The sequence below is a fragment of the Apodemus sylvaticus genome, chromosome 4 (assembly GCF_947179515.1).
Source record: "Apodemus sylvaticus chromosome 4, mApoSyl1.1, whole genome shotgun sequence".
Lineage (NCBI taxonomy): Eukaryota > Metazoa > Chordata > Mammalia > Rodentia > Muridae > Apodemus > Apodemus sylvaticus.
This window is the reverse complement of record NC_067475.1, coordinates 18,474,447-18,609,903: the sequence shown is the minus strand read 5'-3', so window position 1 is coordinate 18,609,903 and position 135,457 is coordinate 18,474,447. Positions and strand designations below refer to the sequence as shown.

At 39.2% G+C, this 135,457-nt stretch overlaps 2 protein-coding genes and 1 pseudogene across 5 annotated transcripts; 2 read left to right on the top strand and 1 right to left on the bottom strand.

Annotated features, from left to right (window-relative positions):
• The first annotated feature begins 47,144 nt into the window (after window positions 1–47,144).
• LOC127682609 (guanylate-binding protein 4-like) lies at window positions 47,145–60,921 on the top strand. 4 transcript variants are annotated; one of them, XM_052179058.1, is made up of 6 exons: window positions 47,145–47,275; window positions 48,632–48,785; window positions 55,836–56,116; window positions 59,163–59,265; window positions 59,567–59,760; window positions 60,581–60,921. In XM_052179058.1, exons 3-6 carry the CDS (start codon window positions 55,850–55,852, stop codon window positions 60,776–60,778), a joined length of 762 nt encoding a protein of 253 aa, XP_052035018.1. In that variant the 5' UTR covers window positions 47,145–47,275; window positions 48,632–48,785; window positions 55,836–55,849; the 3' UTR covers window positions 60,779–60,921. The 4 variants fall into 4 exon arrangements, with proteins under 4 accessions (XP_052035018.1, XP_052035021.1, XP_052035020.1 ...); XM_052179061.1 differs by lacking the exon at window positions 48,632–48,785; XM_052179060.1 differs by lacking the exons at window positions 47,145–47,275; window positions 48,632–48,785 and adding an exon at window positions 50,454–50,622.
• A 27,680-nt stretch (window positions 60,922–88,601) lies between these two features.
• On the bottom strand, window positions 88,602–110,558 carry LOC127682493 (guanylate-binding protein 4-like; annotated as a pseudogene).
• A 5,885-nt stretch (window positions 110,559–116,443) lies between these two features.
• Window positions 116,444–127,461, top strand: LOC127682492 (guanylate-binding protein 4-like). Its single transcript, XM_052178826.1, has 11 exons — window positions 116,444–116,622; window positions 117,282–117,409; window positions 118,491–118,600; window positions 118,809–119,008; window positions 119,675–119,917; window positions 121,720–122,000; window positions 123,409–123,420; window positions 123,577–123,777; window positions 125,342–125,444; window positions 125,718–125,911; window positions 127,261–127,461. Exons 1-11 carry the CDS (start codon window positions 116,445–116,447, stop codon window positions 127,459–127,461), a joined length of 1,851 nt encoding a protein of 616 aa, XP_052034786.1. The 5' UTR covers window position 116,444.
• The last annotated feature ends 7,996 nt before the right edge of the window (window positions 127,462–135,457 follow it).

Genomic DNA, 135,457 nt, shown 5'->3' with positions numbered 1-135,457 from the left:
CATGATGCTAGTACAGGAACGCATGAAGGACATACTTAAAGAAATTCAGGAGAAAATGGATCAAAAATTAGAAGCCCTTACAAGGGAAACACAAAAATCATTGAAAGAAATTCAGGAGAATACAAAAGCCAATAAGGAGGAAACGCAAAAATCACTTAAAGAAATACAGGAGAACCTTGATCAACAGGCAGAAGTCATGAAAGAGGAAACACAAAAATCGCTTAAAGAATTAGAGGAAAACACAAACAAGCGAATGACAGAACTGAGCAAAAATTTCCAGGATCTAAAAACAGAAGTAGAAACAATTAAGAAAGCACAAAGGGAGACATCTTCGGAAATAGAAAACCTTGGGAAGAAATCAGGGACCATAGACGCAAATATCAACAACAGAATACAAGAGATAGAAGAAAGAATCTCAGATGCCGAAGATACCATAGAAACCATGGACTCAAGAGTTAAAGAAAATGCAAAATGCAAAAAGCTTGTAACCCAAAATATCCAGGAAATCCAGGACACAATGAGAAAGCAAAATCTTAGGATCATAGGTATTGATGAGAGTGAAGATTTACAACTTAAAGGGCCAGCAAATATCTTCAACAAAATTATGGAAGAAAACTTCCCTAACTAAAGAGAGAGATGCCCATGAATATCCAAGAAGCCTACAGAACTCCAAACAGACTGGACCAGAACAGAAATACCTCCTGTCACATAATAATCAAAACCCCAAATGTACTAAACAAAGAAAGAATACTTAGGGCAGTAAGAGAAAGAGGGCAAGTAACATATAAAGGAAGACCTATCAGAATTACACCAGATTTCTCACCAGAGACCATGAAAGCTAGAAGATCCTGGGCAGAGCTCATGCAGACTCTAAGAGAACACAAATGCCAGCCAAGACTACTATACCCAGCGAAACTCTCAATTACTATAGATGGAGAAACCAAGATATTCCACGACAAAACCAAATTTATACAATATCTTTCTACAAAACCCAGCCCTACAAAGGTTAATAGGGGGAAAGCACCAGTACAATGAGGGAAACTATACCCTGGCAAGAGCAGGATATTAAGCTTCTTTCATCAAACCCAAAGAAGATAACCACACACATATAAAATTAAAATAAAAAATGTTAGGAAGCAATAACCACTACTCATTGATATCTCTTAACATCAATGGACTCAATATCCCAATAAAAAGACATAGACTAACAGACTGGTTACGTAAACAGGACCCTATATTTTGCTGCTTACAGGAAACACACCTCAATGTCAAAGACAAACACTACCTTAGAGTAAAAGGCTGGAAGACAATTCTACAAGCAAATGGTCCCAGGAAACAAGCCGGAGTTGCCATTCTAATTTCAGATAAAATTGACTTCCAACCTAAAGTCATCAAAAGAGACATGGAAGGTCACTACTTGGTGGTCAAAGGAAAAATCCAACAGGAAGAACTCTCAATCCTGAACATCTATGCCCCAAATACAAGGGTGCCCTCATTCATAAAAGAAACTTTACTAAAGCTCAAAGTACACATTGCACCTAACACAATAATTGTGGGTGACTTCAACACTCCACTTTCACCAATGGACCAATCAGGAAAACAGAAACTAAACAGGGAGACAATGAAACTAAGTGAAGCTTTGGACCAATTGGAGTTAACAGATATATATAGAACTTTTTATCCCAAAGCAAAAGAATATACCTTTTTCTCAGCACCTCATGGTACCTTCTCCAAAATAGATCATATAGTTGGTCACAAGACAGACCTCAACAAATATAAGAAGATTGTAATAATCCCATGCCTCCTATCAGATCACTATGGAGTAAAAGTGGTCTTTAGTAACAGTAAAAACAAAAGAAAGCCCACATACACATGGAAACTGAATAATACTCTACTCAATGATACCTTGGTCAAGGAAGAAACAAAGAAAGAAATCAAAGATTTCTTAGAATTTAATAAAAATGAAGGCACAACATACACAAATCTATGGGACACATTGAAAGCAGTGCTAAGAGGAAAACTCATAGCTTTGAGTGCCTCCAAAAAGAAATTCGAGAGAGCTTACACTAGAAAATTAAAGGAACAACTGAAAACCCTGGAACAAGAAGAAGCTAATTCACCCAGGAGGAGGAGAAGACAGGAAATCATCAAACTCAGGGCTGAAATCAATCAAGTAGAAACCAAGAGAACCATACAAAGAATCAACAAGACCAAAAGCTGGTTCTTTGAAAAAAATCAACAAGATAGATAAACCCTTAGCCAGACTAACCAAAGGGCACAGAGAAAGTATCCAAATTAACAAAATTAGGAATGAAAACGGAGATATCACAACAGAAACCGAGGAAATTCAAAAAATCATCAGATCCTACTACAAAAACCTGTACTCAACACAACTGGAGAATCTGGAGGAAATGGACATTTTCTTAGACAGATACCAATTACCAAAATTAAACCAGGATCAAATAGACCATCTAAACAGACCCATAACCCCTAAAGAAATAGAAGGGGTCATAGATAGGCTTCCAACCAAAAAAAGCACAGGACCAGATGGTTTCAGTGCAGAATTCTATCAGACCTTCAAAGAAGACTTAACACCAATACTCTTCAAACTTTTCCACCAAATAGAAACAGAAGGAACACTACCCAACTCCTTCTTCGAAGCCACTATTACGCTGATACCAAAACCACACAAAGACCCAACTAAGAAAGAGAATTTCAGGCCAATTTGACTTATGAATATCGATGCAAAAATACTAAATAAAATTCTTGCCCACCGAATCCAAGAACACATCAAAACGATCATCCACCATGATCAAGTAGGCTTCATCCCAGGGATGCTGGGATGGTTCAATATACGGAAATCCATAAATGCTATCCACTACATAAACAAACTCAAAGAAAAACACCACATGATCATTTCATTAGATGCTGAAAAAGCATTTGACAAAGTTCAGCATCCTTTCATGCTAAAAGTCTTGGAAAGGACAGGAATTCAAGGCCCATATCTAAACATAGTAAAAGCAATATACAGCAAACTGGGAGACAACATCAAACTAAATGGAGAGAAACTTGAAGCAATCCCACTAAAATCAGGGACTAGACAAGGCTGCCCCCTCTCTCCATATCTTTTCAATATAGTTCTTGAAGTCCTAGCTAGAGCAATTAGACAACAGAAGGAAGTCAAAGGGATACAAATTGGAAAGGAAGAAGTCAAATTATCACTATTTGCAGATGATATGATCGTATACTTATGTGACCCTAAAAACTCTACTAGAGAACTCCTACAGCTGACAAACAACTTCAGCAAAGTGGCTGGCTACAAAATCAATGCAAGCAAATCAGTAGCCTTTATATATTCAAAGGATAAGCAGACTGAGAAAGAAATTAGGGAAATGACCCCCTTCACAATAGCTACAAACAACATAAAGTATCTTGGGGTGACTCTAACCAAACAAGTGAAAGACCTATATGACAAGAACTTCAGATCTCTGAAGAAGGAAATTGAAGAAGATCTCAGAAAATAGACAAACCTTCCATGCTCGTGGATTGGCAGGATTAATATAGTTAAAATGGCCATCTTTCCAAAGGCAATCTACAGATTCAATGCTATTCCCATAAAAATCCCAACCCAGTTCTTCATAGAGCTAGAAAGAGCAATTCTCAAATTCATCTGGAATAACAAAAAACCCAGGACAGCTAAAACTAATCTCAACAGTAAAAGAACTTCAGGGGGATTCAGTATCCCAGACTTTAAACTCTACTACAGACCAATAGTGATAAAAACTGTATGGTATTGGTACAATATCAGGCAAGCGGATCAATGGAATAGGATTGAAGATCCAGAAATGAACCAACACACCTATGGTCACTTGGTCTTCGACAACGGGGCTGAAAGCATCCAGTGGAAAAAAGATAGTCTTTTCAACAAATGGTACTGGTTCAATTGGAGGTCAGCATGCAGAAGAATGGACATCGATCCATTCTTATCTCTTTGTACTAAGCTCAACTCCAAATGGATCAAGGACTTCCACATAAAACCTGACACACTGAAACTAATTGAAAAAAAACTGGGGAAGACCCTGGAGGATATGGGCACAGGGGAAAAGTTCCTGAATAGAACACCAATAGCTTATGCTCTAAGATCAAGAATTGACAAATGGGACCTCATAAAACTACAAAGTTTCTGTAAGGCAAAGGACACCATCGAAAGGACAAAACGTCAACCAACAGACTGGGAAAGAATCTTCACCAACCCTAAATCTGACAGAGGGCTAATATCTAATATATACAAAGAACTCAAGAAAGTAGAACCCAGAGATCCAAATAACCCCATTAAAAAGTTGGGTACGGAGCTAAACAAAGAATTTTCACATGAAGAACTTCGGAGAGCTGAGAAACACCTTAAGAAATGTTCAACATCATTAATCATTAGGGAAATGCAAATCAAAACAACCCTGAGATTTCACCTCACACCAGTCAGAATGGCTAAGGTCAAAAACTCAGGAGACAGCAGGTGTTGGCGAGGATGTGGAGAAAGAGGAACACTCCTCCACTGCTGGTGGGATTGCAAGATGGTGCAACCACTATGGAAATCAGTCTGGCGGTTCCTCAGAAAACTGGGCATGTCACTTCCTGAGGACCCTGTTATACCACTCCTGGGCATATATCCAGAGGATTCTTCAGCATGCAATAAGGACACATGCTCCACTATATTCATAGCAGCCCTATTTGTAGTAGCCAGAAGCTGGAAAGAACCTAGATGTCCTTCAACGGAGGAATGGATACAAAAAAATGTGGTATATTTACACAATGGAGTGCTATTCAGCCATTAGAAACAATGAATTCATGAAATTCTTAGACAAATGGATGGAGATGGAGAACATCATACTAAGTGAGGTAACCCAGTCTGAAAAGATCAATCACGGTATACACTCACTGATAAGTGGATATTAGCCTAGAAACTTTGAATACCCAGGACATAATCCACAAATTAAATGATGTCCAAAAAGAATGGAGGAGTGGGCCCTGGTTCTGGAAAGACTCAGTGCAAGAGTATAGGGGAATTCCAGAACAGGGAAGTGGGAAGGGGTAGATGGAAGAATAGGGGGGATGGAAGAGGGCTTATGGGACTTGCGGAGAGTGGGGACCCAGAAAAGGGGAAATCATTTGCAATGTAAATAAAAAAAAAACTGTGGAGAGCAACCCTCCAATCTAGGAAACCATGGAGTGAATGCACTTCATGCTTTGAAAGTAAATAATGGACAGCCAAACGTGCCACATTCATCAATATTTCTATTAAACCATGTTGAAAATAAGAACATTTCAAGACAAACAAGAGTTCAAGTAGTTCATGGCAAATAAGCTAGAGGAGCTGAAAATTCCTAATGGAGTACTATCCACAGAGGAATAAGAGAAGAGGAGAAGGGGAGGAGGAAGAGATGAAGGAGAAGCAGAAACAACTTCAGGTAAGAGAGTACAGGAAGAAACACAGTTCATAGAAGCAGAAGGTGAGTGAAAGACAAGGGGCAAAGAATTAATCATGTCCAAACCTGAACACCATCTCTGTGGGGAGAATAAAAGCGCTGTCCATTAACTCAAGAAACAGAACAGCAAACAGAATCATGGATAACAGCAAAACCTATGACCTTAAATGTAATGGTCCTTGGCTTTCAAGTTAAGAAACACAGACTGAATGACTGAACAAAACAAACACAAGGACAAAAAAGGAAAAAATACAAACAAAATGCAACAAAACAAAAATCCAATATTCCACCACTGAAAAATTGATCTGGGATTAAGAAATTTGTTTCTCTTCAGGAAACAAGTTCTCTTTAGTCCTTACAATCCATATCAGGCAATTCATAATCATATGCTCTGTCAACTCCAGAGCCGTCATCTAGTTCCTTCAGGCATGCACACACACAAACACACACGTGCACACAAACACACACACACACACACACACACACACAGCCTACAGAATGGGAGAAAGATCATTGCCAACTGTGCCCCAGAGCAAAATATCCAGGAAATAAACACTATAAAAAATAAATACACACACACACACAAAGAAACAAAACTGTGGATACATAAATGGGACAATGAATTGACAACAACAACAACAATAATAATAATTTTGCGATCCTTAGCTTACAGAGAAATGAAAATTAAGCCTATATTAAAATTGTCTCTCTCCCCAGACAAAAGGGTTATTGTAAAGAAAGTAAATGATAGAGTGGCTTGTGTTCCCTTTAGCCCTTATCACTTCTAGTTTGTTCCACATTAATCCAGCAGAGTGCCAGGCCTCCCTTGTCCTGCTTCCTGTATCTTCAGGGAACAGGTCAGAGACTCTGTACTGCTTCTGGATCAGAACCTTTCCCTTTGAACAACTATGAACCCAGGAAGCTAACAAGGTGAGAGTTTGGACTTTCTGCAAGTCTTTTAAGTTCTGTGTATGTGGATTCACCATGCATTTGTGGTGCCCACAAAGGAAAGAAGAAGTTGTCAAATCACTTGGAGATGGAGCTGCAACAGGTATAAACTGCCCAACTTGGGTGCTAGAAACTAATCTTGAGAGTCCTTTTAAGCAATGCGCTATCTATGGAATCCTGGTAGTTTTTATTTTTACTGGACTTGTTTCCCCATAAAACTGGAAGAAATCAATAATGATGGCCCAGAAAAGTTATCCGCAGAAAAATGTATAACTTCCTGTTTTGAGATGTTCCAAGTTGCCAGAGGTGTACAAACCTCATTTTTTAAGAGGTGTATAAACTGGCAACTTTGTGAGCTACATGAAAGTCTCAGAGCAGCAAAGATTATTTAAAGTATAGTCAACGCTGAAGCCCACCACCAGCAACCTCTGTGAACTCCACTGTCTGATACCTATTAATTGAGCACAGCAAAAACAATGGATCTGACACCTTAGATTCCCCCTCCCCCAAACTCTGGATTCTAAAGACTCCTGAGCAAGAGCAGCCTCCTGTGGAGCAGTTACTTACAAGGATTCATTAGTATCCTACAAGCCTTTCCCACATTTGGCCCCTAGCCCTGTCTCACCTGGAGCAGAAATCCTTACCTTTGGGTAGAATTTAGGAAGTGAAGAGGGGCACGTGACTTCTTCCTTCTGAATCAGGATGCCCTGATGGATGCCTTCTGCACCTGGTGTTTTATCTCCCTCTCCAGTTTGCTGGGCGGTCCAGAGCATTAGCAAACATTTTCTGCTGAGTCACTTAAATTAGAGCTATTTCTGCAAACACAGTTATAAGGAAGAAAGTGAAATTAGGAATATTCAGTATACCTAAATCATCAGTGGCTGGTGCAGAATGCAAAGAGAGTGTTTGCTAACAGGTTACAACAAGGGATCTTGGGATTTTTCCAGCTGAGGAGGTCTAAGGAAGCCTTGGTCCTTGGGAGCTATAGCATACAGCCCATGTTCAAGAGGCAGTTTAAGAGGCTCAGGAATGAGACTGCCTTGTCTGATATTATTTTGGGTTCAGTTGCTTTGCACAGTAAATGCACAGTTGCCATAATTACTCATGTTTACCCATCTAAGTCTATAGGATCTCTGAGACATTACCCCAGTTTATGTAAATCTGAATCCTGCGATCCTAACCATGTCCTAAAAGTTGATATTGGAGAACTAATAAATAATAATGAAGATAGCTCCCATGTTCACATTTGTGAAATGCATGGGCTTTTCATACCATTAGGTTCTCAAAAATAATACTCCTGCCAAAAATAAATGTAATGTTTAATTAAAATAACAGAGTCTCTAAGGAAAATATGACTAAAAGATGTCTTGTCCATTAATGAAAGCTATTAAGATGAAGTCAGCACACCCAGCTGTCTGTAGGAGTCCATCACAGGCTCAACACCACCCTAAATCAAAGGAAAGTTCTCAAGTTATTGAAGCAGCTGAGACATTCTCCAACTGATGGATGTTAAAGTATATAGCAGGGTTTTAGAAGAATGGATGGACCTGTATTATATCCTGCTACACAAAATAAGACAGATCTCTCATATTTCCTCTCAAATATTTTAGTTAGAGTTATATGTAGAGAGATACAATATGCATATCATAGAAGTAAGATGAGGAGGGGAAGTAATGGGAAGAACAAAGTATAATGCTGTGGGAGAGGAAGCAGAATGTTCAAAAGATGGACTAATACTACACGTTCATTTGAAACATGGGTTTATTACCACATGCATATATGTGTGCGCACAGACACAGAAATGGGGAGAGAGAGAGAGAGCAGCATCAGAAGAGAATTATTTAAGATAATAAAAAAGGAAGAAATAGGTTGGACAAGGGATAAATGTAGGGCAAAAATCACTGTCATAGTTTTGTTACCTTGACACACATCTACACATACCCCATAAACAGGAGTCTCAGCTGAGGAATCGACTCTATCAGATTGGTTTGTGGGAAATCTTCTTTCTTTATGAATAAACCATTTATCACTTCACTGAAGTTCCCCTGCTCACTCAGTAAATAAGCACATACAGTGTATCCATCAATTGTTTTTTGCCACATTTGTACATGTATTGAGAAATGTCCAGGACTGCTTCATGAGTTCCTCACTATCTTATCTGTCCTAGGAGGAAAGTGATTCAGAGAGAGGGTGAGTGAAGACTTTGTGGTGTCCAAGAGCTACAACAGTAAGCAACTTCATGGGATCCAGAATTGGAAATGCACTTGAATGAAACCACTGCTCCTCTACAATGTGAAAGAAAGGAAGACAGAAAAACATCATTCATGAGGTGGAACAGGGCATGCATTGGAAGTGGGAAGGGATAATGTTACTGAAAATGAAAGCCGACTCAAGATTATTAGGAACAGATCTAAATGCTGGCAAATAGGTTGTTTTCTTTAGATCAGTAAAATATGTTTTCATTAGATAACACAAAATTATCTTGTAGAATTTAAGTGCAAATGAAAAACAAGTTTCTGTTTTTAATTTCAAAAGTCTTCTTTATAGTGTTTTTCTTGAGAGATGAGTATGTCAGAGTCCTTTTTCTGAACTACTAAGTATAAATAAAATTCCCCAAAGGCTGAGAATAGCCCTTCACAGCTTCACGTTAACAATGTTAGAGTCCTAGAGTTATGACATTTGGGCACATTGTGGTCAGCAAGACATTGGCCTTGATGTAGTGCAAGAGTCATATTTCCTGAGAGAAGACCAAGGATCCAGTTGTTGTTTTGTCCAATAGACTGGAGGTCTCAGCAGTCCCAATGGTCTTGACCAGAGTCAGAAATAGCTTGTATGAGCACTTGTACTACAGATGGCATCCTATTTTGCAGCTGGGACTTGTTATGATGAACCCTATATAAGACATATTGCTCATTCTCAGAGGCAGCCATGACCATGCTTTGAGTCCAGCCTGCATGGAGACAAAAGCAGCCATGTTTGCTGGCTTAGGACAGTTGTCCTTTCTAGAATCTCATCTAAGGACTCTATCCCTATGAAAAATAAACTCTATACAGGTAGAGCTTGATATAAGTCCCCTTTCTCTTTTCTTCCTCTTCATGTCCCTGTCCCCCCTCTCCCTCTTCTTCTTTTTCTCCCTCTTCTCCCTCTTCTTCTTCTTCTTCTTCTTCTTCTTCTTCTTCTTCTTCTTCTTCTTCTTCTTCTTCTTCTTCTTTGCTTTTTCTTCTTCTTCCTCTTCTCCTCCTTCTTCCTGTCTCTCTTTCTCTCTCTCTCTCTCCATCTTTTCAGATATGTTGTTTTTATTTTGAATATATTAAGGTATATTAATTATATTAGTACCGATGTTTGCAGTTCACTGTGTGTGACCATACATACCATTTACCATATGCTCTCACCACTCCCAAGGGCACCCACAATACCTACTAATCACTTTTCTAGTTTCAGATCAACAACCTCCAGTGCAGTACTTCCCAAGCATAAACACTGTCCCAAAAAATAGCACAGAGAAGTCTGTCATGCAAGACCCTTCTTTGGTCAATTTCTTTGTTTTTATTTCTTATATTTTAAAAGTTTATTCTGCTTGGATAGATCATATGGACTCTCTTGTCACATGCAGTAGTTCTGCCTGCACACACACACAGTTTTATTATTTATTTAATGATAAAAAATGTTATTTTTTATATTTCTATAGATATTAAATTTTTGTTGATAAAACTTGAAACTTGCCTGAAATAAAACTCAACTTTCTACCTACTATCCAAACCCTTCCTGAAGAATAAACCTCTTACCGATTAATAAGTCTGTATGTGTGGATGGAGCTTGATTCCTTTCAGAGTATATGAAAAATTGTTCTTTGATAAAATATCTTACAAATCAATAATAAAACATAAACGTGTAGAAGAATCGATACTGTAAGGTTAATAATATTTGTAGCTTATTGATGAAGCTGGATGTGACTTTTAGAAGTAGATAAACGTTCCTTATCATAGTGAAAATTTTCTAACTTTTTTTGTTATATAAAAATGCCTGCATAAGAAGTGATTTTTCACTTTGAAAAAGTAAACCACATATTTTATAAGAAACACATTTTAATTATTTATTTGTCTATAAACAAATGTGTATATGTGTGAACACATATGAACAATGGAGCCTGTCAAGTCAGGGAACTACTTATAGGAGTCAGTTCTCTCCTTCCACCATGTGAACCCTCGAGATCAGGCTGAGCTTCAAGAACTTTTGCTGAGCCATTTCTCTGTCCCTCAAGAAGTATTTCCTGCTAGGGCTTCTTACAACCTCTTGCTTATCTGTTACATGCACATTTGAGAATTGATGACTGTATACTAACTGGAGTAACATTAATGTTCAATTGTTTATGACTCTTACACCGAAGAACAGAGAACAGAGTGTAGTGAGAAACATAGGTTTTATTCATACCCTTGTTTTAGACAGAAACCAACTTCATTTGACACCATTGTAGGAGATAGTAAAGGTGGTTTCTCCAGTGAGCAAAGATGGTAAAGTTTTATGCCAGAAGCAGGCTGCAACCAGATGTGTGGGTCCTTGTGGAGAGATCTACTTCCAATTATTTTATGGTGTCTTAATCTGTTGGACCATTACAATAAATCCATAAACCATTGCTTTTGTTTATTCAGCAGACATTGCTTACACAGTCCTGGAATCTTCAGAGGACATGGTCTAGTCAAGGGCAGCCCAGCTGTCTGGCTAAGATCCCACTTTCTATTTATAGATAGTGGTTTTGTGCTGTGCCCTTCTTGGTAGAATGAAAGGGCTCTGGTCTCTTAGATCCTTTGCAAGGGCTGCTTTCTCATGATTCAAACAACTTTCAAGGCTTCTGTTTTTAACCTCATTCCCTTAGTGGGGATTGATTTCAGCATACAAATTTGAGGGGCCTTAAAACATCACACTGTTGCATGGAGTAGATAGCACCTTACAAGTATTTAAAAGATGATCCAAAGAGCATGTGTGGGTTGGTTCAAAGCCTGCAGCACTTATATAGCAGGGGCAGCCTTGTCTGGCTTCAGTGGGAGAGGATGCACCTAATCCAGTAGAGACATGAAGCCCTAGGATGGAGGGGATAGCCTGGGGCCCACGCTCTAAGAGTGGAAGAGGAGGGAGGATGGGGTAAGAACTCTGACAGAGGGGAGACAGGGGGAAATATTTTGGGTGTAAATAAATAAATAAAACTAATAATAATAATAATAATAATATAATTCTATCTAAAGTGTTCAGTAAGCATGTGAATCACAAAATTGTCACAAAAACCAGTGAGCCACCACAAGGAGTATTCTTTTCTATGTTAAAAGCAAGGAGTTGGCTAATTGATCTGAGCACAGAAGGAAATAATAAAGTTAATAGAGAGTGCGGTTGTTTAAAAAGATGTTAAGTTTCATAAAAAAGGGCACATAGTAAGAAACCTAATAGCTGATGATAAATGTGCCACATTCTGTGATCTATACCTGCAGTCCCATGTCACTCATTCTACAGAGAATGCTACCTCTGGCCTGAAGTTAACACCTGGGTAAAGAACCTAACTATATCCAACCCTGAATAGGTGTTTACTTTGTGGATGTCTCTTACCATATGTGGACTGGAAGGTCAGAGCTCTTCCTCTTCTAAGTAGTATATGATTACACAGGCAAATTTAGTCACAAATGCAGAGCTTGGAATACCCAAGATACAATTCACATATCAAATGATGCCCAAGAAGAAGGAAGGAGTGGCCCTTGGTCCTGGAACGGCTCAGTGCAGCAGTGTAGGGGAATACCAGGACAGGGAAGTGGGAAAGGGTAGATTGGGGAACAGGAGACAGGAGGAGGGAAGAGGGCTTATGGGACTTTCAGGAAAGGGGGATTCAGGAAAGGGAAAAATCACTTGAAATGCAAATAAAGAATATATGGAATTTAAAAAAGAGACTGCAGACTCAGATTTTCTGCCTTCTGCTTTCTAGTACTCTTGAACAAGCTTGCAACCTATTTTTTTGTTTACAAGAACCCACCCCCTCATCTCTCCAAGCATGGGCTATACCACTGAGCTATACCCATTTTTCATCAGTTCCCACTCCAAACTTCAACATACAGTAGAACCTGCTTTCACGAATCAGATATCAGGGGTGCTGAAATTCAACACACCAAGTGAGAATGTGTACTTAGAGGATGTGCTACAGATAAACTTGGAGAAAAAAGCCCAGATAATACATACAAGAGTAGTAAATTTATCTTCCTTCAAAATTACCAAGAAGTGATCGAAGGTCATCTGTCATGCCATCAAAACAAATTTCTTCATCAATTTTCAAATGTGTGAGAAGCCCTTTGGCCCATAAACCACACTCAACAGATGACAACTGGGAACTGAGTTTCAAACTGTGGAGAATGATGTTACTGTGCATCAGACTGTTATGGTTTTGTTTTCTCTCACCCTTTCTCTTCCTACACACACAACTCTCATGTCAAGCCAATATTCCCACTGTCCATGGCTTCATATTCCTACTACTGATCAGTGTGTTTGGGAGGCAAGCCTTGGAAGCAGCTCCCACATAAGTCATGTCTTCTGATGTTCTGAGAAAGTATCTGACTAAGGCAATTTAAGGAAGAGGCAGTTTTAGTCTGTAATTGGAGGGGGCCATTAATTATGACAGAGAAGACATGTTGGCAGAAGCCTGATGTTCAGGTTACACTAAGAGCCAGGCAGAAAACAGAAAGCTACAAATTTGCTTCTTAGCTTGCTTACACCTTTTGTTCAGTCCAAGAGCCCAGCTTGTGGAATTGTGTTTCCCATAGTTAAGGTGAGCTTAAATGTGAGCCTATTCTAGATGTTGTGAAGATGACAATCAGAACAAAACCCTTGTAAACTAGACACACCCCCATCTTTTTAGTCTTCCACTCTTGGCCCCTACATACTAATGGCCAGGTTATAGTGTAAATATGCATTCAGTTCACACTCAAAAGTCTTAATCAGTTTAAAAATCCCACTCTTGCCTTATTTTAATCGCTTAACTTTGAGCTTCTGAAACATAAGAAAACAAATCACATAACTCCAAGATAGAGTGGCAGAGAATAGTATTTTCATTCAGAAATGGAAGAATGGGAGTCTATCAAGGAGTGATTGTATCGAAGCAAGGTGATCATCTCATGGGACAAATACTAAACCCTGCAGCTACCAGATAGGCCTCTGGGCTTTGTGATAGAATCCTCTGAGTTCTAAATAACCCAAGTGGACTTGCCCTACCAGCTCAACTGAAGCACATATATGGTTTCTCTTGGCATGGATTCATTTCATGATTGTATATTTCCTCAATTTTTCCTTTCTGGCATCTCCAACAACCTGGGGTCTCAAATACCTAGAAAGCTAGGTGCCTCTTCCAGAGTTTCATGCTGTAGCTTTAGGGGCCCTCTCTACAAAAATTCTGATCCTGCCATTCATTGGCAGACCTCAACAATTCTCTAAAACCATGCAGCAAGAGTCAGAGAACCCTTTAATGTTTCCTGCCTGTAAACCCACTGCCAAATGGCTATGCTGGCCAGACTTGTTGCTAATTTGAGATGTAGTCAGGTTCCATTGGAGCCTAGCAGCAATGACTTCTTTGTGCTTGGATGGATGGATCTACAATATTAATTTCCTAGGGAGTTAATGTTGTTGTTTTGTTTTTTTAAGTAGGAATCCATTTATGTGATACTCTCAGCACAGGCTTTCCTCTCTGAAAAATTTGTGTTTTTATAAGTTGATGCTATGATGGGAGGGGTTGTGTTTTCAGGGCTTTCCTATTATGCTAATGAAGAGACTGAGGAGCAACTTTAGCAAATGCAGCTATGTCAACTTTGCTGCTTTTTGCATGAAATTTTAAAGTTGCTAACACAACTTTCCTTTCTATATTTCAGCATTTCGTTACTAGGACAAAACTGCCCACAATTGAAATTCTACTAGAGTTATATTGCAACTGAAAGATATAAAAGGGGACACAAATTGGAAATGAAGTCAAGCCAAAGTATCACTATTCATAGATGATAAGATAGTGTACATCATTGATCAAAAATGTTCTACCAAAGAACTCCTATAATGGTAAACACCTGCATAGTGGCTGGTTAAAAAAAATCAACTCAAAAAATTAGTAATTCTCCTTACACAAGTGACATATGAACTAAGAAAGAAATTAGAGAAAAACACCATTTGTAATAGCCTTAAATAATATATAAGATAGCTTGGTGTAACTCTAATCATGCAAATAAAAGACATGTATGATAAGAACTTCAAGACTGTGAAGAAAGAAATTGAGGAAGATATCAGAAGTTGGAAACATTATGCTCATGGTTTGGTAGGGTTAATATAGGAAAAATGGCCATCTTACTACAGGCAATCTACAGATTCAATGTAATTCCCCTAAAATTCCAAAGTAATTCTTTATAGACCTTGAAAGACAGATTCTCATCTTCATGTGGAAAAATAAGAAACCTAGATAGCTAAAACAATCTTATACAACAAAAGAACTTCTGGAGGAATCATATCACTGATTTCCAGCTATCCTACAGAGCAATAGTAATTAAAAGCTGAATGGTATTTGAGAACCCAAAACTCCTTCATCTTTGGGCCAGCCTCCATCTAGAAGAAGGAGAAGAAGAAGAAGAAGAAGAAGAAGAAGAAGGAGAAGGAGAAGAAGAAGAAGAAGAAGAAGAAGAAGAAGAAGAAGAAGAAGAAGAAGAAGAAGAAGAAGAAGAAGAAGAAGAAGAAGAAGAAGAAGAAGAAGAAGAAGAAACTTGAGCACTTGGCCTGCAGCTGAACCCAAGCTATACCCAAGTACCAGGAAGGACCCTACACCTTGTCCCTGGCCAGAGCTAGTCCTTAGCTACTTCATAACAACAGTTAATCAAAAAAATTTTTAAAAGATGATTTATTTATTATATTTATATGAGTACACTGTAGTGGTTTTCAGTCACTCCAGAAGAGGGCATCTGATCTCATTACGGATGGTTGTCAGCCACCATGTGGTTGCTGGGATTTGAACTCAGGACCTTTGGAAGAGCATTCAGTGCTCTTAACCACTGAGTCATATCTCCAGCCCAGTTAATCAAAATTTTATTTGACTGTTTCAGATGTAGTTCCAGACTGTTTTTGATTCTATACAGTCTTGCTTCAGAGTACCCACCCTTTGACTCACAATAGTCAATCAATTAGATGCTTGCCAAAATGGGCATCTTCCTCACTTGCTTCCACTTTCTACAAAACCTTGTCCCAAAGAGAGTTCAGGGCTACTTCACCAAACCATCCATCCTATGTGTCAGTGGGGAGTCGGCCCACAATTGAGTCTATAATGTGATTACATTGGAGTAGGATACTTGGTGATCTTTTCAGGTTCACAAATGCTTCCTGGAACAGCAGTATTGGCATAAAAACAGACTTGTTGATCAATGGAAAAGAATAAAAAAAAACCAGAAATAGACCCACCCACCTATGGACAAGTGATATTTGACAAAGAAATCAAAACAGTACATGAAAAAATGAAATCATTATCAACAAATGGCGCTGGTCTAACTGGATGTGTGCAGGAAGAAGAATGCAAATAGATCCATATCTATCAGCATGACCAAAACTCAAGTCCAAGTAGATCATAGACCTCAACATAAAAGCAAGCACACTAAATCTAATAGAAGAGAAATGGGGAAACAATAGAAGAGAAATGGGGACACATATGGTATATACTCACATATACATGAACATTGGTTAAATTGCAGGATAACCATGCTACAATTCATAGACCCAAAGAAACTTGGTCATACAGAGGGCCCCAGGGAGGATGCATGAATCTCACATCAAAGGGGAAAGAAAACAGTCAACAGATGTGGATAGAGAGAGGGAACTGGGTGGGTGAGGAGGAATATGAGGATGTTGATCAGGTGTGTGGGGAGTAGGGCTGAAGAGGGCTGAAAGTGAAGCTGGAAACAAGTCGGAGGCATCTCTGGGACCAGCTGGAGAACTGGGGTAAGGGAGGTAATGAGAGTCTATGGGGGTGATCGTAGCTGACATTTCTACCAGCAGGAGATATAGAGACTGAAGTAGCCACCTCCTATAACTAGGTAGGACTTCCAAATGATGGAGGGGGACATCAACCCACCTGCAGATCTTCTAACCTAAAATTTGTCCTGATGACAAGATATGCAGAGATAAATATGGCACAGAGCCTCAGGGAGCAGTCAACCAATGACTGGCCTAACTTGAGACCTATCACATGGGAGAGAACCAACACCTGAAACTCTTATTATTACTCTACTATGCTGGTGTCAGGAGCCTAGCACAACTGTCTACTATGAGGCTTCCTCTAGAAACAGCTAAAAATAGTGCAGAGATCCACTACTGAACATCAGATGGACCTCGAGCAGTCTTGTGGAAGAGGCAGCTATAGAATTGAGAGAGTTCCAGGTGTCAAGGACAATACAAGATCTACAGAGTCACCTCGCCTGAGCTCATTGGGATTCATAGAGACTGAAACAACAAAAGAGCATGTAGAGCCAGGACTTAGTCCCCCCACTCACATTTGTAGCAGATGTGTGGCTTTGTATTCATGTGGGTCCCCTAACAATTGGAGAGGGGACTATCTTTGACTGTATTGCTTGTCATTGGATTCCCCTTCTCCCCAGATAGGAGGTCCTACCTGGACTGCATGGTTGGACCTTATTGGGAAAGGAGCTATGTAGTAATGCTGGGACTAGATGTCCCAAGTTGGGGTGGTACCCACGGGATGCTTCCCATTTTCAGAGGGAGGGCTTTAGAACGACAGGATTGGGATGATAGTGGGAGGGTGGGCTACAGTTGAAATGTATATTAATTAGCTTTTCTAGAGTCACAGATATTATGGAATGCCTCTATATATTATGGTAATTTATTGCAATGATTTACAGTCTATAGTTCAACAATGGGCAGTTGTGAATGCTAAGTCCAAGAATTTAATAGTTGCTCAGTCCCACGAGGCTGATTGTTTTAGCTGGTCTTCTGTGTAAACTGGAATCCAGAAGAAGCAGGTTCCAACAGATATGCTAGCAAGTAAGTGCAAGCAGACTAAGATGAATGAGTCTTCCTTCTTCTACTATCCTTATATAGGTCTCCAGCAGAAGGTGTAGCCCAGATTAAAGGTGTGTATTACCAGGCCTATGTTTGGAACTTGCTTTGTCCCAGGCTGACCTTCAACTCAGAGATCTGCTTGCCTCAGTCTCCTTGGATTAATGGCACATACTACCTTGCCCGAGCCTGAAATTTTTATGGTCACTATGCCTCAAGATCTCCCTGTCAAGACCCAGGTCAGAACTGTGTACCTTCTAGCCTCAGGAAATGGATCACGGGTGTGCCCTCAATTTCTGGATTATAGTTCATTTTATATATATTCAGGTTGACAATCAAGAATAGCCTCATGATCCATCTCTTGTCAACTTGACACAAATCACATCCCATGTCCAAATAAAACAATAACCAGATCATACATACACCTAACATGATATAACTCTCCCTAGTACAACTGCATTGTAAATTTAGGTCAATGTCCCTCAGGAACTTAAATACCAATTGATATTCTCTTAACTGATGTTACAGAAATTAGAAGAAAACACAAACACCTATACAAATGTGTTCTGAACAAAATAAAACAGAACCATTCATACCATAGACATCCTCATTTTTGCAACTCGTCATGTGGCCTTACATGGTATTTATAACTACCTTCCTCTACTACACATTCTGTATTCCCTCAGCCCTCTACAAGCACCTCAGCAGGTCTTGGCTCTTTGCCTCCAGTGACCCATACCTTCATTCCTGATGGGTCTGTGCCCTTTGTTATCCTGCTTGGATTAAGCTTGTTGTAGTTTCCCATTGACTTTATTCATAGGGCATAGTAGTACTATGAGACACTCTAAAGGATCTCCTGCCTTCCAAATATAATCCTTCTTACCTCCATTGTGGAGAGGCAATACAATTTCCACATGATCACCATCCATTGTAATGCTGTTGTTTCTTTTTAGCCTGTTGGTTTAAGTGCATTACATACCCAAAATCACCAGAAGGGAGTCTGAGCTTTCAATTCAGTGGAATGCTTGTCGTTTTTCTTGATTGTAGTACATGCTAGATGTAGTCAAGTTGACAACCAGGATTAGCCATCAAAGAATGTAATATGAAAAAAAGAAGAAACTGTTGGAAAGTAAAAACAAAAATAAAAACAAAATCACAGCACAAAGCCTTTCTCTCACCCTGCATCTTAATAAAAGCACTCAGCTTCAGCCATTGCAAAGTGTGAAGACTGCAGTATCTTGATACTTTCTCCACAAAGAAAATTCACTTCCCAAGCATACACAGGAAACTGGACATTGATAGCTAGACTTATGACCAGAATAGAGCCAGAGTGGTTGGTAGCCCAGTTCCCAATGGAGTCCTTGTTTTCCTCTGAAACCTCATGAACCATGCTATACAGTGTTTCTCTCAATGTTCTGGTCTCCCAAACCAAATGTGCTTTAAGTGCTTCCACAGTATTCTGCCTTGCCTATCCCAAGGCCCCATGCCCTTCCACATCCCTGCTGTGAACTGGTTCCATGGGTTGTAGAACAAGGTCAAGTTTCTTATTGTCTTCCAAGAATATGGGAGTTACTCGCTATTTCAATTAACCCGTTGTTCACCAGGGTCCTGTCAAAACAAAAATCCTTTGCATATAAGAAGAGCAAAGCACATGCTTCATAATTTTAAGCTGCATGGCATTTATTGTCAATCAAACAATTTTCTCATACTTTGTCCTTTGAAAATCCTCTTGGAGGTACACAGGGAACACCCGAGTGTAAAATCACTTGGGACGTGGCCCGCCAGGGCCCCAAGTGCACCCAGGAGCTGGGCAGTGCCACCACAGCCTTCTGTGTACCTAGTTTGCTAGGGAACATCTGCCCTTCATGGGGTCCCGTGGTTAGAGGTGAGGTGACAATTACAAAATCCTCTCGGAGGTACACAGGGAACACCCAAGACTTCCAGGGCTCCACCTGTGGCCAGGAGCTGGGCAGCGCCACAACTATGCACCTACATTGCCAAGGGACATCTACCCTGCAGGGAGTCCCATGGTTAGAGGGAGTCCCATATTTAGAGGTGAGGCTGCTGCCATCTTTGCTCCTGTAACTAAGGAGACAAGTACAGCCAGGTACGAAGAGATCAACTGAGTGTAAGATTGCTTAGGACATTACCCGCCAGGGCCCCACCTGTACCCAGGAGTTGGGTAGTGCCCCCCACAACTATATATGCACCTAGTCTGCTAGGGGATATCTGCTCTGCAGGGAATCCCTCTATTAGAGAACACCCAAGTGTAAGATCACTTGGGACTCAGTCTGCCAGGGCCCCACCTGCACCCAAGAGCAGGGCAGCCCCACACCAATCTGTGCCAGGGGAAAAGCAGTCACTCAGTTATGCTGAGATAGGCTTGCAGGCACACAGGAGGGAAAAGTACCAGACAGTGACAGCAGGACGAACTAACAGCAGAGATAACCAGATGGCAAAAGGCAAATGGAGGAATGTTACTAACAGAAATCAAGCCAATATGGTATCATATGAAGCCAATTCTCCCACAACAGCAAGTCCTGGATACCCCAACACACCAAAAAAGCAAGATTTGGATTTAAAATCATAGCTCATGATACTGATAGGAAGTTTCAAGAAGGACATAAATAACTACCTTAAAGAAATACAGGAGAACACAAGTAAACAGGAAGACGCCCTAAAAGAAAACACAACAAAACAGGTGAAAGAATTGAACAAAACCACCCAAGAACTAAAAATGGAGGTAGAAACAATAAAGAAATCACAAAGGGAATCAACTATGGACATAGAAATCCTCCGGAAGAAGTCAGGAGTCATGGATCCAAGTATCAATAGTCAAGAGCTTCAAGGCAGTGAGGCATGTTAATACAGCATGAACCTATCTTTGTATGGACTGTAGAATTCCCATGTCCATAAAGTCTGTTTTGTATGGAAGATTAAGTTGTAATTTGTTTCTCAATCATTCACTGGCCATGCACTCAGGGCCTGCTGTTTCTTTTCTGACTCCAGTATATTAACTGAAGTCTTTGATATGCTGGCTAAGGTTTGAAACTACAACTTGATATGCCATTTACAGCTCTACTTTATATTTATCAATTTTATCTATTTATTAATTTAAAAGGTTTTGTGATTCTGAGCATTAAACCAATGGTCTTCCTTGCATGCTGAGTAAGTGAGCTTTCTTTGAGCTGTTTCCCTAGAACTGCTCTGTATCTATTTGCTAATTTATGTACTTGGCATGTAGGATACTTACTTCTTCTGGTTTTGCGGACTGAACCAGGACCTCCATACACTATAAGAACTTGCTGCTCTACTGAACTCAGCTTCCCATACTACTGCCTTTTTATTAGCCTGAGACAATTTTTATCTTGTCTGGCATCAAACTTGGGATCCTCACTATCTCAGCATCCTACATGGCTGTGTAACAAAATATTCATCATTAAAAATTTACATCTCTCTTGAGAAATCATTAATTTATATGACTTAACACTATGCAGGATTCACTCTTTCCTAAGTAGAGAGATGTAAATAAAGTAATGTGGATTTCCATGTATGACACAATCTTCTGCGTCCCCATGCTCCTGAATGGCAAAGGAAAGTACTGACAATTCTAGCCAAGAACCCAGACTTCACTCTGTACTGACCCAGAGAAGACATAAGCTTTGCAAAGTGACTCATGATTTCCAATGACCAAGATCACCTCTCCAAGTCTTTTGCCAGTTGCATGGATGAAGATATGAGAACTAAAGGTCTTCAGTTGCTCCTGAAATTTAGGGTTCACGTGGCTTTCTGATATACTCTCAATTTTGGCTAAGATTTGTGGGTCATTCACTGGCCAAAGATAAAACACTTCCCCTTGGGAAAGAAATGTCTGATGCATTCCCTGGGCAAGTTGAATGTTTTGGTTTTGGGATCCTACACGGAGAAAGAGGAAAAACAATCCCATAGACATATTTGGTCAGGTAAAACAAAAATAAAAAACAACAAAAAAAAAGTCATAGTTTTCTTTTGGGGGTTTTGATTGGTTGGACGATTAGTTGGTTTTGATTTTCGTACAAGGATTGAAGACTAGGCTTGCCTAGTCTAGGACTCACTATATAACCAAAGATGACCTATAATTCCTAATCCTCTGCCTCCACCTGCTGAGTGTGAATCTACAGATGAGTGTTAGCAAACTTAGATTAGAATCCTAGGGTTTGGTGTCACTTCATCAACTGAGTAGCTAATCATATGCATTTTCTTTATTTTATTATATTAATTGTATTAGTATATTTTATGTGCAATTATATATGAAGATATGAATATTTACATTGTTTATATTATACAAATGTATTATATTTATGAATCATAATGTATTTATATATGATAAAAATTATGTATAGTTATAAATATAATTATATTTTATATACTTTTATATATTATTCTTATATAACTTGATGTGATTTTATTAATGTATTGAAATGTATTTGTTTGTATACACTATATTCTGATTATAGTTTCCCTTCCCCCATCCACTCCCAGATCCTCTGCATTTCCCTCCACATACAAATCAACACTCTTCCTTTTCCTCTCATTAGAATAAAAACTGACCTATGATAATAACAATGATGGCGATAATGATGGTGATAAAAGTAAAATAAAAAATAGAATGGGGCAAAACAAGCAAACAGAAAAATTCAGTGAAAAAACGCCTGAAATGAATACAAACACAGTAACAAACACAGAAAATCCATACAAAAAGTATTGGGGACCATAAAATACAAGCAAAAGATCTGTAATGCTAAAAGATTCATAGACAAAGCATTGCAAGACTTTCAATGCTATCAAGAGTTTATTTTGTATTGGCCATGAACTTCTGGACATGGGTATTTTTATTTATTTTTGAAGATTATCATATAAAAGTCTATAGGATAACATTCACACCTTTTAAAATTGATGACCCTTATTTCTTTGCAAATCAGGCTAGCACCAAGAAATATCTATGCAGATATTTGAGACAGAAATTATTACTAGTTTTAAAGCATTCTAAACCTGGATGTAGTTTGATGCATTATTGAGAGAAAAGTGAAATTTAAGTCGATATTATTCTCAGTTTTTTCTAGAAATTGATAGGAGGGAAAGATTGGGAAGAAGACTAATGATAACACCATTATGATACTAAAATGAGTTTTAAAATAGGAAGCTATTTTATAGTATAAATGTCCAAAGAATACTCTTAATGTCACCACTACTTTTAAGACTATGAAGAAGAGACACTTCTCTTCAAACTCACAGATCAGGTCTGTAAGATGGTACAACCACTTTGGAAATCAGTCTGGTGGTTCCTCAGAAAACTGGGCATGACACTTCCGGAGGACCCTGCTATACCTCTCCTGGGCATATACCCAAAGGATTCCCAAGCATGCAATAAAGACACATGCTCCATTATGTTCATAGCAGCCTTATTTATAATAGCCAGAAGCTGAAAAGAACCCAGATGTCCCTCAAAGGAGGAATGGATACAGAAAATGTGGTATATTTACACAATGGAATACTACTCAGCAATTACCTCACTCAGGATGATAATTTTTAGTTCCATTCATTTGCTTAAGAATTTCATGAATTCATTGTTTTTAATAGCTGAGTAATATTCCATTGAGGAAATGTACCACAGTTTCTGTATTCATTCTTCCATTGAAGGACATCTGGGTTCTTTCCAGCTTCTGGCTATTGTAAATAAAGCTGCTATGAACATAGTGGAGCATGTGCCCCTATTACATGTTAGAGAATCTTCTGGGTATATGCCCAGGAAAGGTAGAGTTGGGTCCTCAGGTAGTACAATGTCCAACTTTCTGAGGAACTGCCAAACTGATTTCCAGAGTGGTTGTACCAGGTTGCACTCCCACCAGCAGTGGAGGAGTGTTACTCTCTCCACATCATCGCCAGCACCTACTGTCACCTGAGTTTTTGATCCTAGCCATTCTGACAAGTATGTGGTAGAATTTCAGGGTTGTTTTGATTTGCATTTCCCTGATGACTAAGGATGTTGAACATTTTTTTTTTTTTGGTACTTCTGAGCTATTTGGTATTCCTCAGTTGAGAATTCTTTATTTAATTCTGTACCTCATTTTTAATAGGGTTATTTGGTTGCTGGAGTCTAACTTCTTGAGTTCTTTGTATATATTGAATATTAGCCCTCTGTCTGGTGTAGGGTTGGTAAAGATCTTTTCCCAATTTCTTGGTTGCCATTTTGTCCTATTGACAGTATCCTTTGCCTTACAGAATTTGTAACTTTATGAGGTCCCATTTGTCAATTCCTGATCTTAGAGAATAAGCTATTGTTCTGTTCAGGAAAATTTCCCCTGTGCCCATGTGCTCAAGTCTCTTCCCCACTTTCTTTTCTATAAGTTTCAGTATGTCTGGTTTTATGTGGAAGTTCTTGGCCCACTTGGACTTGAGCTCTGTACAAGGAGATAAGAATGGATCAATTTGCATTCTTCTGCATGCCTACTGCCAATTGAACCAGCACCATTTGTTGAACCTATTTTCCACTGGATCATTTTAGCTTCTTTGTCAAAGATCAAGTTGTGTGCATTCATTTTTGGGGCTTCAATTCTATTCCATTGATCTACCTGCCTGTCAGTATAGCAATAGCATGTAATTCTAATCACTATTGCTCTGTAATACTCTTTGAGGTCCAGGAAAGTGATTACCCCAGAAGTTCTTTTATTGTTGAGAATAGTTTTAGCTATCCTGGGTTTTTTGTTATTCCAGATGAGTTTGAGAATTTCTTTAACTCTATGAAGAATTGAATTAGAATTTTGATGGGGATTGCATTGAATTTGTAGATTGCCTTTGACAAGATGGGCATTTTTAGTATATTAAGACTGCCAATACACAAGTGTGGCAGCTCCTTCCATCTTCTGAGGTCTTCTTCAATTTCTTTCTTCAGAGACTTGAAGTTCTTGTCATACAGATCTTTGACTTGTTTAGTTAGAGCCACACCAAGATACTGTATATTGTTTGGGACAATTGTGAAGAGTTTTGTTTCCCTAATTTCTTTCTCAGCCTGTTTATCCTTTGAGTATAGGAAGGCTACTGATTTGTTTGAGTAAACTTTTTATCAAGCCACTTTGCTGAAGTTTTTTATCAGCTGTAGGAGTTCTGTGGTGGAGTTTTTGGGGTCACGTAAATATACTATCATATAATCTACAAATAGTGATAGTTTGACTTCTTCCTTTCCAAATTATATCCCTTTGACCTCCTTTTGTCTAATTGCTCTAGCTAGAACTTCAAGTACTGTATTGAATAGATATGGAGAGAGAAGGCAGCCTGATCTAGTTCCTGATTTTAGTGGAATTGTTTCAAGCTGTAATTGTACCAATACCATGTAATTCTAATCACTATTGCTCTGTAGTACTGTTTGAGATCAAGGAAAGTGATTCCCCCAGAAGTTCTTTTATTGTTGAGAATAGTTTTAGCTATCCTGGGTTTTTTGGTTATTCCTTTCTAATTTTTTCAAGAAAAAAATTAGACATAGTATATGAAATAGATTATTTCAACAGGCAGCTTTTTATTGAGATTTTGTGTCTAACAAATAGGAATCTAGTTGTTTTCAGCTCAAAATCAGGGGCCAAGGGAGCAGAGACAAGTGCTTCAAAACCTTTCCTCTTTTCTTATTTCATGCTAAGGTACATCATGGGTAAAATGCAAGTTGATGTCAAGCATCCTGGCTTAGTATTGGGCTCAGCTCTTCTTGAGATTAAACCCCTAACCTTATGCATTTCCACCCAACTCCCAGTTCCCACTTGTGCAGATTTCAGTCTACCCTCAAATGCCCATGTTATTCCAGACCTGTCAGAAATACTCATTGGACCCACCCTCCAATGTTAAGATACTCTCTTCCCAGTTCAAACTCAGAAACCTGGAACCAGCTTCAAGACATTCTCCACTTACTGATCTTCTGTGATGCAGTGACCATAGAACTTCAGCTGTACAGTGAAGTCCAGTACTGAGCAGTCCAGATAAAGTCTAGAAAGAAGTCCCCAAAACTCTCTAGAGTCTTATATCTCATCATATCATATCTTGGAGAGGACTTTGCTCTGTTGCCACAGACAAAGTGGCAAAGTTTGTCTGGGTTTCTTGAGTTTAACCAGGACCCAGCTAAGGAACAGGAAGCCAAAATCACAATTTCTTTATTGAAAAAATAAGTATAAACATCTTATTTTGTTTTTCTGTACTGCCTGATCTACCAGTAGCAACTTATCTACACCAAACTCTCATTCCTCAAAGTTCCTCAGTAGAAGATAGAATCTTGGCTCTTTGAAGGGTACTACAGCTTCCTAGTCTCACAGTCTAGCTGAATATTCTAATATGTAGCTAATAAATATCCATAGAAAATACCATTTACACTTAATCCTAATTTCCAATGGCCCCATTCATGTACCTCAGAAGGTGACTCTCAAATCTCTCCTGACCTTGTGAGATGGATCATGGTTCCTCTGCTTCTCTAGGGTACCGTTACCCTTATCAGCTTGTAGTGAAGCCCATAAAGCAATGAATTGACCACATTCTATGGAGGACTGATGCTCAGGCTCTGAGAGAGCTCATGAATGACCCCACGTAGGTGTCAGCCTGGTCTTCATGGCAACTTCAAATTTTGAATTGTTATTCCAGTTTAGGCAGAGGAATCATTTTTGAAACATAGCTTCAATGCAATTAAATGGGGCCTTGGAATGTACCTATTTCTCTCTATCTTATTTGTCCCACTACATTCCAGAGGTGTTTGTTCAAAATTTTCTACCAATAAAGTCTGACCACATGTCTGCTCTCATAGGAGCCCATATTGTGTAAATACTTATATATAAATACCAATAGGTTAAGGCCATTGGGTACATATGTCTATGGGAACTGTATTCAGAGCAGAATCTTTCCTGTCTTCACTACTATCTTGGGGCTAATTCTAAAGGAGTAAATCTGAGCTGCTAAAAAACTATTGGTTCAGTGCAGCCTAATCATTCACTCTGTTGAGCATAATTAAATGCCTTATTTAACAGACTACAATATTTGATATTTTTTCCATTGTTGTTATGTTCATAGAAGTGTTTTAAAAGTATCAAGTTCAAGTCATCTCATATAGTTTTGTTTCTAGACAGTGAAATTACATTTTATATATTGAATTCCAAGAGATTATTAAAATACAAGTGGAAATCAACAGTAACCTCATCTGTCACTCACTTGCTTTTCTACATCCCCAAGACCCTCCGTGTCTCAAAGTATCAGGTTATGACTTGGCTTTGTTGGGTGAGGCACACTCTACATGCAGATATACTTGGTTTGAGACTGTACTGTGGATCCCAGAGGGAAGCCTGAAGGGAAGATGATCTATCTATCTATCTATCTATCTATCTATCTATCTATCTACCTATCTATCTATCTATCAGAGATTATATATACATATACATACACATATACATACACATACATATACATACACACACCAAGCAACTAAGGAACTTCAAATCATTATTTCCTCATGGCAGGACATCCAAAATGTAACATAACTATTGGGGTTATATTCCGATATCATTTTCAATTATATTCATTTTAAAACAGTAGCTTACTTTTATATTACTGGTGTGTGTGTGTGTGTGTGTGTGTGTGTGTGTGTGTGTGTGTGCTTGTGAATGCTGTGACCCTGGAAGTGAGAGGCATTGGATTCCCTAGAACTGGAGCCATGGGTAGTTATGAACTGCCTGGAATAGTTTCGGGGAACCAGAGCAGGGTAGTGTTCCCCAATAGTGCACTGTCTAGTTTTCTCATTTATATTCTATAGTTCTTCTACCTATAGAAGCCCTGCTATGGGCTCCTTGGCTTATTGCATTTTAATTCAAATTCATACCAAGTTAATTTCAGTAATCACCAGGAACTATATAACATTATTTTTTCTCCTGTTTTGACACCATATTCTGCATATTACATAAGAATCTGTAAGAATTATATTTATTTTTATGTGATATGATACGATATCCCAAAGCTTGACATATATTCAAATAATATTATACAGAATGAAGAGGTTATATTTAGGAATATTTTTATAAATATATGCATTTAGATATATGCATGTAACAACAATCAACGAAAAAGAGAGGATATGATTTTGTTCTTTTTTCTTTTCTTTTATTTCTTTTGGAGGTGGGATTGGTTTGGTTTTCTGAGATGCTTCTTGTGTAGCTGTGGCTGTCCTGGAATTACATCTGTAGACAAGGTTGGCCTCAAAGTTATAGACGTCTGTCTGCCTTCACCTCTCAGATGCTGGGATTAATGGAGTATGCCACAGCCACATGGCAAGAACATGAAATTTAAAGAGTTTAATGAAAAGTACATGGGAAGGCTTGAAGGAAGGAAAGGGAAGGGAGAAATGATGAGATTACATTATAATCCCAAACATAAAAGGACATTGTATGGGTTATATTTGTTGGCTGTAAGGAAGAATAAAAGGAGTATAAAAATGTATCAAGAAAGAAAAATTAGGACTATAATTAGAAGGAAAAGATAAAAAAGGCTAAAAATTTAGAGATCAGAACAGGATTTGAGTTGTCAGATATACATACACTTACAAATTTTCTCTGTTCCTTATTACTTTTAAATTTGAATCACACAGGGGACGAGGAAGGGGAGAGTTGAAGGATTAACTGGACAGAAGTAGAGATAGAAGAAGGGGGAGACAGACAGACAGACAGACAAATAAAGAGACAGTGAGACAGAGACAGAGACAGAGAAAGAGACAGAGACAGTAAATTGCCAGAAGCCTGAGCATCCAGATGTAATTTCCTGAAGCAAACAGAATGTTTTCTTTCTCTGCCTCAGTTTCTATAAAACCACAAGAAAATGTTTGCTATGCATTGAGCTAGAACAACTGTATTCTACCAGGAACATCTTCCAAGAACGTAGTAGGTAGTCAAGTGCCAGGGGTTGGGCTAGATGCTGTGTATATGACATGGGCTTCCACACACTCGGTGTGTGTCTACTGAAACTACCTAGGCCTTACAAAAACTTTGTAATTTTATTAGGTCTCATTTGTAAATTCTTGATCTTAGAGCATAAGCTATTGGTGTTCTGTTCAGGAAAATTTCCCCTGTGCCCATGTGCTCAAGGCTCTTACCCAGTTTCTTGTCTATTAGTTTTAGTGTGTCTGGTTTTATGTGGAGGTGCTTGATCCACTTGGACTTGAGCTTAGTACAAGGAGATAAGAATGGATCAATTTGCATTCTTCTGTATGCTGACCCCCAGTTGAACCAGCATCATTTGTTGAAAAGGCTGTCTTTTTTCCACTGGATGGTTGCAGTTCCTTTGTCAAAGATCAAGTGACCATAGGTGTGTGGGTTCATTTCTGGGTTTTCAGTTCTATTCCATTGATCTACCTGCCTATCACTGTACCAAAACCATGCAGTTTTTAACACTATTGCTCTGTAGTAGTGCTTGATGTGTTCTTGGATTTGGTTGGCAAGAATTTTCTTGAATATTTTTGCATCAGTATTCATAAGGGATATTGGTCTAAATTTCTCTTTTGTTGTTGTCTCTTTGTGTGGTTTTGGTATCAGCAAAATTGTAGCTTCATAGACCACAAGTTGGGTTGTGTTCTTTCTGTTTCTATTTTGTGGAATAGTTTGAAGAGTATTGGTGGTAGGTCTTCTTTGAAGGCGTGTGAGAATTCTGCACTAAAGCCATCTGGTTCTGTGCTTTTTTGGTTGGCAAACTGTCAATGACCACTTTTTTCTTTAGGGGTTGTGGAACCGTTTAGATGGTATATCTGATCCTGATTAAACTTTGGTAGTTGGTATCTGTCTAGAAAAGTTTCTGTAAGGCAAAAGACACTGTCAAAAGGACAAAATGGCAACCAACAAATTGAGAAAAGATCTTTACCAACCTACATCCGACAGAGGGTGAATATGCAAGATATACAAATAACTCAAGAATGTAGACTCCAGAGAACCAAATAACCCCATTATAAATGGGGTACAGAGCTAAACAAAGTATTTTCACCTGAGGAGTATTGAATGGCTGAGAAGCACCTAAAGAAATGTTCAACATCCTTAGTCATCAGGGAAATGCAAATCAAAACATCCCTGAGATTTCACCTCACACCAGTCAGAATGACTAAGATCAAAAACTCAGGAGACAGTAGATGCTGGGGAGGATGTGGAGAAAGAAGAACACTCCTCCACTGCTGGTGGGGTTGCAAGCTGGTATAACCACTCTAGAAATCAGTCTGGCAGTTCCTCAGAAAACTGAGCATGATACTACTGGAGGACCCCATTATACCACTCCTGGGGCATAAACCCCGAGGATTCCCCAGCATGTAATAAGGACACATGCTCCACTATGTTCATAGCAGCCCTATTTCTAATAGCCAGAAGCTGGAAACAATGCACACGTCCCTCAACAGAGAAATGGATACAGAACATGTGGTGTATTTACACTATGGAATACTACTCAGCTATTAAAAACAATGAATTCATGAAATTCTTAGGGAAGTGGGTGGAACTGGAGAATGTCATCCTGAGTGAGGTGATCCAATCACAAAAAAACACACATGGTATGCACTCACGGATAAGTGGATATTATCCCAGAAGCTCCGAATATCCAAGAAACAATTCACATATCAAATGATGCCCAAGAAGAAGGAAGGAGAGGCCCCTGGCCTTGGAAAGGCTCAGTGCAGCAGTGTAGGGGAGTACCAGAACAGGGAAGTGGGAAGGGGTTGGTTGGGGAACAGGGTGAGGGAAGAGGGCTTATGGGACTTTTGAGAAGGGGGAATCCAGGAAAGGGGAAATCATTTGAAATGTAAATAAAGAATATATCTAATAAAAAAAGAAACCACCCAGGCACCTGAAGTGTTTCTGTTTTGATGGTTCACCTTAAGAATGATAGATCTAGCCATCTCAGACTGCTACAAAACTTCACTTTCTGAATTCTCTTCTAAAACAGAAACTCTTTGGGTGAAATTATCATTTTTGGACACTCAGTCTTCTGGAAATCTTATGGCTATTTATCAGAAGCTCTAGATAATTTTAGTTGTACGGAGAGAGCAGTGCTTCACTTTCCTTCTACGATTCAGATCTCTGAAGGACTTCAGGGCTAAAGGAAGAACAGACAAAGACAGGCAGTGGTGGAAGTCCTCCCTCTCAGTGGTGGAAGTCCTCCTTTTCCCTGGAGAAGAAAAGCAGGTAAGACTTTTCACCTTGCTAGTGCATGATACTAGACTCAGAAGACAGCCCAATTAGTCTACAGATTAGACCCACAGGGCCCAGGAAACTGTACTCCTAACATAATGGGTGACAGTGACATCTGTTTTGACTTCTGATTCTTTGTGTGGTGATGATTATAGTTAACCATTTCTCCCACTATTTCCTAGCTGGGTATTTCTCCTTCCAGCTGTGAGAGTTTTTGTGGTTATGAGCCTCATGATTTCATAGAAGTAGACAAATCAAACTTTTCTAGTGTATTTTTTTTTATATATAAAACAGAGAAACTCCATGTGGAAACTGAATAATTAAATATTAATTTATTTTTAAAAATGCAAAATACATAATAAATAAGGAGATCGACTTTCTCACCAAAGCAATTCTCTCACCCACTCAGAAGAGACCTGGGTTTTGAGAGTGAGGATGGTGAGGCCCACACAGGGAGGTACAAGGCTCAGCTCCTTCCTTGTCAAAAATGGCATAATCTAATAGAGGTCATGCTGAGATGGAGTACAGTATTACCTAGTTGTGTCTCCAGAGTTTGGGTTTGTATCTGGTAGGTGTTTGACTAGAGCAGAAAGTTGGAAATGTCTTCAGATTGTCTTTTCTTAGAGCTTGAAGTGTTATAAGGGACATGAAATTCATTGTCACAGAGAGAATTTGCTCAGTTCAGACAAACTGCAGGTAAGAAACTTAAAGGACCATAGATATGTTCTTTCAATAACAAGACTAAAAATAGTAAAGCCAGATGCCGGGAAATGGCCCCTTGACTGAGAAAAAGAAACTGAAACTCAGGAGAGGAGGGAGGTGTCAGGTTCAAAAGAAACTGACAAGTGGCCAACCATGGTGGCACAATCCCAATTGTCTGCTGGCCTCCAAGCTCCCTCTAAGTTTAGCTCACCTCTCACCCTGCCCTCTACTTTAACCTTCTCTAGCTTTCCTTCCCCAAGCTTCTCATTCCACTATAGCCCTGCCATTTCAGCTATGTACACTCCTGGCTCCCTCTCTATTGACTCTGTATTCCTTGGTTCTCTTTGCCTTTTCTGTCTTGCTCCTCTCTGAGGTCAGCTTGGTCCCCTCACCTTTGGCTCTCACCCTCATATCTCAATAAAACCTTCCTCTCAACCATTCCTTGAAGGAATTGTGTCCTTACTTCATATGTCTTTTGCCAATCCCAGTAGATGGAAGCAACCATATGGCTGGGACCTTCCTCTCTTTACTAAGATTAAAAAAGAGAACTTGCCATGTAATTCACCACCATCTTAAGAAGATCATATGGTAGAAACCAACTTTTAATCCTACTAAGCTCTCAGCTTAGAGTTGTGTCTCCTTTTAAAATAAGAAAGCAACAGCAGATTGTGTGCTGCTGTTACTATTGTTGTGATGAAACACCATGGCCAAAGCAACTTTGGAAGCAATGTCTTTATTGGGCTTATAGCACTACATTGCAGTCCACTACTGAAGGAAATGTGGATAGGTATTTAAAGAGGGTAGGAACATGGAGACAGGAGCTGATGCAGAGCCTATGGATGGGTACCACTTATGGGATAGCTCAGTGTGGTTTGCTCTGTCCCATTTCTTATAGAGACCAGGACCACTAGCACAGAAATGGCACCACCTACAATGGGCTGAGCCCTTGAACATCATTCACTAATTAAGAAAATGCTTTATAGGCCTACATATAGCCTGTTTTCATAGGGGATGTATTATCCATTTTAAAAATTCTTCTCTCATATATTACATACCAAGTGCAGGTTCTCCTTTTGCTCCTCTCAGTTTCCGTCATCCACCTCCTCTCTCATCCACTTCTCATCTTTTTCTCTTCTGTTTCCCTTCAGGAAAGAGCAGCCCTCCAAAAAATATCAACCAAGCATTGCATAACAAATTACAAAAAGACTAGGCACATACCCTCATATCAAGACTGAACTAGGCAACCAAGTAGAAGGAAAAGTTCCCAAAGTTAACGAAAGAGTCAGAAACTGCCCCCACCCACTACTGTTAGGAGTCCACAAGAACAGCAAGCTACAGAACCATAACATAGGAAGAAGACCCGGATCAGATCCCTATATATTCCCCAACTGTCAGTTCAGTCTCTGTGCTGTTGTGAGCCCTTGTTAATTGATTTCATTGGCTGAGTTCTTGTGCTGTCTTCAGCTTTCTTACCCTAGGACCATCTGACAGACCTTAAGTGAAGCAGGAATTATCATGAAGGACTAGCTTATTCTGTCTTGGCAGAGCTAAGCTGTGGACTATCCTTTGTCTTATGTCCTTTCCTGGTCAGGGTTTTTTGTCTGTAGATGAATTAGGGCAACTTCTGACCAGTGGCTGTCCTGCCACAATAGCATATCACCTGGAGGTAATCATGCTCACTATCCTCTCCAACCTGTGAAGGGGGTACAATCAGGTGTAGACATGTCTCTAAACAAAATATTTTCAATAATTGCATGTGTTAACTGTCATATTCTGTGGACTTCTGATGCTATTGAAGACTATCTATCTATGTAAAGTATATCTGAACTGTTGTCCTTTAATTACTCTCAGGTATTTCTAATTGAAATATCTCAAAACACCCTTTTATAATTAACAGAGAACCATGAGTTTGCTATCTAGCCCTAAATTCCTATTCCTAAAAGAGCTGCATAGGCACAATGCCTGTCTAAGAGTAGCAATACTAATCTCAATTTTGTATCAATACACAGATTTATACTAATGAAAACTTTAATTCTGTATTAGATTAACTTCTGTACTAATGTAGGAAGATATAACTTTAATTTTGTATCAAATATATAGAATTCAACCAATTAAGATTGTGGCTACACAATGTTTAGCTTAATAAATGTAGAAATCTGTCCCATATATTTCCTCCCTGTATAAAATTAAAACTATTTCCAAATTATAATGAAAACCTGGGTTGTGGAGGAAGTCATAATGAAGATAGTAACAGGCTATTCTAATGGGATTTAGATGCACTGAAAAGGTTAAAAGGTTTAAGTTGTAGAGATGGTTTTCATGTTTATTAAAAGAATAAAATGATTTTATGGAGAATATACCAATACAAGTTTGAGAGGGTTGTACTTTTACTTTAAAACAGACAAAGTATGTGAAATAGACTATTTCAACAAGCAGCTTTTTTATGAGATTGTGTGTCTAATGAATAAGAATCTAGTTGTTTTCCACAACACAAGCAAGAGCCAAGATAGCAGAAAGGAGTGCTTGTTCTTCTAAACTTCCACTTTTCTTATTTAATGCTTAGGTACATCATTCGTAAAGTACAAGTTGACTTTAAGAATCCTTACAATGCATTGAGCTCTGATCTTCTTGGGATTAAACTCCTAATCTTAAGCATTTCAACCCAACTCCCAATTCCCACTAGTACAGACTTCAGTCTACCTTCAAATGCCAGATGTTATTCCAGACATGACACAAATACTCACAAATACAGTGCCCCTCCCCCTTATTCTGTACCCAGTTCAAGCTCAGATACTTGGAAACAGCTTCAAGTCATTCTCCAGGTACTGATCTTAGGTGGTGCAGTTATCATCCAACTTCAGCTCCAGAGTAAGGTCTTATACAGTTCAGATAAAGTCTGGAAAGAAGCTCACAAACTCTCTAACATCTTCTATCACATTAGATCTTGGGAAGGACTTTGCTTGGATGAGAACTGAGAGTTTTGTCACATAACCAGGACCAAGCTAAGGAAAAGGAAACCCAAATCTTAATTCCTTTATTGAAATAATAAGCATAAACATTTTATGCTGCTTTTCTGTACTATCTGCTCTACCAGTAGTAACCCAGCCATGCTGAACTCTCATTCCTCCAAGTTCCTCAGTAGAAGATAGAACCTTGGTTTTTTGAAGGATACTGCAGCTTCTCCAGGCATCACTGTTCATGGTACTCATGCTGTTGTAGATAAAAGTGCTGCTCAAAAGCAGGGACAGGACAAAGATCCAGGCATCATTCCTAGGGTCTCCCTAGAAGGCACATGGGTAAGGGTTTTGGGAGCTAACTCTTTCTTTACCTCTCATTTAAAGCTCATCCAGATCATTGTTCACTTGAGCTTTTACATATTATTTCAAGCAATCTATTAGTTCTGTGGAGGAACAACTTGTGAGGACATGAACACACATTTCAACATTAACTATTGCATTAGGATTTTTTGTTGCTGTTCTTCAATTTTTGACAAAATAGAATTTTTGTACTTTGGTTTTTTGACACAGGGTTTCTATGTGTAGCCCTGGCTGTGTTGGAACCCACTCTGTTGACCAGGCTGGCCTCAAACTTAGAAATCCACCTGCCTCTACCTACCAGAAGGAGGTATTAAAGGTGGGTATCACCAGGGCTCTGATGATAATAGATTATTAATGATACTATAATTAAAGTGTTTTCTTTTTTTAATTTTATGATGACATGGACTAACACACTATATATTGTAAAACCTAGCTTGGTATATGAAGTAAACTTAGATGCTCAGTGATAGATACTAGCGATTACTCAGTCAGCATATATTTGACTCCTGTCTATATGCTTGACACAACTGAGGCCACCAATTATATGCAATTAAAGACAACAGGCAGTCAATTTTTTTATTCGATATATTTTTATTTACATTTCAAATGATTTCCCCTTTTCTAGCCCCCCACTCACCGAAAGTCCCATAAGCCCCCTTCTCTCCCCCTGTCCTCCCACCCACCCCTTCCCACTTCCCCGTTCTGGTTTTGCCCTATACTTCTTCACTGAGTCTTTCCAGAACAAGGGGCCACTCCTCCTTTCTTCTTGTACCTCATTTGATGTATGGATTATGTTTGGGGTATTCCAGTTTTCTAGGTTAATATCCACTTATTAGTGAGTGCATACCATGAGTCACCTTTTGAGTCTGGGTTACCTCACTTAGTATGATGTTCTCTAGCTCCATCCATTTGCCTAAGAATTTCATGAATTCATTGTTTCTAATGGCTGAATAGTGCTCCATTGTGTAGATATACCACATTTTTTGCATCCACTCTTCTGTTGAGGGATACCTGGGTTCTTTCCAGCATCTGGCAATTATAAATAGGGCTGCTATGAACATAGTAGAGCATGTATCCTTATTACATGGTGAGGAATCCTCTGGGTATATGCCCAGGAGTGGTATAGCAGGATCTTCTGGAAGTGAGGTGCCCAGTTTTCGGAGGAACCGCCAGACTGATTTCCAGAGTGGTTGTACCAATTTGCAACCCCACCAGCAGTGGAGGAGTGTTCCTCTTTCTCCACATCCTCTCCAACACCTGCTGTCTCCTGAATTTTTAATCTTAGCCATTCTGACTGGTGTAAGGTGAAATCTCAAGGTTGTTTTGATTTGCATTTCCCTAATGACTAATGAAGTTGAGCATTTTTTAAGATGCTTCTCCGCCATCCGAAGTTCTTCAGGTGAGAATTCTTTGTTTAACTCTGTACCCCATTTTTTAATAGGGTTGTTTAGTTTTCTGGAGTCTAACTTCTTGAGTTCTTTATATATATTGGATATTAGCCCTCTATCTGATGTAGGATTGGTGAAGATCTTTTCCCAATTTGTTGGTCAGGCAGTCATTTTTTAACTGTCCTTATGCTCCACTGAAAGTAATGACAATGGCAAATATAGATTCACTCAACTTGTGAGCTTTTCTGTTAGTAGATAAGAGAGTTGCAAGATATTTTATAACAAATTGTATATAGGTATAAACATTAAAAAAAACAACACTGGCTAAGATGTTGTGGGACCCTATTGCTAACTGTTAAGAATTTGGTGCAATAAATATATGATGGACTAATACTGTCATGACAATAGAAGCCATCATTTCAGCATCTTCTAGATAAACTGCACTAAGGAAATTCTTTCAGTCATCATAGAGTATGTGTGTTTGCTACTGCAGAGGGTCAAAGATTGAATGGTGAATTCTGGGGCAAGATGACAAAGCATCTTAAAAATCAGGTTATGTTGTTTATATAATTATACTGTCTAAATTAGAGCATAATACAGAAATTATATTTTCAGAGAAGGGTTGTAATGTTTAGTCCTGAACCCTTAAGTAAAAGGAAAACTAAAATTGATTAGTCGGAAAATTTTCTATGGACTTTTTTGGTGAAAAGAATATTTGTTCCATCTGTTAAAATTTAAAAATAACTAGGAAATTAAATTCTTAAATGCTGTGAAGATAACTTTGGTGCCTGATTCAAAAAAGGAAATAGAATTCCTAATTTCACTTTGGAAATACATAGAGACCAATAGAATTTTATAACTTCCTTATAAGCCAGTTTTAAAGCAAGATAAAATTGAAATAAACCCCCTTTTATATTGTAAAAGTATCTGAAAAATCATCTAAAATTGTCTGCTGTTATTGAAACTCTGCAAGTGTGGTCTTACAACCTAGCTGAATATTCTGTGTGTAGCTAATAAATATCCATAGAAAAAGCCATTTGCACTTAATCGTAACTTCCAGAGGCCCCAGTAATGTACCTCAGAGGTTGAGACTCAGAGTCTACATTTCTTGGGAGATGGATCTTTGTCTCTCTGCTTCTCTAGAGCATCTTTACCATCATCAGCTGTGGTGAAGCCCATAAAGCCCTGACTTGATCACATTCTAGGGAGCACTGATGCCCAGGCTCCTAGAGGACTCATGAATGACCCCTTGCAGGTGTCAGTCTGGCAATGAGACAGGTCTCCATGGCAACTTCAAATTTTGAATCATTATTTCAGTTCAAGGCAGAGGGTTCAGTTTTTGATACATAGCCTCCATGAAATTGAATGAGGCTCATTTCTCTCTACCTTATTTGTACCCACTACATTCCAGAGGTATTTATCCAAACGTTAGTGCCAATAAAGCCTATCCATCTGTCTGCTCTCATGGGAGCTCACTTGTTTTCAGTACTGATGTGTCAATAGCAATCAATTAGGGCTGCTGGGTACATATGTCTATGGAACTGTATTCAGAGCACAATCTTCCCTATCTTCACCACTATCTTGGGGCAAATTCTAAAAGACTAAAACTGAGCTGCTAAAAGACTATTGGTTCAGTGGAAACTAATCATTCACTTTATTGAAAAGAATTTAATGCCTTATCTAAAAGACTACAACATTTGACATTTTTCTGTTGTTGTTGTTAATAGAAGTGTGGTTAAAAGCCTCAAATTCAAGACATCTCCTATATTTTTGTTCCTAGACAGCGAGATTACATCTTATATGATGAATTGCAAGAGATTATGAATATACAAGGAAAAATCAAGAGTAACCTCATCTATCTCTCACTTGCTGACTCAGCTTTTCTACATCACCAAGATCCTCAGTGTCTCGAAGAATAAGGCTGTGACTTGGCTTTGTTGGGTGAGGCACACACCATGCCCAGATGCCCTTGGTTTGAGACCGTACAAGAGGAAAGCCTGAAGGGAAAAGTGTACAAGTATACGTGTGTGTGTGTGTGTGTGTGTGTGTGTGTGTGTGTGAGTGTGTGTGTGTGTGTGTGTGTGTGTGTGTGTGTGTGTGTGTGTGGAAACTAAATCATTATTTCAGCATGGCAGAATATCCAAAATATAAAATGCTGTTGTCACCATGTCATCATTAGCACTTGGTTTCATTTAACATCTATTTTGAGAAACAAGACATCATCCATATGGACAATGCTGAGGAAGGGTCCAAGGTGGAAATGAAGGATCATCTTCTGAGTCAAATGGAGTGAAACATTTGATGACAAGAACAACCAGGCTTTAAAAACTGAGAAGAGTGGAAACAGGAGGATCAATTCAATGTCATCTTTAGTTACACAGTGAGTTCTCTGCTACCCTGGGATACTTGAAACTAGACTGTAAAAAGAAACAAATCTGTAAATAAATGGGTAAATTAAATTTTCAAATAAAATCAAAGATGGGTAACTTGAAACATAAAAGTATGATGGAGTAAACAAGGAACTGAAAGAATAGAGTTTAGAGATCTAAGGGGGTGGCGCATATGAACCTCCTCCATGGCCAAGAGTCAGAGAGCAGGTATTGGTTGTCGAACAGTAAGAGGGTGGGCAAGGAGGGGAATAACATCTGAAATTTAAAATGGATAAATAAATAAATAAATAAATAAATAAATAAATAAAATTGGCAAATGAGGTATGGGTTATTCATGATGCAATGTTGAATACAAAAGGATTTTTGTATTTTAGATAATAGTGTCACCTTATGATGATAGACACATGCCACACATTCCTGAATCATAAGGATCTGGAGCATTGGCCTCTTTTATGTAGGATTATAATTGTGGTTGCTTTGTGATACCATTTTTAATTATATTCACTTTAAAACAGTGGTTTACTTTTATTTTACTGGTGTGTGTGTGTGTGTGTGTGTGTGTGTGTGTGTGTACTGTGTGTACATGTGCTTGTGAATACTGTGATTCTGGAAGTGAGAGGCATTGGATGCCCTAGAGCTGGAGCCATGGGTAGTTGTGAACTGCCTGGAATAATTTTTGAGAACCAGACCAGGGTTGTCTTCACCAGAGGTACACTGTCTAGTCTTCACATTTATATTCTATGGTTCCTCTATGCTTGCTATGGGTCGCTTGGCTTATCACAATTTACTTCAAATCCATACCAAGTAATTTTCAGTAGTAACAAAAGAACTTTAACATTATTCTTTCTCTCATTTTGACAGTATTTTATGCATATTACATACGAATCTCTAAGAATCACAGTTGTAGCGATTTTTATTTGATATGATATTCCAAAGCTTCAGAAACAGTCAAATAATATTATACAGACAGAACAGGTAATATTTAGGAATATTTTTATAAATATATATATACTTAGGTATATGCTTGTAACACCAATCAAGGAGAAAGAGAGAAAATTATTGTTTTGTTGCTTTTTCTTTTCTTTTTCTGGGTCTGGAGGGTTGGTTTGGTTTGGTTTTCTGAGAGAGGTTTTTGTGTAGCTGTGGCTGTCCTGGAAGTACCAGGTTGGCCTCAAACTTACAGACACCTGCCTGCCTTCACCTCCCAGGTGCTGGGACTTATGGCATATGCCACCACCACATGACAAGAATATAAAATTTAAAGAAGGTGAGGAAGAGTTTATGGGAAGGCTTAGAGGGAGAAAAGGGAAATGAGAAATGATGTGATTACATTATAATCTCAAACATAAAAGGACATTGTATGGGTATTTGTTGGCTATGAGGAAGAATAGGGAGAGTAGCAAAAAAAAAATGTGCCAAGAAAAAAACATTAAGGACTGTAACTAGAAAGAAAAGGTCAAAAGAGCTAAAAAGTTAGAGATCAGAACAGGATTGAATTGGAGATACATACACTTACAAATTTTGTCTTTTCCTTTCTCTTATAAATTTGAATCACAAAGGGAATGAGAAAGAGAATAGGGGAAGGATAAATTGGACAGACTCAGAGAGAGAGAGAGAGAGAGAGAGAGAGAGAGAGAGAGAGAGAGAGAAGAGAGAGAGAGAGTTGCCAGAAGACTGAGTATCTAGAAGTAATTTACTGACACAAACAGAATGTTTTTTTTTTAATTCTGTGCCTCAGTTTCTATAAAATCACAAGAAAATGTTATGCATTGAACTAGAACAACTGTATTCTACTAGGAGTGTCTCCAAAAGTGCCAGGGGTTGGGTTTGATGCTGTATGACTGGGCTTTGACACACTTGTTGCATGTCTAATGAAACCACCCAGCCACCTGAAGTATGTCTGTTTTGATGCTTCCCCCCCTTTTTTTTATTCGATATAATTTATTTACATTTCAAATGAGTTCCCCTTTTCTAGCCCCCCACTCCCCGAAAGTCCCTTAAGTCCCCTTCTCTTGCCCTGTTCTCCCACCCACCCCTTCCCACTTCCCTGTTCTGGTTTTGCCGAATACTGTTTCACTGAGTCTCTCCAGAACCAGGGGCCAGTCCTCCTTTCTCCTTGTACCTCATTTGATGTGTGGATTATGTTTTGGGTATTCCAGTTTTCTAGGTTAATAACCACTTATTAGTGAGTGCATACCATGATTCACCTTTTGAGTCTGGGTTACCTCACTTAGTATGATGTTCTCTAGCTCCATCCATTTGCCTAAGAATTTCATGAATTCATTGTTTCTAATGGCTGAATAGTACTCCATTGTGTAGATATACCACATTTTTTGTATCCACTCTTCTGTTGAGGGATACCTGGGTTCTTTCCAGCATCTGGCAATTATAAATAGGGCTGCTATGAACATAGTAGAGCATGTATCCTTATTACATGGTAGGGAATCCTCTGGATATATGCCCAGGAGTGGTATAGCAGGATCTTCTGGAAGTGAGGTGCCCAGTTTTCGGAGGAACCGCCAGACTGATTTCCAGAGTGTTTGTACCAATTTGCAACCCCACCAGCAGCGGAGGAGTGTTCCTTAAGAATAATAGATCAAGCCACCTCAGACTACTACAAAACTTCACTTTCTGAAGTCTCTTCCAAAACTGAAATTGTTTGGGTCAAGGTATCATGTTCAGATGTTCAGTCTTCTGAACATACTTCCATCTGTCCTTTTATGGCTATTCATCAGAAGCTCTAGATATTTTTAGTTCCATGGAGAGGGCAGTGCTTCATGTGTCCTTCTATGGTTCAGATCTCTGAATGATGTCAGAGCTAAAGGAAGAGCAGGCAGAGCCAGGCAGTGGTGGAAGTCCTCCCTCTCAGAAGTGGAATTCCTCCTTCTCTGTGGAGAGGAAGAGCAGGTAAGAGCTTCTCACCTTCTTACTAATGCAGACTCCTGGACTCAAAAGAGAGCCCCATAAACCCACAGGTAAGAACCCCAGGACTAAGGACACTGCACTTCTAAAATAACACTCCCCTAATAGTGACATCCTGTTTTGACATCCTGATTCTTTGTGTGGTGATGATTATAGTTAGACATTTCTATCATGTCAAAATAGGGTATTTGTGCTTCCAGCTGTGAGAGTTTGTAAGCTCCTTTTTCCATAAAAGGACATTGTATGGGTATTTGTTGGCTCTGAGGAAGAATAGGGAGAGTAGCAAAAAAAAAATGTGCCAAGAAAAAAAACATTAAGGACTTTAACTAGAAAGAAAAGGTCAAAAGAGCTAAAAAGTTAGAGATCAGAACAGGATTGAATTGGAGATACATACACTTACAAATTTTGTCTTTTCCTTTCTCTTATAAATTTGAGGGCAGATAAAAAAAATTTTACATTTGAGTTAATGCAAAACTTAGAGCTGCCTGCAGCTATTACGAAGTGGGTTTCTGGAACAGAAGCTGAGGAATAAATAGGGAAGAGGGGCGAAAAGAAGTATGGCTAAGACAATATTCACTGATCAAAGCCCGAAACTTTAATGGCGCCAGACCTTTTAACAGTTTGGGCAAACCCTTCCCCCCAGACTCCAGGCTGAGTTCCGGTGGAAGTTGTCTAGCTTCTCTTGGAGGTCCTCATCTTGCCTGCTCCTGCAGCTGGGTGGGTCACCTGTTTAATTCAGGAATTCCTAGACCTGGAGGAACAATGAACTTAACCTTTACTTCAAGCACTTGGCCCTAGGTGGAGCAGGATCCTGGCTATCTGGGAGAAGTTAACCTTGACCAAAGTCAAACTCTGACCAAGTGCATGACTGCCCCAATATGGCTCTGTACATGTCCTCCCTTTTTTTATTAATTAGAACACGAGGAGGTAGAAAACAAGTGGATAAATATCCTTCATAAGAAGGCGGGCCTTAACCAGGAGGGGAAGCATTGACCGTAATTCCTCTTAAATTGTATAACGTCTTTTTCAGAGGAGGGGTAATAGGCTCCCTTATTATTTTAAGGACAGCCTCTCGACGTTAACCCCTATGCAATTAGGTGTACTTCCTGGGGACTCAGAAGCAGAAATTCACGTCCCCATGCGGTGCTTTGCCTTGCACGTCTCACTGGTACCCATGTTTGTTCTTAAACAAACACACTTAGATCTGAGTTCTATATGGCTCCCTCTTTGGAGATCCACTTGTGTAAGTTTTGAAGCCAGGGGAGTCTGCAAGTGTCTTTAACAGACATGCAATCTCTCCATCCAGGTGAGCCTGGGTGGAGACAGCCAGTCTGCTTAACAAACAAGGTCAAGAGTTAAAGGTGGAATGGGATTAACTTGTCCCTGGAGTATCCAATTCAGTTGCAAATTAACAACTTAAAGGACCCAAAGCTTGGCCTCTGAGGTGGGAGAGGTAGCCTTGTGTATAAAGAGATATGTTGTTACTTCTCAGGAAAAGTGGAGACTATATGTTAAATTAACACAGCTGGCTGAAGATTGTTAGCCATCTTCAAAATTGGAATCTTCAATATTGGAATTATTTCTAGACCAGTCTATGGTTGAGTCAGCTGAACACAGTAAGGAGAAGAGTCAGTTTAACTCTTCTTTAGATTAATTTTTCCTAAGCTAGCTTAACAGTCTACATGTTCTGTCCCACAAAGTCTAAAAGCTTGAAGCTAGGCAATTTATCTAACCTGGGACATTTGACAATTAAGGTAAGTCAAGAACATATACCCAATATAGCTCTTATGTTACCATGGTCTGGGCATTCAGCAAGCACACAGTCAGCATATCTTCTGCAGCATTATGTGGAAAAAACATAGGGGACATGCCTTCCCCAATATTAAATCAGGGTCATGGCATATGTCAATAAGTGAATTCCTTCATTTCACCTAGACATCAATATGCCTAATTACAAGATGTCATATATATTTAGCAAGGAGTTTCTAGGCATCCAAATTTTAAAATTTTCTTAAAAACATGCAAGCATAATTTAAATGATATGCACAGGGACACAATTTCCCCTCTCTTCTCTCTTCCAAGAAGATATCGTTTTATTAATTTAAGTTGGAACACAAAGTATAACCCATAACATAGGCAATAACTATGTAATTATATAAAATAAACATAGCATTTTTAGTTGCTTTTTCTGTTAGAGCAGTTGCAACTAGACAGCCTAAAAATGAATCATTAGTCACATGCACATATTTTTTAATCTTCACAATTAGAAATATGAGTATCATTTATCTGTAATAACTAAGTCCTCTAGGATTAACACCATTACGTGGTAGAGGTAGAAATTGAGGACATCAAGAACAAATCTTTATAATTTGATGTGCACAAAATATAAAATTATTTCAAATACCTAAAAGACAGTCATTTAGAGAACATATCCTTTGTTCTTAGAAATTTGAATCACATTTGCATAAACTGTAAATATTAAGAATTAGCAGTATTAAAAATGGACCAATTTTAAGCAATTATAAACCATGAGCTATATATATATCTACTATTATTAAAAGCTTGGCTTTTAACATCTTAAAAATAGCTGCTATAACACCCAATTCAGGTATCTGTGTTGAAGCAGGGAGAAACTTAAAGGAATAAACATGTGATCTGATAGTACAAATTATCTTTTGGATAACAATTATTAATTTTGCCTAAAAATGCTTGCCATGTAATAGACCAACCATTAATAATAAATTTGATTGCTGCTTGAAGCAAGGAACAAACGTTTCCTACCTTGAAAACAGAGGTTTAAGACCTTCTGTGGCAAGCTTAAAATGAGGTAAATATAAGATAAAGCCAATTAATATATCCTAACAACCTTTGAAAGCCATTTACCTAAAAATTCTAAAAGTCAATAGTTAGGAGCAAGGGCCTGTAACAAACATTCCATGAACATTATACACTGAAAATTTTAGGATCCTAACTTCTAGTATTGAAACAGAAACAAAACATTTTTTTTTATTTATCTGCCCTAGGATCCACCTTTAGTCCTTGGCAAGGACTAGATCTGAGCCTTATATCTAAGACCAGACCCAAACCTGCTAGGACGTTTTGAGGATTAAACAAAAGAAACCTGTAATTCCATGGTCAAAGGAACCTACTTGATATCAAATACATTTCCACTGAGATCTCCTTTTTAATCTTGGAGGGTTAAATTTTGCTCCTACCATTGTAGCCTATAAACTTGTGGAAAAGTGGCAATGGGCCTCTAAAACCCATAGCTGTATCACTCTCAAAATTATTGTAATTACAAAATGTTAAGAATTATGAGCCTGCAAACTGAAAACTGCAGCCAATGACACACTGATTTTTATTGTAACTCAATGTTTTCTTGCAATATTAGAGCACAATTGCAATTTTGGAAGCAAATCTCAATTTTAAACAATCTAATTTCTTTAAAATCAATGGCAAACACATATTTACAGCACAAGGTTTGTCTGCCAGTTCTTATGTTCAAGTGTATGACAGTGTAACTTATTAAAGAGACATTATTTTAAATCTTAATCTTCATTAAGTCCAATCTCCAGGCCAAGATTCACATGAAACACCATGCCAATTTAAGAGCATCTTAAAGCCTGTATTTCCTGGATTGCGTCATGCCACGTGTTGTTTAAAAATGGCGACTACCCTAAACTACCAGCTTTAACCGTCATGCCACGTGTTGTTTAAAAATGGCGACTACCCTAAACTACCAGCTTTAACCTAACTTTTGTTAATAACATTATACCTTTTAAATCATGTCCAGTGACTTAAGCCAATACTCTATAGTCAAGACATGCAAAATATACCTTTAAATCCAATTATAAACAAGAACAAAGCATGAGTTGCGTTAGGCCACGTGTAGCTAGTTAAGGTGGCTCCAATACTGAATCACCAGTTTTAAACTAACCTTTTCTTAATAACACTATACCTTTTAAATAATAACTAATTAATTTATAACACTTTAGTCAAGATATGTGAAACCTTATACCATTAAAACCAATTAGAAACAAGTATAAAGTGACTACATGAATTTCACAAGCCAAACCAAGGTTTTCCCAAATCTTGAGGCTTTTAAAAGCGGCTTTTTCCCCAGCCATGCTTGCCTCTTGGGTGAGTGAGCTGCGCTGCTGCGGCGCGGCTTTAAATCAATCCCCACACAAACTGTGGCTGGCTCAAGAGGTTACCAGCAGATGAAATCCTTACCAATTTTTCTTTTTAACATGAAACAGTCATTCACACAAAAACACAGAGAGGACATAAACATACACATAGACAAACAGTCGGTGCACCGGGACAAACACGGAAAGATACACAGAAAGTTAAGCACGCTTGTTAAGCAATTGCATCCATTTTCCTCTTTAAACAGCTCTTAGAGGCTGTGGACATATGCCTATTTTTAAAACCCCCTTCTTTTTCGCATAAATCAGCTCTTACGAGCTTTGGGCAAATGCCTACCAAATTCCTTCCCCATATTTCCCTATCTTTTCAACCCAAGCGCCCACTGTGCCGGGTCAACACAGTTTGCTTGAAAAACCCGTATCCCTCTGCACTCACAACGATAGAAACAATTTTCCACTAGCGCTAGTTTTGACCTCTATGTTGCTTACCGTGCGGATACCATTCCTTATCAACTTTTCTGTGAAGCTTCGCTGGATAGGGTTACCTCAGGAAATTCTCCCATACCAGGTTGCCCCACATTGGGCGCCAATATGTAGCTGCCAGCAGTCACATGTAAACCAGGTTACCTGTTGAGAGAATTTTGAGGTTACAGGGACAGAGGAGGCGACAAGAGACGGGAGTCAAGGCGGGAAATTCCGGTCAAGACTGGTTTTAATAACTTTAAGACAGGTTATATAGTCGTTTGGGGGATCGACCAACCGCCCAGAAGTCGGTGGCTTCAAAGGCGGTCCTGTGAATTCTCTGGCTCCAGTTCTCAGCGGGTCGTCTGCCTTCAGCCTGGCAACTCAGGTAAACACCGGCTTGGGGGCGGTGTCAATAGTCGAGGTGCGGAGCCTATTATTCACAGAACAAAGGCCGGAGGTAGCCATCAGAAGAGTTGGGCGGCTTGCCAGCCAGCTTAGTTGCGGGGGGAGGAGACACACAAAGGGAATGAGAAAGAGAATAGGGGAAGGATAAATTGGACAGACTCAGAGAGATAGAGAGAGAGAGAGAGAGAGAGAGAGAGAGGGGGGGGGGGAGAGAGAGGGAGAGAGAGAGAGAGAGAGAAAGAGAGAGAGAGAGTTGCCAGAAGACTGAGTATCTAGAAGTAATTTACTGACACAAACAGAATGTTTTTTTTTCATTCTGTGCCTCAGTTTCTATAAAATCACAAGAAAATGTTATGCATTGAACTAGAACAACTGTATTCTACTAGGAGTGTCTCCAAAAGTGCCAGGGGTTGGGTTTGATGCTGTATGACTGGGCTTTGACACACTTGTTGCATGTCTAATGAAATCACCCAGCCACTTGAAGTATGTCTGTTTTGATGCTTCCCCTTAAGAATAATAGATCAAGCCACCTCAGACTGCTACAAAACTTCACTTTCTGAAGTCTCTTCCAAAACTGAAATTGTTTGGGTCAAGGTATCATGTTCAGATGTTCAGTCTTCTGAACATACTTCCATCTGTCCTTTTATGGCTATTCATCAGAAGCTCTAGATATTTTTAGTTCCATGGAGAGGGCAGTGCTTCATGTGTCCTCCTATGGTTCAGATCTCTGAATGACGTCAGAGCTAAAGGAAGAGCAGGCAGAGCCAGGCAGTGGTGGAAGTCCTCCCTCTCAGTAGTGGAAGTCCTCCTTCTCAGTGGAGAGGAAGAGCAGGTAAGAGCTTCTCACCTTCTTACTAATGCAGACTCCTGGACTCAAAAGAGAGCCCCATAAACCCACAGGTAAGAACCCCAGGACTAAGGACACTGCACTTCTAAAATAACACTCCCCTAACAGTGACATCCTGTTTTGACATCCTGATTCTTTGTGTAGTGATGATTATAGTTAGACATTTCTATCATGTCAAAATAGGGTATTTGTGCCTCCAGATGTGAGAGTTTGTAAGCTCCTTTTTCCATAAAAGGACATTGTATGGGTATTTGTTGGCTATGAGGAAGAATAGGGAGAGTAGCAAAAAAAAAATGTGCCAAGAAAAAAACATTAAGGACTTTAACTAGAAAGAAAAGGTCAAAAGAGCTAAAAAGTTAGAGATCAGAACAGGATGGAATTGGAGATACATACACTTACAAATTTTGTATTTTCCTTTCTCTTATAAATTTGAATCACAAAGGGAATGAGAAAGAGAATAGGGGAAGGATAAATTGGACAGACTCAGAGAGAGAGAGAGAGAGAGAGAGAGAGAGAGAGAGAGAGAGAAAGAGAGAAAGAGAGAGAGAGAGAGAGAGAGAGAGAGAGAGAGAGAGAGAGAGAGAGAAAGAGAGAGAGAAAGAGAGAGAGAGTTGCCAGAAGACTGAGTATCTAGAAGTAATTTACTGACACAAACAGAATGTTTTTTTTTTCATTCTGTGCCTCAGTTTCTATAAAATCACAAGAAAATGTTATGCATTGAACTAGAACAACTGTATTCTACTAGGAGTGTCTCCAAAAGTGCCAGGGGTTGGGTTTGATGCTGTATGACTGGGCTTTGACACACTTGTTGCGTGTCTAATGAAACCACCCAGCCACCTGAAGTATGTCTGTTTTGATGCTTCCCCTTAAGAATAATAGATCAAGCCACCTCAGACTGCTACAAAACTTCACTTTCTGAAGTCTCTTCCAAAACTGAAATTGTTTGGGTCAAGGTATCATGTTCAGATGTTCAGTCTTCTGAACATACTTCCATCTGTCCTTTTATGGCTATTCATCAGAAGCTCTAGATATTTTTAGTTCCATGGAGAGGGCAGTGCTTCATGTGTCCTTCTATGGTTCAGATCTCTGAATGATGTCAGAGCTAAAGGAAGAGCTGGCAGAGCCAGGCAGTGGTGGAATGTGGCGATCCACACCATTCGCCATTACAAGATGGCGCCGAGGAGTGCAGTAAACACCTTTATTTTGGCCCATGTTCCAGCAGGAGTCTGCCAGGCAACAGCTGCAACCTATCCCAGCCTGACTAGCTTATCAACAGGGGGAAGTCCCTGCCCTGCCTATATATGCCGCTCCCTCTCCTTCTCCCTCGCCCCTTGCCTCCAGCTCTCCCACAACCAAGAAGTGCTCCAATAAAGTGTGATCAGAGAAGAATCCTCGTGTCGGTGGTCTTCTTCCCCTGCTGGTCAGGGGCTCGCCACAGTGGAAGTCCTCCCTCTCAGTAGTGGAAGTCCTCCTTCTCAGTGGAGAGGAAGAGCAGGTAAGAGCTTCTCACCTTCTTACTAATGCAGACTCCTGGACTCAAAAGAGAGCCCCATAAACCCACAGGTAAGAACCCCAGGACTAAGGACACTGCACTTCTACAATAACACTCCCCTAACAGTGACATCCTGTTTTGACATCCTGATTCTTTGTGTGGGGATGATTATAGTTAGACATTTCTATCATGTCAAAATAGGGTATTTGTGCCTCCAGATGTGAGAGTTTGTAAGCTCCTTTTTCCATAAAAGGACATTGTATGGGTATTTGTTGGCTATGAGGAAGAATAGGGAGAGTAGCAAAAAAAAAATATGTGCCAAGAAAAAAACATTAAGGACTTTAACTAGAAAGAAAAGGTCAAAAGAGCTAAAAAGTTAGAGATCAGAACAGGATTGAATTGGAGATACTTACACTTACAAATTTTGTCTTTTCCTTTCTCTTATAAATTTGAATCACAAAGGGAATGAGAAAGAGAATAGGGGAAGGATAAATTGGACAGACTCAGAGAGAGAGAGAGAGAAAGAGAGAGAGAGAGAGAGAGAGAGAGAGAGAAAGAAAGAGAGAGAGAGAGAAAGAGAGAGAGAAAGAGAGAGAGAGTTGCCAGAAGACTGAGTATCTAGAAGTAATTTACTGACACAAACAGAATGTTTTTTTTTCATTCTGTGCCTCAGTTTCTATAAAATCACAAGAAAATGTTATGCATTGAACTAGAACAACTGTATTCTACTAGGAGTGTCTCCAAAAGTGCCAGGGGTTGGGTTTGATGCTGTATGACTGGGCTTTGACACACTTGTTGCGTGTCTAATGAAACCACCCAGCCACCTGAAGTATGTCTGTTTTGATGCTTCCCCCCTTTTTTTTATTCGATATAATTTATTTACATTTCAAATGATTTCCCCTTTGCTAGCCCCCACTCCCCGAAAGTCCCTTAAGTCCCATTCTCTTGCCCTGTTCTCCCACCCACCCCTTCCCACTTCCCTGTTCTGGTTTTGCCGAATACTGATTCACTGAGTCTCTCCAGAACCAGGGGCCAGTCCTCCTTTCTCCTTGTACCTCATTTGATGTGTGGATTATGTTTTGGGTATTCCAGTTTTCTAGGTTAATAACCACTTATTAGTGAGTGCATACCATGATTCACCTTTTGAGTCTGGGTTACCTCACTTAGTATGATGTTCTCTAGCTCCATCCATTTGCCTAAGAATTTCATGAATTCATTGTTTCTAATGGCTGAATAGTACTCCATTGTGTAGATATACCACATTTTTTGTATCCACTCTTCTGTTGAGGGATACCTGGGTTCTTTCCAGCATCTGGCAATTATAAATAGGGCTGCTATGAACATAGTAGAGCATGTATCCTTATTACATGGTAGGGAATCCTCTGGGTATATGCCCAGGAGTGGTATAGCAGGATCTTCTGGAAGTGAGGTGCCCAGTTTTCGGAGGAACCGCCAGAATGATTTCCAGAGTGGTTGTACCAATTTGCAAGCCCACTAGCAGTGGAGGAGTGTTCCTTAAGAATAATAGATCAAGCCACCTCAGACTGCTACAAAACTTCACTTTCTGAAGTCTCTTCCAAAACTGAAATTGTTTGGGTCAAGGTATCATGTTCAGATGTTCAGTCTTCTGAACATACTTCCATCTGTCCTTTTATGGCTATTCATCAGAAGCTCTAGATATTTTTAGTTCCATGGAGAGGGCAGTGCTTCATGTGTCCTTCTATGGTTCAGATCTCTGAATGATGTCAGAGCTAAAGGAAGAGCAGGCAGAGGCAGGCAGTGGTGGAAGTCCTCCCTCTCAGTAGTGGAATTCCTCCTTCTCAGTGGAGAGGAAGAGCAGGTAAGAGCTTCTCACCTTCTTACTAATGCAGACTCCTGGACTCAAAAGAGAGCCCCATAAACCCACAGGTAAGAACCCCAGGACTAAGGACACTGCACTTCTAAAATAACACTCCCCTAACAGTGACATCCTGTTTTGACATCCTGATTCTTTGTGTGGGGATGATTATAGTTAGACATTTCTATCATGTCAAAATAGGGTATTTGTGCCTCCAGATGTGAGAGTTTGTAAGCTCCTTTTTCCATAAAAGGACATTGTATGGGTATTTGTTGGCTATGAGGAAGAATAGGGAGAGTAGCAAAAAAAACATGCGCCAAGAAAAAAACACTAAGGACTTTAACTAGAAAGAAAAGGTCAAAAGAGCTAAAAAGTTAGAGATCAGAACAGGATTGAATTGGAGATACATACACTTACAAATTTTGTCTTTTCCTTTCTCTTATAAATTTGAATCACAAAGGGAATGAGAAAGAGAATAGGGGAAGGATAAATTGGACAGACTCAGAGAGAGAGAGAGAGAGAGAGAGAGAGAGAGAGAGAGAGAGAGAGAGAAAGAGAGAGAGAGAGAGAGTTGCCAGAAGACTGGGTATCTAGAAGTAATTTACTGACACAAACAGAACGTTTTTTTTTCATTCTGTGCCTCAGTTTCTATAAAATCACAAGAAAATGTTATGCATTGAACTAGAACAACTGTATTCTACTAGGAGTGTCTCCAAAAGTGCCAGGGGTTGGGTTTGATGCTGTATGACTGGGCTTTGACACACTTGTTGCGTGTCTAATGAAACCACCCAGCCACCTGAAGTATGTCTGTTTTGATGCTTCCCCTTAAGAATAATAGATCAAGCCACCTCAGACTGCTACAAAACTTCACTTTCTGAAGTCTCTTCCAAAACTGAAATTGTTTGGGTCAAGGTATCATGTTCAGATGTTCAGTCTTCTGAACATACTTCCATCTGTCCTTTTATGGCTATTCATCAGAAGCTCTAGATATTTTTAGTTCCATGGAGAGGGCAGTGCTTCATGTGTTCTTCTATGGTTCAGATCTCTGAATGATGTCAGAGCTAAAGGAAGAGCAGGCAGAGGCAGGCAGTGGTGGAAGTCCTCCCTCTCAGTAGTGGAATTCCTCCTTCTCAGTGGAGAGGAAGAGCAGGTAAGAGCTTCTCACCTTCTTACTAATGCAGACTCCTGGACTCAAAAGAGAGCCCCATAAACCCACAGGTAAGAACCCCAGGACTAAGGACACTGCACTTCTAAAATAACACTCCCCTAACAGTGACATCCTGTTTTGACATCCTGATTCTTTGTGTGGGGATGATTATAGTTAGACATTTCTATCATGTCAAAATAGGGTATTTGTGCCTCCAGATGTGAGAGTTTGTAAGCTCCTTTTTCCATAGACATTGACAAATCAACCTTCCTGGTGGGATTTTTTCATATACGAAACAGAGAAAACCCATGTGGAAAAAATATTAATTTATTTTTAAAATGCAAAATAAATAATAAATAAGGAGATCGACTTTCCTCTCTTTACTAAGATGAAAAAAGTGTACCTGCCATGTAATCTACCACCATCTTAAGAAGATCATATGGTAGAAATCGACTTTTAGTCCTGCTAAGCTCTCAGCTTAGTTTTGTGTCTCCTTTTTAAACTAAGAAAGCAACATCAGATTGTATGTTGGGGGTACTACTGGTATGATGACACACCATGACCAAAGCAACATAAGGAGCAATGTCTTTATTGGGCTTATAGCACTACATTGCAGTCCATTACTGAAGGAAATCTGGACAGAAATTTAAAAAGGGTAGGAACTTGTAGATAAGAGCTGATGCAGGGTCCCTGGATGGGTACTGCTCACAGGATAGCTCAGTGTGGCTTGCTCAGTCCCCTTTCTTATAGAGCCCAGGACCACCAGCCCAGAAATGGCACCACCCACAATGGGCTGGGCCCTCGAACATCAATTACTAATTAAGAAAATGCTTTATAGGCTTACCTAGAGCCTGCTTTCATAGGGGATATATTATCTTTTTTTTAAAAAAAAATTACTCATATATTGCATACTAAGTGCATGTTCTGTTCCCCTCCTTTCTATGCTCTCAGTTCCCTTCATCCAACTCATCCACTTCTCAACTTCTTCTCTTCTGTTTCCCTTCAGGAAGGAGCAGGCTTCCCAAAAATATCAACCAAGCATGGCATAACAAGTTACAATAAAACTAGGTACAAACTCTCATATCCAGACTGAACTAGGAAACCCAGTAGAAAGAAAAGTTCCCAAATTTGACAAATCAGAGACTGCCCTCACCCCTATTGTTAGGAATACACAAGAACAACAAGCTATAGAAACATAATATAGGAAAAGGATCTGAATCAGATCCCTACAGGTTCCCCAGTTGTCAGTTCAGTCTCTGTGTGCTTCTGTGAGCCCTAGCTAATTGATTCTGCGGGCTGAGTTCTTGTGCTGTCATAAGCCCTCTTGCCTAGGACCATCTAACAGACTTTAGGTGAATTAGGAATTATCATGAAGAACTAGCTTATTCTGTCTTGGTAGAGCTAAGCTGTGGACTATCCTGTGTCTTGTGTCTTTTTCTGGAAAATGATTTTTTTTTTGTCCGTAGATGAATTAGGGCAACATTTGCTCAATGGTTGTCCTGCCACAAAAGTATATCAGCTGGGGGTAATGATGCTCTCCCAACTGTGAAGTGGGTACAGTCAGGTGTAGACAATGCCTCTAGACAAAAGATTTTCAATAATGGCATGCCTTAACTGTCATATTCTGTGCACTTTTGACACTACTGAAAAAATATCTATGCAAAGTACATCTGAACTGTTGCCCTTTAAATACTCTCAGCTATTTCTAATTGAAATATCTCTAAACACCATTTTATAATTAACTCAGAACCACAAGCTTGCTATCTAGCCCTCTATTTCTGAAAGAGTTGCATGGGCACACTGACTGTCTAAGAGTAACAATACTGATATCAATTTTTGTATCAATGTACATATTTGTACTAATGAAAACCTTAATTCTGTATTAGACTAACTTCTGTACTAACATAAGAAGACATAACTTTAACATTGTATCAATTATAAAGATTGATGAGCCACGATAGGAGAAAGCTAGGCTGCTGAGGCAGAAGTGGGTGGACAGGTGGGAGAGCACCTTCACAGAGGCAGGGGAAGGCAAGAGGGGATAGGGGCTTATCAAGGGAAAAATAGACGGGAGATAACATTTGAAATGTGGAAGAAGCTCTCTGAGCTGGAGAGCCTGAATGAGGATGAATTGGATTCTGACTTTGTGAGACAGGCGTCAGACTTCTATTCCTTCATCTTCAGCTCTTCTAAGGCTAAAACTCTGCCAGGAGGCATTGAGGTCAATGGTGCCCGTAAGTTTCCTACCCAGTTCTCAATGATTGCTTCAGACAGGATGCTCTTTGGTTATATAATAGCCATTTAACTCCAGTTTTTACAATTTTGCCAAATTTCAGATGGTCTCAGATAATACTTAATATTATCTGAGTCAAACATCTTTGGCCAGGAAAAGTTTATAATGGTCTAAAAATATGGACTTCATCCTTAACATTACTGTACTTACCTGCAATGAGTATTGGATATTTCATCTATTCAATTTGGCGTCAAAAGACAACTACATTGTATATTCAATTATACATAATTTAATTAAAATAAATTTAAAAGTTCAGGTCATATACTTACTTTGAGTGTTCAGTAGCTATCCATGTAAGTCTGATGCCAGTAATATTGGGAATCATAGACATAACAATCTGTTCTTAATTTTAAGTCCCTACTGGATAACATTAAGCTTCATCAAACTAAGTAACACTCCACATTTAGCTTGGATTGTATTATATGTGGCACATAGAATTGAATCCACCACAGTCTGTGTTCAAAGACTAGATGATATACACATTAATGAAGATAGAATGGAATTTTTAAGGGTATTAAGACTAGTTGGATACATAATTAGTAAGCCCAGCCATATTTTATATAAAGGGGAGATTTTAGCCATTGGTGAGCAGGCAAATCACCTGAGTGTCTTGGTAATATGAAGTTTCTGAGGTAGTGCAGGTGTTTAGAATATGGAAAGCCTTGTTTCAATAACAAGGACTACAAATGCTAATTAACTAGTAAATAATCTATTAAATCCACAAATATGTACACAACAGAGCTAAGGTGCACTTCAGTTGAAGATCTACTTGCCTCCAATTCCATGTAACATATGTAGAAACCTTGCTTTGGTTGCTAATACAAAAATCATTTAGAGGTATTTTGTTCTATTGTGTCAGTGGGATAAACAGCAAGTCATGAGTGCTATGCTATGTGAGTTCAATAGGGTAATATGTAGAGTTCCTTATTGTCCAGAGCTGCTGTATAAAAACTGGACCCCTGTGGTATCAGAGTCTAGAGTGAGTCCTGATAGAGGACCTATGTGGTAAAGGAGGACTCCTAGAAAGTTAGAGGTGCTCTTGCTCAGTTTTATTGGTCAGCACAGAAAGGGTTGTTTTTAGAGGCAACCTGTCACCCAAGGCAGTCTGTCTCACCTTGGGTAAACAATTCCAGGAAGAGCAGACAGCTGGAGAGACATGTAGGCCATGAGTGCCACACTTTCCTCACTCCAAGCTCCTCAACTCACCCCTATCAAGGGTCAAAGGTAGCTTCTTCCCCTGGAAACCTCCTCAATTTCCCACTGCAGAGATGTTGTACCTCACTATGCATCCTATAAAAAATAATACTGTCTGTTAATGGTCAGACTCTGGTCTCGTCCTACCCTCTGTCACTTTTCTCTGGATTTTGAATCTAACAAGCTAATTCTTCATTAACCTGAAATTCTCGACATTCTGATACATGGGGTCCATCATTAAAGGATATTCACCAGTTAAAGCATTTACTGTACAAGATAGGCCACCTCAGTTAGTTTCGGCAGCAAAGTGTTGTTTCAAAGAGCATCTGAAAATAATACTTGAATCATTGGCTCATTTCAAATGTAATGGATTAAAGTACAACAAAAGACAAAAGGAATAAGAAAGATGATTATGATAGTATGGGAAAGAGGGTTCATAGAAACAAGATTTACATGGACAAAGAGGGTGATAAAGAGAAGAAAAAAGAAAAAGTTGTCTTCAGTAAAATGTGCCTTTTAAGAATGCAGACCATAAAACCTTATAAAATAGGAATGAGAATTCTGACTTTCATGTCTCACCAGGACTGGGAATTATCATGCAGACCTACTTGGATGCCATCGGTAGTGGGACTGTTCCTTTTCTGGAGAATGCAGTGACGACCCTGGCCCAGCTTAAGAACCCAGCAGGTGTTCAGAAGGCAGCTGACCACTACAGTGAGAAGATGGCCCAGCGAATGAGGCTCCCCACACACATGCTCCAGGAGCTGCCGGATGTACCTGTAGTCTATGAGAAGATATCCATTGCTGTTTTCACAGAGCACTCCTTCAAATATGAACAGATGGAGTTCCAGAAGTTGCTTCTGGTAATATACCTTAAGACTTATCCTTACTGGTTTCTGCCCTTCTCTCATGTGACTTTGATATTGCATTTTGATCTCATGCTCTGTCCTGCGTGTCATGGAATGAACCAGGTTTCTTAGGCTTAACCCATGGAAGGGGAAGAGGTTAAAGAGTTAAAATATCCCACTTGACTTTCAGCAGAAGCTGCAAACAATGTGTATCTATTGGGTCAGGCTGCTGAGATACAGCACAAGGCATGTTGGTTTCTATTCACCAAGTTAAAGCAATTAGTCAAGTAGGATTAGTTTTCACTTAAAGGATCTAAGACCTCCTTTAAGCTCCTCCTTTATAAAGGCTCTATTTTATCATTCCCTGTTTCAAATCCCTCTGGTATCCCTTGCTATAATCAATCATAGTACACAGATTTAAATGAGCACGTAATTAAATAAGCTCTATGTCTTAAGCGTCAGCCAGACCTTACAAGACAATGAGTGTCTATCATTTTATCGCAGTGGTTCACACCCTGTTCATTATGTCTCCTTCGGGGCATGAACAACTCTTTCATGGGGGCTTCATAACAGGAATCCTGCATATCAGATATTTACATTACTGTTTATAACAATATCAAAATTACTTTTTTGAAGTAGCAACAAAAAAACCCACCTTTATGTTTGGGGATCAGCACAACATGATGAACTGTATTAAAGGATCACAGCATTGGTAAGGTTGAAAATCACTGTATGAGGGGACTTAATAGTACAAAGAAACATTCTCATGATCAAAAACCTTGTCACTCAATCTTTGTATAAACATCTTACAAGTGACAAGAATGTATTAATTCACACTGATGAAAACAGTTCTTTTGTAGTTCAGAAGAATCCACCCTAGAATTTTCATCCTTTAACTTCCCAGTCTTCACTTTCTTTCAAAGAATTCCTGAAGTACACACTACTGTTTGTAACAAACCTACGCAGAACTGACAGGTGTATTTTCAGTGCAGATATTTTGGCCCACACCAAACCTATTCTCCTCAGGAAGTTGCATTCCCTCCTGGTTGAACTTTGCCCTCATTATTGATTTGGGGAAACCCCTTCATCCTAGCAAATGAAGAAACACACAGATGTCATACCCACTCGCTAAGTTGTTAAGCTTGAGGCCAAAGAAATTAGACAGGTTTATAGAAGTCACTCACAGTGACCACAGAGACGTCACAATTTGCAAATCATCTTGTCCCCATCTACTCTGTTACTGTCACATTGCTTTGTCCACTACAACCACAATGATACCTTTCTTTTAACAGCCTACTTGACTTGTCTTTCCCTACTCACCCAGCAGGTCACCATAGGGGAACGGAAGGAAAGTTTCATGTGTCAGAATGAAACAGCATCTATCAGTCACTGCCAAGCTGAGCTGGAAAAGCCCTCAGAGACACTGAGGGAGAGCATGTCACATGGAGCTTTCTTTGTTCTTCAGGGCCACAGTCTCTAATTTGAGGCCAGGAAGAAGGATGGGCAGGACTATGAGTGAGCACCCAGGAAGAGGGTGAAGGTGAAGGTGAGAGCAGGTGCAGTCGTGCAGCTAGGGCACAGCTAGAGCGAGAACTGTGTGTTGCTCTTGGTTTCATAGAGCACACAGGCTCTATGGACAGAAAGCAGAGTGAATACATCATGGCCATTCTAGTTTTTACATAAACAAAATACTGCATAATAATATATAACTTCTAAATATTTGTATCCTCTAGAAGTGAGATATATAACAAAATCCAAGAGAAAGAGAACATTGATTTATTGAATAATCTGATAATTTAATCAGAGTATACATTTTATTATAGGAAAACACTTCTATGGTCAGGAATCTTATGATTTTAGATACATGGACAAATAGAGTATGCTTATTAACTATGAACTTGTTATCAACTATAAAGAGGTAGAGGCAGCAGTCGAAATTACAGTGGTGAGGATGATAATGGTGATGATGCTAACATATTGAGAGCTCATTTCCTAAAGTGAGTTAATGTTATTTTCCTCATTTGAATATCAGCCTAAAACTCAGGCTCAGGATGAATTACTTCTTAACAATATTTTCATTGTGCAGTTGAGGGGTGTGATGAACAGAGAAACTCACACAGACTTGCCAAAGAGCAGGGCAGTTTCATTCAGATTGAAGCTATCATATAGATGAGAGAGGAGTATACAGGCCAGATCCACAGTGACCACATAAGTGAGGCTATTCGAATGTCCCAAGTCCCACCCTGGGTTAAATTGAGTGGATCTAAAAGTAGGCAGAGCCAGTTACTATGTCCATAGTGTGACTCTCTACTCTAAAAGATTTATTAAGTCTTGCATTTAATTGCTCTAATACTCATGTACTTTCACATGCACAACTCATCTGATTTTAATTATATGCATGCTCAATTATGCATTGGCATATGGGTATTCCTGATAAAACTTCAGTTGATGGACCAACTTTGCCTGATAGCACTGTACATGCACTAAAAGCAACTTGAGTCCAGATTGCCCTTTCTATTCTATAGGATGCATACATAAGTGATACAGTTGAACAGAACCTGTCATGATGTGATTGACTTAGGGGTAAAGACACATGTACTATTATTCAGAGAGGAGTGTATGTGTAGTCTATTCAGGAAAACAAGAAGAGGGTCTGAGGTGCTAGGTGCATGTTTGAAGGGGAGAATGTGTGTGCATTACATGCAGGTAAAGGAATCAGGCTGGCAAGGGCATCATTACAAGAAGGTAGGGATGTAAACCCTAAACCAAATAAGGTCCCAGACTACTGTTGTACTGCTGTTCCATATGTATTTGTGCAACTGCAAAGAATGTTGGACAGGAGTGTTACCTGGAATGGCTAATGGGTGATATTTCTGGAGAGCAACAGGAAATTGTTTCAGGGGTGTTTTTATCTCAGCAGAGAGCACAGAGTTCAACCAAAGAATTGAATAGGAACTAAAGCAGGATTCAAATACTACAGTCTGTATAGTAATTTCATAGAAAGATAACTCACTCTTTCATCAGAAGAATGCATCCTTGCTTTCTGTCTTTTCCTACCCAGGCAAGCAAGACCTTCCAGAACTTCCTGACATCACAGATCACTGGGGACGAGTTCATCTGGCAGTCAGATAAAGCCCTCACTGAAAGTCAGAAAGCCATTGCAGGTACAGAGGAGGGCTCAGCTCTCCAAGACTTCCTGTAGATCTTCATGACTGAAGGAGAGGAAGATCCCCCCAGACAAGGGCTTCCTTCCTGCATCCCCTTCTAGATCTGCAAACTATGATTAGGCCTGGTGATGCATGTCTAACTAGTCAGTACATTCCTGTCACATAGGGTGTTATTGCATGGTGGTATTGTTTCAAATCGTTTTCATGTGGAAATCAGCCTGGTCTATGAGATTGGAGGGCAGGAGGAAGACATTAGTTCTGACTGTCCTTTCTTCCTTCTCTAAAACACTTGCGACAGCTGAGAAGGCCAAGAAGGAGGCAGTGGAGAAGGAATTGGAGCTAAGTAGACAGCAACGAAAGGAGACCGAGGAAAAAATGGAGGCTCTAAAGAAAAGCATGTCAGAAGCCATGGCCCAGATGCAGGCGATGATACAGATGGAAAGGGAGAACCATATGAGAGATCAGCAGTGTGTTCAGCAATTCATGATGAAGGTGAGTCTTGAGGGAATGGGCATACATGACCAACCCCGGCACTCCTGGAAGGAACAGTATGGCATTGTCAAGAAAATCATGATCCCAGAGAAAACCCCCAATGACATGTGACCCTAAAAACCTGAAATCCACCTCTACTCTGCTGAAGTCCTTAATATTAAAGACATAACACCTACTGTAGTGTCAGTAATGTGAAGAATGTGGGACTGAAAAAAAAAAACATTCCTATAAAACTTGCATGCTTTGAGTAGCCATCTTTTACTTCACCTGAGAAATACCTCAGCCCATGTCACCAAGAAGTCTTAGCAGAATAGTTAAGGAATATCAGTTTGAAATGATCTGATTGGTCAGGATATGAGTCTGAGGCTCTGAATCTTGCTGTGCATATTTCCAGAGATAGTTGCTGCATTCTACAGAGCTAGAGTACAATACAAATGCAGTCTTTCTTCCATCCCAGACCTTGACACCTCCACTCTCAGGGGCAACAGTTCTTTACCATCATTTGTTAGACAGATGGGGTTTGCTCAGCTCCGTGTAGCTGAGACTGGATGAGAGTTAAACTGTTGGCCCCCTCACAGATGTTGGACTTTAGTCCATAGTGCTTATGGCTGTGATAACCCCAAGGCTCCTTCATCCCAAGGAGAGAATTGTAAACTAATATCAATAGACACTTTCACTCTTGAGGTGAAAGTTTGAGGTTTGGACAAACTTGTCAAATTCTAATTTTATAAAATGGTAGAAACATGCTCAGCTGCTGAAGATGTTAATATGAAATGCCAGTAATAGAAAACCTGACAAATGGACTGTCTCTTTTTGGTAGGTACTAGACAAAGTACTTGACAGAGAAGTTGAGAAACAGTCTGATAAGTGGAAAAATGAAATGAACCGAAGAGAAAGAGAGATTCAAGCCATGAAACAGAATTCTGCTTCCAGGTTCTTTGATGGAGTTCTAGATATTTTCCGTGAAGTATTCAAGGTACTCTACTCAGAGATTAAGAAGCCACAGTGGAAACTGTGATATAAGCCTGTAAGCAGCACTCCTCCATGGCCTCTACATCAATTCATTTCTCTAGATTCCTGCCCTCAATTTCTGCCCTGACTTTCCTCATTAATGGTGTATGGCCTGAGAGTTGCAACATGAAATAAACCGTTTCCTCCTTACTTACTTTCAGTCCTGTTGTTTTTCATAGAATGCCTTGTGTCTTCCATAGTGCTAAGACATATCTTTTGGGGAGATGTTTGAACCTAAGAATTTACAGTCTTAGTTCTTCACACACATTTGAATCACTCCACTGGGTTTTTTGTTTGTTTGTTTGTTTGTTTCTGTTATGGTCAGGTCCTGGTTCCTCCTCCTAACCCCATATTTCCAGACTCAGCCTCAAATATATTTACAGATACATTGGTCATATAGCTAGACTCTTTCCGCCTAAATATAACTTAAAATATCCCATTTATTCTAGTCTATATCCTGTCACATGGCTGGTTACCTGTGCACAGTGATCATGATTCCAACTCATTACATCTTCCAAGGCTAATCACCAGCCTGGTTCTCTCCCACAATTCTTTCTCTCTACAAGGTCCCACCTCTACTTCCTCCCTAAGCCATAGGGCATAGGCTGCTTAATTGACAGGAGATGCATCATTACTATACACAAGAGGTTTCCCGGATTTAAAAAGGCATGCCTTCTCCTTATCTTCCAGTTCATGTTGAGACCTTTGCTAACTAGATGTGTTAGTGGTGTGCTTTCTCACTTGACTCCTGACCTTATAATCTGCATTCACTTCATTCTCAATCTACCCTTACTTTGCTCTTACTAATAAAAACACTTCCTTCTTTCCTGATTGCAGGATCAAGTGTGCTAGAATGAGCACCTTTGCAGCCCCATATTCGTTATTATATCAAATGATCACTGTTCAAATTTCACCCTATTTACTCAATGTATTTAGTATAGTGTTAGTGTAGTGTATCCATGGAATATTTTACTCAACATTCATTAAGTGTAGTGTATGTAAGTTCCTCTTGTGTGTTCCTTATGAAATCAGCAATGGAATTTCATTTTTTTGTTTTTGAAATTAAGTTCTTAATTTAATATCCCAACAGCAGTTTCCCCTCCCTCCTCTCCTCTCAGCACCTCCTCCTTCCTTCTCCCTCCCTGCACTTTCTCTTTAGAAAAGGCAATGCCTCCCATGGATATCAGCTGTCCATGGCACAAGAGTTACAGTAAAACTAGACACACTCCTGTAGAGTCTACACAGGGCAACCCAGTAAGGAGTAAAGATCCTCTGTAACTTCAGACATTTTTACCCTTGCCCCAGTTTGCAAATAATGAATCAGATGCTTATTATGTATTAAAAGCTGCCTAGGTCATAAACTAGGCCGGTTTCCACTAGGTTATAACTCATTTAGCCCATTTATACTCTCCTATGATGGTTACATGGCGTTATCTCTCCTCGGTTCCTATGTCTGACTTCCTCTGAGTCAAAGTCCATGGCAAAGATTCCCATGCCTCGCTCCTTCCCAGAGTTCCTCTATTGAATGTAGTTTTAAAATCTACACTTGCTCCATCTCAGGCTGATCGCTCAGTCCAGCCCTGCAAACTTGCTCCCAGTGATCTCTGTCCCAACATAGCTCTGCCAATGGCCAGCTGGTTCCCTAACTGGGAACTGCATTCCCTCAATCTCTCTGTCAATTGCCAGGTGATGCTTTTACCAGGAATGCAGGGAACTTCAAAAGCTCTCTGCTGGCCAGCTACCCTGAGGCTAGTTCAGTTTAATGCCTGCCCCAGCTGAGTCTCTGTGGATGGAAAACACCTGACAAAATGTTTAATATTTTGAAACATGCCAGATAGCACAACTGCTGGGCAAAGTATCTATTGCTCTGAACTCATTAGCTACAGTATATCAGTGTTCAGCCTCCACCAGATCTAATGGCCCCAGGCCTTGCATGATGTATGTGTTCCTCTGTCTGAAAGGCTGGCCAAAAAGTCCCCAACCATGCTCTTTCTTGTCTCTCCTCTTCCTTCTTGGAACCCAGAATTACTTTTGCTGAGTGATTGGCTTCTGCTGTCTTTATCAACATAAGCAAGAAGCAATTAGGGAACCAGATTTTAGTATCAGATCCTCCCTCTGCAGTTTCTCTCTCTCTCTCTCTCTCTCTCTCTCTCTCTCTCTCTCTCTCTCTCTCTCTCTCTCTCTCTCTCTCTCTCTCTCTCTCTCTCTCCCTGACTCCTGAATGTCTCAACTTCCCAAACCACCTGTCTCAGCTTTTTGGCTACCAGATTTTTATTGACAGATAATGCGTCCACACAGTATACTGTAGATTATCTCTATATGTCCCCATTTTAGTCCAATAAAAGACCCTTTTTAGTGTGTGTGTATATATATAAACTATATACAATAAGAATAATTATGAGAACTATCAGGTAAGAAATACCTTCACAGTATCTAGTCCATATAATCTGGCAAGCTTGGAGAAAGTAGTCTGCTATGTATCTGATCTTGATGAGTATGAAGTTTTGTATCTAATTAACTTTCTATCATAACTTGAATTTATCAACCTATAAATATGTTCTTAGACCTTACAATAACTTCTTAAATACAAAGCAACTTAATTGTGAGTTTAAAGTGATCTCAATTGCATTCCATCAGAGACCTGAGAAATATAAATATTACCTGAGAATATAGGAAGTGCAGAGCAAGCAGCTTACAAAACTACAGAAATGGCAGGGGTTTCCAGCTACCTGGACAGTCAGCCAAGTTTCCTCTGCAACTCTGGAGCATCATCTCCAGCCTTCTGGCCCAGAATATCTGACAGACTTTTCCGTTAAGTAGGAATATTGAAGGGCTCCTACCTTGTCTGGACAAAACTCGGGAGTCAGTTTTCTTGCATCCTCTTTGTCCACAGCTTGAACAGCATACTGTTCACAGTTGGTACAAGGGAAGCATTTTTTCCCGGTGACACACTCATACATTGGAAGCAAACTCCATAAGAAGGTTCTTCGATGTTCATCATCTTTTTTGAAGTAGAATAGAGGAGCTTCCAGATGTGGAGATATCACTATCATAGACATCTCACTATCATGAAAAACCTTTTTATTAACAAATCATCTTTAAATTTCATATTCTGTATGACTCTTAGGCTTTGGGTAACCACCTATCTATCAATCTCTCTATATATCTATCTAAATAGTTAAATATCTATAGTATAACTAAATAAGCAAACAGTGTTTGTTTCTAGCTATCTACTATCTGTTTAACTTTAAAAACATCTACAGAAAGCTAAATTAAGTTTAGTTTTGTAGTTAACTAACCTATTACCCCACATGAACAAAAGTCTGACTAAGTAACTATTAACTTGTATTTTGTAATTATTCAAAACACTTTGTAATACAAGGACTAGGACTTCATATTTCATTTTCAAATGAGTTTTATAGCTTAAATACCTTCAATAAAAGTTGAAACAGAGATACATAGTTTGTTGTAATCCTAAATCTATATCAATATACAAAGTTCATACCAAATGTAAAATACTTCACTTGCTAGGGCTCTTTAGTCTAAAAGTAGAATAAATAATCTACAGTTTTATCTTATCATTTCTATATCAGTCCTTTTTCTTTTTATCCCTTCTGCCCTTTTAAAAGACTAAAGAGAAGAGAAGGAAGGATATAGAAAAGAAAAGGAAAAAAAGGAAAAAGAAAAGGAATCCCTGAATGTAACCTAATGTATGTTGTTTCCTCCATCCCAAGACCGTCAACAACTTGTAACCAACCATGCTGCATGAGAATGTGCATCCAACACTCATCAAATGATCAACAATCATCCACCCAGTTTTTGTGGAATGGGGCATTGTTCTCTTAAAATTCCTTCCTGATGTTTATGTATAATGTCTCTTTTGGGGGTCCTAAGAAAATTGGGATACTGGCCAGTCTTAAGAAAACTGGTTCTAATATTTATTGTCTAGTCTCTGTGTGATGGCAAAGTACAGAGCTTAACTGAAGTAATATTGATACAGTATGTGGTAAGATCAAGCAGGATGCTGCAATTAATATGACTTAGTGTCAGCATTCTTCTTTGCATTCTCAAGGATGAATGTTGACAAGCCTGCTTGCACTTCTCTAATATCTGGTAACATTTCTCTGTGAACATGTAAATGTTCAAAAAATAATATCCATTTCTGCATTAACACAAGAATGGAATGTGCAGTGTACACAGTTCAGCTACAAATGAGTCTCTGCTCTCTTTTTGAGCAAGCAAGGCATTGCTTTCTTTTATAAGTTAATTTGAATTTTATAATCAAACTGTAGTATACATTCATACCATTTAAAATGATGGCATGATAAGTCCTGAGGACTTAGTTTCCAAGAATATTTATTGGCTATGTTTAGTTGAAATTCTGGATGGAGACACTGAGGTCTCAGCCAGTCTCAGAACTGTTCCTGTGTAGAGGGATCAGCATATACTTTACCTGTTTCCTTCTTGTTTTCTTCCTTTGTTTGTGTAGCCATGATTTTCAGGAGGTCTCCCCCTCAGTTAAATCTAATCTTTATTAATTTTGATGGAATACAAAGCTTTTCCCTCTCCTGTTGAAACAAAGATAAAAGTTCCCTCCCAACATAACACATTCCTTTCTTTCCATTCTAAGATTATCACAAACATATAGACTGATCTAATTCATCAGTCCTTTCTAAAATCTGGTATAATTCAGCAGCTCTGTTACCTGCTTTATTGACATTCAAAAAACTTAAAGTCAGTAAAGCATTTAATATTTTATTATTAAATCACATTAAATAACAAGTTTTGAATAAAAATTAATTAATTAAATTCATCAAATTAATTAATTAAAATTAATTAAATTTTAAAATCAAATCATATTTTATCTATATTTGGGAGATTCTGTATTCCCCCATCTGTTCTATGAGCATATCTTTTGAAATCATCTTAGATCTCTCTACAATTGCTTAACGTATAGGATTGTAACATGTATCTATGACATGTATGACATGTATTATGCCATAATATATACATCTATATACACACACATACACATACACATATGCATTCTATTGGATACATATGGTTGAGCATCATTAGCTTTAGTCTGCAAAGGCATCTCTAAAATAGCCACCATATCTAATAAATGTACAGTTTTAGAAGCATTTCTCTTAGTACTCAAGATAGAAGCCTTTTGGAATTCTGATCATGCATAAACTGCATGATGTAATAACATGTACATATTTTAAAATTTCAAACTCAAAAAAATAAAAGACATAAGCTACTGTACAACATTGCTCTAGGCGGCTTCATTAAACCAAGTCTGTATTTTTAACCCAGTAAATGGTATCTCTCTGGGATGTCATTTTAATTCCTCAAGCCTTTTGGGAAATTTTATCATCTGGAATTACCAATTTTTGCGGTCATTGTAGGTTACAGATTGGATTGTTCTGAAGAATCTTTATTCTGTTCTATGACCACCAATTTAATAATCAAGTCCTCAGTCCTTATCTTTTGTAAGTTTGCTTTATTGTGATTTCTTAGAGGACAGAGAGAATAGTTATCATTACTAAACATTTTGTAATTAGCTTCATGACTGCAGGGAACTAAAATAAAATTATATGGGGTCCAAGTAACCTCTGCCATTGTAGTCTCCATTTTTTAACACAGAAAACATTTTCTTTTTAGATCTCTCTTTCCTTCCTTCACAGACTTCATTTGAGACCCGAGATATGTTGAGACCCCTCTCTCTGTCCTTCCTACACTTGATCCCTCCTATCCTATTCCCACCCCAGGCCTACGTTGGCTACTTCCCTCCCCTTATCCACCCATAATGCTATTTTTTTCTTTTTTCTTAATTTGGATTTCACTGCTGTGAGGGGAGTCCATGACCAAGGCTAATTACATATAGGTAACCATTTAATTGGAGCTGGCTTCCAGGTTCAGAGGTTTAATCCATTATCATCAAGGCAGAAGCATAGCAGGGTCCATTCAAGCATGTAGCAGTGGAGCTGAGAGTTCTTCATCTTGATATGAATACAGAAGACTTGTTTCCAGGTAGTTAGGAGAAAGTTGTCAAAGGCCATAATCAAAGTGACACATTTCCCGATGTCCCTTTATACTTGAACCATATATTTTACATTGTTTTCTTTCTCAAATTCCTATGCTTGATCAAAATATTCATCATAAAATTGAGCCACATTGCAGAAACTACTTTTTCTGCAACTAATCTGAATTATTCACCTTAGCCTCAGAAAGACTCCACAGTAAAGGGAAAAAGGAGGCACATTCTTAAAAAAAAAAAAAAAAAAAAAAAGTAAGTACGATCTCCAAGCTCCAGGCAACATACTAAAATTCATCTCCTTTGAAACTTCTAGAACAAGGTCTTTGGAGTTCAAATCTCCATCATCAACAATGTATTTCATATTCCTATTAGGATGGTCCATTAATTTCCCACTTGAAGCATTCCAGTACTTTCCAAATCCAAAGTCCCCATTTTTTTCAAATCCCCATTCTTTCAAATAAAACATGGTCCAACCTATCATAGCAATACCCCAGTGTCTGTCTTAGTTTGGCTTTCCATTGCTGTGAAGAGACACCATGACTGAGACAACTCTTTTTTTTTTTTAATTCGATGTATTCTTTATTTACATTTCAACTGATTTCACCTTTTCTGGGTGCCCACTCCCCGTAAGACCCATAAGCCCTCTTCCCTCCCCCTGCTCCTCCATCTACGCCTTCCCACTTCCCTGTTCTGGTATTCCCCTGTACTGCAGCACTGAGTCTTTTCAGAACCAGGGGCCACTCCTCCGTTCTTTTTGGACATCACTTAATATGTGGATTATGTCTTGGGTATTCCAAGGTTCTAGGTTAATATCCAATTATCAGTGAGTGCATACCATGATTGATCTTTTGAGACTGGGTTACCTCACTTAGTATGATGTTCTCCAGTTCCATCCATTTGTCTAAGAATTTCATGAATTCATTGTTTCTAATGAATGAATAGTACTCCACTGTGTAAATATACCACATTTTTTGTATCCATTCCTCCATTGTAGGACACCTGGGTTCGTTCCAGCTTCTGGCTACAACAAATAGGGATGCTATGAACATAGTGGAGCATGTGTCCTTATTACATGCCGGGTAATCCTCTGGGTATATGCCCAGGAGTGGTATAACAGGGTCATGCCCAGTTTTCTGAGGAATCTCCAGACTGATTTCCAAAGTGGTTGCACCATTTTACAATCCCACCAGCAGTGGAGGAGTGTTCCTCTTTCTCCACATCCTTGCCAGCACCTACTGCTCCTGAGTTTTTAACCTTAGCCATTCTGACTGGTATGAGGTGAAATCTCAGGGTTGTTTTGATTTGCATTTTTCTAATGACTAAGGAAGTTGAGCATTTTTTAAGATGCTTCTCAGCCCTCTGAAGTTGGGTAGTGTTCCACCTGTTTCTATTTGGTGGAATGGTTTGAAGAGTATTGGTTTTAAGTCTCCTTTGAAGGTCTAATAGAATTCTGCACTGAAACCATCTGGTCCTGTGCTTTTTTTGGTCAGAAGGCTATCTATGACCCCTTCTATTTCTTTAGGGGTTACGGGTCTGTTTAGATGATCTATTTGATCCTGGTTTACTTTTGGTATTTGGTATCTGTCTAAGAAATTGTCCATTTCCTCCAGATTCTCCAGTTGTGTTGAGTACAGATTTTCGTAGCAGGATCTAATAATTTTTTTTTTAATTTCCTCAGTTTCTGTTGTTATATCTCCCTTTTCATTTCTAATTTTGTTAATTTGGATGCTGCCTCTGTGTCTGAAGAAATCAGGGACCATAGATGCAAATATCAACAACAGAATACAAAAGATAGTAGAAAGCATCTCAGATGCCGAAGATACCATAGAAACCATGGACTCAACAGTCAAAGAAAATGCAAAATGCAAAAAGCTTGTAACCCAAAACATCCAGGAAATCCAGGACACAATGAGAAAGCAAAATCTAAGGATTATAGGCATTGATGAGAGTGAAGATTTACAACTTAAAGTGCCAGCAAATATCTTCAACAAAATTATGGAAGAAAACTTTCCTAACCTAAAGAGAGAGATGCCCATGAATATACAAGAAGCCTACAGAACTCCAAACAGACTGGACCAGAACAGAACTACCTCCTGTCACATAATAATCAAAACCCCAAATGTACTAAACAAAGAGAGAATACTTAGGACAGTAAGAGAAAAATGGCAAGTAACATATAAAGGAAGACCTATCAGAATTACACCAGACTTCTCACCAGAGACCATGAAAGCTAGAAGATCCTGGGTGGAGCTCATGCAGACTCTAAGAGAACACAAATGCCAGCCAAGACTACTATACCCAGCAAAACTCTCGATCACTATAGATGGAAAAAACAAGATATTCCATAACAAAATCAAATTTACACAATATCTTTCCACAAACCCAGCCCTACAAAGGATAATAGGAGGAAAACACCATTAAAATGAGGGAAACTATACCCTGGAAAAAGCAGGATATTAAGCTTCTTTCATCAAACCCAAAAGAAGATAACCATACAAATATAAAATTAACATCAAAAATGATAGGAAGCAATAACCACTACTCCTTAATATCTCTTAACATCAATGGACTCAATTCCTCAATAAAAAAGACATAGAATAACAGACTGGTTAGGTAAACAGGACCCTACATTTTGCTGCATACAGGAAACAAACTTCAGTGTCAAAGACAAAAACTATCTTAGAGTAAAAGGCTGGAAGACAATTCTACAAGCAAATTATCTCAGGAAACAAGCAGGAGTTGCCATTTTAATATCAGATAAAATCGATTTTCAACCTAATGTCATCAAAAGAGACAAAAAAGGTCACTTCTTGCTGGTCAAAGGAAAAATCCAACATGAAGAACTCTCAATCCTGAACATCTATGCTCCAAATACAAGGGTGTCCTCATTCATAAAAATAAATAAATAAAAAAAAACTTTACTAAAGCTCAAAGCACACATTGCACCTAACCCAATAATTGTGGGTGACTTCAACACTCCACTCTCATCAATGGACCGATAAGGAAAACAGAAACTATAAAGGGAGACAGTGAAACTAATTGAAGCTTTGGACCAATTGGATTTAACACATATATATAGAACTTTTCATCCCAAAGCAAAAGAATATACCTTTTCCCAACCCCTCACGGTACCTTTTCCAAAATCAATCATATAGTTGGTCACAAGACAGAACTCAACAAATATAAGAAGACTGAAATAATCCCATGCCTTCTATTAGATCACTATGGAGTAAAAGTGATATTTAATAACAATAAAAACAACAGAAAGCCCCCATACACATGGAAACTGAACAATACTCAATGATATCTTGGTCAAGGAAGAAATAAAGAAAGAAATCAAAGATTTTTTTAGAATTTAACAAAAATGAAGGCACAACATACACAAATCTATGGGACACAATGAAAGCAGTGTTAAGAGGAAAACTCATAGCTTTGAATGCCTCCAAAAAGAAATTCGAGAGAACATACACTAGAAGATAAAAGGAACAACTGAAAGGCCTGGAACAAAAAGAAGCTAATTCACCCAGGAGGAGGAGAAGACAGGAAATGATCAAACTCAGGCCTTAAATCAATCAAGTAGAAACCAAGAGAACCATACAAAGACTCAACAAAACCAGGAGCTGGTTCTTTGAAAAAAATCAACAAAATAAATAAACCCTTAGCCAGACTAACCAAAGGGCACAGAGAACGTATTCAAATTAACAAAATTAGAAATGAAAAGGGAGATATTACAACAGAAACTGAGGAAATTCAAAAAATCATCAGATCCTACTACAAAAGCCTGTACTCAACACAAATGGAGAATCTGGAGGAGACAACTCTTATAAAGCACATTTAATAAGAGCTGCCTTACTGGTTTAGAAGTTCAGTCCATTATCATCAAGGTGAGAGAATGTCAGCTTTCAGGCAAGTATGTGTAGGAGAAGCTGAGAGTTCTGCATCTTGATCTGACTGTAGCCAGGAAAATAACTGACTATTCTGCACTGGGAAGGGTTTCAATGCCCATACCAAGAGTGATACACATCCTTCAACAATACCACACACCTGCTAACAGTACCATGCCCTATGGGCCAAGCATATTCAAACCACCACACTTTCTCAGTAAGTTTCGTGTGTCTCCTTAAACATTCCTTGCTTTTAACCTTCCTTGGGTCTGTGGTTGTTAGCATGGTTATCCTTTACTTTAAAGCTAATATTCACTTATAAGTACATACCATGTGTGTCTTTCTGAATCTGGGTCACCTCATTCAGTATAATCTTTTCTAGTAACATCCATTTCCCTGTATATTTCATGATACCCTTGCTTTAGATAGCTGATTAATACTCTATTATGAAAATGATACTCTTTATACATTCTTCAGTTGAGGGACATCTAGCTTTTTATTAGTTTCTGGCTATTATGAATAAAGCAGGTATAAAATATGGTTGAGCAAATATCCTTGGGAGATGGTAGAAGAGACTGCACATCTATTCCCAGGAGTAATGCACATGGGTCTTTAGGTAGATTGATTCCGACTTTTCTGAGAAAACACCACATTGATTTCCAAAGTGGCCGTACAAGTTTGTACTCCCAAGAGCAATGGAGGACAGTCCCCCTGCTCCACATCCTTGCCAGCATGAGCTGTCATTTGAGTTTTTTATATTAGCCATTCTGACAGGTGTAAGATGAAATCACATAGTCGTTTTGATTTGCATGTCCATGATGACTAAAGTTGTTGAACATTTAAGTCTTTCTTGGAATTTCATTTTTAAAAACAAGTTTCTGTTTTACTTCATCATGAAAGGAGCAGATTTCTCAGGCGTGAATACACTACACCAGTAGTTCTTTACTTTTAGTCTCTGGAGGCATATGAGGAACAAATAAAAGGCATTCCATTTCCAGTAACTTTTCATTAACCTGAAGGGATTTCAAGCCCTCCGTAGTTAATGACTACTTTTTCTTATGTGTAGGGGCGTGTGTGTGTGTGTGTGTGTGTGTGTGTGTGTGTGTGTGTGTGTGTCTGTCTTTCTGTATTTTTGTCTGTCTGCCTATCAATCTAACCTATCTATCTATCTATCTATCCATCCATCCATCCATCCATCCATCCATCCATCCACCTATCTATCTATCTATCTATCTAATCTATCTATCTATGTAAACCCTTTCCTCACATTGGATTGTATCGATGTTCGTGTATTTTTTATGGTCATTTGACATGTTTCTACTTTGTCCACATTGGCCCAAAAAACCCAAAAATTAGAAACCAAAAAAGTTTCTTTTTGTTGCTTTTTCTTTTGTTTTCTTTTTCTTGGCTGAAAAACCTTTATATGAAGTTTCATTTTAAAATATAATGTTTAGAGTTTGCAGGGAGCACGATCCATGAGACCTGTAACCACCTCTCTTTTCTGATATTTCTCAAGCTGTGTGCAAGTCAGTCAGCTAACACAGGTGCTTATAGATGTAGGCAGGTTATTTGGGGGTGACAGTGTGGATCTTTTTCTAAGGGAATGTATCTTAATCATAAATTATTGACTGTTTGGCTTTCTTACACATTCACAGGGAAAATCCATAAATCTCCTTCCTTCTTCAGCTACCACAACAATCATCTCTTTTTGGATATCACACAGTTTCATATCTATGAAATTAAAAAGGCAAAAACCACCATCATTAAGATCCTACTGAAGAACTCTATCTCCTAATTGTGTAATTTTAAATACCATTCTGCTTAAACAGACAAGACCTAGAACTTATCATACAATGTCTCCTTATAGAGGACTTCTCTAGCCTACTCACTTACCCTCTAACACTTCTATCTTGCCCATACTAATGTATGAAGTTTCTTACCACCTGGTCTATGTACTTTTGAATATTACAACATTCTTTCTTACCTACATGTTGGTGCCCACCCTTTACCCTCTACTTTCTCAGATCTCTCCTCTACTTCTCAATTTACTGTTTTAGACCTGAAGGATGACTATGTTATCATTTTTTTAACACAAAAATTTGTTTACCATCTTTGCTTTCATCTAGAAAGACACTGACACTAAAACATTGTCTCAGCTTATGTGGATATGTCCTTCAGATCCTATATCTATACTTTCTTCCATCCCTACAAACTCACTCTCTATCACAGACAAGACTTGCAGTCCCTCACAGCACCTACCATTAAGGAAGAGATAATCTTATTCCAGGAAGTAGCAGATGATCTAAATCTGGGTTCCCTATCTTGGGTTTTCCAGGTGAGGCGAAATGTTGGTATCAGATAAAGAGAAACCTAAACCAGGCATTCCTCATATTTATTTACCTTCTTAACACTGTGTGACCTTTCAATATAGTTAGTTCCTCATAATGTGGTGATCTTCCAACCATAAGATTGTTGATACTTCATAACAGTAATTTTGCTGCTGTGATAAATCATAATGTAAATATCTGATATAAAGATGGTCTTAGATGACCCACCCCTATGAAAAAAATGGGTTTACCCCTAAAGGGATTGCAGACCACAGATTGAAAACTGCTGCTCTATGGTGAGTTTCTGTTTGTAAGGAAAGTAACTACTTCCTTTCTTTGTCCCCCGAGGCAAACTGTATCTAATTCTGGATTAACCCAAACAGTCTGTAACATATCACATTCTCCACACTGTTCTGACCCCCAATGCTGCCTCTCATAGGTACCTGCCCAGATGAAACTGATGAGATTTTTCCCACCAAGCTATTGTTCTCCACTCTCTGAGGCAGCTCAGAAATTTGCCCAGTAATCTGTTCTTCCTATCCATGGAGTGATCTAGTTGGATAGTTTCATTACACCTTGCTTATATTTGCAAGCATGAGGACCTGTGTTCAGATTACCAGGATCCATGTAAATCAGACTTAGGAGAACATGTCTAATCCCCATGTTCCTTCAGAGAGATGGAAGGCAGAGACAAAAACCATGGATACTCACAGCTACTTAGTACATACTGCAGCAAAACAAGATCCTGATTTACTCAAGATAAAGGCAATGACTGGAACCTACGGTTTTTCCTCTAACCTCTAAAAGTTTTCCATGGTATACATGACTCACCCTGTCATAGCAACACACACATATCACCAGAAACCCCCTCAAACATCCCTATCCCCCCACATATTCACATGTATTCCCTCATACATAAACCTGCCACACATATATACCACTCATACATGCATCCTCCATATTCACACACAAAGGTATGATGGTGTATATGGCCAATACTTGAAACCAAGAAACAGCAGGAAAAGAAGCTGTACATGGTTGCTTGCTTTTCAAAGTTATAGGTATAGATAAACATAATTGTGACAAGCTGGCAACAATGGTGACATAGAGGAAGGCTGCTTCATTTTGCCTCTGAAAATCAGGAAATGGAAGACTTTAAGGAAAACAAGCTCCCAAAGAAGGGACATGGTATGGAGAAATTGGGTTGCTGAAAGGCACATGGGGGCACAGGTGTGCAAATGCACACAAAGGTCCACAATCAATAAAATGATTCCAAGAATGAAAATTACTTGACTCATTCTCCTCTAACAGCCTTAACCACTATATATCTGAAAAAAGTCTTAATGTACTAAGTTGACATGAAAGAAAATATTGTCTCTTGCTATTCATCATCTTTATAAATGCTTTGGTGTGGATTTAAAAATCATTGCAGCCAATATCATAGGGTACTGCAATGAATTAAAATTTCAAGTCCTGCTTGAAGACCCTGAAAGGGTATAAACCAAAAGCATCGACAGCCCTTCTTTGTCCTCAGGGCTGATTCAAGCTGTTTCTAGTCATCCTACAATGACTTTCATCCTAGCATGAAAGTAGCATTCCATGTCTGCATTTTCAATGTTTCTCATTTTTAAAATATTTGTATGAATAATAAATTCATGAACAGTATAAAAATGAAAGAATAGCTATCAGAATGTTACTAGCCCTCCCCTATCCTACCTCAGCTAGCCATGTCCACTCCTGTGGTCATCATACATTTGAGTTTATTTTGTATTTTACTATACATTGATAAAAATATATCCAAATCCTCACTCTCTTAAGTCAGTGCAGCAATTACAAACTGTGTATCATTTCTCATATACAGTAAATATTGAACATTTTCTTGTGAAGAAATAAAAGGTGGGTGGGGGTGAAGGGGGGAACCAGAATCATGAAAAAGCTCAGGGGCACTGGGCAGGCAGATGCAGGAGATTGCTGCATAACCCCATGGGATGGGCATCAGGCCTGTGAGCCTATGGACACCACTCCAGGCAGGTGGGGAAAGATCAGTTCCTGGGCCTCACAGGCCAGGGACAACAGGTTCTGGCTCTCAGGCATTGCAGAAAGCTGCAGGATACTGTAGAAGAGCTAAGAATTGGTGATGGATGTGAGTTTTCCTCTTAGCACTGCTTTCATTGTGTCCCATAAATCTGGGTATGTTTTGCCTTCATTTTCATTAAATTCTAGAAAGTCTTTGATTTCTTTCTTTATTTCTTCCTTGACCAAGGTAACATTGAGTAGAGTATTGTTCAGCTTCCATGTGTATATGGGATTTCTGTTGTTTTTATTGCTATTGAAAACCACTCTTACTCCATAGTGATCTGATAGGAGGCATAGGATTAGTTTGATCTTATATCTGTTGAGGTCTATCTTGCTACCAATTATATGGTCAATTTTGGAGAAGGTACCATGAGGTACTGAGAAAAAGGTATATTCTTTTTCTTTAAAATATTTTATATATATTAAATCTAATTGGTTCAAAGCTACAATTAGTTTCACTGTGTCCCTGTTTAGTTTCTGTTTTCCTGATTGGTCCATTGAGAAGAGTAGACTGTTGAAGTCACCCACAGTTATTGTGTGAGGTGCAATGTGTGCTTTAAGTGTTAGAAAGTTTCCTTTATGAATGAGGGTGCCCTTGCATTTGAAGCATAGATGTTCGGAATAGAGAGTTCGTCTTTGTGGACTTTTCTTTGACCAGTAAGAAGTTCCTTCTGTGTCCCTTTTGATGACTTTATGTTGAAAATCAATTTTATCTAATATTAGAGTGGCTACTCTGGCTTGTTTCCTGAGACCATATGCTTGTAAAATTGTTTTCCAGACTTTTACTCTGAAGTAGTATTTATCGTTGACACTGAGGGGTGTTTCCTGTATGTAGGAAAATGTAGGGTCCTGTTTATGTATCCAGTCTGTTAGTCTAGGTCTTTTTATTGGGGAATTGAGCCCATTGATGTTAAGAGATATTAAGAAATAATGATTATTACTTCCTGTTATTTTTGATGTTATTTTTATGTTTGAGTGGTTATCTTCCTTTGGGTTTGATGAAAGAAGGTTACTATCTTGCTTTTTCCAGGGTGTAGTTTTCCTCCTTGTATTGGGGTTTTACACCTATTATCCTTTGTAGGGCTGGATTTGTGGAAAGATATTGTGTAAATTTAGTTTTACCACAGAATATCTTGGCCTCTCCATTTATTGTGATTGAGAGCTTTGCTGGGTATAGTAGACTTGGCTGGCATTTGTTTTCTCTTTGAGTCTGAATGAGATCTGCCCAGAATCTTCTAGCTGTCATGGTTTCTGATGAGAAGTCTGGTGTAATTCTGATAGGTCTTCCTTTATATGTTACTTGGCCCTTTTCTTTTTGAAGAAGACCTCAGAAAATGCAAAAATCTTCCATGCTCGTGGATTGGTAGGATTAATATAGTAAAAATGGTCATCTTGCCAAAGGCAATATTCAGATTCAATGCAATCCCCATCAAAATCCCAACTCAGTTCTTTATAGAGTTAGAAAGAGCAATTCTCAAATTCATTTGGAATAACAAAAACCCAGGATAGCTAAAAAACATTCTCAACAGTAAAGGAACTTCTAGGTGAATAAGTATCCTGTACCTCAAGCAGTATTACAGAGAAGTAGTGTTAAAGACTGTATGGTGTTGGTACAGTGACAGGCAGGTAGATCAATGGAATAGAATTGAAGTCCCAGAAATGAACCCACACACTTATGGTCACTTGATCTTCGACAAAGGAGCTAAAATTATCTAGTGGAAAAAAGATAGCCTTTTCAACAAATGGTGCTGATTCAACTGGAGGTCATCATACAGAAGAATGCAAATTGATTCATTCTTATCTCCTTGTACTAAGCTCAACTCCAAGGGGATCAAGACCCTCCACGTAAAACCAGACACACTGAAACTAATATAAAAGAAACTGGGGAAGACCCTTGAGGACAAGGGAACAGTGGAAATTTTCCTGAACAGAACAGCAATAGATTATGCTCTAAGGTCAAGAATTGACAAATGGAACCTCATAAAATTACAAAGTTTCTGTAAGGCAACGGACACTGTCAAAAGTACAAAACGGCACCCAACAAATTGAGAAAAGATCTTCACAAACCCTACATCTGACAGAGGGCTAATATCCAATATATACAAAGAACTCAAGAAGGTAGATTCCAGAAATCCAAATATCCCTATTAAAAAATGGGGTACAGAGCTAAACAAAGAATTTTCACCTAAAGAATTTCGAATGGCTGAGAAGCACCTTAAGAAATGTTCAACATCATTGATCATTAGGGAAATGCAAATCAAAACAACCCTGAGCTTTCACCTTTCACCAGTCAGAATGGCTAAGATTAAAAACTCAGGGGACAGCAGGTGTTGGTGAGGGTGTGGAGAAGGAAGAGCATTCCTCCACTGCTGGTGAGATTGCAAGCTGGTACAACCACTCTGGAAATCAGTATGGCAGTTCCTCAGAAAACTGGGCATGAGGCTTCCAGAGGACCCTGTTATACCACTCCTTGGCATATACCCAGAGGATTCCCCAGCATGCAATAAGGATATATGTTCCACTATGTTCATAGCAACCTTATTTATAATAGCCAGAAGCTGGAAAGAAGCCAGATGTCCCTCAATGGAAGAATGGATACATAAAATGTGGTGTATTTGTACAATGGAATACTACTCAGCAATTAAAAACAATGAATTCATGAAATTTTTAGGCAAATGGTTGAAACTGGAAAATATCATCTTAAGTGAGGAAACCCAATCACAAAAGAATATACATGGAATGCAGTTACTCATAAGTGGATATTAATTAGCCCAGAAGCTCTGAATGCTCTAGACACAATTAACATATCAAATGATTCCCAAGAAGAAGGACCTGGAAAGGCTTGATTCAACATTGTAGGGGAGTACCAGGACAGAGAAATGGGAGGCGGTAATTGGGGAATGGGTGGATTGAAGGGGGCTTATGGGACTTATGAAGAGGGGGGAACCAGGAAAGGGGAATGAATTTGGAATGTAAAAAAAGAATATAGAAAAAAAAGAAAGAAAGAAATGGTGATATCCCCAGTGCAGCAGTGGCCACTGGCAGAAGGAGAAAGAGTGGGGGGAAGAGCTCTGACTGCCCCCCCTACACACACACGCTGTGGATAATTCTTGGTCTGGCCTGGAGGTTGCTGGCAGCTGGGCTTGGTGGGGATTTGGCAGGAAGGAGGATAGGCCTCTCTGGTGGGAGAGTAAATGCAGCTCTTTAGGGGAAGGCCTATTGTGTTGCTGCAGCAAGGCAAGTCCAGATGAAAGGAGGCAGTCCATGGTTTTAGAGCTTTATTGTAGAAAAGTAGACAAAGAAGGTAGAGAAGTAGAGGCTGGCCATGGCCATGTGGAGAGAGAGGGAAGGAAAGGGGAAAATAAAGAGCCCAAGTTGGCAAGAAGAGGGGGGGCGGGGACAAGAGCAAGAGAATGGAGAGGGTAAGAGAAAGGGGAGGGGAAGAAGAGCCCCTCTTACAGTGGGTTGGACTACCTGACTGGTGCCAGGTTACTTTGAATTGGGGCATACCTGGATGTTGCCAGGTGAATGTCGGGGTTGGAGTCCAGCCAGAGCAATAGGGGGACACTGCCCTAAGTGACTTATGTAACAGGATAATGTAGATCTCAAATTTCTTGTCAGAAGTCTAAGTGTCTGGAAGCATAGGCAAACAGACCTTCTGTCCTTTGTAGAATTCTCTACTGGGTCACCGAGGATTAAACCTAGCTCAACCAAAATGCAGACTGCCATTCAGGAGTCCAACACTTACTCACATTAGTACAAAGTTTGAGTGTATATAGAATATCCCTTTCCATCATGTTCACCACCAAAAGCTAAGAGAGGAGCATTAAAGTTATCCCATAATTTTAACAAGGCAATAATCCTGTGCTTATCACTACAGGTGTCATTTTATCTGGGTAAATGACTTACATGCTAAATTCCTAGGTATGGATTCTCCAGGTTATAGCTACATGCAAGTTAAGTTTTGATATTTAATTCCAACACATCGGTCTTTACACCAAAAAACGAGGAGTAAGCTTCAGTAAACCTGACCCAACTCATGACGTGCTAATATGTTCTTTTCTTGCTCATAATGCAAATAAAATATCAGCCTCTTAGCTATATTTTGCAGGATTTTATTTAATCAAAATATACATTTTTTTACATTAATGCCTACTAAAAATTTGGTTGGTAGTCTTTTCGGAAAAAGCTTGTGGTAACACACAGGATTGAAATAGGCATTGCAAACATTTACTTCTCTTAACATTGGTAAAAATTTTAATATTATGGCATAATTACATTTCTCCCCTCTGTTTCCTACCTTTAAATCCTACCAATATGGTCTTTCAATTCATGGAATCTTTTTTCATTAATTCTTATAGAACACACGTGTGTGTGTGTGTGTGTGTGTGTGTGTGTGTGTGTGTGTGTGTAGTCCTAAATATAAGATGATCACCCTGTAAAGTATTACTTCTATATATGATTTCAGTGCTGACCATTTGGTACTGGATAATGAAGTGGTGTGTTCTCCCCTGGAGAAATATTATTTCTCTTGAACTCAACAGTTCTTAGTTACCTGTAGTTCTTTTTGTAAGGTAGAGGACTCTTGGCCTTTTTTTCTGACCACTTAGGATTGTTTCTTGTTGTATTGGCTCAGCTCAAGTATAGCTAATAATATTGTTGAGAGTTTATGGGTGGACCATTTCTCTCTGTGCCTCTGTTAAATACTTTTTATGAATGATTTCTATTTATCAAATAAAATTTTAGATGCTTTTCTATTTTTTTTTTTTTTTGGTGCAAGAGCTGTTGGTTTCTGAAATTCTTGGATAATCCTCTGATTTTAAACTGCAGTTGAATAAATCCATGATGACACACTACAAAGGTGTGTATAACATATGAAGTACTGCTGGAAACACCAAAAAAGTGGCACCATCCCACACTATACCCAGCCAAGCTCTTGCATAGAAAATATAACTCTAAGGCTCAGCATAATGATCTTAAATTGCTAGTGGATAGTTTTCCAACACTTTAGTTCATCACTTGTTGTAGAAAATATTAAAAAACAAAAGCCATCCAGTGCTATACCCTTAACTTGTAAAATAAAGCCTAGAGGTGGTGATTGGGCAGTGGAAGGAAAAGCAGAGCTGAAAAGTTTGGGAAAAAAGAGGAGAGAGAGGACAGGAGAAGATAGAAGGAAGGAAGATGGAGGAAGAGGAAGATGATCCAGATTTTGCATAGCTTTAGTTAGCCACAGGTAGCTATGAATATCATAGAAGGGTAGGATAATTGGGGTAACTTGTCTGATATAGGTGGGTAGCTTGTATCATTATCAGTTGACTCTGATATTATTGTGTGGGCATCTTGTAAATTGAGAACTTATTGATATGTAAATCTGACTGATTAGTTATAAGCTTCTAGAGTTTTGATTTTACCAGGTTACCATGATTTGGGACCACAGACCAAAGGGGTGGAAGGCAGAGAAGGTATGGGCGACTCTGAAACAGGCAAACTGGACAAGGAAAGACCACCAACTGGAGTTGTCCTAGAGGCAGTGAAACCATGGGCAGAGAGTAGCTGGGTAAAGCACGGGATGGTGCCATGTTTTAATACTTCCCACAACAATGAAGCCTTCTTACTGTACTTTACTTGATGCCCTATCCTACTAAATATGAGCTGAGAATCTGCATTCCTACATTACACATGACAGGAAGTACTTCAGTGAGCATATTGCCAGCAATCTCAAGGATATTCTGAATTGAACTGTGTTTCATGGATTCAATCTCTTCTTTTCTTAGCTTTAATTCGCCTCTTAAATTGTCATATTTCTCCTTAACTCCTTCAAATAGTAGTTATTTTAGGGCCTAACAAAAATAGACAGTCCATTTTTCAGAATATGCATTACTGATATTTCTTTTTTTCAGATTTTTATTGTTTTATCACATATTTGCTTTATTTACATTACAAATGGTATACACTTTTCTCCTTCTCCAAAAAATCCCTATCCCAACCCCCTACCATTACTTACCAACTCCCCCTCCTTTCCTGACCTGGCATTCCCCTACTCATCAAGCCTTTATAGGAACAATAGCATCTCCTCTCACTGTTGTCTGAAATGGCCATTGTCTGCAACATATGTAACTGGAACCATGGATCCCTCTATGGGTACTCTTAGTTAGAGGTTTAGTCCCTGGTAGATCTGGGGGTAGTGGTTGGTACATATTAATCTTCCTCCTGTGGGGCTGCAAATCACTTCCACTCTTGGGTCTTTTCTCTAGGGGGGACACTATGCTCAATCTATTTGTTGACTGTGAGTCATGGATATTTTGATCCACCTTCCAGGAAGAATCAAAGTATCCATACTTTAGTCATTTTTCATGAGCTTCATGTGGCCTGTGTGTTGTATCTTGGGTATTCTGAGCTTTGGGGCTACCATCCACTTATCAGCGAGTAAATACCATGGGTGTTCTTTTGTGATTAGGTTACCTCACTCAGGATGTTATTTTCTAGCTCAATCCTTGTGCCTAAGAATTTCACAAATTCATTGTTTTTAATAGCTGAGTCATAATCCATTGTATAAATGTACCACATTTTCTGTATCCGTGCCTCTGTTGAGGAACATCTAGGTTCTTTCCAGCTTCTGGCTATTATAAATAAGGCTGCTATGAACATAGTAGAGCATGTGTCCTTATTACATAGTGGAGATTTTTCTAGGCATATGCCCAGGAGTGGTATAGCTGGGTCCTCAGGTAGTACTATGTCCAATTTTCAGAGAAACTGCCAAATTGATTTCCAGAGTGGTTTTACCAGTTTGCAATCCCACCAGCAATGGAGGAATGTTCCTCTTTCTCCACATCCTCTCTAGAGTCTGCTGTCTCCTGAGATTTTGATCTTAGCCATTCTGATTGGTGTGAGGTGGAATCTCACAGTTGTTTTGATTTATATTTCCCTGATGATTAAGTATGTTAAACATTTCTTTAGGTGTTTCTCAACCATCCCATGTTTTTCAGGTGATAATTCACTGTTTAGCGCTATACCCCATTTTTAAATAGGGTTGTATGGTTCCCCGGAATCTAACTTATTAAGTTCTTTGTATATATTGGATACTAACCCTCTATCAGATGTAGGACTGGTAAATATCTTTTCTGAATCTATTTGTCTATTTGTCTCATTGACAGTGTACTTTGCCTTATGGAAATGTTGTAAGTTTCTTAAGTCCCATTTGTCAATTCCTGATCTTAGAGCATAAACTATTGGTATTCTGTTCAGGAATTTTTCCTCTGTGCCCATGTGCACCAGGTTCTTCCCAACTTTCTTTTCTATTAGATTTAGTTTACCTGGTTTTTAATGTGGAAGTTCTTATCCACTTGGACTTGAGCTTTGTATGTGGAGATAAGAATGGATCAACTTATACATGTTGATGGCCAGTTGACCCAACAGCATTTGTTGAAAATGCTGTCTTTTTTCCACTGGATAGTTTTAGCTCCTTTGTCAAAGATCAAGTGATCATAGGTGAACTTGTAGGTTCGTTTCCAGATCTTCAGCTCTATTACATTGATCTATCTGACTGTCATTGTACCAATACCATGAAGTTTTTATCATTATTGCTCTGTATTATAGCTTGGGGACAGGGATAGTGATCTGCCAGAGGTTCTTTGATTGTTGATAATAGATTTGTTATCCTGTTTTTTTTTTTTTGTTGTTGTTGTTGTTATTCCAAATAAATATGGATATTTGTATTTCTAAGTCTATGAAAAATTGAGTTGGGATTTTAATGGGTATTGCATTGAATCTGTAGATTGCTTTAGGAAAGGTGGACATTTTTACAATTTTAACCCTGCCCATCCATAAGCATGGGAGATCTTTCCATCTTCTGAGATCTTTAAGTTCTCGTCATACAGATCTTTCACTTGCTTGGTTAGAGTCACACCAATGTATTTTCTGTTATTTGTGACTACTATAAAAGGTGTCATTTCCCTAATTTCTTTCTCAGTCTCTTTAGCATTTAAGTATAGGAAGGTTACTGATTAGTTTGAATTAATTTTATATGCAGCCACTTTGCTAAAGTTGTTTATCAGGTTTAGGAGTTATATGGGGGAAATTTGGTGTCACTTAAGTATACTATTATATCATATGCAAATAGTGATACTTTGACAACTGCTTTCCAATTTGTATCCCTTTGAGCTCCTTTTGTTGTCTAATTACTCTAGCTAAGACTTTGAGTACTATATTGAACAGGTAGGGAGAGAGTGGACAGCCTTGTCTAGTCCCTGATTTCAGTGGGATTGCTTCAAGTTTCTATCAATTTAGTTTGATGTTGGCTACTGGTTTGTTGTATATTGCTTTTAGTATGTTTAGGTATGGACCTAGAATTTCTGATCTTTCCAATACTTTTATCATGGAGAAGTGTTGGATTTTGTCAGATGCTTTCTCACCATCTAATGAAATAATCATGTTTTTTTCCTTTGATTTTGTTTATATAGTGGATTACATTTATGTATTTCTGTATATTGAACCATCCCTGCATCCCTGGGATGAAGCCTACTTGATCATGGTGGATGATTGTTTTGATGTGTTCTTGGATTTGGTTGGCAAGAATTTTATTGAGTATTTTTCCATTGATATTCATAAGTGAAATTGGTCTAAAGTTCTCTTTCTTTGTTGGGTCTTTGTGTGGTTTAGGTATCAGAGTAATTGTGGCTTTATTAAATGAAGTGGGTAGTGTTCCTTCTGCTTATATTTTGTGGAACAGTTTGAAAAGGATTGTTATTAGGTCTTCTTTGAAGGTTTGATAGAACTCTACATTAAACCTATCTGGTCCTGGGCTTTTTGTTGTTGTTGTTGTTGTTGTTGTTGTTGTTGTTGTTGTTGTTTGGGAGACTATCAGTGACTGCTTCTATTTATTTAGGGGTCATGGAATTGTTTAGATCATTTATCTGATCCTGATTTAACTTTGGCACTTGTAGAGAGGCTTATTGAGATTCCATGCCACCTGGCAGGAACTTAATATAGACCAATGTTAAGTTCCTCTCACAACCTTTGTTCAGGAACTTGTATGTTAGCCATAATCCCATCCACTTAAGATGAAGTGTTCAGGTGAATTCCATTGTTCTTCAAGGACCTGCAGTTTCCTGAGAAACACTAGCCACCTTCAGAACAACTGAACCAGTTCTCCTGAGAAGCTTCCAGCCTTTGGGGAAGAGTTTTCCTCTGCCTATCTATAGGGAATTCTTCATTAAGCATTGAGACTTTGAACAGCAATGTTGTCTTGGTCTTCATCTCTTTTTGCTGCATTGCCATACAACCCCAGCTTCCCTTCCAGGTAACCTGTTTGATGTAACTTAGGGCAGTTACAGGTACCTGGTATCTGACTAGAAAATTGTCCCTTTTTTTGAGATTTTCTACTTTTGTTGAGTATAAGCTTTTGTAGTAGAATCGGATGATTTTCTTAGATTTCCTCAATATCTGTTGTTATGTCTCCCTTTTCCTTTCTGGTTTTGCTGATTTGTATACCGTCTCTATACTCTCTGGTTAGTTTGGCTAAGGGTTTATCTATCTTGTTGGTTTTCTCAAAGAATTAGCTTCTAGTTTGGTTGATTCTTTGTATATCCCTTTTTGTTTCTACTTGGTTGGTTTCAGCCCTAAGTTTGATTATTATTTGACTTCTACTCCTCTTAGGTGTATTTGCTTCTTTTTGTTCTAAAGCCTTTAGATCTGCTGTCAAGATGGTAGTGTATTCTCTTTCCAGTTTCTTTGTGGAGGCCCTCAGAGCTATGAGTTTTCCTCTTAGCATTGCTTTCTTCGTGTCCCATAAGTGTGGGTATGTTGTGCCTTCATTCTCATTAAATTCTAAAAAGGCTTTAATTTCTTTCTTTATTTACTCCTTGACCAAGTTATCATTGAGTAGAATATTGTTCAATTTCCATGCGTATGTGGGCTTTGTGTTGTTTTTGTTGTTATTGAAGATCAGCCTTAGTCGGTAGTGATCTGATAAGGTTCTTGGGATTGTTTTAATCTTCTTATATGTTCTGAGGTCTGTTTTGTGACAGAGTATATGGTCAATATTGGAGAAGGTACGGTGAGGTGCTGAGAAGGTATATTCTTCCATTTTAGGATAAAATGTTCTATAAATATCTCTTCATAACTTCTATTAGTTTTACTGTTTCTGTGTTTAGCTTGTGTCTCACTGATATCTCCATTAATGAGAGTGGGGTGTTGAAGTCTCCCATTATTATTGTATGGGGAAAAATCTGTGCTTTGAACTTTAATAGTTCCTTCTAGTAATATGGGTGCTCTTGAATTTGGAGCATAGATGTTTAGAAATGAGAGTTCATCTTGGGAGATTTTCCCTTTAATGTGTATAAAATGCCCTTCCTTATCATTTTTGATTATGTTAGGTTGAAAGTAGATTTTTTTTCTTTTTTTTTTCTTTTTTTTTCTTTCTTTTTTTTTTTTTTTTCTTTTCTCTATCTGGGATTTTTTTTTATTCGATGTATTCTTTATTTACATTTCAAATGATTTCCCATTTTCTGGGTCCCCACTCCCCGCAAGTCCCATAAGCCCTCTTCCCTCGCCCTGTTCCTCCATCTACCCCTTCCCACTTCCCTGTTCTGGTATTCCCCTATCCTATTGCATTGAGTCTGAAAGTAGATTTTAATCAATATTAGAATGGCTACACTGTAGTAAGCCTCCCTTTGTTCATCTCTATTACAAGATGGCGCTGGCCACATGCAGCTCCCTGGTAGTAAATCACTTGAGTACATGCGCAGTGTGCTGTATTCCTTATCACACTTACATGCTAATGAGGTACTCACTTAGTTGACCTATGAGGAAACGGCTGGCTATCTCCCTGGGCAGATGGAGCTGAGTAGGCTTTATAAGGTGAGGCTGGGAGAGAGCCCAGGGCCGCCAAAAGAAGAAATAAGTTTAATTCAAGGTTTCCCGAATAAACCATTAAAGGAAGAAACTCCCTGGTGTTGCATCCTCTTTGCAGGCGAGGGTAGACATGACACTACACCAGCTTGTTTCTTGGGACCATATTCTTGGAAAATTGTTTTTCAACCTTTTACTCTGAGGTAGTGTCTGTCTTTGTGCCTGAGATGAGTTTCTTATATGCAACAAAATGTTGGGTCCTGTTTATATATACAGTCTGTTAGTCTATATCTTTTAATTGGAGAACTGATTCCATTGATAGTAAGAAATATTAAGGAGAAGTGATAGTTTATTCATATGAATTTTGTTATTAGATTTGGAGTTGTGTTTGTGTGGCTCTCTTCTCTTTGGTTTGTTAAAAGAAGATTATTTTCTTGCTTTTTCTAGTGTGTAGTTTCCCTCCATTTGTTGGTGTTTTCCACTCATTATACTTTGAAGGGCTGGATTTGTGGAAAGATATTATATAAATTTGTTTTTGTCATGGAATACCTTGTTTCTCCATCTATGGTAATTTAGAGATTTGCTGGGTATATTAGCCTGGGTTGGCATTTGTGTTCCCTTAGGTTCTTCGAGATTTCATAGTCTCTGGCTAGAAGCCTGGTGTCATTCTGATAGGTATGACTTGATATGTTACTTGAACGTTTTCCCTTACTGCTTTTAATATTCTTTCTTTGTTTAGAGCATTTGGTCTTTTAATTATTATGTGACAGGAGGAATTTCTTTTCTAGTCCCATCTATTTGGAGTTCGGAAGGCTTTTTGGATGTTCATGGGCATCACTTTCTTTAGGTTAGGTAAGTTTTCTTCTATAATTTTGTTAAAGACATTTACTGATCCTTTAAGCTGGAAATCTTCACTCTCTTCTATACTTATAATTCTTAGGTTTGGTCTTCTCATTTTGTCTTGGATTTCCTGGATGTTTGGGGTTAAGAGCATTTTGCATTTTGCATTTTCTTTGACTATTATGGCAATGCTTTTTTATGGTATCTTCTGCACCTGTGATTCTCTTTTCGATCTCATGCATTCTGTTGTTGATGCTTGCATCTATAACTCCTGACTTCTTTCCTAGGTTTCTATGTCCAGAGTTCTTTGCCTTTGTGATTTCTTTATTGTTTCTCCATGCATTATTAGATACTGGATTATTTTGATCAATTCCTTTACCTGTTTGTTTGTGCTTTCCTGTAATTTTTTAATGGCTTTTAGCTATTTACTTGTGTTCTCCTATATTTCTTTAAGGGAGTAATTTATGTCCTTCTTCAAGTCCTCCATCACCATCATGAGCTGTGATTTTAAATCCAAATCTTGCTTTACCGGTGTGTTAAAGTTTCCAGGACTTGCTGTTGTGGGAAATCTAGGTTCAGATGTTACCATGCTGCCTTGGTTTCTGTTGGCAATGTTCTTACATTCGCCTATTACTATCTGGTTATCTATCTTGTTAGTTGGTCCTGCTGCCTCTGGCTGGAGATTGTCCCTCCTTTGGGCCTACAAGCCTGTCCCAGCACCCCTGGGAGACCACCTTTCCCCTGGCACAGAGTACTGTGGTTCAGTCCAGCTTCTGGGTGCTGATGGAACCGAGAAGGACCCTGTCCCAGCTTCTCTGCCACTCCTGAGATCCCTGTGTTTCTGGATGTACCTGCCTGCACATTTTTGCTGGAGAGAAAATGGCAGTTTCACCTCCAAACCTGGGATTCAAATCACTCCTTCCAGAGCAGTTCTCCCTTGGCAGGACCAGTGCTCAGAGTGCTGTAGAGTAACCCAGCTTCTGGATGCAGAGGGAGCCTGGAAGGACCCTGCCCCCATCTTCTCTGCCACTCCTGAGGGCACTGCACTTCTGGATGTACCCATCTGCACAATTGCTGGAGAGAAAATGGTGGTCATTTCTGGCATTTCATGGTAACAGCTTCAGCAGCTGTGCATATGTTTCCACTGTCTTATGAAAAATAGAATTTGAAGCGTTTGTTCAAACCTCAACTTTCACCTCAAGAGTGAGAGCAGATATGGTGGACATAAATTCACAATTCTCTCCCTGGGATGAAGGGGACTTCGGGCCTGAGAACTATGGAGTAAGGTAAAACATCTAGGAGGGGAGTTGAGGGTTTAACTTGCATCCAGTCTAAGCTTCATTGAGCTGAGTCAACCACATTTGTCTAACAAACGATGGTAATTAACTGTTGCCCCTAATAGTGGAGCTCTCAGTCTCTGAGATGGGAGAAAGACTGCACTATAGCCCTTTAGAATGCAGAAAGTAGCTCTAGAAACATACAGCACAGAATTCAGAGCCTCAGACTCATATCCTGACTAATGTGATCATTTCACACTAATATCCTTGACTACTGTGCTAAGAATTCCTGGAGTGGTGGCCTAGGAATTTTTCAGGTGAAGTAAAATAAGGTTACTATAAAGCATAGTGGCCTCTAGGTAATGTTTCTTTCACTCCAATGTAGATTACTAACACTACAGAAAGTGGTGTGTCTTTATTGTTAATGATTTCACCAGGATTGAGGTGGATCTGAAGTTTTCATGGTCATATGTCATTGGGGGATCATGATTTCTGTGAAAGTGTCAGACTGTTCCTCTAGGGGAGACATGGTTAGTTATGTTTTCATCCAATCAAGACTTCCCTTAACCCTGTAGTCCACAACCCTCTCCTGATCTCTCAGAAAGATCTCCCTTTCCATCTCCATCTTCTTCTGCAGCTGGACCATGTTTTCTGAGAATATTCTCATTTGAGACTCAATCTCTTGCTCTTCCTTCCTCTGTTGCTACCTCTATACCTCCAGTTCCTTCTCAGCTGACTCTTTCTTGTCCAACTCAGCTGTACTACAAGGGTTTAAGAGACGGAAGAAAGGAAAGTCAGAACTGAGACCAACCCCTCATAATCCAAGAGATCAGGCTGACTTCCATATGAAAACTCTCTGAAACTTTACATCACCCATGCAATGATGCCCTATGTGATGGAGATGCACTGACTGGGTAGGCATGCAACACCAGCCCAAATCATAGTTTGAAGATCTAGAAAAGGATGCAGGAGGGAGGTCCTTGTCTAGGAGATCTTCCTATCCCTCAGTCATGGGGATCTACAGGAAGTCTTAGAGAGCTGAATGCATCTCTGTACCTGCCATGAATTTCTTTCCATTACTGAGAGCTTTGTCTGAATGTAAGATGGACTCCTCCACTGTGATCTGTGACTTCATGAAGTTCTGGAAGACCTCACTTGCCTGGGTACAACAAAGAGAGAAAATCTTAAACAATAAGGATGAAGTTTTCTGATGGAAGAGTTATCATTCTATGAAATTACTACATTGTCTGCAGTATTTGAATCCTGCTATTGTTCACAAGTGAGGACTTTAATTCTGTGGTTGGAATAAAGCCTTTCTTTGCTGAGATTAAAAAATAAAACCTTCTGTAAAAGCCTTCTGCAAGTTCTCTAGCCTCATGGTTCCACAGATGCATAAGACCTAGGTAGGCTTAGAAAATAGACTAGGGGTTTTGGACCTTATTTGGTTTAGGGTTTATATCCCTCCCCTTCTTTTAATGATGCCCTTGCCATCCTGATACATTTACCTGCATGTAATATGCACACATTCTCCTATTCAAATATTTCACCTAGCATGTCAGACTCTCTTGTTGTGTTCCTGAATAGACTACACATACACTCCTCTCTGAATGATAATGTAAGTGTCTTACCCCTATGTCAAACATGTTAGGACAGGTCTAATCAACTGTATCACCTGTGTGTGCATCCAATAAAATAGGAAGGCCAATCTGGACTCATGTTGTGTGTAGTGCATGCATGGTGCTGTCTGGAAAAATTTGTCCTTCAATAGAAATTTTTTGAGGAATGCCCACATTTAGCATCTTATGCCAATGCAAATTGAGCATGCATTTGATTTAAATCAGATGAGTTGTGTGTGAGAAGGGGCATGTGCATTAGAGCAATGAATGCATGACTTAATCTATCTGTCAGAGTAGAGAGTCACACAAACTATACCCGTAGTAACTGCCTCTGCCCTCTTTTAGATCCACTCACTATGACCCAGGGTGGGACTTGTGTCATTTGAAAAGCCTCACTTGCATGGTCACAATGGATCTGGCCTGTATACTCCTCTCTCATCCATCTGAATGCTTCACTCTGAATGAAGCTGCCCTGTTGCTTTGGCAAGTCTGTGTAAGCTTCTCTACTCATTGCATCTCTCAACTGCACCATGGAGTTATTGTTAAGAAGTAATTCATTCTGACACTGAGTTTTAGATTGATATACCAATGAGGAAAATAACACTAAATCAATTTAGGAAATGAGCTTTCAATCTGTTAGCATACTCCTCCTCCTCCACATCATCATCATCATCATCACCACCACCATCATCATCATCACCACCATCATCATCATCTCCATTGCTGCCTGTACCTCTTTAAGATTGATAAATAGTTCATATTTAATGAGCACACTCTATTTGTCCTTGTCATCTACAATCATAAGATTCCTGACAAAATTTTTCCTGTAATATTATGTATACTCTGATTAAGACTAACAGATTATTCAATAAATCAATGATTCTTTCACTTGGATTTATATGATAAAAATCACCTCCAGAGGAAACAAATATGTAGAAGTTATTTAATATTATGTAGTATTTTGTGTATCTAAAGACTAGATTGGTCATAATACATTCACTTTGATTTCTGCTCATAAAGCCTGTGTGCTCTGAGAAACCAAGAGCAGCAGTTCCAGCTCTAGCTGTGCCCTCACTGCATAACCTCACTTGCCCTCATATCTCACCTTCACACCTTCCTGGGCACTTGATTATAGTCCTGCTCAAACTTCTTTCTGACCTATAGGTAAAGTGGCTCCCCCAGAAATAGAGAAAGCTCCACATGAGATACTCTCTGTCAGGGACTCTGAGAACTTGTCCAGCTCAGACTGGCAGTGACTGAGAGATGCTGCTTCGTTCTGTCCCATGAACTCTTCCTTCCTTTTCTCTATGCTGACCTGCTGGGTGAGAAGGGAAACAAAAATTAAGAAGGCTGTTTGAAGAAAGGAGCCATTGTAGTTGTTCTGGACAGAGTAATGTGACAGTCACAAAGTGTACTGGGATAGGATGAATGGGGAATTATCTTATTTCTCTTATGTTCACTGTGAGTGACTTCTGTTAACATTTCTAATTTTCTTGTCCTCAAGCTCAATAGCTATGTGGGTGGGGTGAGTGGACATGAAATCTGTGTTCTTCATCTACCTGGATGAAGGGGTTTACACAAATCAATAATGAGTAAAAGTTCAACCAGAAGGTCAAACAGCTTCCTCAGGAAAATGTAGTTTGGTGTGGGTCAAAATATTTGTATAGAAAATCCACCTGTCAGTTCTAAGTAGGTTTATTATGAACAGAATAGTGAGAGCTTCATGGATTCCTTGAAAGGAAGTGAAGATAGTTAAAGAATGAAGATTCTAAGTATGATTTTTTTCAGTATGAATTAATAAATTCATGTCACTTGTATGATGTTGATACAAAGATTGAAGATAGAAAGATTAAGAGGAAGCCTCTAGAGTTTCTTTCTTTGGTATCTTTGTGCCATATCATCCCATAAAATGGTGGGTCTCAACCTTCCTAATGCTATGACTCTTTAATAAAGTTACTCATGGTGTGCTAACCTCAACCAGAAAATTATTTCTATTACTACATGAAAGAATAATTTTGCTACTGTTATACTAATGTAAATATTTTATTTGTAGTATATCTGAAATGAACTCCCTGTGAAGGTTCATTAATTACTCAAAGGAGTTATAATGCCTTGGTTGAGAACCATGGCCATAAAATGATAGACAGCCATTGTCTTATATACTCTAGCTGTCTTTAAGATATTGAGCTTACATAATTATACTGATTCTTGAAAATTAGTTTTCTGTACTTTAGTGTAGAGAAAGAAAACCAGAGAAATGAGAAACAAGGAAATATACCCTGTGTTGAATTCTGGAAAACAAGGAAGCATGCTGAGTGATTTCTGGAATCCTGCTGTTTCCTTGGCCTCAGGTGCAGTATCACACAAGAGTGATCAGTGGCTGTGGACTCTGCTTTGTTTTGCTACTATGATGTACAGTGTTCTTTGCATTGATAATAAGTTCACCATACAATGTGCTTGGACTGAACTTTCTTGGAAAATAAGCTTTGTGGTGGTTAGAAACCTCTCCTCAGAAAATCCACCTCTCAGTTCTGAGTAGGTTTGTGATGAACAGAGAATTGAAGTTCTTGTGAATTCCTTTACTGAGAATGAAAGGTGTGACATTAGACAAACAGGAGTTACATCAACTCCACACCCATTTATACTTGTAAATTATAAGTGAGATTCTTTGCTCACTTATATTGTAATTTTTATAATCATCAGAGACAGAGTAAAATAGAAGTATTATGATAATGTCCCTGGTCATGGGAATGGCGCCTCTGCCTTAAGGTGCAACTACACCCTGCATCATCCAGAATAAGATGGACATTAATCTGAACAGCATCACTTAACAGCATGGACTGACTTCAAAAGATGGATTGTACTGACCAGGAAGGACAGTCTTAACCTATAAAGCTTCATTCTGTTACCTCTCAGAAGGACAAATGAAGTCATTAATTTATAGTGACACTTTAAAGAGAAATAATAGTTTGTCAGTTCTAAAATTGATAGCACATTACTATTTGGAAACTGATAATAAAATAAACAGTTAATATTGTTAGGGGCTCATATTTAAACTTTGACAAAAGAAAAAGAAATTAGATTTACTTAACCATAGGAACCTGTCAATGTCACTTTTCTTTATTAGATATTTTCTTTACTTACGTTTCAAATATTATCCCCTTTCTTGTTTCCTGTGCAAAAGCACCCTATCCTATACCCCCTTCCCCTGCTCAACACCTTGACCCCCCTTTCTGAACTGGTATTCCCCTGAAATATTGAGCTTTCTCAGGGCCAAGGGCTCTCCTGCCTTTGATGTTTCAATGTGTCTGGTTTTATGTGGAGGCCCTTGATCCACATGGACCTGTACTTTGTACAAGGAGACAAGAAAGGACTAATTTGCATTCTTCTGCATGCTAGCCACCAGTTGAAACAGCACCATTTGTTCAAAAGGCTATCTTTTTTTCATCCCAGGGATGCTGGGATGGTTCAGTATATCAGAATCCATTGATGTAATCCACTATATAAACAAACTCAAAGAAAAAAAAACACATGATCATTACATTAGATGCTGAAAAATCACTCAACAAAATTCAGCATCTCTTCGTGTTAAACGTTTTGGAAAGATCAGGAATTCAAAGACCATACCTAAATATAGTAAAAGCAATATACAGCAAACCAGTAGCAAACATCAAACTAAATGGAGAAAAATTGAAGCAATGCCACTAAAATCAGGGAGTAAATAGGGCTGCCCTCTCTCTCCATATCTATTCAATATGGAACTTAATTGCTAGTTAGATCATTTAGACAACAAAAGGAGGTCAAAGGGATCCAAATTATAAAGGAAGAAGTCAAACTATCACTATTTGCAGATGATTAAATTAACTCAAACAAATCAGTAGCCTTCCAATACTCAAAAGATAAACAGGCTGAGAAAGAAATTAAGGAACCAACACCCATCACAATTGTCACAAACAATATAAAGCATCTTAGTGTGACTCTACCAAGCAAGTGAAAGGTTTGTATGACAAGAACTTCAAGTCTCTGAGGAAAGAAACTGAAGAAGACCTCAGAAGATGTAAAGATCTCCGATTCTTGTGGATTGGCAGGGTTAATATAGTAAAAATGGACATCCTGCCAAAAGCAATCTACAGATTCAGTGCAATCAGCATTAAAATCCCAACTCAATTCTTCATAGAATAAAAAAAAAGCAATTCTCAAATTTATCTTGAATAACAAAAACCCAGGCTAGCTGACACTATTCTCAACAATAAAAGAACTTCTGGGGGGAAATCAGTATTCTAGACCTCAAACAGTACTACAGAGCAATTGTGATAAAAAAAAAAAAAAAAAAACTGCATGGTCTTGGTACAGTGTCAGGCAGGTAGATCAATGGAATAGAATTGAAGACCCAGAAATGAATCTATATACCTATTACTACTTAATCTTTGACAAAGTCAGTTTCTATAGTTGATTACAGAAAAGAAAATCTGTAGAGATGAGATGTAAGGGAAAGGCCGACTGGCCCCTGATACACTAAAGACAAAGGAGATTCTAGAGCCTTTAGACAAAACCCAAGTTCTTCCCCCTTGGGGGAACTTGATTTAAGATTGGAATGCACTGAACAGAGACCCATACACCCAGTGCTGCACCTGACTTGACAAACAGTGATTCCCTAAGTACCTATTTTTAAACACATTATGCATATATCAACTTATTTTATAGAGATAAAAATGGACTTGACCTATAGAGATGGCTCAGCACTCAACAACAATGACTGCTCTTCCATTGGACCAAGATACAAGAAATCCAATGCATCCTTCTAGCATTCATAGGTAAAATATACCAATTGTACACAAGCAAAACACCCATGCACTTAAACAAAGAGAACTGTTAAAAATGAAAAGAATCTAATAGATAAAGGAGTGGAGTTGTGCTGAAAAACCAGTTACCAATAAGAACCCAGGATGCTTTATACAAAGAGGCAGCATAAAATCCAAAACCATAGTCAGAGCTGTATGGCAGTAGCATGGGCCTCAGTAAGAATAAATGCTAAGGTACATCACCACAAGCTTCTACTGAAACCTCCACTGGTCATCTTTGATGGAGTGCTCCATGAAGACAGCAATGGCTTCCTTCTCATAGGCTGCATGCACATCTATCAGCTCCTGGAATGTGTCTATGGGGAGCCTCACTCACTGGGCCATCTGCTCACCTTAGATGCCAGCTGCTTTCTGTAGAGCTGCTGTGTTCTCATGCTCAGCCAGTGTTTTTACTGCACTCTCCAAACAAGGTACTGTACCAGTGTTGATGTCATCCATGTAGGCTTGCACTAGATTCCCCAGTCCTATGCACACATAACATGTACAGTATAATGAAAAGTTTTCACTCTCCATATTACAAGTTGTAGTAGCCCATATCCTCAATAGCCCCACTGTACTGAATAGAAACTCTTTTTTTTCTCCCTTTATCTTCCTCCTTGTCATCATCCTCATCTGGCTTCTATGAATCCATTGTGTAAAACCCATAATTGTTTTACTTATGTTTTTACTTTTATTGTTCTTCATGCCACTACAAAATTAAATTAATGATTAAATAGCTTGTTTAAAGAATTCCTAGCATAATTTCCCATCAAAATGAATGAAGCAGTCTATTGTGTAGAATGAATTGTTATTTCCGAGTCCATTTCCAAATGAACATGTAGAGCCTTTGTCTAAGAAAGTCAAGAGTTTCAAGGCAGTGAGACAGGTTAGTACAGTCTGTCTTGACATGGGTTACCGTAGAGTTCCCATATCCAGAAAGTCTTCTCTGTATGGAAGATTAACTTCAAATTTGTTTCTCACTCATTCACTAACCATGCATTCAAGTCCTGCTGTTTCATTTCTCACTCACGTGAATTAACTGAAATCTTTGGTTGGCTGTGTGATGGGCTGCAACAGTGAGGATTAAACATATGACCTGATATATCATCCACAGCTCTACTTTATATTTATCAATTTTATCTATTTATTAATTTATGTGCTTCTGTGATTCTGTGCATTAAACCACTGGCCTCCCTTAAATGCTGAGTAAGTGAACATTCTTTGAGCTGTTTCTCCAGCCCTGTTCTATCTATATTTGCCAACTTTTGTAATTGGCATGTTGGTTAGTTACTTCTGGTTTTGGGAATTGAGCCAGGACCTCCACCTACTATAAGCACTTCCTGCTCTACTGAACTCAATCCCTCATACTTTGGCATGTTTATCAACCTCAAATGATTTTAGCCTGGGTCGGCATCAAGCTTGGGATCCTCCACTACCTCAGCATTCTAATTGGCCATGATTACAGCTGTGTACCAAAATGTCAATCATAAAACAAAGTTTACATATCTCTTGAGAAACTATTAACTTATGTGTGTGGCTTTCTGGTATACTGTCAATTTTGGCTAAGAGTTGTGGTTCACTCATTGGCCAGTCAAAGACAAAACACTACCTCCTGGGAAGCATTGTCTGATGCATTCCTTGGGCCAGCTGGATATTTCAGTTTGGGGATCTTGCCCTGAGGAAGAGGGAAAACAGATAGTCCGATAAGCATATATGGTGGGGCAAGTCATAGGTTTGATTGGGGGAGGGGTCATTTATTGGTTGTATGGTTAGTTGGTTTTGGTTTTAATACGAGGATTGAAAACTAGGCTAAGTTGACCCAGGGCTCATTATGTAACCAAGTATGACCAGTAACTCCTGATCCTTCTACTACCACCTGCTGAATGACAAACTACAGCTGTGTGTTAGCAAACATAGATTAGAAGATACTGGACATCAATACTAGGTCCTTCAATATCTTAGGCAAGCACTTCACCAACTGACTAGGTAATTATTTACATTCTTTTAGTTTTATTATATTAATTATAATATTACAGTTTTATATAATTATATATAAATATAAATATATTTGCATTGTTTATTACATATATTTAATACATGTACTTATTAAATACAAAATTACATGTAATTACATGTAAATACAAAATTACATATATGTAATACATATAAATTTATTACATATATTTATCACATAGCATGTTTATATAATACATAATAAAGTTATGTATAATTATAAATATAGAATAATATTGTGTATATTCTTTATATATATAATTTTATATAATTTAATGTAATTGTATTGATTTATTGAAATATATTTGTGTTTTTCAACACTATACTCTGGTTATTGTGTCCCTTCCCTTGATTGCTCCCAGATCCTCTGCATTTCCCCTCCCAAACACACAAATCTACACTCTTCTTTTTCCTCTCATTAGAAAACAAATAGACCTATAATGATAATAATGATGGTGATAAAGGTAAAATTACAAAATTGCTAGAATGTGACAAAACATGCAAACAGAAAAATTCAGAGAAAAGACACACGAAACACATACAAACACTGAAATATACACAGAAGATCCATACAAAAATACTGGGAACCATAATATATGAGCAAAAGATTTGTACTGTTAAAAGATTCATAGACAAAGTGTTGTAAGTCTTTTAATACTATTAAGAGTTCATTTTGTGTTGGCCATGCACATGCATGGGTATTTTTCTTTACTTTTGAAGGTTATCATACACATAGGATAACATTCACACCTGTTAAAATTGATGACACATTTTTCTTTGCAAATAGGCTTGAAACAAGGAAATTTCTATGCAGGTATCTGAATCTCAATTTGTTAGTTTTAAAGCATTATAAGCCTGGATGTATTTTGGTATAGTAAGTGGCTTTTTTAAATAAATGATTAGGTGAGTTATTAATTGAAAAGTGAAATTTAAATCTGAATTATTCTCAGTTTTTTGTAGAAATTCATAAGAGGGAAAGATTGGGAAGAGGATTCATGACAATACCATTATGATACTAAAATGAGTTTTAAAATAGGAAGCTAATTTTTAGTTCAAATGTCCAAAGAACATGCTAAGTGTCATCACTATTTTAAACCTAATATGAAGATGAGCCACATCTCTTCAAACTCACAGATCAGGACTTTATAGGAACTGATAGTAAAAAAGTGCTACTCAAAAGCACGGACAGGGCAAAGATCCAGGCATCATTCCTAGGGTCTCCCTAGAAGGCACATGGGTAAGGGTCTTGGGAGCTAACTCTTTCTTTACCTCTCACTTAAAGCTCATCCAGATCATTGTTCACTTGAGCTTTTACATATTATTTCAAGCAATCTATTAGTTCTGTGGAAGAACAAGTTGTGAGGACATGAACACACATTTCAACATTAACTATTGCATTAGAATTTGTTGTTACTGTTGTTCAATTTTTGACATAATAGAATTTTTTTTGTTTTGGTTTTTTGAGACAGGGTTTCTATGTACAGCCCTGGTTGTCCTGGAAATCACTCTGTTGACCAGGCTCACCTCAAACTCAGAAATCCACCTGTGTCTTCCTACCAGAGGGAGGGATTAAAGGCAGGCACCACCACTGCCTGGCTGATAATAGAATATTAATGATATTCTCTTTAAAGTGTTTTCTTTCTTTTTTAAAATTTTATGATGGCATGGACTGACACACTACATATTGTGAAACCTAGCTTGGTATCTGAAGCAAACTCAGATGTTCAGTGATAGATGCTAGCAATTATTCAGTCATCATATATTTGACTCCTGTCCATATACTTGACACAACTGAGGCCACCAATTATATACAATTGCAGACAACAAGCAGGCATTTTTTTACTGTCCTTATGATTCAATGAAAGTAATAAGAATAGCAAAGATAAGATTCATTCAACAAATGTGAGCTTTTCTGTTAGTAGATAAGACAATTATAAGATATTGCCATAACATTGGATAATTGGATATAGATATAAACATTAGAAAAAAGAGCACTTGCTAAGATGTTGTGGGTGCCTACTGCTAACTGTTAAGAATTTGGTGAATAAATACATAATGGACTAATGTTATCATGACATTAGAAGTTAGCATGTCAGCATCTTCTAGATAAAAGCAACAATTTAACTATACTGAGGAAATCCTTCCAGTCAACATAGGGTAAGTTTGTTTGCTACTGCAGAGAGTGAAAGATTTAATGGTGAATTCTGGGACAAGATGACAAAATATCTTAAAAATCAAACTATATTGTTTATATAAATTATATTACTGTCTAAATTATAGCATAATACAGAAATTATATTTTCTGTGAATGGTGCATAATGTTTAATCCTGAGCCCTTAGGTAAAGGCAAAACTAAAATTGATTAGTAACAAATTTTTCTATGGACTTTTTGGTAAAAAGAGTATTTTTCCATGTATCAAAATTTTAAAATAACTAGGAAATAAAATTCTTTTTTTTCCTTTTTTATTCGATATATTTTTTATTTACATTTCAAATGATTTCCCCTTTCCTGGATCCCCACTCCCCAAAGTCCCATAAGCCCTCTGCCCTCCCCCTATTGCCCAATCCACCCCTTCCCATTGCCCTGTTCTGGTATTCCCCTACACTGTGGCACTGAGCCTTTCGAGAACCAGGGGCCACTCCTTCCTTCTTCCTGGGCATCATTTGATATGTGCATTGTGCTTGTGTATTCCAAGAATCTAGGCTAATATCCACTTATTACTGAGTGCATACTATGAATGTTCTTTTGAGACTGGGTTACCTCATTTAGGATGATGTTCTCCAGCTCCATCCATTTGTCTAAGAATTTCATGAATTCATTGTTTCTAATGGCTGAATAGCACTCCATTGTGTATATATATATATATATATATATGTATATATATATATATATATATATATACCACATTTTCTGTATCCATTCCTCCATTGAGGGACATCTGGGTTCTTTTCCAGCTTCTGGCTATTATAAAAAGAACTGTTATGAACATAGTGGAGAATGTATCCTTATTACATGCTGGGGAATCCTCCAGGTATATGCCCAGGAGTGGTATAGTGGGGTCCTTTGGAAGTATCATTCCCAGTTTTCTGAGAAACTGCCAGACTGATTTCCAGAGTGGTAGTACCAGTTTTCAACCCCACCAGCAGTGGATGAGTGTTCCTCATTCTCCACATCCTTACCAGCACCTATTTTCTCCTGAGTTTTTGATCTTAGCCATTCTGACTGGTATGAGGTAAAATCTCAGGGTTGTTTTGATTTGCATTTCCCTGATGACTAAGGATATTGAACATCCTTTCTTTAGGTGTTTCTCAGTATCTGCATGGTATTGGTACACTGACAGGCAGGTAGATCAATGGAATAGGATTGAAGACCCAGAAATGAACCCTCACACCTGTGGTCACTTGATCTTCGACCAAGGAACTGAAAACATGAAGTTGATAGGGATAGGGATACAAATTGGAAAGGAAGAAGTCAAACTATCACTATTTGCAGATGATATGATAGTATAATATGCAGATGATACATAGATATATGATACTTAACTGACCCAAAAACCTCAACCAGAGAACTCCTAAAGCTGATAAAGAACTTCAGCAAAGTGGCTGGTTATAAGGTCAACTCAAACAAATCAGTAGCCTTCCTATACTCAAAGGATAAGCAAGCTGAGAAAGAAATTAGGGAAATGACACCCTTTACAATAGCCACAAACAATGTAAAGTATCTTTGTGTGACTCTAACCAAACAAGTGAAAGATCTGTATGAGAAGAACTTCAGGCCTCTGAAGAAGAAAATTGAAGAAGACCTCAGAAAATTGAAAAATCATCCATGCTCATGGATTGGCAGAATTAATATAGTTAAAATGGCCATCTTGCCAAAAGCAATATATAGATTCAACGCAATCGCCATCAAAATCCCAACTCCATTCTTCATAGAGTTAGAAAGAGCAATTCTTAAATTCATCTGGAATAACAAAAAACCCAGGATAGCTAAAACTATTCTCAACAGTCAAAGAACTTTTGGGGAAATCAGTATCCTGGACCTCAAGCAGTACAACAGAGCAATAGTGTTAAAAACTGTGTGGTATTGGTACAGTGATAGGCAGGTGGATCAGTGGAATAGGATTAAAGACCCAGAAATGAACCCACACACCTATGGTCACTTGATCCTCGACAAAGGGGCTGAAAACATCCAGTGGAAAAAAGATAGCCTTTTCAACAAATGGTGCTGGTTCAACTGGAGGTCAGCATGCAGAAGAATGCAAACTGATCAATTCTTATCTCCTTGTACTAAGCTCAAGTCCAAGTGGATCAAGGACCTCCACATAAAACCAGACACACTGAAACTAATAGAAAAAAAAAACTGTGGAAGACCCTTGAGGACATGGGCACAGGGGAAAAGTTCCTGAACAGAACAGCAATAGCTTATTCTCTGAGATCAAGAATTAACAAATGGGACCTCATAAAATTACAATGTTTCTATACGGAAGAGGACATTGTCAAAAGAACCAAACAGCAACCAACAAATTGGGAAAAGATCTTTACTAACACTACATCCAACAGAGGTCTTATATCCAAGATATACAAAGAACTCAAGAAGGTAGACTCCAGAGAGCCAAATAACCCCCTTAAAAATGGGGTACAGAGCTAAACAAGGAAATAAAATTCTTAAGTGCTGGGAAGATACCTTTGGTGTCTGATTCAGAAAGGAAACAGAATTCCTAATTTCAGTTTGGAATTACAAACATACCAATAGAATTTTATAACTTCCTTTTAAGTCATTTTTAAGGCAAGAAAAAATTGAAAAGAAAACTCCCTTTTATAATGTAAAAATATCTGAAAAATAATCTAAAAATGTCTGCTGTTATTGAAACTCTGCAAGTGTGGTCTCACAGTCTAGCTGATTATTCTGTGTGTAGCTAATAAATATCCATAGAAAAAGCCATTTACTCTTTTTTTTTATTTGATATATTCTTTATTTACATTTCAAGTGATTTTCCCTTTCCTGGATCCCCCCTCCCAAAGAAAGTCCCATAAGTCCTCTTCCCTCCCCCTGTTACCCAATCCACCCCTTCCCACTTCCCTGTCCTGGTATTCCCTGACACTGCTGCACTGAGCTTTTCCATGATTGGGGGCCACTCCTTCCTTCTTCTTGGGCACCATTTGATATGTGCATTGTGTCTTGAGTATTCCAAGCTTCTAGGCTAATATCCATTTATCAGTGAGTGCATACCATGAGTGTTCTTTTGCGACTGGGTTACCTCACTTAGGATGATGTTCTCCAGTTCCATCCATTTGTCTAAGAATTTCATGAATTCATTGTTTCTAATGGCTAAATACTACTCCATTGTGTGTATATACCACAGCGTGCCATCTCGAAGCAGTGCAGGAAGCCAGCTATACACCCAGCAGCCAGCTAGGAAGAGGCAGCTTGCACTGGTGAGTCCGGCCCTGCAGAGCTGAGGATCCAGTCAGGAGGCCTCTGTCAAGAGTCTTCCAGTCTCCGCCTCTGGATCAGAGACAGCCCAAGCCATTTACTCTTTTTTTTTTTCTTTTTTTTTCTCTCTTTTTTTTTATACGATATAATTTATTTACATTTCAAATGATTTCCCCTTTTCTAGCCCCCCCAGTCCCCGAAAGTCCCGCAAGCCCCCTTCTCTTCCCCTGTCCTCCCACCCACCCCTTCCCACTTCCCCGTTCTGGTTTTGCTGAATACTGTTTCACTGAGTCTTTCCAGAACCAGGGGCCACTCCTCCTTTCTTCTTGTACCTCATTTGATGTGTGGATTATGTTTTGGGTATTCCAGTTTTCTAGGTTAATATCCACTTATTAGTGAGTGCATACCATGATTTACCTTTTGAGTCTGGGTTACCTCACTTAGTATGATATTCTCTAGCTCCATCCATTTGCCTAAGAATTTCATGAATTCATTGTTTCTAATGGCTGAATAGTACTCCATTGTGTAGATATACCACATTTTTTGCATCCACTCTTCTGTTGAGGGATACCTGGGTTCTTTCCAGCATCTGGCAATTACAAACAGGGCTGCTATGAACATAGTAGAACATGTATCCTTATTACATGGTTGGGAGTCTTCTGGGTATATGCCCAGGAGTGGTATAGCAGGATCTTCTGGAAGTAAGGTGCCCAGTTTTCGGAGGAACCGCCAGACTGATTTCCAGAGTGGTTGTACCAATTTGCAACCCCACCAGCCATGGAGGAGTGTTCCTCTGTCTCCACACCCTCTCCAACACCTGCTGTTTCCTGAATTTTTAATCTTAGCCATTCTGAGTGGAGTAAGATGAAATCTTAGGGTTGTTTTGATTTGCATTTCCCTAATGACTAATGAAGTTGAGCATTTTTTAAGATGCTTCTCCGCCATCCGAAGTTCTTCAGGTGAGAATTCTTTGTTTAACTCTGTACCCCATTTTTTAATAGGGTTGTTTGGTTTTCTGGAGTCTAACTTCTTGAGTTCTTTATATATATTGGATATTAGCCCTCTATCTGATGTAGGATTGGTGAAGATCTTTTCCCAATTTGTTGGTTGCCGATTTGTCCTCTTGATGGTGTCCTTTGCCTTACAGAAACTTTGTAATTTTATGAGGTTCCATTTGTCAATTCTTGCTCTTAGAGCATACGCTATTGGTGTTCTGTTCAGAAACTTTCTCCCTGTACCGATGTCCTCAAGGGTCTTCCCCAGTTTCTTTTCTATTAGCTTCAGAGTGTCTGGCTTTATGTGAAGGTCCTTAATCCATTTGGATTTGAGCTTAGTACAAGGAGACAAGGATGGATCAATTCGCATTCTTCTGCATGCTGACCTCCAGTTGAACCAGCACCATTTGTTGAAAAGGCTATCTTTTTTCCATTGGATGTTTTCAGCCTCTTTGTCGAGGATCAAGTGGCCATAGGTGTGTGGGTTCATTTCTGGATCTTCAATCCTGTTCCATTGATCCTCCTGCCTGTCACTGTACCAATACCATGCAGTTTTTAACACTATTGCTCTGTAGTATTGCTTGAGGTCAGGGATACTGATTCCCCCAGATTTTCTTTTGTTGCTGAGAATAGTTTTAGCTATCCTGGGTTTTTTGTTGTTCCAGATGAATTTGATAATTGCTCTTTCTAACTCTGTGAAGAATTGAGTTGGGATTTTGATGGGTATTGCATTGAATCTGTATAGTGCTTTAGGCAAAATGGCCATTTTAACTATATTGATTCTACCGATCCAGGAGCATGGGAGGTTTTCCCATTTTTTGAGGTCTTCTTCCATTTCCTTCTTCAGAGTCTTGAAGTTCTTGTCATACAGATCTTTCACATGTTTGGTAAGAGTCACCCCAAGATACTTTATACTGTTTGTGGCTATTGTGAAGGGGGTCATTTCCCTAATTTCTTTCTCAGCCTGCTTATCCTTTGAGTATAGGAAGGCCACTGATTTGCTTGAGTTGATTTTATAACCTGCCACTTTGCTGAAGTTGTTTATCAGCTGTAGGAGCTCTCTAGTGGAGTTCTTTGGGTCACTTAGGTAGATGATCATGTCGTCCGCAAATAATGATAGTTTGACTTCTTCCTTTCCAATTTGTATCCCTTTGACCTCCTTATGTTGTGGAATTGCCCGAGCTAGTACCTCAAGTACAATATTGAAAAGATAAGGAGAAAGGGGGCAGCCTTGTCTGGTCCCTGATTTCAGTGGGATTGCTTCAAGTTTCTCTCCATTTAGTTTGATGCTGGCTACCGGTTTGCTGTATATTGCTTTTACTATGTTTAGGTATGGGCCTTGAATTCCTGTTCTCTCCAAGACTTTAAGCATGAAGGGATGCTGAATTTTGTCAAATGCTTTTTCAGCATCCAATGAAATGACCATGTGGTTTTGTTCTTTGAGTTTGTTTATGTAGTGGATTGTATTGATGGATTTCCGTATATTGAACCAACCCTGCATTCCCGGGATACAGCCTACTTGATCATGGTGGATGATCGTTTTGATGTGTTCTTGGATTCGGTTGGCAAGAATTTTATTGAGTATTTTTGCATCGATGTTCATAAGGGAAATTGTTCTGAAGTTCTCTTTCTTTGTTGGATCTTTGTGTGGCTTTGGTATCAGCGTAATTGTGGCTTCGTAGAAGGAATTGGGTAGTGTTCCTTCTGTTTCTATTTTGTGGAATAGATTGAAGAGTATTGGTGTTAACTCTTCTTTGAAGGTCTGGTAGAATTCTGCACTGAAGCCATCTGGTCCTGTGCTTTTTTTGGTTGGAAGACTTTCTATGACTCCTTCTATTTCTTTAGGCATTATGGGACTGTTTAGATGGTCTAGTTGGTCCTGATTTAATTTTGGTATTTGGTATCTGTCAAGGAAATTGTCCATTTCCTCCAGATTCTCCAGTTGTGTTGAGTACAGGCTCTTGTAGTAGGATCTGATGATTTTTTGGATTTCCTCAGTTTCCGTTGTTATATCTCCCTTTTCATTTCTAAGTTTGTTAATTTGGATACTTTCTCTGTGCCCTTTGGTCAGTCTGGCTAAGGGTTTATCTATCTTGTTGATTTTCTCCAAGAACCAGCTCCTGGTATTGTTGATTTTTTGTATGGTTCTCTTTGTTTCTACTTGATTGATTTCGGCCCTGAGTTTGATGATTTCCTGCCTTCTACTCCTCCTGGGCGAAATAGATTCTTTTTGTTCTAGGGCTTTCAGGTGTGTCATTAAGCTGGTAATGTATGCTCTCTCCATTTTCTTTTTGGAGGTACTCAGGGCTATGAGTTTTCCTCTTAGCACTGCTTTCATTGTGTCCCATAGATTTGGGTATGTTGTGTTTTCATTTTCATTGTATTCTAAAAAGCCTTTAATTTCTTTCTTTATTTCTTCCTTGACCAAGGTATCATTGAGTAGAGTATTGTTCAGTTTCCACGTGTATGTGGGCTTTCTGTTGTTTCTGTTGCTATTGAAGACCACTTTTACTCCATAGTGATCAGATAGGAGGCATGGGATTAGTTCTATCTTCTTATATTTGTTGAGGTCTGTCTTGTGACCAATTATATGGTCGATTTTGGAGAAGGTACCATGAGGTGCTGAGAAAAAGGTATATTCTTTTGTTTTAGGATAGAATGTTCTATATATATCTGTTAAATCTAATTGGTCCAAAGCTTCAATTAGTTTCATTGTGTCCCTGTTTAGTTTCTGTTTTCCTGATCGGTCCATTGAGGAAAGTGCAGTGTTGAAGTCACCCACAATTATTGTGTTAGGTGCAATGTGTGCTTTTAGTTTTAATAAAGTTTCTTTTACGAAAGAGGGTGCCCTTGCATTTGGGGCATAGATGTTCAGGATTGACAGTTCTTCTTTTTGTATTTTTCCTTTGACCAGCAAGAAGTGTCCCTCAGGGTCTCTTTTGATGACTTTGGGTTGAAAGTCAATTTTATCTGATATTAAAATGGCTACTCCAGCTTGTTTCCTGAGACCATTTGCTTGTAAAATTGTCTTCCAGCCTTTTACTCTAAGGTAGTGTTTGTCTTTGACCCTGAGGTGTGTTTCCTGTAAGCAGCAAAATGTAGGGTCCTATTTACGTATCCATTCAGTTAGTCTGTGTCTTTTTATTGGGGCATTAAGTCCATTGATGTTAAGAGATATTAAGGAATAGTAATTGTTACTTCCTATCATTTTTGACGTTATTTTTTAAATTTGAATGCTTAACTTCTTTTGGGTTTGATGAAAGGTTACTATCTTGCTTTTTCCAGGGTGAAGTTTCCCTCCTTGTATTGGTGTTGTCCTCCTATTATCTTTTTTAGGGCCGGGTTTGTGGATAGATATTGGGTAAACTTGGTTTTGTCATGAAATATCTTAGTTTCTCCATCTATGGTGATTGAGAGTTTTGCTGGATATAGTAGTTTTGGTTGGCATTTGTGTTCTCTTAGAGTCTGCATGAGATCTGCCCAGGACCTTCTAGCCTTCATAGTCTCAGGTGAATAGTCTGCTGTGATTCTGATAGGTCTTCCTTTATATGTTACTTGGCCTTTTTCTCTTACTGCCTTTAGTATTCTTTCTTTGTTTAGAACATTTGGTGTTTTGATTATTATGTGACGGGAAGTATTTCTGTTCTGGTCCAGTCTGTTTGGAGTTCTGTAGGCTTCTTGTATATTCATGGGCATCTCTCTCTTTAGGTTAGGGAAGTTTTCTTCCATAATTTTATTGAAGATGTTTGCTGGCCCTTTAAGTTGTAAATCTTCACTCTCATCTATGCCTATAATCCTTAGGTTTGGTCTTCTCATTGTGTCCTGGATTTCCTGGATATTTTGGGTTACAAGCTTTTTGCATTTTGCATTTTCTTTAACTGTTGAGTCCATGGTTTCTATGGAATCTTCAGCATCTGAGATTCTTTCTTCTATCTCTTGTATTCTGTTGTTGATATTTGCATCTCTGTCCCCTGATTTCTTCCCAAGGCTTTCTATCTCCAAAGTTGTCTCCCTTTGAGTTTTCTTAGTTGTTTCTACTTCTGATTTTAGATCCTGGATGGTTTTATTTAGCTCCTTCACTTGCATGTTTGTGTTTTCCTGTAATTCTTTAAGAGATTTTTGTGTTTCCTCTTTCATGACCTCAGCCTGTTGACCAAAGTTCTCCTGTATTTCTTTAAGAGATTTTTGTGTTTCGTCTTTCATGACCTCAGCCTGTTGACCAAAGTTCTCCTGTATTTCTTTAAGTGTTTTTTGCATTTCCTCCTTGTTGGCTTTTGTATTCTCCTGGATTTCTTTCAATGATTTTTGTGTTTCCCTTGCAAGGGATTCTAACTTTTGATCCATTTTCTCCTGAATTTCTTTAAGTATGTCCTTCATGTGTTCCTGTACCAGCATCATGACCAGTGATTTTAAATCCAAATCTTGTTTTACTGGTGTGATGGGGTATCCAGGACATGTTGGTAGAGGAGAATTGGGTTCAGATGTTGCCATATTGCCTTGATTTCTGTTAGTGACGTTCCTGCGTTTGCCTTTTGCCATCTAGTTCTCACTGGTGTTACTTGGTCTTGTCAGTGCTGGACTCACCAGTGCAAGCTGCCCCTTCCCAGTTGGCCTCTGGTGCACAGCTTACCTCCTGCACTGCTTGTAGACTGGGTGCTGCTGCCCAGGCTGTTCAGATCCCAAAGCAGGCACCCGAAGGCTCCCGCTGGGGCCCGCTGGATTCACTGGAGCACACTGACTTCTCCCAGCTGGCCGCCCGGAAGCCCAGCTAGCTACTTGCAGGACTTGGAGATGTGGTGCTGCTGCCCAGACTGATCTGGATCCGGAAGCGGAGAGAGTAGAGCTGAGGGCTTCTGCCTGAGTCCTTGCCCCAGATTGTGTCTGTGGACCAGATGGAGCCTGTGTGCATCCCCAGGGAGTGCCGACGGTGTATGCTGCTGTGACCTCCACTGTGTTCCTTTCACTCCGCTGGGCAGCCAATCCGCCAATTGGGCTGTCGCACACAAGGTTAGCCTGGCCGCTCAGTCCCTGAGTCCAGGCAAAAGCCTGGGAGGCCAAGGTCCGAGCAAAGTTCCCTTAGGGCTATGACTGTTAATTGGGTCCGCCAGGTGACTAGGATGGCGGGCGTGCGCGCCCGCGCTCCCTGAAAGCGCCGGGAGAGTCTGCTTTGCTAACAATCACCTGGGCGGGTTGACTCACAGATGGCCCACCAAGCCGCCCAGTTCTTGGGGTCAGTCCTGTGCCTTTTGGGGCCTGGACCCCCGCTTTGTTAGCCTCAGGCTATGCCTGTTACAGGTCTGCCCGCCAGAGCTCTCTGTCGTCCTGCAGGCAAAATGGCGGCAGCGCACACGCAGGCCTGGGCAAAAAACCTCCTAGCTGGGTTGGCACCCCGATGGCCCCCCGACCCGCCCAGGGCCTGGGTGCAGGCCAACGCCCGTCGGGCTCAGACCACCGCGGTGTTGGCCTCGGATTATGTTTGTGTACCTCAGTCTGTCCGATCCCTGGAGTACGGAACCAAGATGGATGCACCTCTCCTGACTGGTGGGAGGCCGAGTTATGAAGTGGCTTCCGTGCAGGAAAGGCGCCGAACAACTGCAGCTGCTTGCCGCCCGGCTGGTCAGCGAAGGTCAGTGGTCGTGGGCGCAGGGCCTAACTGGTCCCTGTGACGCCTTGGTTCCACTGCTGATGGCCCTTCAGCTGGAGCAGCCACTGCTGCCGCCGCCGCCACCGCCGCCGCTGCCACCAGCCATTTACTCTTAATTGCAATTTCCAAAGGCCTCAATCATGTACCTCAGAGTGTGAGTCTCGAGAGTCTCCATCCCTTCTGAGATGGATCATTGTCTCTCTGTTTCTCTATGGCACCTTTACCCTCATCAGCTGTGGTGAGGCCCATAAAGCTCTGAATTGACCACATTCTAGGGAGCACTGATGCCCAGGCTCCTAGAGGGCTCATGAATGACCCCTTGCAGGTGTCAGCCTGGCAATGAGACAGGTCTCCATGGCAACTTCAAATTTTGAATTGTTATTTCCAGCTCAAGGTAGAGGGATCATTTTTGAAACACAGCTCCGGTGGAATTGAATGAGGCTTGGGAATGTGCCCATTTCTCTCTACCTTATTTGCCCCCACTACATTCCAGAGAGATTTATCCAAACGTTAGTGCCAACAAAGCCTAACCACATGTCTGCTCTCATGGGAGCCCACGTGTTTTCAATACTGATGTATCAATATACAATAGATTAAGACAGATGGGTACATATGTCTATGGGAACTGTATTCAGAGTACAATCTTCCCTATCTTCACCACTATCTCAGGGATAATTCTAAAGGACTAAAACTGAGCTGCTAGAAGACTATTGGTTCAGTGCAATCTAATCATTCACTTTATTGAAAAGAATTTAATACCTTATCTAACAGACCACAATATTTAGCATTTTTTCTGTTGTTGTTGTTCATAGAAGTGTGGTTAAAAGCCTCAAGTTCAAGTCCTCTCCTATAGTTTTGGTCCTAGACAGTGAGATTACATCTTATATGATGAATTGCAAGAGATTATTAATATACAAGGAAAAATCAAGAGTAACCTCATCTATCACTCACTTGCTGACTCACCTTTTTTACATCACCGAGACTCTCAGTGTCTTGAAGAATAAGGCTGTGACTTGGCTTTGTTGGGTTAGGCACAGACCATGTCCAGATGCCCTTGGTTTGAGACTGTACAGGGGATCCCAGAGGAAAGCCTGAAGGGAAGATGATATAAATGTATGATGTATGTTAGGTATATATATATATTCATCTCTCTCTCTCTCTCTCTCTATATATATATATATATATATATATATATATATATATATATATACATATACACATACACACACACACACACACACACACATACACATACACATACACATACACATACACATACACATATACATATACACACATACATAATCTTGTTTTTCAGTAACAAGATTAAAAATAGTAAAGCCAGATGCCGGGAAACTGCCCCTGACTGAGAAAAAGAAACTGAAACTCAGGAGAGAGGAGGGAGGTGTCAGGTGCAAGGGAAACTGACAAATGCCCAGCCATGGTGGCACAATCCCAATTGTCAGCTGGACTCCAGGTTCCTTCTAAGCTTAGCTCACCTCTCACCCTGCCCTCTACTTTAACCTTCTCTAGCTTTCCTTCCCCAAGTTTCTCATTCAAATATAACACTGTCATTTCAGCCATGCACACTCTTGGCTCCCTCTCTATTGACTCTGTCTTCCTTGGTCATCTTTGCCCTTCTGGATGGCTCCTGTCCCATGGTCTGTTGGTCCCCTCTCTTTTGGCTACCTTTCTCTTTCCTTCTTCCTCTCTCTCTCTCTCTCTCTCTCTCTCTCTCTCTCTCTCTCTCTCTCTCTCTCTCTCTCTCCTGTTCTCTTCCCAGACAGCTTGTTCATCAGGTAGGATTTGCCTGTGTGGTAGAGGCCCACAATGGCTACCACCACCACTACAGGCTGTGTAATGGCTGACAGGACCTCCAGGGCCTTCTTATTGGCTCTCAGTCGTCCTTTCACATTCTCAATGAGGCACAAAGGGACTTCTGATTCCATGTCCACTAGGGTTCCTTGACTGCAGAGGGACAAATGCAATTAATGAGAATTCTAGGCTTCTAGATGAGCTAACCTTTTCAGCAGACAGGCTCCTTACAGAAGGCTATGAGATTCACCATGCAGCAGGCTGTGCTCCAGAGAGATAAATAAGATAGATATTTGTGTAACTTTATAATGGCATATGATACTCCAAAGTTGTCAAGAGCTAAATAGTTTTATGGAAATGCTGTGTCTTCATTAACGAATTCTAATGACCAAAAATATTCAGGTAATTTATGTTAAAAAAGAAGTTTTCTTTGATCTTTCTCACTGAACAGTTTATAATAACCATTAAGCGTAAAGTAGAATATCTTTTAGTGGAATACTTTTTCTACTATTTATCTATATCATCTATTTTTATATGTATATAAAATATATGTGTGTTTGTTCCTGCATTAAACTAAATTTTTTATTTTTAATTTTACATGTATGGGTGTTTTGTCTGCATGTCTCATGGCTTATCACTTCCATGTCTGTTATATATATATGGATAAGGAAATTCAAATCATATTTCGGCATAGCAGAACATCCAAAAATAAAATGTTTTTGTCCCCATGTCATCATGAGCAGCATTTGGCTTCATTTATCATCTACATTGAGAATCAAGAAGTCAGCCATATGGACATTGACAAGGAAGGGTACAAGATGGAAATCATCTTCTGAGTCAAATGATGTGAAAGGTTTGATGAAAAGAATGAGTCTGAACAACCAGGCTCTAAAGACTGAGAAGAGAGACAGGAGGATTAATTCAATGTCATCTGTAGTTACACAATGAGTTCTAGGCCACCCTGGGATACTTGAAACCAGACTGAAAAAAAGAAACATACCTGTAAATAAATGGGTAAATTATATTTTCAAATAAAAATCAAAGATGGTTAACTTGAAACATATAAAAGTTTGATAGAGTAAACAAGGAATTGAAAGAATAGAGTTTATAGATCTGGTGGGGTGGGGAAGGAGGAGTGGGGAGTTGGGGTGGGAACATCCTGTAGAGACAAGGGGCAGAGAGCAGGTATTGGATGTGGAACAGTCAGGGTGTGGACAAAATCTGGAGTTGAAAATGGATAAATAAGTCTGTAAATACGTAAATAAAATTGGTAAAGATACAGGGTATTCATGATGCAATGTTGAGTGTAGGAGTCTTGTATTTTACATAATATATTCACCTTACTGCGATGGGCATGTTCCTCATAGAAACTAAAGCATTTTTCAGAAAAGATGAGATGCAGCTGTAGAAGTCAGGTAAGAAAAGGCTAAAACAAATTGTATAGGATCCTGAGGAGCAGCATGAGCTATTTCTTTTTTTTTTTTATGTTTTTTTTATTCGATATATTTTTTTATTTACATTTCAAATGATTTCCCCTTTTCTAGCCCCCCCACTCCCCGAAAGTCCCATAACAAAAGGAAAACAAGGAATAGGATTGGATGTCTGTGATTAACTCAGGGTTAAGAAGATGGGTTGGTTTTCCCATATGTGGCTATAGCACAAGAAAGAACCTGAATCATAAGGAGGTGGAACATTGGCCTCTTTTATGTAACATTACAATCGTGGTTACTTTTTGATGCCATTTTCAATTATATTCACTTTAAAAAGTGTTTTACTGTTATATTATTTGTGTGTGGGGGTGTGTGGGTATATCTATGTGTGTGTGCATGTGCTTCTGAATGCTGTGACCCTGGAAGCAAGAGGCATTGCATGCCTTAGAGCTGGAGCAATGGGTAGTTGTAAACTGCCTGAAATAGTTTCTGGGAACCAGACCAGGGCCATTTTCTCCAGTGCTGCACTGTCTAGTCTTCTCAGTTACATTTGATGGTTCCTCTAGGCCTGCCATGGGCTCCTTGGCTTATCTCAATTTACTTCACATAAAAAAAAAAAAAAAACTAAGATATTTTCACTAATAACCAAAGAACTATAACATTATTCTTTCTCTCATTTTGACACTATTTAATGCATATTACATATGAATCTGTAAGAATTACAGTTGTAGCTAGTTTTATTTGATATGATATCCCAAAACTTCAGAAATATTCAAATACTATTATACAGACTTAGCTGGTAATACTTAGAAAAATTTTATAAATATATATTTAGATATATGCATGTAAAAACAATCAATGAAAAAGAGGAAATTTTTTTGTTCTTTTTGCTTTTGTTTTTCTGTGTTAGGGGTGTTGGTTTCTTTTGGTTTTCTTTTTCTTTTTTTATACTTATTTTAACTGTTTTTTTCCTTTTTTATTGATATATTTTTTATTTACATTTCAAATGATTTCCCCTTTTCTGGGTCCCCACTCCCCACAAGTCCCATAAGCCCTCTTCCCTCCCCCTGTTCCTCCATCTACCCCTTCCCACTTCCCTGTTCTGGATTTCCCCTATACTCTTGCACTGAGTCTTTCCAGAACCAGGGGCCACTCCTCCATCCTTTTTGGACATCATTTAATTTGTGGATTATGTCTTGGGTATTCAAAGTTTCTAGGTTAATATCCACTTATCAGTGAGTGCATACCATGATTGATCTTTTGAGACTGGGTTACTTCACTTAGTATGATGTTCTCCAGCTCCATCCATTTGTCTGAGAATTTCATGAATTCATTGTTTCTAATGGCTGAACAGTACTCCATTGTGTAAATATACCACATTTTTTGTATCCATTCCTCCATTGAAGGACACCTAGGTTCTTTCCAGCTTCTGGCTACTACAAATAGGGCTGCTCTGACCATAGTGGAGCATCTGTCCTTATGGCATGCTGAAGAATCCTCTGGATATATGCCCAGGAGTAGTATAACAGGGTCCTCAGGAAGTGTCATGCTCAGTTTTCTGAGGAACCGCCAAACTGATTTCCAGAGTGTTTTTTGTGTAGCTGTGGCTGTCCTGGAAGTACCTCAGTAGACCAAGCTGGCCTCAAACTTACAGACATCTGCCTGCCTTCACCTCCCAGGTGCTGGGATTTATGGCATAGGTCACCACCACATGACAAGAATATGAATTGAAAGAGGGTGTAAAGAATATATGGGAAGGCTTGGAGAGAGGACAGGGGACAGAGAAATAATGTGATTACATTATAATCCCAAATGTGAGAGGACATTGTATCAGCTGTATTGGCTGGCAGTGAGGAACAATAGCAAGAATAGAAGAAATATGTGCCAAGAAAAAAATCAAGAACTATAATTAGAAATAATAGATCAAATGAGCTAAAAGGTTAGAGATCAGAACAGGATTGAATTGGAGATACATACACTTACTAATTTTATCTTTCCTTATTCTTTTAAATTTGAACCATGAAGGGAATGAGGAAGGGAAAGGTTGAAGGATATATTGGAGAGAAGCAGACAGACAGAGAGAGAGAGAGAGAGAGAGAGAGAGAGAGTTGCCAGAAGACTGAGTATCTAGACGTAATTTCCTGACACAAACAGAATGTTATTTTCTTTCTGTGCCTCAGTTTCTATGAAATCACAAGAAAATGTACGGTATGCATTGAGCTAGAACAACTGTATTCTACCAGGAGCGTCTCAAAAGAATGTAGTAGGTAGTCAATGCCGGGAGCAGGGTTCGAGGCTGTGTGTATGATTGGGCTTTGACACACTTGCTGCATGTCTAGTGAAACCACCCAGCCACCTGAAGTATGTCTGTTTTGATGTTTCCCCTTAAGAATGATAGATCAAGCCATCTCAGACTGCTACAAAACTTCACTTTCTGAAGTCTCTTCCAAAACTGAAACTGTTTGGGTCAAGGTATCATGTTCAGATGTTCAGTCTTCTGACCATACTTCCATTAATCTTTTTTATGGCTACTTGTCAGAAGCTCTAGATATTTTTAGTTCCATGGAGAAAGTAGTGCTTCACATTTGCTTCTGTGATTCAGATCTCTGGAGGACTTCAGAGCTAATGGAAGATCAGGCAGAGCCAGGCAGTGGTGGAAGTTCTCCCTCTCAGTGGAGAGGAAAAGCAGGTAAGAACTTCTCACCCTCTTACTAATGCAGGATACTCAGAAGAGAGCCCCATAAACCCACAGGTAAGAGCCCCAGGACCAAGGAAACTGCATTCCTAAAATAATGGGTAACAGCAGCATCCTGTTTTGACTTCTGATTCTTTGTGTGGTAATGATTATAGTTAGCCATTTCTCCTGGTATGTCAAAGCAGGTTATTTGTGCTGCCAGTTGTGAGAGTTTATATGGTTACAAGCCTCTTACTATCAAAATAGTAGACAAATCAACCTTTCTAGTGGGATTTTTTTTTCACATGAAACAGAAAATCCATGTGGAAACTGAAAAACTATTAATTTAAAAAATGCAAAATACATAATCAATAAGGAGATCAACTTTCTCACCAAAGCAACTTTCTTGCCCACTCAGAAGAGACCTATATTTGTCAGTGAGGATGGTGAGGTCCATGTAGGGAGGCACAAGGCTCAGCTCATTCCTTGTCAGAAATGACAAAAGCCAATAGAGGTCATGCTGAGATGGGAGTACAGTATCGCCTAGCTGTGTCCTCAGAGTTTCTGTTTGTGTCTAGTGATCCTTAGCCAGAGCAGAAAGTTGGAAATCTCTGCAGATTGTCTTTCCTTAGGGCTTGCAGTGTTTTAGGGGACATGAATTTCATTGTCATGGAGGGAATTTGCTCAGTTCAACCAAACTGCAGGTAAGAAACTGAAAGGACCATGGATATGTTTTTTCAATAACAAGATTAAAAATAGTAAAGCCAGATGCGAGGAAACAGCCCCTTGACTGAGAAAAAGAAACTGGAACTCAGGAAAGAGAAGGGAGGTATCAGGTTCAAAAGAAACTGACAAATGGCCAGCCATGGTGGCACAATCCCAATTGTCTGCTGGCCTCCAGGCTCCTCTAAGCTTAGATCACCTCTCACCCTACCCTCTACTTTAACCTCCTCTAGCTTTCCTTCCCCAAGCTTCTCATTCCAATATAGCCCTGCCATTTCGGCACTGTACACTCTTGGCTCCCTCTCTATTGACTCTGTCTTCCTTGGTCCTCATTGCCCTTTTGTCTAGTTCCTCTCCCATGGTTTGGTAGTCCCTTCTCTTTTGGCTCTTTCCTCTTTCCTTCTCTCTCTCTCTCTCTCTCTCTCTCTCTCTCTCTCTCTCTCTCTCTCTCTCTCCATCTCTCCCTCCCTCCTTCCCTCCCTCCCTCCTCTCCTACTCTCTCCATTCCCACATTACCCTCATGGCCTGATTTATTCTACTGCGTTCTCTCCCTGCTCTGGACTCTCCCGGATGCCTCTGGCTGTACTCTCACACTCATGTCTCAATAAGACCTTCCTGTCAACCATACCACATGTAACTCCAGTTCCAAAGGATCTGATGCCTTCTGGCCTGTTGCCATCACACACAGAAGTGATATACCATGAGACATGCAGACAAAACACCCATACATGTAAAATTAAAAATAACAAAAATTAGTTTAATGAAGGAACAAGCACACATATATTTTATATACATATAAAAATAGATAATATAGATAAACAGTAAAGAATTCCACTAAAAGATATTCTACTTGATGCTTAATGGTTATTGTAAACTGTTCAGTGAGAAAGATCAAAGAAAAAAATTCTTTTTTACCATAAGTTACCTGAATATTTTTGGTCATTATAATTCTTTAATAAAGCCAAAACATTTTCATGAAACTATTTACATCTTGACAACTTTGGAGTATCGTATGCCATTATAAAGTTACACAAATATCTATCTTATTTATCTCTCTGGAGCACAGCCTGCTGCATGGTAAATCTCATAGCCTTCTGTAAGGAGCCTGTCTGCTGAAAGGGTTAGCTCATCTAGAAGCCTAGAATTCACATTAATCCCATTTGTCCCTCTGCAGTCAAGGAACCTTAGTGGACATGGAATCAGAAGTCCCTTTGTGCCTCATTGAGAATGTGAAAGGACGACTGAGAGCCAATAAGAAGGCCCTGGAGGTCCTGTCAGCCATTACACAGCCTGTAGTGGTGGTGGCCATTGTGGGCCTCTACCGCACAGGCAAATCCTACCTGATGAACAAGCTGGCTGGGAAGAGAACCGGTGAGTGCCAGCAATAAAGCTGGTTTGGGTCCCATGAGTCCACCCTCACCTTCAATTTTAGCACAGGGAATTAGAACATAAGTTAAAGACAAGAATGGATACTTAAAGTAAATTGTTAATCTATAGTGAAAAAAGAGAGATTATGTTTAAGATTAATTTATCTTAAAGAGCTTTTTAAGTTGGCTATGGCAAAAAAAAAAAAAAATCCAAATCGGTTTTATGTGTTTCTCCTTATTCCAACCAGAATAAGAAGACTCAGACATCACTTAGTTGGTTTATCTTAATTACCTATTTCGAAAGTGTAATGTCTTTCTGCTTTGTAGAATAAAAGAGCAGAGAACAGAGAATACTACTATACAAATATTTCCAAGTCACCAAGTATTTAGTAATTCATGATTCAACAGTGTGGGATTCCTGAGCACAGAGATGGCAGAAAACTTCCAAAGAAAATGGAATATCCCACTTATCTTTTCCATTGCTTTTCTTTCTTTCTATTAATTATTATTTTTGTTCTATGTGTTTGCAACTCCTCCTATGTACACCAATCCTGGCCATGATGACATCATGTTTTTAACCTTGATTTACATTAACTCTTATTTCCATTTCCAGAAACTCCTGCTAGAAAATCTCTATCTTTGTCCATCCTTTGCCCTTTGCAGGCTTCACCCTGGGCTCCACTGTGCAGTCTCACACCAAGGGGATCTGGATGTGGTGTTTGCCTCATCCCCAGAAGCCTGACCACACCCTAGTTCTGCTTGACACGGAGGGCCTGGGAGATGTGGAGAAAGTAAGAAGGGAGAGTGCTGTTTTGGATTAAGCTCCTTAAGTCTGAATGGTCTCTGGAATACTTAGGAGCTCACTCTTAATTACAAAGTGTTTTTTGTTTCTATCTACTGATGAGAAATTTGGTAACTAATGTGGAAGAAAATAGTCAGAAGCCTGAGTCATATGGGGACTATTAGCATCAGGGAACAGGGCTGTCATCATTAAGTGAGGCAATCCAGGTAACCCAGATGCTTAACGATGCTGTTAGCAGAATCATTCTCTTGAATGTTTTCCCACAGAAGGTGCTGCTTAAGGGCTGAAGTACTAAAGTACTGAGGGATTATGTCTAACAAATAGTTCTTCCCCCTTACAGATTCTGTAGTTTCAGCAAGGCATAGAAGTTAGGTGTACCCTCAGCTATTTAGAAAAATTAATGTGATAGATCATTAAGTGACTTACAGCACTGTGCATTTAGTAAGACTAACAATGTCATGTAGTGAGAAGTAAGGTTGCACAGCTTACTTGCAACAGCTAAACTATCCCACATCCATAATAATGCAAATAAGCCTAAACACTGGTACACATACCCTCAAACACTCCATCTATGTAAAAGTGGATCACTGAAGAGGAAGATTGATGGGATAGAGACAAGGGAGTGTATGGGAAATAAATATCCCCAAAACTATTCAATTTAAAAGTGAGTTAAATTTAAAGTCTTATATATGTAATAATTTCTCACATTTTTAAGTATTACTATTGTTATATAAGGCAATTAAACCTTACATAAAGGGAAGTTTTGTGAGTCTGTAAAAACTTGGAATCTCCACCAATCTGTTTTATTAAAATTTCCCACAAATAGACATAAAAGACCCAGTAAGATGAGAAAGTATGTGAATTCAAACTAGTGACATTAATTAGAAACAAGTCATCCTCTCAGTTCTACTAATGAGAATATAGTTTACACTTTGCTTTAGGGGTTTGCTTTTTTTTTCTAACAAACCATATTACTAGTTTACCCTAAAAACAAAACAATAAAACAAACCAAAACAAAACCAAAACATCTTGAGCATCTTCAATCTAGAAAGGAGTGTTCTGACTTCCAGGGTGACATCCAAAATGACTGCTGGATCTTTGCCCTGGCTATCCTTCTAAGCAGCACCTTTGTCTACAACAGCATGGGAGTCATCAACCAGCAGGCCATGGACCAGCTGCAGTATCCTTTCTGATGGAGAACATCTCATTTTAGGAATGCTGCAGAGTCAGTGTTGGCAGATAGGAGACATAACAGTTCCAGTGCAAGGCGAGAGCCTATGTACTCACTAATGGATTCACACTTGAGTCAGAACATGGCAAAATCATGGGGGGAATGGAGGAGATGACCAGGGAGCCTGTTCACTCACCACTTCTCCTTAGCTACTCAGCTATGTGACTGAGCTCTCAGATAGGATACAAGCAAGATCTTCACACGACCAGGATGATGGGCTGGAAGACTCAGCTGACTTTGTGAGCTTCTTCCCCGACTTTATGTGGACTCTGAGGGATGTGACCCTAAGACTTGAAGCAGATGGACGAAGCCTCACTGCAGATGAGTACCTGGAGTATTCCCTGAAGCTCAAGAAAGGTACAGGGTCTCATGACTGGAGAACACAGAGGTGAAATTGCATGAATTTACACTTTATGCAGGTGTTCAGATTTGCTTTTCTCTTTTGGATTTTTGGACTCTTTTATAGCTGTTCAGCAGCTTTCGTCAATTGGGTACACCTGGAAGGAGAGCTGGGCCTGCGGTAGGACAGGCAGGCAAGAGAAACAAGGAAGCCAAGATAAAGTTCCGATAAAGGCCCAATGTTTAATATTTAACTCTGAATATAAAGTGGGGAAGCACATCTCCTGTTTTGCCAGGATCTCATCAGCAAAACAAGCTCAGTTGTTCAACAGGTAGTGTCTTCTTGCAGGAAGCTGCTGATTTGGCAGAAAAATAGTCTTCACCTAGGACAGACGACTGTACCCTGGGTGGGCTAGGCAACTGTGTCAAACAAGGTCTGATTTCGCCTGCTAAGGCTAGGGGAAGGGCACACTCTTTCTAAGAAGTGATTTATGGTTAGTATCTATCTTGATACATCAATTGCAATTGATATGTTCCATGGTATAGAGAGAAACAATCACTTCATGCTGTAATCATATTGTTTTAATCTCCCTCATGGTCATGTGGAGATACATGCCACCAAAAACTAGGAGAGGAATTCATAAGCTACACATGAACACACTATTCCTGTTATTATAATTCCAGGTACCAGTGAAGATGATAAAAAGTACAACCTGCCCCGGCTCTGTATTCAAAAGTTCTTCCCCAAGAAGAAATGCTTTGTCTTCTATCCGCCTGCTGAGTGGAAGAAGCTCTCTGAGCTGGAGAGCCTGCAGGATGAAGAGTTGGATTCTGACTTTGTGAGACAGGCAGAAGATTTCTGTTCCTTCATCTTCAGCTCCTCTAAGGCTAAAACTCTGCCAGGGAGCATCAAGGTCAATGGAACTCGTAAGTCTCCTGCCTAGTATTCTATGATTGCTTTAGACAGATGCTCTTAGGGTATATAATATCCACCAAACTCATGTTTTAATAATTGTTTGAAATTTCAGATAGTCTCGGATAATACTTAATATCTTTGTAAGTCAAGTCTCTTTGCTAGGAAAAGTGTATAATGAACTAGGAATATAGACTTTATCATCAATATATCTTCACTTATCTGCAATGAGTAGTGGATATATTAACTATCTAATTTGGCACCAAAGATGCACATATTATATATTTGATTACATGTAATTTAATTAAAATCAATTTAAAAGTTCAGGCCTTTACCTACTGTGAGTGCTCAGTAGCTCTCCAAGTGTGATTAGTGGAAATAATGATGGCAATCACAGGCATAAAAATCTATTCTTCATTTTAAATCCCTCCTGGACAACACTGAGCTTGATCAAACTAAGCAACATACTCCATTTAACTTGGATTGTATCATATGCTGCTTATATAACTGAATCCCACTGAAGCTAGTGTTCAAACACTAGATGATACACACACAAATGAAGATAGAATGGTATATTAAGGGTCTTAAGACTAGCTGAACTCATATTCAGTAAACAGAGCCTTACTTTATATAAAAGAGGAATATTACCCATTGGTGGGCAGGTAAATCGCCTGAGTATCTTGTTAATGTGAAAGTTCGGAGGTAGTACATGTGCTTAGAATAGGCAAAGACCTGTTTCATTAACCATAACCATAAATGCCAATCAACTAGTAAGAAAAATCAATTAAATCAACAAATATATACAAAACAGAGCTGAGGCACATTTCAATTGGAGATCACTTGCCTCAATTGCATGTAACACATGTAGAAACATTGTTTTGGTTGCTAATAACAAAAATCAGAGGTATTTTGTTATTTTCCTTCAGTGGGAAATAATACAATAGGTTATGAGTGCTTTGTGAGTTCAGTGACTACTTTAGAGTAAAATGTAGTGTCACTTTCTGTCCAGAGCTGGATGTATAAAGCTGGACTCCTGTGGTATCAGAGTCTATAGTAGGTCCTGATAGAGGGCCTATGTGATACAACAGAAATACAAGTAAGTTATAGGTGACTTTGCTCATTTTTATTGATCAACACAGAAAGGGTTGTTGGTAGACGCAACCAGTCTCCCAAGGCAGGCTGTCTCATCTTTGGCAAAAAATTCAAGAAAGAGGAGACTACCATAGAGAAATGTAGGCCATGAGTACCACACTTTTCTCATTCCAAACACCTCACAGCATCCCTATAGTGTCACAGGTAGCTTTTTCCCCCTGGAAACCTCTTTAATTTTCATCTGAAGAGGTGCAGGATTTCATGCATGCTACTAAAAACAATTCTGTCTGTTGACAGTCACACTCTGGTCTCTTTCTATCCTCTGTCCCTTCAAACTAATTTTACATTAACCTGAAATTGTATACATTCTGATACATAGGGTCCATTTGTAAAGGATGCTCACAAATTGAAGCATTTAGCGTACAAGATAGGCCACCTCAGTTTCTGCAGCAAAGTGTTCTTTCAAAGAACATCTGAACATACTACTTGAATAATTAATTCATTTCAAATGTAATGAATTAAAGAACAACAAAAGAGAACATGAACAAGAAAGATGATTATGGTAGTATATGAAAGCAGATTCATAGAAACAAGATGTACATGGACAAAGAAGGTGATAAAGAGAAAATAAAATATGATCTTCAGCAAAATGTGCCTTTGAAGAATGCAGACCATAAAACCTTATAAAATAGGAATGGGAATTCTGACTATCATGTCTCACCAGGACTGGGAATTCTAGTGCAGACCTACTTGGATGCCATCAGCAATGGGGCTGTTCCTTGTCTGGAGAATGCAGTGACAACCCTGGCCCAGCTTACGAACTCAGCAGCTGTGGAGAAGGCAGCTGAGCACTACAGTAAGCAAGTGGCCCAGCAAGTGAGGCTCCCCACAGACACGCTCCAGGAGCTGCTGGATGTGCATGCAGCCTGTGAGAAGGAAGCCATTGCTGTCTTCATGGAGCACTCCTTCAAGGATGACCAACTGGAGTTCCAGAAGCAACTTCTGGTGATGTACCCTTACTTGTCCTTGCCCTTCTCTCATGTGACTTTGACCTAGCATTTTGATCTCATGCTCTGCCCTCAAAATGGAAGGAACCAGTGTTCCTCGGCTTAATGCAGGGAAGGGGAAGAGGTTAAAGAGTTAAAATATGCCACTTGACATTCAGCAGCAGCTGCAACCAATGTACATCTATTGGGTCAGGCTGCTGAGATACAGCACAAGGCATGTGGGTTTCTATTCACCAAGTTAAAGCAATTAGTCAAGTAAGCTTACCTTCACTTAGAGGCTCTAAAACGTCCTTCTATAGTGAAATATAAGGGCGCTATTTTGTTTTTTGTTTTGCTTTTTTGGGGGGAGGGGGTTGGTTTTTTGGTTTTTGTTTTGTTTTGTTTTGTTTTGGTTTGTTTTTTGTTTTTTGAGACAGGGTTTCTTTGTGTAGCCCTGCCTGTACTGAAACTCACTCTGTAGTTCAGGCTGGCCTTGAAATCAGGAATCCATCTGCCTCTCCCTTCCAAGTGCTGAGATTAAAGGTGTGCACCACCACTGCCTGGCTATAAAGGCTCTATTTTAGCATTCCTTGTTTCAAATCCTTCTTGTTTCCCTTGTTTATAATCATAGTATACAGATTTAAACGAGCAGTGTAATTAAATAAGCTCCCCATGTCTTAAGGGTCAGCCCATCTTTATAAGACAATGAGTGTCTATCATTTTATCGCAGTGGTTCACACCCTGTTCATTATGACTCCTTTGGGGCATGAACAACTCTTTCATGGGGGCTGCATAACAGGAATCCTGCATATCATATATGTACATTACTATCTATAACATTATCAAAATTACTTTTTGAAGTAGCAAAAAATATTAATGTTTGGAGATCAGAACATGAGGAACTCTATTAAAGGATCACAGCATTAGGAAGGTTGAAAACTACTGAATTATGGGATGCTATGGTACAAAGACACCAAGGAAAGAAATACTGGATACCTAATTACCTTCTAATGACCAAAGACCTTGTCACCAAATGTTTGTCTTTCAATCTTTGTATCAACATCGTACAAGTGACAAGAATGTATTAATTCATACTGATGAAAACAGTCCCTTTGTAATTCAGAAGTATTCACCTTAGAATTTTCATCCTTTAACTTCACAATCTTCCCTCTCTTTCAAGGAATTCATGAAGCAATCACCACTCTGTTTGTGACAAACCTACTCAGATCTGAAGTGGATTTTCTGTACAAATATCTTGGCCCACACCAAAACACATTCTCCTGGGGAAGCTGTGTTCCCTCCTGGTTGAACTTTGCACTCACTGATATGCCTTCATCCTAGCAGATGAAGAAGAGCACAGATTTCATGCCTAACCTCACTTACATAGCTATTGAGCTTGAGGACAGAGAAATTAGAATGGTTTATAGAACTTACTTATAGTGATGATAAGAGAGATAAGCCAATTCCCCAAACATCTTTTCCTGTCCACTCTGGGACTGTCACATTACTCTGTCCAGAACAACTACAATGGCACCTTACTTCTAACAGCCTACTTGATTTATCTTTCCCTACTTACTCGACAGGTCAACATAGAGGAAAGGAAGGAAACTTTCATGAGACAGAATGAAGCAGCATCGCTCAGTCACTGCCAAGCTGAGCTGGACAAGCTCTCAGAGTTTCTGAGGGAGAACATCTTACATGGAGTTTTCTCTGTTCCTGGGGGCCACAGTCTCTACTTAGAGGCCAGGAAGAAGGTCGAGCAGGACTATGAGCGAGTGCCCAGGAAGGGAGTGAAGGTGAGGGGTGAGGGCAAGTATGTTTGTACAGTGAGGGCACAGCTAGAGCTGGAATTGCTGCTCTTGGTTTCTAAGAGCATGCAGGTTTATGGGGATAAAGCAGAGTGAATGTATCATGACTATTCTAGCCTTCAGATACACAAAATACTGCATAATAATAACATCTTAATAGTTATTTCTTCTGGAAGTGAGATTTATAACGTAATACAAGTAAAAGAGAACATTAATTTATTGAATAATCCATTAATTTTTTCATGAGTATATATATTATTAAAGGAAAAACCTTTATTGTCAGTAATCTTATGATTTTAAGTGACATGGAAAATAGAGTATTCTTGTTAAATATGAACTAATTATCAAACATAAAGAGGTAGAGACAGCAATGGAGATGATGGTGATGGTCATGGTGGTGGTAATGATGGTGATGTTGATGGGATGATGATGATGCTAACATATTAAGAGCTCATTTCATAAGCTGAGATAATGTTATTTTCTTCTTTGGAATATCATGTTAAAACTCTAGGTCAGAATGAATTACTTCTTAACAATATTGCTATGGTGCAGTGGAAGGATGCAATGAACAGAGAAGCTCACATAGACTTGCCAAAGCAGCAGGTCAGCTTCATTCAGAGTGAAGCAATCATAGAGATGAGGGAGGAGTATACAGTCAATATCCACAGTGACCAAATAAGTGAGAATATGCAAATGACACTAGTCCCACCCTGAGTCATAGGGAGTGGATCTAAAAGAAGGCAGAGGCAGTTACTATGGCCTCTACTCTGGAGGAAAGATTGACTCATGCATCCAATTTCTCTAATGCTCAGGCCCTTTCTCACAACTCTCCTCATTTAATCATGTGCATGCTCAATTGTGCATTGGCATAAGATACTAAGTGTGGGTGTTCTTAATAAAATTTCAATTGAAGGACAAAGTTTGCCAGACAACACTGCATGCACTAAAAGCAACTTGAACCCAGATTGGCCTTTCTATTCTATTGGATGCATACATAGGTAATACAGTTAAATAGAACCTGTCATGACATGATTGATTAGGTATACAGTTACTTGTATTCAGAGAAGAGTATATGTGTATTTAGTTCATTAACACAACAGGAGGGTCTGAGGTGCTAGGAGCATTGTTTGAAGAGGAGTATCTGTACATACTACATAAAATGTGCAGGTAAAATAATCAGGCTGACAAGGGTATCATTACAAGAAGGGGAGGGATATAAACCTTAAACCAAATAAGGTCTCAACTACTAATCTACCCCTAAGTCTTCGTGCCTCATAAGTATTTGTGGAACTGCAAACAAATTTGGATGGTAGTGTTACCTGTAGTGGCTAGTGGGTAACATTTATGGACAGCAACAGTAAGTTTTTTCAGAGGGAGTTTTTATCTCAGCAAAGAGCACAGTGTTCATTACAGACTAAGTGTTATATGACTCACATAGGAACTAAAGAATGGTTCAAATATTACAGTCAGGGTAGAAATTTCATTAATGATAACTGTTTCATCAGAAGAAGGCATCCTTGCTGCTTAAGGCTTTCTCTCTTTTCATACCCAGGCAAGTGAGGTCTTCCAGAACTTCCTGAATTCACAGATCACCATGGAAGAGTCCATCTTGAATTCAGATAAAGCCCTCACTGAGAGTCAGAAAGCTCTGGAAGGTACAGAGGAGGACTCAGCTTTGACTGATGGATAGGAAGATCCCCCAGACAAGGACTTCCTTCCTGAATCCTCTTCTAGATCTGAAATCTATGATTGTGCCTAGTGTTGCATGTCTAGCTTGTCAGAGTTTTTATATCACATAGGGCATCATTGCATGGTGATGTGATGTTTCAGATGTTGTCATGCGGAAAGCAGTCTTATCTCTGAGATCAAGAGGGTAGCTCACAGTTCTGACTATCCTTTCTTCCTTCTCAAAAACCCTTGTGGGACAGCTGAGAAGACCAAGAAGGAGGCAGCTGAGAAGAAACTGGAGCTAAGTAAACAGCAACAAAAGGAGACTGAGGAAAAGATGGAAGCTCTAAAGAAAAGCATCTCAGAAGCCATAGGCCAGATGGAGGAGAAGATACTGAAAGAAAAGGACAGCCTTCTGAGAGAGCAGGAGAGGGTTCTGGACCTCAAGATGAAGGTGAGTCTTGATGGAATGGAAGTACATGACAGACCATGGCTCCCTGGAAGGAACCGTATGGCATTCTCAAGGGAATCATGATCCCAGAGAGAATCCATGAAAACCTCAAATCCACCTCTACCCATGTAAAGCCCTTAATTCTAAAGACACACCGCCTCCTGTAGTGTTAGTATAATGAAGAATGTGGGAGTGTAGTGCCAGAGAAATGTTCTTGATCCACCAAAACACAGAGAGGAGTCAATCTGATGCAACTGATAGCAAGGTCTTTAATCAATACGATCTAGCTCACCCCCCCCCAATACTCCACCAACACACAGGGTAGTTTAGGGGGTGGAGAAGCCCCAAATGTCCATCAGAGTAAGGCTTTATAGTAAGCACAAACTGTGGAGGGGTTCAGGGGATGTAAGTGTGCAAGCCTCTAATTGGAAAGCTACCATGGCCTTTGACTTAATTGGCTGGTACGGAGAGTCATATTATAAATTTAATTTCTGATGTCCTTTGCATTGATGGTCATTAGGCAGGTTGTGGGCTTGTAAGCTAGGGATTCAGGTTTGTTAGGGAAATAACCTGGAGACACTGGTCTGGTTGAGGGTGTAACCAGAAAACACTGGTCTTGTTGGGGCTTAGCCTAGAGACTGGAGCTAGGGTCAGGGTTTGTTGGGGAGCATCTTGGAAACTAATGCTATGTACCAGCCTATTAGTTTACCTGAGTCCAAACTTAGGTCAGGTTCTATAAAATGGAGTCTGAACTTAAAAGATTTGGACTCCATCCCCAATAAAACGTTTATGCTTTGGAGTAGCCTTATTTTACTTCACCTGAAAAAATACCTGAGCCCACCACCCTAAGAATTATTAGTACAAGAGTCAATGATACCAGTTTAAAATGATATGAATAGTCACTATATGAGTCTGAGGCTCTGAATCCTGCAGTGTTTGTTTCCAGAGCTGGTTGCTGCATCCAACAGAGCTAGAGGACAATACAAATGCAGTCTTTCTCCCATCCCAGAACTTGACAGCTCCACTCTCAGGGGCAACAGTTAGTTACCATTTGTTAGACAGATGGGGTTGGCTCAGATCAGTGAAGTTGAGACAGGATGGAAGTAAAGTCCTCAGCTCCCCCACCAACAGATGTAGTAGTTTTGTCCATAGTTCACAGGGTTGTCATAGCCACAAGTCTCATAAATATCAGCTACAGCCATTCTCACTCTTCTGGTTAATGTTGGAGGTTTGAACAAACTTGTCAAATTCTATTTTCTGTAAAGGGGAGGAAACAAGCTCAGCTGCTGAAGCTGTTAATATGAAATGCCAGTAATGGATATTCTGAGAAATCGACTCTCTCTTTTTGGTAGGCACTAGAAAAACTAGTTCAAGAAGGACTTGAGGGGCAATGTGAAGACTTGAAAAAAGATATAAAACTAAGAGAAGAACAGATTCGAGCCATGAAAGAGAACTCTGCTTCCGGGATTCTTGAAGGAACTATAGGTTTTTTCCGTGAACTACTACTGAATGTACTCAGCTCCCAGATTAAAAGGGCACTGAGGGAAATGTGATGTAAGCCCATTAGCAGCACTCCTCCATGGCCTCTGCATCAATTCCTGCCTCCAGATTCCTGCCCTCAGTTTCTGCCCTGACTTTCCACACTAATGGCCTGAGAGTTGCAACATGAAATAAACTGTTTTCTCTTCACTTCAGTCCTGGTGTTTTTCACAACAATAGAAACTCCACCTCGGACATTGCTTTGCTCTGCCTAGTGTCTTCCATACTACTTTAGACATACAGCTCTTACAGGGAGCTTGGACCCAAGAATTTACAGTCTTAGTTCTTCACACATGTTTAAATAACTCCATTGGCTTATTTTTTCAGTTTCTGTTGATGTTAGGTCCTGGTTCTTCCCCCTAGCACCATGCTCCCAGAAATAAGACTCAGAGTGAAATATATTTACATACATACTTTGGCCATATACCCAGACTCTTCTCTGACTAGATATAACTTAAAATATCCCATTTATTCTAGTCTACATTCTGCCATGTGACTGATTCTGACTCATTACATCTTCCAAGACTGATCACAGGCCTGGCTCTCACAAAAAATCCTTTCCCTCTTTGAGGTCCCACCTCTACTTTCTCCCTAAGCCATAGGTCATAGGCTTTTTCATTGACAGGAGATACATCCATACAATGCCCAATGGATTTGCAATGGCATGTCTTCTCCATGTCTTCCATGTTCATGTTGAGACCTTTGCCATTTATTAGATGTGTTAGTCGTGTGCTCTCTCACTTGACTCCTGACCTTATAACCTGCATTCACTTTATTTGCAGTCTTCCTTTACATTTCTCTTACTAGTAAATATACTTCCTTCATAATTGCAGGATCAAGTGTGCTACGAATCATCACCTTTCAAGTCGCATATTCATTATTACCTCAAATAATCAGTATTCATACTTCATCGTATTCAGTCTATGGTTTAGTATGTAGTATAGTGTTCGTGTCGTGTATTCAAGGATATTCTCCTCAACACTCAGTAAGTGTAGTGTATGTTAGTTGCCCTCAGATGCTCCTTATGAAATAAGCAATGGAATTTCATTTTTTGTTTTTGTAATTAAGAAATTAGTTTAATATCCTGACAGCAGTTTTCCCTCCCTCCTCTCCTCTCGGTTGCTCCACCTGCTTTTACCTGCATCGACTTTCTCTTCAGAAAAGGGAATGCCTCCCAAGGATATCAACTATCTATGGCATATTGAGTTACAGGAACACTAGACACACTCTCTCCTACAGTCTAGACAAGGCAACCCAGTAGGTATAAAGATTCTCTGTAACTTCAGGCTTTTTCACCTTTGCCCCAGCTTGAAAATAATGAATCAGAAGCTTAATGATTCATGTTTAAATTTATTTATTAAATGTTTAAATATATTTATTAAAAGCTGCCTAGGTCATAAACTAGTATTGTTCTCCCTGGATCATAACTCATTTAACACAATATACTCTCCTATGATGGCTACATGGCCAGTTATCTCTCCTCAATTTCTGTCTGACTTCCTCTGAGTCAAAGTCCATGGCAAAGGTTCTCATGCCTCGCTCCTTCCCAGAGTTCCTATGTTTTCTGTACTTTTAAAATCTACACTTGCTCCTTCTCGGACTGCTCTCTCAGCTCAGCTCTGAGAATTTGCTCCCAATGATCTCTCTCGCAATATAGCTCTGTCAATGGCCAGCTTGTTCCCTAACTGGGAACTGCATTCCCTCAGTCTCTTGTGGCTAGCTCTGCCAACTGCCAGATGAAGCTTTTCCCAGGAATGCTTGGAACTTCAAAAGCTCCTGCAGGCCAACTACCCTGAGGCTAGCTCAGCTAATGCCTGCCCCAGCTCTCTGTGGATGGAAAACACCAAACAGGCCTAATATTTTAAAAACCACCAGACAATGCAATTGCTGGGCAAAGAATCTATTGCTTTAAACTCATCAGCTATCCTATATCAGTATTCAGCTGGTGGTGGAAGTCTCCACCAGATCTAATTGGCCCCAGGCCTTACATGATGTATGTGCTCCCCTGTCCAAAAGCCTGGCCAAAAAGCCTCCCAGGGGAGTCTTAACTTAAAAGAGAGACTTCCTGAGTGGATCATGCAGAGAGGGGAATCTATGCAAACCTCAAGAGGAATTTTTATTTCATATCCAGCATGCTAGGGTCACCCTGCACATGGAGAAAGAGTGACCCATGCAGTCCGCACAGTGGACCTTTTATACAGTCCTCAGGGCAGCTGCCATTAGGTACAATGTGACTGGCAGAATACTGTTACCTTTAAGCTGTTTGTCTCTATGGAATGAGGTAAGTGGCCAACAGTCCGTCCTTCTGAATGTATCCCCAAACTTAGGTCGGTCTCCCCCCACCCCTTGTGTTCTGAGAAATGTAATTTAGCCTCTGACCTTTTTAACATTTCTGAGTTAACCCTTTCATTCCTCCCTTTTCTTTGTGCATGCTTCAATCCTGAAGCAATTGCTGGTATTCTGATAGCTCATACTCCTAATCTTCTGTATCTAGTTCTTTGTATCTCTGCTTTAAGATCATTAGCTTATGTATTGTGTGTGCTTATATACTTATGTACTGTGCCCATATGTTTCTTAACAATAGCAACCAAGTGGTCTAAAATGTAGGGGCCAAAAGTCAACAATAGCAAGAGAACAATTAAGAGTCCTAACAGGGTGGCTATGCAGGTGGTTAAACAAGGGAATGAGTTAAACCAGCCCCAATTCTGTTCACCATCTCTTCTGCTTGGCTAGCCCTTTCTTCACCTTTGCCTCTTCAACAACCTTGGAATGGTCTATATAAAAGCAACACTACTCAGCTAAGGCAGCATATAGGCCTCCCATTCTGCAGTACTACTTCTGATAATTCTTGAAGCTAACTGATGGAAGTCTCTATGTTCTACATCTAAATCAAAGATTGTCCTCAGACTGTCATAATTTTCCCCTGTAAGAGCAGAGTGGAAGTCCTTTGTGGGTGCCTCAGCCATCCCCAACCCCAACAGAAAAGAGTCAATGAGTGCTATAACAGGTTTGGTGAACAGTAGCCCCCCCTCCCCGAAAGTCCCGTAAGCCCCCTTCTCTTCCCCTGTCCTCCCTCCCACCCCTTCCCAGTTCCCCGTTCTGGTTTTGCCGAATACTGTTTCACTGAGTCTTTCCAGAACCAGGGACCACTCCTCCTTTCTTCTTGTATCTCATTTGATGTGTGGATTATGTTTTGGGTATTCCAGTTTTCTACGTTAATAACCACTTATTAGTGAGTGTACACCATGATTCACCTTTTGAGTCTGGGTTACCTCACTTAGTATGATGTTCTCTAGCTCCATCCATTTGCCTAAGAATTTCATGAATTCATTGTTTCTAATGGCTGAATAGTACTCCATTGTGTAGATATACCACATTTTTTGCATCCACTCTTCTGTTGAGGGATACCTGGGTTCTTTCCAGCATCTGGCAATTATAAATAGGGCTGCTATGAACATAGTAGAGCATGTATCCTTATTACATGGTGGGGAATCCTCTGGGTATATGCCCAGGAGTGGTATAGCAGGATCTTCTAGAAGTGAGGTGCCCAGTTTTCGGAGGAACCGCCAGACTGATTTCCAGAGTGGTTGTACCAATTTGCAACCCCACCAGCAGTGGAGGAGTGTTCCTCTTTCTCCACACCCTCTCCAACACCTGCTGTCTCCTGAATTTTTAATCTTAGCCATTCTGACTGGTGTAAGATGAAATCTTAGGGTTGTTTTGATTTGCATTTCCCTAATGACTAATGAAGTTGAGCATTTTTTAAGATGCTTCTCCGCCATCCGAAGTTCTTCAGGTGAGAATTCTTTGTTTAACTCTGTACCCCATTTTTTAATAGGGTTGTTCGGTTTTCTGGAGTCTAACTTCTTGAGTTCTTTATATATATTGGATATTAGCCCTCTATCTGATGTAGGATTGGTGAAGATCTTTTCCCAATTTGTTGGTTGCCGATCTGTCCTCTTGATGGTGTCCGTTGCCTTACAGAAACTCTGTAACCTTATGAGGTCCCATTTGTCAATTCTTGCTCTTAGAGCATACGCTATTGGTGTTCTGTTCAGAAACTTTCTCCCTGTACCGATGTCCTCAAGGGTCTTCCCCAGTTTCTTTTCTATTAGCTTCAGAGTGTCTGGCTTTATGTGGAGGTCCTTGATCCATTTGGATTTGAGCTTAGTACAAGGAGACAAGGATGGATCAATTCGCATTCTTCTGCATGCTGAACTCCAGTTGAACCAGCTCCATTTGTTGAAAAGGCTATCTTTTTTCCATTGGATGTTTTCAGCCTCTTTGTCAAGGATCAAGTGGCCATAGTTGTGTGGGTTCATTTCTGGATCTTCAATCCTGTTCCATTGATCCTCCTGCCTGTCACTGTACAAATACCATGCAGTTTTTAACACTATTGCTCTGTAGTATTGCTTGAGGTCAGGGATACTGATTCCCCCAGATTTTCTTTTGTTGTTGAGAATAGTTTTAGCTATCCTTGGTTTTTTGTTGTTCCAGATGAATTTGATAATTGCTCTTTCTAACTCTGTGAAGAATTGAGTTGAGATTTTGATGGGTATTGCATTGAATCTGTATATTGCTTTTGGCAAAATGGCCATTTTAACTATATTGATTCTACCGATCCATGAGCATGGGAGGTTTTCCCATTTTTTGAGGTCTTCTTCCATTTCCTTCTTCAGAGTCTTGAAGTTCTTGTCATACAGATCTTTCACATGTTTGGTAAGAGTCACCCCAAGATACTTTATACTGTTTGTGGCTATTGTGAAGGGGGTCATTTCCCTAATTTCTTTCTCAGCCTGCTTATCCTTTGAGTATAGGAAGGCCACTGATGTGTTTGAGTTGATTTTATAACCTGCCACTTTGCTGAAGTTGTTTATCAGCTGTAGGAGCTCTCTAGTGGAGTTTCTTGGGTCACTTAGGTAGACTATCATGTCGTCTGCAAATAATGATAGTTTGACTTCCTCCTTACCAATTTGTATCCCTTTGACCTCCTTATGTTGTCGAATTGCCCGAGCTAGTACCTCAAGTACAATATTGAAAAGATAAGGAGAAAGGGGGCAGCCTTGTCTGGTCCCTGATTTCAGTGGGATTGCTTCAAGTTTCTCTCCATTTAGTTTGATGCTGGCTACCGGTTTGCTGTATATTGCTTTTACTATGTTTAGGTATGGGCCTTGAATTCCTGTTCTCTCCAAGACTTTAAGCATGAAAGGATGCTGAATTTTGTCAAATGCTTTTTCAGCATCCAATGAAATGACCATGTGGTTTTGTTCTTTGAGTTTGTTTATATAGTGGATTGTATTGATGGATTTCCGTATATTGAACCAACCCTGCATTCCCGGGATAAAGCCTACTTGATCATGGTGGATGATTGTTTTGATGTGTTCTTGGATTCGGTTGGCAAGAATTTTATTGAGTATTTTTGCATCGATGTTCATAAGGGAAATTGGTCTGAAGTTCTCTTTCTTTGTTGGATCTTTGTGTGGCTTTGGTATCAGCATAATTGTGGCTTCGTAGAAGGAATTGGGTAGTGTTCCTTCTGTTTCTATTTTGTGGAATAGTTTGAAGAGTATTGGTGTTAACTCTTCTTTGAAGGTCTGGTAGAATTCTGCACTGAAAGCATCTGGTCCTGTGCTTTTTTTGGTTGGAAGACTTTCTATGACTCCTTCTATTTCTTTAGGCTTTATGGGACTGTTTAGATGGTCTAGTTGGTCCTGATTTAATTTTGGTATTTGGTATCTGTCAAGGAAATTGTCCATTTCCTCCAGATTCTCCAGTTGTGTTGAGTACAGGCTCTTGTAGTAGGATCTGATGATTTTTTGGATTTCCTCAGTTTCCGTTGTTATATCTCCCTTTTCATTTCTAAGTTTGTTAATTTGGATACTTTCTCTGTGCCCTTTGGTCAGTCTGGCTAAGGGTTTATCTATCTTGTTGATTTTCTCAAAGAACCAGCTCCTGGTTTTGTTGATTTTTTGTATGGTTCTCTTTGTTTCTACTTGATTGATTTCGGCCCTGAGTTTGATGATTTCCTGCCTTCTACTCCTCCTGGGTGAAATAGCTTCTTTTTGTTCTAGTGCTTTCAGGTGTGTCATTAAGCTGGTAATGTATGCTCTCTCTATTTTCTTTTTGGAGGCACTCAGGGCTATGAGTTTTCCTCTTAGCACTGCTTTCATTGTGTCCCATAGATTTGGGTATGTTGTGTTTTCATTTTCATTGTGTTCTAAAAAGTCTTTAATTTCTTTCTTTATTTCTTCCTTGACCAGGGTATCATTGAGTAGAGTATTGTTCAATTTCCACGTGTATGTGGGTTTTCTATTGTTTCTGTTGCTATTGAAGACCACTTTTACTCCATAGTGATCAGATAGGAGGCATGGGATTAGTTCGATCTTCTTATATTTGTTGAGGTCTGTCTTGTGACCAATTATATGGTTGATTTTGGAGAAGGTAGCATGGTTATTCTTAACTTTAAAGCTAATATCCACTTGCATGTGAGTACATACCATGTGTGTCTTTCTTGGTCTGGGTTACATCATTCAGTGTAATCTTTTCTAGTAACATCCACTTGCCTCCAAATTTCATGATATCCTTGCTTTCGATAGCTGATTAATACTCCATTGTGTAAATGATGCTCTTTATACATTCTTAACTTGAGGGACATCTAGGTTTTTACCACTTCCTGGGTATTATGAATAAAGATGTTTTGACCATGGTTGAGCAAGTGTCCTTGTAAGATGGTGGAACAGCTTTTGGGTTTTTGCCAGTAATGCTGCAGCTGCTTTTCAGGTAGATTGATTTCTACTTTTCTGAGAAACCACCACATTGATTTCCAAAGTGGTTGTACAAATTTTGTAATCCCAACAGAATGAGAGGACTGTCCCCCTGCTCCATGTCCTTGCCAGCATGAGTTTTCACATGAGTTTTTGATGTTAACCACCCTGACAGGTATAACATGAAATCTCATAGTTGATTTGCATTTCCATGATGAATAAAGATGTTGAACATTTAAGTCCTTCTAGGAATTTCATTTTTAAAAGCAAGTTTCTGTTTTGTTCCAACAAGAAGTGAACACACTACATCAATAGTTCTTTATCTTTAAACTCTGGATGTATGTGAGCAACAAATGAAGGACATTCCATTTCCAGTAACTTTTCATTGACATGAAGGGATTTCAAGCCCTTGGTATCTAGGGGCTATTTTTCTTCTTATTTGTAGTGGCAAATATAAATATACATACATACATACATACATACATACACACACACACACACACACACACACACACACACACACACACACACACACATATATATATATATATATATATATATATGTAAATCCTTTCTCTCATTGGATTGCATTTATGTTTGTGTATTTTTTATTTTAATGGTTTTTTATTAGATATTTTCTTTATTGACATTTCAAATGTTATCCCCTTTCCTTGTTTCCCTTCTGAAAACACCCTATCCTGTCCCCTACTCCCCATGCTCACAAACTCACCCATTCCCAAAGCCCTGTCCTGGTGTTCCCCTCTATTGGGGCATTGGGGCTTCTCTGGGTCAAGGGCCTCTCTTCCCTTTGATGTCCAACAAGGCCATCCTCTGCTACACATGCAGCTAGAACCATGGGTCCCTCCATGTGTTCTCTTTGGTTGGTAGTTTTGTCCGTGAGAGCTCTGGGGGCACTGGTTGATGCATATTGTTGTTCCTCCTATGGGGCCGATAGCTCTTTCAACTCTTTGGGTCCTTTCTCTAGCTCCTCCACTGGGGACCTTGTGTTCAGTCTAATGTTTGGCTGAGAGCACCCACCTCTCCATTTGTCAGGTCCTGTCAGAGCCTCTCAGGAGACAGCTATACCAAGCTCCTGTTAGCACTTGTCATCCACATTAGTGTCTGTGTTTGGTGACAGTATAAGGGATGGATCCCCAGATGGGGCAGTCTCTGGATGGTCTTTCCTTCAGTCTATGCACCATATTTGTCTCTGTATTTCTTCCCATGTATATTTTCCCCCTTTTTT

What these genes read in the sequence shown, in the direction of transcription:
- LOC127682609 (XM_052179061.1), top strand. Translation starts at nt 55,850, where the DNA reads ATGCAGACCTACTTGGATGCCATCGGTAGTGGGACTGTTCCTTTTCTG. An exon ending in AAGTCAGAAAGCCATTGCAG is followed by an intron (nt 59,266 to 59,566) that starts GTACAGAGGAGG and finishes CACTTGCGACAG; the next exon opens with CTGAGAAGGCCAAGAAGGAG. An exon ending in TTCAGCAATTCATGATGAAG is followed by an intron (nt 59,761 to 60,580) that starts GTGAGTCTTGAG and finishes TCTTTTTGGTAG; the next exon opens with GTACTAGACAAAGTACTTGA.
- LOC127682492 (XM_052178826.1), top strand. Translation starts at nt 116,445, where the DNA reads ATGGAATCAGAAGTCCCTTTGTGCCTCATTGAGAATGTGAAAGGACGA. An exon ending in GAGTCAGAAAGCTCTGGAAG is followed by an intron (nt 125,445 to 125,717) that starts GTACAGAGGAGG and finishes CTTGTGGGACAG; the next exon opens with CTGAGAAGACCAAGAAGGAG. An exon ending in TTCTGGACCTCAAGATGAAG is followed by an intron (nt 125,912 to 127,260) that starts GTGAGTCTTGAT and finishes TCTTTTTGGTAG; the next exon opens with GCACTAGAAAAACTAGTTCA.